This window comes from Vicugna pacos, unplaced genomic scaffold (assembly GCF_048564905.1).
Source record: "Vicugna pacos unplaced genomic scaffold, VicPac4 scaffold_19, whole genome shotgun sequence".
Taxonomy (NCBI): domain Eukaryota; kingdom Metazoa; phylum Chordata; class Mammalia; order Artiodactyla; family Camelidae; genus Vicugna; species Vicugna pacos.
In genome coordinates this window covers 71,719,796-71,856,358 of record NW_027328740.1, presented here as the reverse complement: position 1 = coordinate 71,856,358, position 136,563 = coordinate 71,719,796, and the positions used below count along the sequence as shown (strand labels likewise).

Below are 136,563 nucleotides of genomic sequence, written 5' to 3'. Positions count from 1 at the left end.
GAAGGCATCAAGCCTGCACACTGGTTTGGAAACAACTTGGTTTTGATCATTCACACTGCATGCATGACTCGCTGCTAATCTCTGGGTGGTTTTTTCATTTCAGATTTATTCACCCCATGTCTTGCTTAAGCTGAAAAATACATTTATTTCACCAGAATATTCCCTGATTCTTTGTTTACACACATCCAGTTTTTTTAATTCCTTTAAAAATGATTCTGTGTTTATAATGCCTCCTAATTTCTATCATCTCTATGTTGCCAGTGGCCTGAGACATGCACCAGATTTGATGCCGGAACAGTTCCACCAAAAGAAATCCCTTTGCCGTAATATCTTTTGAGGAAAATATTATTCTTTAAGGCTCTAACAGTAAATCGTAGAAGAAAGCATGGAACATTTCTTGTAGTTAATACATGTTCATGCGAAAAGAAATGATATTTTCATTAAACAATGTTGATTTTAATAACTTTTACAAATGTGAACATTATTATTCATAATTTAAGTAACCAGATAAAACCACAGTTATTTATTATGAAGATTGAAAACTATTTACATGGTCTCTTAATTAGAAGTAGCTTTATTAGAAGACTGAAGGGTATTTAAAAGATGGAAAAATACCCATGATGACACCATCATTTTTATTAACTAAATATCAAGAACTGTGCAGGGATAAGATTTAACCCTCTGCAAACTGCCAAGTTAGCATGAGGTAGTTTGTGGATGCTGCCAGAGGACAGGACACTCCCCCAGGATCAGAGACAAAGGACTCCCTGCCAGCACAGAAGGCAGCCTGTGGTTCAAGTTCATATTGGTTCCTGAGTTCCTTTCCTATTGCTGTTGTAACAAAGGACCACAGACTCAGTGGCTTAAAGCAATACACATTCATCTTCTCACTGTTCTAGGGTGCAGTAGTGCAAAGTCAATGTCAGTGGGCTAAAACCAAGGAGTGGCCAAGGCTAAGTTCCACACCTAGGCTCTTGGGAGGGATTCATCATCCTACCTTTCCCAGCTTGCAGAGGTGCTCACACTCCTTGGCCCAGGGCCCTGTGTCACTGTGACCTCTGCTGCCACTTTACATCTCTGTCTCTGACTATATAGATATAGAGGAAGAGTTTTCTACATCTGGTATGGACCCTTTTTCCTACATGGACATTGTATCCTTATTTATGTGCAGATGAAAACCCCTTCCCTCCAGGGTGCGGTGGCATCAGCTCACAAGATGACCACTCTGGGCTTTAAGTGTCCTCTTTGTATTGTCATCAGGGAACTTCTCTTTCCATAGTTAGCTCTGTGTTACTTTGTTGTTATATTTTACCCAGAATTACTGAAAGTTTTACTTAAAAGGGATCCTAATTAGCTCTGTTTACCTGTTTCCAGAGCTGAAAGCTTCAGTTCTAGAGTATCAGTTTGATTTTTCCTAAAAATACATTCCAGTATATTTCTCTGGTGAAAGTCTCTACCCTGTTATCTATTCTCCCATCATTTCCTTATTTTCTTGAATATATTAAAAGTATTTTATAGCCTTTATTGGTAACTCTGATGCCTACATCACCTGGGGTTTGCATCCTTTGTCTAATGCTCCTTATTCTCATGTTATCTGTCATATAGTCTGGACATGTTGCATGTCTAGAAATTCTTTATTACATGGCAGACATTGCAAATGAAAAATCCATGTTATCTTCCGTGAGAGCTTTTCTACCTTCCCGTTAGGCAGACAGTGTGAGGGACTGATCATGTCACTCCAATCAGGCGCTGAGGTGGATCAGGACTAAAGTGCCTTTTTTCTTAAAACAGCTTTGAGGTATACTTGGCAAAATAATTTTCACACGTTTAAAGTGTACAGCTTAATATGTTTTGACGTAAGAATATCCCCAAGGAACCATGACCACACTCAAGACAGTGAACATACCCATCACCCACAAAGCTTCTCTCCTGACTTTTTTTGTCCCTCCCTCCCTCCCTGTCTCTTCCCCTGGGAACCATTGATCTGCTTTCTATCACAACATATTGGTTTGCATTTTCAAGATCCTTATATGAATGGATTCATGCAGTATCTACTCTATGTTGTCTGACTTCTTTCATTCAGTGTAATTATTTTGAGAATCATCTGTGTTGCTGTATTAATAGCTTATTTGTCTTATAGTAGAGTATTGTTTAGTGCTGAGTTTTTACTGAAGAGTTTATTGTGAGCAGTGTTTGTATAGACCATCATTTCTTTCTGCATTTACTTCTTGATGGATGCATGGGTTATTTACAACTTGTGCTATTATAAATAAAATAGCAGTGAATATTTGGTTATAAGTCTTTGTATGGACATATGCTTTTCCTTTCTAAAGCACCAGATGAGGAATGTCTGGATTATATGGTACATAGGTGTTTACCTTTTTAAAAGAATCTGTTAAAGACTTTTCCAAAATGGTTGTACTATTGTAAATTCCTCGTGGTGTGTATCAGTTCTGGTTGCTCTACTTCCTTGCCAGCACCTTGTAAGGTCAGTCTTTCTAACTGTATTCATTCTAGTATGTATGTGAACTAGTATCTCACTGTGGTTTTTAAAAGTATTTCTCTAATCATTAATGACACCTTTAATCAGCATCTTTTCATATGCTTATTATCCATCTGGATATCTTTACTGAAGTGTGTTTTCTGGCCTCATTCATTCAGGTGTTTGAATTATTATTGAATTTTGAGACCTCTTTATTCTGGATCAGATACAAAGAGAGACCATTATCAGATATATGATCTGCAAATAGCTTCTGTCTATGGCTTGTCTTTTCATTTGCTTAGCAGTGTTTAGAAGAGCATTGAAGAGTCTTCATGTTCATAAAGTTCACTCTATCAGTTTCTTTTTAAAATAGATGATACTTTTGGTGTCATAGCAAAGAAAAATTTGCCAAACCCAAGGCCATAAAGCTTAAGCCTATGCTTGTTCTCCTAGCTGTTTTTTAGTTTTAGATTTCCTATTAAGATCTATGATCCATTTTGAGGTAAATTTTGTATATTTTGTGAGGTGTGAATCAAAGTTCATTTTTTTTTTTTGCGTATCACTATCTAATTGTTCCAGCACTACATGCTGAAAAGATCCTTTCTCCACAGCATCCTTTTTGAGAATCAATTGTCTGTATAAGTCTTGGTTTAGTTCTGAACATTCTATTGTGTTCCATTATTCTATTTTCCTGTTTTACACCAACACCCTAATTTCTGATTACTGTAGCTTTATAAAAAAAAAGTTTGAAAATCAGATAGTGCAAGTCTTCCAACATTGTTTTTCTTGTTCAAAGTTGTTTTGGATTTTTGGGATCCTTTGAATTTTTATATGAATTATAGAATAAGTTTTTAAATTCCTTACATCCTGTTCTGCCAAAATTCCACCCATGTCTTTGGCCGTCTCCAGAGCCACATTTTCTGAAGAAGTCTCTCTAGATCCCAGGTGAAAGGAATTTCTCTTTCGTCTGTGCTCAAATCACATTTGATATTATTTGATTCCATTTAATCATATTTGCCTGTATGTACTTGTCTGATCTTTCCAGCCATTTAGTAAATCTCAAAAGATTAGGAATCTTGACTTGGTTCCCTCTGTGTGCTGAGAAACTAGTTCTATGCTTTGCAGGAGTGAGCCCTGCAGTAAGAGGTATCTGCAGCACACATCTAGCTCATTGCTTGAATATTGTCAAGGAATTCTGCAGATTTAGAATTGTTTATTGATTGTTGTCTCCAAGACGGCTCAGTCTTTTTTATTTCTATTGCTACTGCTGCAGTTTCAAAGAACAATGGGCTAGTTATTTTGCAAATATCAAATCATACTCTAATTGTGTTGTCACGCAAATTATGTGCTGCTGTGTCTTAACAACCTGCTTAGTGTTCACAGGCTCCTTCACTCATGGAAAATTTGGGAGAATGTCATATCCTTAGAGATAGCAATGCTGTCTTTGGCGACCTGAGCAGCAGTATCTGAATTCACTCCTGCTATTTTTCCAGTGTCCCCTCTAGACCTCCTCCAGCCCTCCATGGGGGGCCCTGCAGTTCTGCCCTAGAAAAGCCTGTTGCTTCTCAGGAAGACTTCCCTATGAAACATAATCATGTCCTTCTTGTGGGGACATTCAGTCCAGAGACCTGAAAGCAGGGGAAAATGTTCAGCCTGCTTTTGGTAGAACCTAAATTCTTCCATACTTGTTAGAAGCAATTTCAATGAGGAAACTGTTTTGGCATCTAACAAATCAGCATAAATGACTGATGAGGAAGATCAGCTTCCCCATCCCACTCAGTCGTCATGTTGATGTGACACACACATTGGCAAACATTTTCCCCTGTGAGCAACGTAAAGTTCAAGACGTTATGAATGGCTTTTTATTTTTATTTCTTAGTCTTTCCACATTCACTGTGTCTCGTGAGATTATATGAATCCTGCTTATTTTCAGCCCAGCACTAAACTTTTTAAAAGGATCACGTGTTTAAAAGGCTAGTGGACACTTTTTTAGAAGACAGAAATCCTTAGATTTTGGTCCCAGAGTTGAATCTTGGTTAGTGGTGAATGAAAATTCCCGTTAAAATTTTAAATTCAGTGATATAAAGTCTTAAAAATAGTTAAATATTAGTCAATTTCATTAAACACTATAAGAGTTATTTACCTTTAAGCCTGTTTCTGGGGCAATTTTGCAATGATTCCCTCCCTTTATCGATTCCCTCTTTATCAGAATCCTTGAGAGGCCCCTGTCATCATTGTCAGTATCATCATTATCATCATGGAACTGATTCTTCTGGAAGATTCTAGGAAAATAAAGAGATGGACGGGATTATGTGTAGGTCAGTGTGTGCATGTACAATAAGAACAGCTGTCAGGCATTAGATGCAAGATACCCATTTCATTTAGGGGAGAATGTGGTCATGAAATCCTGATGTGGTGAATGAAGGAAGCGGTGGGAACAGGATAGTCAATGCAAAGGAGGAGGAAGTGAGTGAGTTGGAGAGCATAGATCCTTGGTTAGTTGATCAGCACATTGGTAAGAATGAGGGGAGTGTGATGGCAGAATCATGTCCCTCCCCGGCCACAGGGTAGCCACCTGTGACATGTTACTGTACATGGCAAAAGGGATGACAGATATTTTAGGATTAAAAATCTTAGAGGATTTCTGTCTCCTAAATTGTCTATTAGTTAGCCTTTAAACCCATGATACATTATTATAGATTAGTGCAGGGGCACAAATAAAAAGGATTCATATAATCTCACCAGACAAACTGAATGTAGAAAGGATAAGGAAGAAAAACAAAAAGTCACTTATAAGTGCCTGGAACCATAAATTGCTCACGAGGAAATGTTACACAAGGTGAATGTCACAGCCACATACATACTGCCTGAGTGGGATGGGACAAGGGGATCCTGAGATGAGACAATAGGGTGAGTAGTCTGGATTGTCCAGGTGGGCTGAATGTAATCACAGGGGTCCTTAAATTGGAGGATATTTCCCAGCTGAGTTTAAAATCAGAGGGAGGTGTAGCGATGGAGCAATGTTCAGAAAGGCTGCTGACCATGAAAATGGAGGAAGTTGAGGGGCACAAGCTAAGGAAGGTGGGTGACCTCTGTAAACTGGAAAAAAAAAAAAGGAAACATTCTCTTCTAGACCCTCTAGAAGGAAGGAACCCTGCTGGTATCTTGAATTTATCCCAATGAGAACTGTGTTGGATCTCTGACATCCACAGCCATAAGCTGATAAGTCTGTGCTGGTTTAAGCTATTAAGCTTAATGGAATTTGTTACAGTGGTAATAGGAAAATAACATAGTGAGCGGTAGTGTAAGGGATTAAAGGTCTAGGATGGGGTGTGGAGAGAATTCTGACATTTACACCTAAAAAACAACCAGGTGAAGTGGGAAGGTGTTTTAAGGAAGTCCTACCTGGCAGGGCTGTCAAGCAGACTGGAGTGAGCGAATCCTTGGAGTTAGAGGAATCAATTAAACCTCTACAAGGAAAATAAGAAATAAAATGTAGCAGGGCTTCAGTGTTAGTAGATGTAGGAATGGAAATGGGCAGAGAGATATAAACATTATTTTGAAATTAGCTACAGGTTTGATGACTGCATGTTTGGGAGAGTTAGCCGATGTGTGGACTGAATGCATCCCCTCAAAATCCATATGTCGAAACCTCATCTCCCAGGTTGATGATATAAGGATGCGGGGCCTTTGGGAGGTGATTAGTAGGATAAAATGAGGTCATGAGAGTATTGCCCTCATGAATGGTATTAGTGTTCTTATACAGGGCCCCAAAGTGCTTGCTTCTCTCTCCTCTCTGGGCCATGAAGATAGTGGGAAGACAGCCATCTTCGAGCTGGCAATCCTCTCCCAGATACATTGACCTTGAAAGCCTCAGCCTCCAAACCATAAGGAATATGCTGGTTGTTTAAGCCACCCGACACACGGTAATTTGTTACAGAATCCCAGACTGACGAAGACAGTGGAGAATGCCACTGCGTTTGGCACTGATTGCCTGGAGAATGCTGAAACCCAGGGAAGTGGGCAGCACAGACGTTTACTCATTTAATCCTGCCAACACTGTAGGGGATAGAGTCTACATTTTCCTCGCTATTTAAAAGGTAAGGAAAAAGAGGCACAAATAATAACAATGACAATGACAACAACAACAACAACAGCAACAATAATTTGTCCAAGATTCACACAGAACTCCCTGGAGGGAGAGTGAGAATTAATACTTATGCAGGCTGGCCCCAGAGCCCCTGCTCATAACTACTAAGTCAGATCACCTTGCTTATTTAGATCAGTTTTTTTTTCAACTGTGATATGAGTGTACTGTGTCCAGTAACTTATAATTTCAAAATACCTCACTGTAAGGGAAACATTAGTTGCAGGCATTACAACCCACAGAAAGCTAGACATACAAAAATAACTTGTTAGGGCAAGATAACCAATAATGTTTTTAAATATTATACCTGCTGACCCTTTGCAATAAAGTGTTTATTTATAATTCTGTCTGGCTACAGAATAACATCATAAACCTGCATGTGGCTGGTGGCTCCCGTGTTGGACAGCAAGGGTCTAGAGAATTTAAATGACTTGCCCAGCCTTGCCCAGGAAGCTCGTGGTGGGATCAGAGCTATAGTCTGGGACTGTTCCTTCCTATCCAACAATTCCCTCATGGAAGTTTAGAAGCTTCTCCTTTGGTGCCCAGCTGTCTATCCGTACTTATGACATCTTGTCAGGTGCCACGGCCTGCTCCTGAACATCAGCCAGAACCCACTTCTGCTCTTTTTTGGCCAGGTAATACCTTCTAGCAACTTCCATTGCCTTCTTGGCATCAGTTTTTACATGGAAGGGTAGTGGCTAGAGAAGGAAATGTGTCCACATGACAGGTTTTTCATAAATATAGTAGGAGTGGTCAAGAGAAGAAAACCTCAGGAATACGAGTGGAAGCAGGTCATTTAATATACCAAATGCGTACTTTCAATGTATGTTTGTGTTTCCGAGTCCACGCTTGTTCTACTCGTGCATTATAGGCCAACACATCAGGAGACAAGGATTTGGGGCAAGAAATAGCGGCTTTAATTTGTAAAGCCAGCGGAGAAGATGGTAGACCAATGTCCTGGAGAACCATCATCCCAAGTCAGAATTCAGGCTCTTCTTATATTAAAAAGGGGAAGCGGGAATGCTTGGTTGTTGCAAACTTGGTGTATGAATTCTTTGTTGTTAGAATCCTTTGTTCTTGCAGCTCTTCACCTGGGTCAGATCCGTGTAAACCTCCAACAAGCAAATGTTATTTTCTATTCTGTATCTTGTTATCTTTATACGAATGGAAAAGTGATAATATCCTTCAAAGTCAGAGCCTTGAGAATAGGGTCTCCTGTATATTTCAGGATCTAGGCAACATTGTTTCACAAAAGGTGCAGAAACAGCAAGACTAAGCCTAGGAAACAGGGCACAGGTTTAAAGTCAAAGGAACAGATCTAATATGGAGTCAGATTTGTTCTTTCCTATTTCAGTAGTGCCATGGAGAAGGCACTGTGGGCAGCTTTCTGTAGGGTCCTGGAGGCTTTCTCTCTCAGCCTCTGTGCGCCTCTATTGAAAACCCGTCATCGCTATCTGGCCTGCTGGAAAACCAGTCCGCCTGTTTTGCCCTGAAGTTGTGTTCTGTTTATAACTCATCTCTACTCCTTGGAAAACAACTCAATAAAAACTCAGTTGGTTTCCCACCAGCCCTGAGCAGGGGTGAGGGATAGCATGTTATTATTTTATTAAAAAAATATATAAAAGAGTTTTAAAACACCACTGGGCACATAGGAGAGAGACAATCAATGCTTCCTGGCTTAAATCGAAAATGATGACTCAGTGAGTCTATGGCTGCTGTATTTGCTGAGCTAGTTACTCCTTTGCTCCATTACACATTTATTTTAACTGAAAAAGAAATATATGCATATGGTTAAAAAAATTCAAACAGAGCAAAAAATACTCAAGTGAAAGAAGTTTTCCCTCATCCTCTGTTCTTACATGCCTCCCTGGAGATGCCAATGTTTACAATCCTTTGTGTGCTTTTCCAGATATGCTATGCAAGTTCCCACCAATGTATGTAAATTCCTTTAAAGTTTTACTTATTTTTAACTTTAAGGGATTTAAATCCTCAAGTGGCTTCTGCCACAGTAATAGAAAAGAAGAAATCTGACTCCATATTAGATCTGTTCCTTTGACTTTAACCCTGTGCTCTGTCTCCTAGGCTTCTTCTTGCTTGTAAAACAATGTTGCCTAGAGCCTAAAATATACAGGAGAGCCTATTCTGAAGGCTCTGACCTTTAAGGGTATTTAACACTTTTCCAATCATATAAAGATAACACGTTGCAGAATAGAAAATAACGTTTGTTTTGTTGGAGGTTTACAGGGATCTGACCCAGGGAGATAGCTGCAAGAACAAAGGATTCTAACAAGAAGGAATTCCTACACCAAGAAGTTTGCAAAAACCAAGCACATAGGAAAGCAGCCTGAATTCTGACTTGGGGAGATGGTTTTCCAGGACATTAGTTTGCCATCTAGGTCTACAGAAACTTGCTATTCCATGCCCCAACACTTGGTCTCCCAACTTACTGGCCTGTCCTGCACTGAGGAGAATGAATTTGGACTCAATAACACTTCTACCTACCTAGCAAGTTGGACACTGGGACTGAGGGCAGCTCTCCCACACACAGGGGCCTACGGTGAGCCCTTGATTATTCCCCGAGGTTGGGGTGTGGTTTACCCAGGAGGGATGGGGACTCTACACCAACACTCAGGCAGTCTGCTCCTTCTGGGGCTCTGACATTTTACCTCCCGCTCCCTGCCAGCCCAACATTTGGGACAGTGGAGCTAAGGCAGAGATCGTGCCTGCCTGTTTCCCAGCGTGTAAAAGGGGAATATGTACTCTTCCCAAGGTAGTTCTGAGAAACAACACCTGCGGGTGCTTGGTTCCCTGAGCAACAGTAAACCTAGCTCCTTGTGGGGGCAACGGGTATGATACCCGTAGGGTTTCTGCAGAGACCTTAGCTGGAGGGCTGGGCCAGGGACGTAAAATATGATCTGTGGGCAATGACGGGTAAGAGAAGGGTGTATAGGCAGGACTGCTGCCTCCTTCGGGGTGCCACAAGAGGTAAAACGCTTTCTCCCCATCTCTGTTACTCCCCTCCCAATTCCAGATAACTGCCTTCCCTCTGCTCCTCCTGTCCATGTGTCTCCCTCCACTTTTCCCCGCCTCCCCTCCTCCTCCCCTATTCTCCCTCCCTCGGTTCCCCTTCTCTCTCAGGACCCAGAGCGGATCGCTGGCCCTCCTGCGCATGCGCAGTTGCTGCCAGCTGGACCGCGGGTTGGAAGCTCCAGCTCCGAGCCGGGGATCGGCCCCAATGGCTTCTCAGCTCTGTCGCCCTGTAGGCCTTTGGCTACTGCCTGGGGCCGGGGCCTCTGGCTGTGGAAGTGCAAGGTGAGGGGATATCGGGAAAGGGGTGAGGCGGCTGCGGGAGGGCGGTCGGCGTGTCACAGCCCCCCAGGGCGCCAGTCAGCGTGTGTTCAGCTGGATTGCTCGGGCCAGACCCCTCTGCCCGCGCCACCTGCCCCGGCGCCCCGGCCACAGCTGTCCAGGGCCAGGTGTGCCCCTGCGCCTCTTGGCCCAGCCGGGCTCCCCTCAGTCCGCGGCTGGCGTCCGCTTCCCCTCTTCCGCCCGCGAGTCCTCCCCTCCCGGGCTTCCTCTCCTAGGCCGCCGACCCGTCCCCACCACTGGGCGGGCTGTGTCCCGGGCGGGCGGGGTCTGCACACCCGGACGGGGCGGGCGGCTTGGGCTGGGGCTGGGGCTGGCCTCCGAGCGGGGCTGCAGCCCGCACCCCCCCTTTCCCTCCCCCCTAGGGCTGCCCTCCTTTCCCTTTCACCCTCCCTCAGGACCAGCTCAGTGGCGTGTGTGCTGCTCCCCGGACTGAGAGCCTCTGGCTGTAGCGCCCAGCTTCACCTGGTGGAGTCGGGAAAAGGGAGCATCAGTGCTGAGCAAGCTTCTGTCTCCTCCCTCAGTGTTTCTGCCGCAGGTAAGTATCTTGAACACTTTCAGGTGTTATGATGGCGGTGCTTGTTGATGTCACGTGTTTTTATAGTGAGAGGGATTAACAGTGGTGAAAGCAGGGCTTGGTTCTGTTAAAAATGAGCTGAAGGCATGAAGCTGTGATATCCTCCTTCCTTCCCTCTCCAAGGGTGAAACGTGTGACAGTCAATTTTAAAAAGATAGTTACAGTCCCTAGCTAGCCCAGCCCAGCTAGTGTGTGTTAACAGGAACAGCATCACCAGAGGCCTTGGAGACCCAGGGATATTGCAGTCCTAAAGAACTCCTGGCACAGTTTGGTTTGTATTGGTTTTTTGTTTTTCTTAAATTGTGGGACAGACTAGTGGTATAAAAAGAAAAATATTTGTCAAGAAATATTTTTTCATATAACAGCGTTATTGTGATATAGTTCACACACCATGAATTCCATCCATTTAAATGGTAAAATTCAGCAGCTTTTAGCATATTCACAGTTGTGCAACCATTATTATTCCAGAACGTTTTTATCACTTCAGAAAGAGCAGTGGAAATTAATGACCTATCCACCCCTCCCCAGTGGTGGTTCTAAAGAAATTTCTTGGCTAATCTTGACCATAAATTCACTTGTTACATTCCAAGAAAAATCTGGTAGGAATTCTAATCAGAATTGCAATGAATCTGTCTATCAAAACAGGAAGAATTAACGTCTTTATGGCACAAACTTCTTCTACCCATGAATATATTTCGGACCCTATATTTTCCTCTGTCCAGAGCCTGGCCCATGGGAAGTCCTCACTACTTGTTGGGCTTGTGAATGATGAGATTCTATACATCGTTAGTTGCAGCTGTAGCCTTTCACAGAAGAGAAAAGAAACCTCAGTGAAGCAAGTGACTCTCTGATGGTCAGAAAGAGTGACAGCCATTGCTGGAGTGATCCAGTGGACTTGGTGTTTACAACCAGAATTCTCCACCACCTACAGCTAAGGGGATTAGAGTGTTCTTTTATTTTTTCTTAATGGCGTTGCTTTTATTTTTACTTATTTTTTAAATTATTTTTTATTTAAGTGTAGTCAATTTACAATGTTAGTTTCAGGTGTACAGCAGAGATTCAGTTATAAACATATGCATATGTATATACATATGTTTTAGATTGTTTTTAGTATAACTCATTACAAGAAATTGAATATAGTTCCCTGTGTTATATAGCAGGTCCTTGTCATTTATTTTATATTTACTAATTTGTATCTGTTAATCCCTCCTTTCCTGCCTGCTAAATACAGTTTGCTTTCTATGTCCATGAGTCCATTTATAGGAGCACCATTTTTCCTAGTAATATATGCTCTTTGGCTGCTTTCAGTTTCAGTAATTCCATCTTATCTGTGGGCGCTTTTCTTCTGGTTGCCTTTATGTGGTTTGCACACGTGGTAATAGAGATCTTTATTTGGGAGAACTCCAGGTCTCGTGTAGTCCCTGGTACAGAATGCCCACTGAATTGATGATTGAACTGGGAAAAAAGCACAGTAAATGCTGGAATTTCCACTATGGTTGAGAATTCCAGGTTTCAATAACCTGTTTAGACAACCTTACTATTGGCTGCACCCATACTGGGTAATTTGGTGGAAATTCATGGTATGGTGGTGTAGAGACGGGACCTTATATTCTTCTTCTCTTTCTATTTTCTAACACTCATTTTCCTGGGCCTTCCAGATCCTCCCCCAGAAGTGCCCAGGGCTGGCTTAGTGCTGCACTGAGGCAATATTTGTTAATAACGCCCTTTCCTCTTCTCCTCTGAGCCTCCGTTTCTTTCTGTGCACAATGAGCGCTTAGACTAGATAAATACTTTTCAGTTTCTTTTAAAGCCATGTTTCCTTTGAGAAACAGAAAATGCAAATATCTCCTCTCAACCCAACCCTTTAGATTTTGGTATGTCCTCCAAGGAGTGACATAGCTCTTTGTGAAAAATTGATGTGATTTTGATTGCAGGTGACACAGAAAAGACTCTTCAGAGATTTATTGCAGGGAGAGGGCAGGAAAGAGGCAGTATGTGACACTTTCTAGTGTGAGCAACGGAGCAGGGACTTGGATTTAAATACGGTGTCTGACGTGGCCTCTCTCTAATCTTGTAGAATGTGATAAACTTCTCTACCTCAGTTTCTTGATGTGTCAAGTTGGGGTGATAATATTTTAAGGCTTCTGTGAAACATTATACAAATAAGACATTTGTGTCTCGGTAGAAACAAGATCTGCTAGGGATTCAGGGATTTGTTTAAAAAAAATTCTTGTCCATAGCACTCTGTCTGTGTGTATTTAGAAGTTCCTGGAGGGTGAGGGTGAGTCTAAAGTCCATTGTGGGACAGGTGGCCCATATTTCTCCGTGTCCCAGTTTACCCCCTACTCCCCAGTCCTCTTCCTCAGTCCAGGATGAAGTTCCCTAGTAGATTTACACAGAGGTCTTGTGGAAATGGCTTTTCATTTTATTGTTTCACCAAGAAGGGCTGCCATCATGATCTCTGTGGTCAGGTTTTGAAGGGCTGCCATCATGATATCTGGTAAGAATTCTATGCAATTTGGAGTTCCAATTTAATGAAAAGAAAAAAATTACAAATAGAAAATTAGAACAAGGGTGGTGACAGGGGCTCTTTTAAGTGGACACCATTAGCTTTGTTAGCTTCAGGTGCTGTGGCCTGTTGCCACGAGGACCCATCCTCTTGCTCTGAAGTTGGAGGGACTAGTGGGCTCAGTGGGAATGTTAACTGAGTGTATCTCATGGGCTGGGCATTGTCCTATTTGTACTGTGTGTTCCTTATTTGAGACAGTGAGCTCACCTAACTTCGATAACCTCTTTAAAATATTAGACTTTTAATTTTGAGATGTAATGTAGATTCCCATGTGGTAGTAAGAGATTATATGGAGAGGGCCTATGGACCCTTTGCCCAGTTTTCTTAATGGTTCCATCATGCAGTGTTGGGGTACAATTCATTACTGACTCACTAACAATTTGAGGTTTGTGTTATTGCCCTTATTTCTATTCACGATTAAACTGGGGCTTCGTGAAGCACGCAGGCCTGTCCAGGTCACCCACATTGTTAATGCAGAGTCGGGTGAACGTGGGCTTGGGATTTCCAGGCAGTACCATTATGATGGTTTGTGGCAGGGAGCAGCATTCACTTTGCTTGTTTATTCATTCATTCAACAAACATTTATTGAGTAAACTCTGTGGGTCAGATGCTTTCATAGAGTTATCTGATTCTTCAGCAGTACTGAGAATCAGGTAATGTTTATATTTTTTAATCTGAGAAAATTAGCTCTGAGAGGTTATAACCTCCCCAAAGGAAGTATAACTCATAAAGGAGGGATAGAACATGTGTACAGTCACCTCCTTTTATGCAGGTGGTACCCTATGCATTTTACATTTTCAAACATCCGTAATCCAGATATATTCTTGTAAGGCAAGGCTTTTCTTTTAATTGAAGTATAGTCAAGTTTACAATGTTGTGTCAATTGCAAGGTGTTTTTTGACTTTTGAATTAAAAAATACTTTTTCAGGAGGGAAATTAGGTGTATTTATTTGTTTGATTTTTTAAAATGAGGTACTGGGGTTTGAACCCAGGACCTCGTACATGCTAAGCATGTGCTCCACCAATGAACAGTACCCTCTACCCCAAGGCAAGTTTTCTTATCCATTATTATGAAGCTTAGGAGTTCAAATAAATTGAATAGGAATCCAGATCTTTTGATCCTACTGTGGTCCTTCTCTTTATATTCTGCTGAAGGGGGTTGGGGAAGCATTTCCTTTGTTCATTTCTTTATTCAGCATTTTTGAGCAGTGACTTTGCATCAGGGCCTTGCTAGGTGCTTGGAAATAGAAAATAAGAAATGACCTTTCTCTGCAGAGGCAGGAAGCCTAGACCAAAAGCTGGGTAATGTGATCCGAGCTACAGTAGCCATATGCAGACTCTGAGGACAAACTGTACCCTTGGATTTGCTTTGGCTTCCCTTGTCTTCTGGCTGGTACACACCAGGTCACCGCAACCCAGATGGGCCCGTAGCACACAGCAGAGAATGTACCTCGATCTCCTCTCCCCTCTCGGCAGGGCCTGCAACATGAGCATCCCTGACTACGTGCAGTGTGCTGAGGACCACCAGACTCGTCCCGTTGTGGTCCAATCCATAGAGATCATCTCAGAGGAGAATTTCTTTTGCATCTATCAGCTACTCACCTCGGTTAGCCATATCAGCCCTTGTGGCTCCCAGTGGACACTCTGTATCCACTACAGGCACCGCTATGTGCCCGAGAATCGGTGGAGCGTCTTCCAGAAACACCCCAAGGTCGTGGGCCTTGTCACCATTACCGAATGTCTCTCTGCCAAGGCCTTCGAGAAGCTCCACATGCAGAGGAGCTGTATGGTGCATCGCTTAATGACTCTCAGCTTTTTGTCTTTGTGCAGCATGGGGAGGTATCCGAGCAGACACGCACCGACGTTGCCTTCAATCTAAGAGTACTGCAGGGTGGTGGAGAAGAGGACCGAGGACTTCACTGAGTCACTCTTCATCTTGCTCAAGTCCAAGTGTCTGGATGGTGGCCCCAAGAATTCTGGGGACAAGATCCCCCTCCCCTGCATCCCGTTTGAGAAGGAGGACTTCATGGGACTGGACACAGACAGCAGGTAAGTTTACCTGGAAGCCAGTCCACCTTGGCTGTGTGCTGGATTGCTTCCCTACATCCAGAAAGGGATCAGCAAGGAAGAAGTCTGTCTTGTAGCCAAGGGGGGAGGGAGGTGCAGCCCGCCGGTTTCCAGACATTTCAAAGTGAATCCGCCTTTATTTCAGAGAGATCCTTTTAGGGTTATTGTGGACACTTACTCCCGCTTTACAGCCAGGAACATGGTGGGACCCCTGGAGTTGCTGTCCAATAAAGTAGCCAAAGCCACATGCTAGGAGCACTGGGGAGGAGGCTGGACTCAGCTGAGATGTACTGTAGGTCAAATGCACATCAGACGCTGAGGCTTGTCTAGTAAAAGTACATAAACTATCTCTCTACTTCCTATATTGATTACATGTCAAAATAATAGTATTTTACATACAGTAGATTAAGTAAGATCTGTTCTTAAAATCACATTCTAGTATTTGTTTTTTGTTTGTTGCTTTGTTTCTTTGTTTCAAATTTTAAACGTGGCAACTGGGAAACTTTCTTTACATGGCTCTCATTTCATTTCTGTTGCGCAGCCTGTCCTGGTACATGCTCATCCCTTTGCTTATAGATGAGATGCTGAGCCCCGAGAGGCAGAACGAGGCGCTGGTTGAGCTGCGGCTGGAGCCGCTGTCACCTGCCTCCCAGGCCCAGCACCTTTTCAGCTCAGGCCGTCTCTTCCTGCCCGACAGCCACCATGCCAAGTTAGGACATCAGAAACACCGCCAGGGACTTCCTAATGAACTCCTTATGCAGGGAAAGGCGTATCACGGTGTATGGGACAGAGCAGGGAAATGTTCATTCCCACTTTGTCCCTGTGATTAAGTCAATGGCCCCACTTTGCCTCGGAAGTACAGATGAGCTCTTCTGGGCTGCCTACCCCCCACCTTCTGCTCTGTTTCCCCGTATATCTATCATGTTTTCCCTCGGGCTGAAGAGGGTGAGATGCCTTTGCCGAGACGTGGTCCCCCTTTGCTGGGGTGAGTGAGGGAAGCTGTGTCCCCCCGGCCTACGGCCTCGGTCCTTGAGTCTGGAGAGGGCTCATGGTGGTCCCACAGGTGGCGGTCAGAAGACCTGGCATGTGCTACCGGGCCCGCTTTGGAGGTGGTGCTCTGTGATTCTTGAACTTACCTAAGATCAGATCCTACTTTCTGGTTGTTGGTAAGTTGGAGGAGAAGATGCTAGGGAATTAATAAAAAGAATGTCTAGACCAGCCCTGTGAGTGAGAAGCACAGGGGACACTAGTCCCACCTGCGAGAGCCCACCTAGCAGGCTCTGGATGAATTTTCTGTTCCTCCCCAGAAATACCTCTATGGCTTAAGGAAGAGGAGAGGCATGTCGTGGCCATGATCTGTACTTGTCCTCACAGGGCCCTGTGATCTACATGCCCGCACTCCCCATCTGCTTCTTGGAGATGAGCTGGCATGTTTAGGAGCCTGGGCACTGCTGAGGGCATAGCTCCCAGCACCGTGCTACACAGAGTCTCGCTCCGTTCACCTCATCTGTCAACTCCTGCTGAGGCCCCAGACATTAGTCAAGTAGGTGCATCAGCGAAACCTAAGCAGGGACCACCTTCTCCCCCTGGACAGACTGGTGAGTGAGCAGTGGAAGCCTGGAGCCCTGCCCCAGCCCCCACGCCAGTGCCACTTCTTTTGTCATAGGAGGCACTGGTGACATTTTTGCTCAACAAATGCTTGTCTCTGAGTCTGCAGACCCACCAGAGAATGCCAGCTTGTTTTTGCCTTTTGAAGTCTGCCCTTGGGACTTGGCGGAGTAGCCGGATGTGTACTTAGCCCACAGTGGTTCAGCGCATTAAACCTGCCTCCTTGTGGGTCTGTCTATTCTGGTACCATAAGGGCTCAGCCAGCATCTGAACGTCATTGAGATAACGCGGCCAGTGAGCTCGGGTCAAGCACATTCTCCTCCAGTCACTTTTACTCCATTGTTTCTTTTACTATTCCACAGTCATTAATTTTTTAAACAATGCTTTGGTGCAGGAGCAGAGCCTCATTCTCTCCTGCTACTCTTGGTGGAAGTGAGTAAAACGGTTCAGACTGAAATGCGACAATAATTTGTAGCTCAAAAGCTGCCTAGTCGCTTGTAGGTCGAATTTTGGTTAGGGGAGCTGAACACGTTGTGGTCCCCCGGCAGCGCCGCTCCCCTCAGGCCCCTGCTTTCCCTTGAGCAGGAGGTGAGGTTGGGCCTCACCATCCCCGCGTCCCTGGCCTCACACACTCACATAAATTCTTGTACATGCAGTCAAAATTATTTTTGTTCTTGTGTGATTCTAATTTTCTCTTGTTCCTCTTTTCCTTTTTCTTTACTCCTTTTTCACTTGTACTGCCCAGTGAGCATGTTGTTGCTTCTGAAAATGTGGGCTGTGCACACCCTGCATTGGAAATAGCCAGATTGCCCTCCGTACAGTCTCCATCGCTTTAAAAAGCAACAACTTAACAGCTGTTTTGATCCATCTATTATCTTAGTCATTTTTTATTTTCTAATTTTTTGGAATATTTGCTTTGTTAGCTCATCACCCACTGGTGTTTGATACCTGTTGAAATCCTTGCTTTTGAGGAACATGTTTGGTCCTCCTTTTATTTGATGACAAATGCGCCCTTATTAAATTTGTTTCATTGTTTTGAAGAAGTAAGATGTGAATTGATTTAGTCGGCTGCTCAGGGATTCTTTTCATGGAGTATTTAAACTTGTAAGGTCAAACTCTGCAGCATTTTGCTCGATTCCTGCTTTTACACAAACGTGCTCAGCACGCGGTTCCTGGCTGTCGCTGTGTGACGTGCGTGACGTCGCTTCCTGGCCGGCGGTCACTGGTGAGGATGTGGCCGCCACGGAGGTGACAGCTGCAGGGGACGCTGTTGGAGGAAGAGGTCACCGTTTGGTTCTTTAATTTTTTTTTTTTGCATTCAACTTCCCCGTGCCATTTACTTTACTTTGCCTTCATAAATGGGCAGAATTGGGTCTAAAATCCATGCCACTATTTTTTCCCTTTACGAGGCTGGTTTTTCTGAGTATCAGGACAACATGGCCTTCTCCTAAGTAGCTGGCTTACCTGGATCTGTTGGGCAAAGGGACTGCTAAAAGGGCCGTAGCTTCCTCTCTGCTCCAGCCAGTGGGCATTCAGAGCTGGGTCTGTGGTTTGCCTCAGCAGCCGTGCAGACCTTCCTGCCTCGGCCTTTACTTTTAACCCATGTTGGCAGTAAAGAGCTGAATCCGTTTCTGTTGCAGCTGACGCCCACCACGTGGGCCCCCTAACGTGTCGTTAGTTTGTGGTAGTCAGTCCCCAACACCCCAGTCAACAATGAAGGAAGATGATTTGTCCAACCCAGGACCTTGGATTCTCAACCTTACCCTGGTTCATCTCACCTGGTGGAATTGTTTGGCCACCACCATCATGCTGACCATGAGGCCTTGTTTCTCCTTTCATGCTCTGGTCCAAATGTGGACACTTCATTTTTCACTGAATTTGTCTCGCTTGAGACAGGCCAGAATATCTGAATGAGTCCATCACATTCTGGGTGGGGAACAGAACAGAAGTAAGTGTCGCAAGTAGATGGAGTCTAGGCTGTCCGGGTTGGCAAATGCAGGCTGGGATCTGTGATGGCTGGGCTGTACACTGGACACAGGCCTTTCCCATGGCTCCTGAGAGCCCATGAGTTGAAGTGATAACAGCCTTGCGTGGGTTCCCCCATCCTCATCTGCTCATTGGCAAGTGTGTCTGCTAATTAGGAGCTCCCCCAGACCTCGGGCCCTTCAAAGCTCAGACCATGGGAGAACCTTGAGTCCCTTCTCCTGGGCCTCCTGTGTGAGAATCCACTGCCTTCTGAGGTGACCAGCGGCAGGAGATGCCTCCCCATCCAGGGAGCACCCTACGGAGGACTGTTAGTGCACCATGCTGTGAGCTTGTGTGTTTCCGGCCATGGTCCCTACAGAACTACACTTGAGATGGGCTTATTGATGGAGATAACAGGACTGATTCCAGGGCAGGGCCTGGGGGAGGGAACAGTGGAAATTGAATGTGACCTCAGACACCTCGGTGGGTGCTGGGGCTGTTACTAAAATGGGGAGTCTGGGAGATACCTGACAGGAATGGAATTCCAGAGTAAATGGTGGACATGAGGCATTTTTAAGATGCCATTTGTCATCCAAATTAGGACTTCAAAGAGGCACTCGGGTCGATGAGCCTGGGGCTCAGGTGAAGGAGCCGGACTAGAGATACACGTTGGGAGTCGTCATTCTTAGCTGGTGTTCACAGCCTTGCATGTGAATTAGATCATCTCGAGAGCTGCAGACTGAGACTGAGGGGGGCAGGGCTGTGTCTTGGTTGGAGGAAAGCCCAGACCATACAGCTCTGGTGTGTCAGTCAGTGGCGTTTGCCATTTTCAAAGCAATGCCAGTTATCCTTAAGGGGCCAGGGGCTGGGCAGGGCCAGCCAGGAAGAAATCTGAAGGGAGGGTCGTGGCCACGTGTGCGTCTTGGGAAGGTGCAGAGGCTGCAGGGTACGGGAGGGTAGACTCCTCAGAAGCTAGAGTTGCAGTGAGGAGTGGGGAGAAGTTAGTCACAATCACCTGTGAGGGAGGGAGGGAGGCCTAGGGAGCCCCACCTTACCGGACTCGCTTTCCCATGAACAGAAGGCAGTCAGACAGAGGATCTGAGGTGAGAAGGGATGGGCACTGGGAGGGGAGCCAACCTGGAGAATGGTGCTTGCAAAATTCTGGAATAGTCTCCCTGAAAAATAGAGTTAAAAATACCCAGACTCTTAAGAACATTGTTAGTGACTTGGGAGGAGGCAGTTGTTTTTCTGGCCTCCTAAGGGTAAGGCATGTATCCAGGGATACACAGAAGATACGGGCAGTCTGTTCCGGGGGCTTGATCGTTACCGGGGGAACAGTGCAAGTTTAAAAGGGGAGAAGGGCAGCGGAGGGAAACTAGCCAGGCCCCGTGTCAGGTACCAGTCGGCCGCCCTACTTGCGTGTTTCATTCACATCCATGCCTCCCAGGTGGGCGGCGGCAGCCCCCTTTTGGGGATTGGGAAGCCTTCTCAGAGGGGTTAAAGAATTGGTCCATTTAGCGACTAGTAAATGCTGTAGCAGGATTCAAGCAGGGCCTTGTCAGAATTCAAGGGCATGTTCTCTCTACTGTTTCCAGTACTTCCCTGTTATACCTGGAATGGTGAAGTGGGTCAGTTTTGGAGCCTTTCAGAAAAAGTATGATTTAAGCGCCTCTGGACTGTTTCACAAAGCTCAGCATTCTTTGATGGTTCTGAAGCACGCAGTGATTTTCGTCCCAGAGAGGTAACGTCTAACTCCTTTGATGATGACGTGGTTGCAAATGGTGTACAGGTGCAAAACCAGACTTTGCAGCTTCTGAAGGGAAACTCTCCAGTTCTCCCTTGGTCGGCTTTCTTCCACGGGATGTAACTGTGCTGCAGCGTAGGCCTGAGCTTTCCATATGGAGTGAGAGTTTAATATCCGATGTTAGCATAAAACGGTCAGATGAAGAAAATCGAAGTTGACAATTTATTTTTGGGTTTCATTAGTCAAGATATACTATCAGTTAATGGCCCATATAGCAAATGAAATTGAGTACAGGACATTGCATTTCTTACTTTCTATTTAGAGTTCTCTTACAGAATAATGTTGCCTGCTTTGGAACATCAGCTCCACCACTCACGGCACCTATCAGTGTGTTGGTGTGATTGCATTTACAGAGTGAATGTAATCTGGGCTTCCTCAGCCCCAAACACTTCAGTGCAGAATCACGGGCTGTAGACGTCTGTTAGTCACGCAAATACTTCTAAAATTATATGATTCCAGAAAAGAAAGAAGAGAGAGAGAGAGATTGCCTTTATCAAATTTCCTTTCAGTTCTAAATGAAAACTGTTGTTGAGCAGCTCTGGTTTCCTTTGGATAAGAATATATACATTTCTTTGCATGTAACCTGGGTTTTGGGCTAGAACACCAAGTTCTTGCTGTCCACAAGCCACAAAAATAGTAGCCAAATGGCACACGTGTGAAATATTTTATACTTTTTTCTGAGAAAGTATCCTTGAATTTGGGACTTGGGCTGTGATTTCTGCTTTTTGATTCCCCCACCTGTCTTGTAATCTCTCACTCCTTCCCACGTGGTTCCCAAGTGTTCGTGGTCTCAAAGGAGCGGGCAAACACCCAGTTGGTCACCATGTACTGCTGCTATAGATAGAGCCCAGACAAGACCTAAAGGACATTATCAGAGAGAACTTCCTGGAAGAAATGGGCTGTACATTCAGTTGTGAGGACAGAGTAAGAGTCAGCCAGGAGAAGGAGTCAAGAATGTGGCTCAGGTCGCAGGTGCAGCCCGGGCAGAGGCCTGGAGGCTTTTGGCGTGGGGACCCGGGGAGAGTGCCCTGTGCGGTCCAGGGTGGAGGGAGCCCCTGCTGGGGAGGACACTGGAGAGAGTCCGGGGTGTAGGGCTTTGGAAGAAGTTGAGTTTTACTAGAACTGACACAGTAGGCAGTGAAGGGTGTCAACAGAAGTGACCCTCAGGGAAGGTACTTCTGGTTTTGCTTCTGATATACTACAGACAAAAGGGTCGGGACGGGTGAGAGCAGGTATGTCTGTCCCTTTGAGATCCAACCCGTCATTCATTTATTCATAACACGTGCACTTCAGTGAGTCTAGGGGAGAGAGAGTGTAGCCACATAAATAAGCAAAATGTATTTGCTTCTTGAGAGCTTAGCGTTGTCAGTTAGCCTAGAATGTTCTAGGAAGAGAGGAACAAATTGTGGAGGTTGGAGGGAGGGAAGGCTTCCTTGGGAAACAGTCAAAATGAACCTGGAGGCAAGTGGGAAGTAGGAGCAGGTCAGGGGGCTCCTGAGGTCACTGGGGACCTATGTACTGAGATGAAGCTGGGCGAGCAGGGTCTGGGGTGGGGCTAGAACTCTACCAGGGAGCCTCTGAACTGTTTGAAGTGGGGTTGATGTAATCAAATTTGTGCTTTGGGAAGGCTGTCGTGGCTTTGTGTGTGTGTGTAGCGGGGAAGAGGTGGAGGGTGCCACCAACTGGGGGATCATTTGAAGACCATTCACAGGCTGGGATATGGGCTTCGGGGCTACTTGGGGACGGCAGGGGCAGTGTGGATGCCGGCTTTTCTTATGGGGGACTTGTTAGCGGGGCTGCCCTAGAGGCACCTTGTGGCTGGAAGAAAACTGATGGAGGCTGCCAGGGGGACATTCCTCTTCTCTCTTTCCATGCCTAGTGTGATTATCTTAGCTCAGCCAACATTTGGAACAAAAGAGCTAATCTCCAGGGTTGCCCAGGCCTTTGTAGAGCTCCTTCGAGTGAGATCTGATAGGATTTAGGTTTGTGTTCAGATCTGGATGTTCACTTAGCTAGAAACGTCCTGTCATTTCGATTTCCATAGGGGTTTTTATTCCTGATAAAGATTGCTTTCTTGGTGAGAGGAAAATTATTACAGCTGTTGTCTTTTTCAAAAAAAATCATATGTTTTAAGAGCTTTAATATTCAAAAGAATAGGAATATATAAAATATTTAAGGAAGTCTTTGGTGTGGTTTCTTTGCTTTCTGAGCTAATGTGGACTTAGAGCCTTTGTATTACTTAATAGCACATCCTTGTCAGTATTTAAAGAGCTGTTAGTGAGCACCCCAGGCCCCACCTCTCAAAGAATCGTTAAAGTTTGCTCTGAAATAGTGAGGTCATAAACGTCTTGTTTTCAGAAATCAAAAGGTTTTAAATACGCACCATAGCTCCATTTATAAAATAATAATAAGTTCAAAATTAAGAAAATGGAGGATAATTGATTTTTTTTAAAGCCTAAACATAAACTTTCTTGTGCTAATTTTGCAACTGGAAATTTTGAAAAGAAAAATCCTACTGCAATATCATCTACGTGGTATATATATATGAGTTTCACGTTTGAAAAGTAACTGCGCAGTGGTTTTCAAAGTCAGGAGCATTCCAGCTCAAATACTGGCAGTGGTGGCTGCTGGTTTTCAATGGAAGAGCCTAAATTTGCCTTCTTAGCTTTTTTTTTTTTTTTGTACTGAGAAGGTTGAGTAGTGCTTTGCCAGCATGATTTTCGGGCAATTTGAGGGCAGCTGTCGTGTTCCAGCAGTGAGATATTTCCATGCATTTTATTTTCTGGACATCACCAGGGCACATGTGGGGTTTGTGCCTGCAGGCTGGAATGCTGCAGGACTCCCTAATCCATCACCATTATGTCCTGGTGCTGCTCCGGTCAGTGAATGATTTTCTGTGACTTGGAGGTAATGTGGTCTGATGGTGATGATCAGACGTGCAGTTAAATGCTATTAATTGAAATAAGAGTAACCTAGAAACATTGCTCTAACAATACAGGATGAGGGAGGAGGATTGGCTGAGCTGCTTGCAGTGGGATGTCTTCTCAGGTGACTCCCTCACCGTGATTCCTGCCAATATCCGCCCCAGCCCTGCACGGTAGTCCTGCCGAAGCAAGCAAGCACTTTGCTCAGAAACGCACTGAATTTCCTTGCGCCTCTGTTTGTTGGCTTTTTTTTGAAAACACATTTTGCCCTTTGCTTAAATGCCATCCATGCTAGTCACCCCTTACACTCATTCTTCTGGACCTCGTCCATACATAGCTGCTGAATGGATGAACAGAATGTAGTATCTCCATGTAGTGGAACATTATTCACACGTAAGAGTGAATAAAAAAGAAAAAAAAAAAGAGGAAAATGAAAAATGCCACCTGTTTTGGGAAGTCCACCCTGACTGTTCAACCCACACTTTTCCCTTTGAAACACAATCACTTATGCTCCACTCTACTCTTTTTGATAGTACTTACCACCTTCTAATAATCTTTAACGTTTCCAAAAAAAATAAAAAATAAAGAGATGCTGATGCCACTTCAAAATATACAAGCCTTGCTAACAGCATGTTAATTGAAAGGAAGCAGACACAAACGGCCAGATATTGTTGATTTCAGTGATCTGAAAAGCCCAGAAAATGCACATGCAGAGGCAGAGAGCAGGTGATGTTTGGAAGGGGCTGGGTGGAGGGGGATTATGGAGTGAATGCTAGTGATAGGGGGATTCTTTTGGGCTGATGAAGTGTTCTGGAAATAGAAGGTGTTGAGGGCTGCACAACTGTGATTGTGCAGAAGACTGCTGAGCGCTGTGTCTGGGAGTGCCTGTTGTTGGGGCATCTTTATTTTGTTCACATCCTGCAATGTGAAGGGCCATCTTCTGCTGTGGTCATTCTACTCCTGTGAGTGGTGAGGGTCAGGACTTTGTAGAGTCCTGTTTCTTTTCTCCCTCTGGCTGAGTGTAGGCAAAAAAATTTAAGCCTGAGAAAGTGCTCCATCTACAGAAATGTCTTTCAGTTTTGCCTGGTGTAAAAATCTTGAGAGCTTTTAACCGTTGAGGCTAGTCTGTGGGGGTAAATAGCCTATGAAGCCTGGGTGAGCCCGGGAAGAGCCGCACTTCCCTCCCAGACACGGGTGGGGATTTCACCCCCTTTCAGGCAGTGAAGGGCCCAGACCCGTGGGCAGACTTGACAATCGTGAATATTTACGTGTATCCGCTGCTTCATCTTGGATATTAATTTCAAGCTGAGTCAGTTTGTGACGGCAGCCTCATCCTACAGCAGGAATTTATAGTATCTGCTCTTTGAGGTGAAGACCTGACAGACTTGATTATTTAACAGTCTGCTTTGAATTGATATCTCAGATTCCTTTGTCAAAAGCAAAACAGCAGAAATACAGACGTCCTTTAATTCCAATGTGGCCTGGAACGGGTTTAGTGTCTGTGCCTCAGTGGCCTTATCTGCGGGTGGGGAAGATGATAACAGTGCTTCCCTCAGAGGAGCTGGTGAGGGGAGAGTGAGAAGCACAAATGGAGGACTTACACGAGATGCTCATAAATGACCGAATTTAGTGCTCTCCGCCTGGTGAGGCCTTAGGGGTAGAGATGTCAGAACAGAGCAGTCCTAGCCGGAGCTCGATACGTGATGGTAGCTGTTATGATCAGTATCACCACTGTGGGTTATCAGGTAGTTTTAAGACTTGGTAATATGATTTCATGAATAATGTTAAAAGACTAGACATCTCAGATCCAGTTTACATAGTCCTCAAGATTTCTTCTGAGAATTGGATGGTTTCTTCCCTATCTTAAATCTGAGATGAGTCTCTAAAAATTTCCGTATTCCTCCATCCTTTTGCTTTAATTCTCTATTTCTTAAAAAACAAAGTTTTTAGATGGAGTTACTGGGGACTGAATTGAGGGCCTCATGCATGCTAAGCACATACTCTCCCAAATGAGGTATAATCTCTTCCCTGATTTTTTTTTTAAATTTACATCTTAATTTTCAGAGGTTAGAGGCCTCTAATTATTTTTCTGGAGACTTGTCCATGAACCTGTAAATCTACAATTAATGGACAAAATTTGGTTTATTAAAAAAAAATCTATAGAATATTCTACAGTCCACCCAAAAGGAAATACTCATGGACTTAAAATGTTTCTCCTTTAAGGTGATTTCTCCTGTTTGGTCGAGCTTAATTTGTTAACAGCCATCCTCATCATCATAATGACCAAACTCGCTGTGAGTGGACGCCTAACTGAGGCTAAAATGCTTTGCTCATATTTTACTTCATAGCAAGTGTTTGATTGTAGGTATCAGTGTCTCCTTTTTTGTAGCTGAGGGATTGAGAGATGGGTCAGCTTGCCCCAAATGACACGCAGCTGGCGGTGGCTAGCTCGATGCTGGAATCCAGGCTGCACAGGATGAATTCTCAATTGCTCCTCTAATCAGCTTCCCGTTGAGTGTTTTCCCGAACTCCTGTGAGCCCATAAATGACCGATTTTAGCTATCTCAGCCTGATGAGGTCTTCAAAGGAGAGACACCAGTGAGAATGAGAGGCAGAGTGGCATAAATTAAAATTGTACATTTTCACAAATGTTTTATTCTCAGGTAATGACTGTAAAGGAAATAGTTTTTTAATTTAGTGCTTTGTGAGAACTAAAAACAAAACATTTAAAATAACTATTGTGCAAGAGAGAAGTGGTCTTTGAAAGTCCAACTGTTGCTAATGATGTTACTTGTTTTTTCTAGTGGTGCTTATTTACTGAAAAATTTCCAAACACTGAATTTGTTTTATGTAGTCTTAGTATGAAAGAAAACTTTGTCAGTGAGTATTGTAAGTAAAATCCTTACTCTTTTCTTTCCTGATGATGAATATCTTAGTTGTTTACATGGCTTAAGTATATTTCGTCATTTGTGAAATTTGAGTAATATGGTTTACCTTGTCTGACTGTGAGAGCTGGACGCCTTGTATACAAAGCACCGTAGAGGTGCTTAATAAAAATGTGCTTTCACAGTGACTGATAGTTTAGAAGTATCAACTCTGAATACTAAAAAGGGTAGCTTATTTCTGATGCATATTCAATATGTGTATATATGATATACATTAATATGGCTTAAAGTAACTAGGATTGTTTTTTTTTAAGTGCAGTATGAAGCTTTAATGAAATCTGTGTCATTCTAGTGAGACAGGGACTACTTAAATTGCCTTAAGCAGACGACCTTGAAGATTATTTACACAGAATGTAAGCTCAGAATTCATGTTGCCGTGTAACCATCCATCAGACATTTAATTTCTCGGGATTCTGACCAGAACCATTAAGTTTAGAAAAATCCACATTGATTATTATCAGGGAATAAGCTTCTCTCTTTTGTGACTAAAGAAAATTTTGATTTTTTTCTGCACTCTTTTCAGGTTTTAAAATTTCAAAATTTTGATTTGACATGTCACTTTTTTAATAGAGAGAATAAAGCTCATGCTGTTTTAATATGTAAATAAATGTTTTTGTATTTCAATACCCTTCTATGATTTCCTGGCTCTTTGAGAAGTATTTTGCAAGATACTTAGATTACCTACTGTTGGAAAAATACAGACGTGACTTTTATGAATATAGGCCTAGTACAGTTCTGTTGGTTTTTACTACAGTGCAAGACATGAGACCTAGGAGAGCTTTGCTGCTGATTGCCAGGAGGACAGATCTCAGGTCTCAGTCTCCCCTCGTGTAAAATGAAGTGGCTGGACTGGATTCTTTCCTCTTCTAAGATGAGCTTCCATGAGCCTATGTCTTTTGTTTATATTTAGGAGTATTAGCAATATCAGATTAAATACTGAATACCCCTCCATCCCCCCGAAGCAAAGTGCAGTATATGCTACATAAGCTTCTAGTTATCTGATTCTCGTTTCTCATCTTACAGTCAATTTTTGTGTTGCATGTTTCCCGGCAACCTGGAAGGTCTTTTTAGCCATAGGTGGCGCTGTTGCAACTTTTTACAGTCTTAATTTTTCTGTTTGTAAAATAAGGCTTAAACAATGTGATTTTATTTTGATTCCTTTGCTTAATGCTTCAGAATAGCACAACGTCCATTATGTCTTTCTACCTGGAAAATTTTTTCTGCTTATATCATAGTTTTATTCTTTTATCTCGCTGTGAACATTTCAGACTTGCTGTGCAAACAATGGCAAAATCGGGCTTTTCTTCTAGTGTTAGAAACCAGTGAGCCGGGATATTATAAAACAGCTAGAAGCTGCCTCTGGAGCACCATAAAGCTGAAAGGTGTGTTGAGTTCCCTGAGTATTGACCCCGCCGCTGTGTGTTAATTGGTGGGAGTTGATTTGGTACATATATGATGGGGTGTAGTTTCTTGACTTGGGTTTGCCTGCACGTGCTGACACTGAACCATGTGATCCTGAGTCAGCTCGTTCTGAGTTTTCCCCTCGTCTGTGAGAAGGGGACACTCATATCTGCTTTGTAGAATTGTGAGAATTAGTAATTATGTAACATGTTTACCACAGTGGGTATGTCAAGAGAGCTCATAAACTTTAGCTGCTGTTTTGTGTGCAGCCATCATTTTATAGTCTTTGGTAATTACAAAGAAACAAGAAAATAAGAAAAGCTGATTTTATGATGAAAGATATTTGAGGACGTTCCATAATTCCTACACCCATAATTTAGCATCAGCAGAGTCAGAACTGTTACACAGTCGCCCTGGACCAACGTTAAGCCACAGAAATTTTTGTTACTTCATATATGTTGGGGCCTAAGGGGAACCAATACTTATACACATGTTGTCTCCAGCAGCCAACTGAGAGATGACACAAAAGAGTAGGCAGGCGATAAATGTCTTCTTTGTTACTGATGAAGCCACGTTCTCCATGAACTTCAGGGCTGTGGATAAATGAGTGTCATGATACTGTGTCCCAGAAGTAGAGACTCACCCTGTCCCAGGTATCTCTGGGCCACAGCAAGCCTTCCCTTGAGAGAATGAGCCCCATCATGCACAGGGCTGTTCTGCAATGGAGCTGAGCATCCAGGGTGCTTCCCTAGGGTAGTCAACACTGGAGGGAAAGGAAGGGTTTCACATGCCCTGCTTGTCTCCCCGGAATCACAACTCAATCTGTTAATGTGAGGAGGGCTAGCTGTGGGCCAGGGGTCAGGGCTGTGAAGGGAGTAGCACTCTGCATGGCCCAGAGGAGTGGGGAGGAGGTATCCCTTCCATCAGTTTAAACAGGTGGTGGGATGGAACAGAAGGGTTCATCCCATGAGTTTATAAAAGGAGAAATAAGAATTTCCTTTGGGTATTAGTCTAGCCAGGAAACACAGAAGATGATTAGGAAGGAGACTTGTAAACCACTGTAATATTAATTTGACATTTGTTGAGCACCCAAAATGTGCTACATTCTTTTCTGAGCGTTTTACAGAAATGAATCCTTCAATCTTCTCAACAAGCGAGTAAGGAAGGTTTGATTGTTATCCCAGTTTCACAGTGTGGAAATTGAGGCACACAGAGGGTAAGTTGACCAAGGTCACAGAACTAGTAAGTGGCAGAGCAAGTATTTTAACCCTGGCTGTATGGTATTGTGGCTCCCAGAATGGGCTTTGGGTGTTTAGATGTATCTGCATCCCTCGATTTCTGTACGTCTGTGCATCAATTAGCCCAGAAAGGACAGGGAAAGGAGAGTTACACAGGTGCTCACAGTCGTGTCTCGGCAACTGTCCACGAAGAGTGCACCGTGATTAGAATTAATTGTTTTCCAGGCAGCAGATCTGTTGGTATAACAGAAATTTAGTCCATTGAATTCATCTAGAAATCCTTCCTGCTCTGCTTCTGTCCACACTTGCCATGTGACTGCCTGCCCGTGTTTGGGCCGTGGAGGAGAACATATACTCATGGTTGAACTCTGATATTGCAGTCTGGTTCATAGTTTCACATCTTCTGTTACATTAATAAGTTAAATTTCTGGTTTTCTTGCATCAGTGTCTCATGAGTTTGGTTAATGTGAAACCAGTCCATGGGAGCCCAGGGGTTATGATGGTATAAATTTTTAGCACGTTGTGGCACTTCTAGCCATGCAGACATGACTGGGGGATGTACGCCTTTCTCACTGATTTCTCCCAACAGCAGGGTCCTCTCACGGATGTGAGGCTGGGAGCTCTCTGAGTAGCTCAGTCAGAGGCCAAGTCCACCAATCCGAAAATGATGAAGTACCTGGAAGTGGGTTTAATAAAAGTAAAGGGCTTCCAGGTAGTCCGATGGGCTGTTCAAGAAATTTGGTGAAAAGCTGTCCACTGTCTGTGGTTTAGCTGCTGCTTTGCTATTGAAAAGTCTGGAGTAGATGAAGGGATTTTAAAAAGCAGAAAGGAGTGATTTCAGGTGGTACATCCACACCGGTGAGAAGTGATGGATGACCGCCTGTGTGAGGCACAGACAGAGTCTTACAAACTTCATAAAACAGCTTCAAATGCTCTGCCATCTGAGTGCGCTTCATATGGGGTCCAGTTCATCACTGGTCACGCTGTGAGGGCAAGTAACTGACGATGGCAGAAAGGACACGGAGGCATCAAAAAGGTCTCACTCATGTTCCCTGTTTAAAGAATGTGGCACAGTGTATTATATTTGAGCTGGTTTTTCACTGAACAGTTTTTAGTGTTTTCTGGGACTCCCCAGTGCCCCAAGGTTCCATGCAGCTGGGTGTCCCCTCATTGCAGCTCCGTCAGCGCTTGCCCTGGGCTGATGTGGTGTCACGGGAAGCAGGACGGTCAGCGTCCCCGGCTCCTCTGAGCTCCGTCTCCTCATCTGCAGAGCCTGGTTTCCCATCCGTGTCTACTTAGTAGGGTTGCTGAGAATCACACGTGATGGTTATCAGGTGTGATTTCTGGTTGTCTCTGCGATTGGCAAATAGCCAATAATTGATAGAAACTCTTGTTTTTTTTATTGTAATTGTGTCTCCTAGATTGCAGTGGTTTTTAGTCTGCATTTTTTTATAACTTTACTCATTTTTAAATATGCCCTTATTTTATTTATTTTTTTTTTGAGGTACTGGGGACTGAAGCCAGGACATTGTGCATGCTATGCAGGTGCTCTACAACTGAGTAATACCCACCCTCCTTTTCTGCACTTAAAAATAAATATTGCAATACACAAAATAGCTCTTAAACTCCATCATGGGACCTGGTCTCTGTATAGGCAAATGAACACGTATACTATTTCAATAAGAATAAATGCTGTTGAGACATAAGTTTCTGAATCTGTTAATGTGCTTAAAAACGATCATAGCTAGTGATAAACACGAGACTTAGATCAAGGACTTTTTAGGGTATGTTTTGCCATCATGGGAAATTACATTCTACCGAGAAGGCTAATTGGGTCTCTTTGATATTTGGATGGTTTAGCAGGTGATCAAGGCTTTCCAAAGCTGACAGTTTTGTATTTTAAACTAACTACAAAGTTATCTTCTAGAAGATGGAAATCCTAAGCTTGTGAATTTCCCAGTAATCCAGGGGGTATGTGTCTGTGTCTGTGTCTGTGTGAACGTTTGTGTGTGTGATTTCAGGAATGTAGAAATAAGTTCCATATAGACTTCTGATATCTTTCTCTTCCAGTTCAAGGTTTAAGCATATACTTACACAAATAAATTGATTTTCTTTTGTCATTTGGCATATTGGCGGGAATAAGAGGTTCTCATACTTGTTTCAGAAGGGTTGGGAAGCATGAGCTTAGAAAACGGGAGGAGAAAGAGGCAGGGAGACACTTCACACTTTGTGCAGTATATGAGAAACGGTAGCTTTTCTTTTCTCTTTTCTTCTAAAGCAAACTGGCTCTGAATTGTAACACACTATTACTCAGAATTGCTTTTCTAATCAGATACAAGTGCCTCAGATTTTTCAAGGCAACATGAATGATGAAATGTGTTTTAGCATTTATCTTTAAAAGTAGTTTTATTTCTCAAGTAAAAGACTATAGCCTGTTTCTTCCAGCGTCTCAAGAAATTCTCATTGATCTATGTACATGTTCTATGTGCTTATTTTCTTTTCTTTTTTTTTAAGTGCTTGTTTCATTGTGGTGTGAATCAATGTTTAAAATTTCTGGATTTTGATCTTTAGAAAATGCTGATATATCAGAACTGTTAAAAACCTGATTGTTCTTTGGTCCTTGTTTGGTGGGGCACCCTATTGATTACTCTTGTCTGTTAAAGAGAGAAATTCTTCCTCTAGCCTGCAGATCATTAAGTGTATGGTTTGCAGCATGCCTTTAAATTTCATTGAATGCATTGAACATGATTGTCCAGTGAATTTTGAGTTGACTCATAGTAATGACTTTGCTTTGATTCTGTGGCTTTTGCTCCTCTCCACAAGAGCTTGAATTCTCTGTTGCATTTTGTATACGTGTTCTTCACAGTGGAAGAAATTTTGCATTTTTTACAGAGGTGGTTTTTCCTAACACCTCTGAATGCCTTCTGTAATTGATACAACAAAAATCTGTTATTTCAATGCTTAATTATTTCATAAACTAGTTTTTGGCTTAATCAGAAACAATGACAGAGTGATAATAAAAAATAGGAAAACTTTCCTTCCTTTGAAGAATAGAAATCAGGTGGTCAGGCTCACCCATGCTTTGGGCCTGACACACTTAATCTCATGTCATTGTGTATCATGATTCGGAGATGGAGTTGCTTCAGGTTTATTGATTTTTGTTTTAACATTTGTGTTGAATTCTTTCTCCAGGCTTATGTATCCTGTTGGGTTTGTTGAAACTGTAGAAGGGAAACAAAAGCTTTTTTTGGTTTCCGGAGGCCTGAGTTGCTGATGATAAGGGTTGAGGGTGGGCTGAGGAACAGAGTGACACTCCCTCTGCTCCCAGCTGAAATTGATGAACAATGAAATCAATTAAGTGTATCGGTATTTGACCAATAGAAGTTAGCGAGCCCAAACTGGCTAGTTATGCCCAAAGAAAGTACTGAATTCACCTGCAGAATTAGGTGCTTTACCAAGAAGAAGCAGCTTAGAGCAATCAGAAAAATCAGTCCTATGATGAGATATAAAGTAAATATAATATCTTTTATTTCTGAAACTTTTCTACGTTAAGTTGTGTAGAGCTAAAATTAAGTTTCAAGCACCAGGAGTTAACAGTGTGGGTGGTTCTGTATGATCATTATTCAGGAATGTGCCTAGACTCTGCTAGAGTGGCTGAAGCTGGCAGGAAAAGACCCAGAGCCAGGATTTGTCACCTTAGGGTGTCCTCCATAATGGTTCCATGTGGGAGCCCATGATTGGGTTAACAAATTGTAACAGATCCCAGCCGCCTGTCAAATTTAAGAAGAAAACGTATGCTTAGTAACTGCTTTGCAAGCAAGTGCCTGTGCATCCTCACTCCTGTCTCCTTGCCTTAAAAAGCAGAGATAATGCTTTGCTTGCGTAGATGATGTTTTAGATAGCACTCTGCTCATCGCAAAGCAATGACCCAGGCCCACAGCTATAAAGGCTGGGCTTGTGTGCAGTTAGATACTCTATTATCCCCCAAGCAAGGACCTAGCTGGTCTGGTGGTCTGCTTTGTAATTCACATGTCTAAAGGATGTATCTTATTCCCCTCACCCCATGACTTACCTAAAGATACACTAAGCCTTTGTACTCATGGTGGATTCTACAATCTCTGTCTCATCCTTCTTTCCCCAAGTTCCTGCTTACTATCACACAACTGTTAATGACGTTTTCCTTTGATTATACACAATAAATATGGGATCATTTGAGAGGCTCGTGGAGTTGGGTCCCTACGCCCTCTCTCTTTCGTGACTTTTTCCACAGAGTCTTGAGTATTCATTCCCTGTACGTAAGACTTCTGCCAGCCAGAACCCACAGTTCCAGGTGAGAAGGATGCAGGCTTTATCTCTCCTACCCGAGGGAGAGAGAGTAGAAAATTGAGATCTGCTCTTCCGTGGTCCCTTCCTGCCCCAGGTCTGCTCCAGTTCACCTGCAGCCTTCTGGCCTCTGCTCACACTGCCTCTGTCCCAGGACTGACAGCAGCCTTTTCTTCCCTGGTAAACATTTCCTGTGCCTTTTAGAAGTTGGTCTCTTCTCTGCAATACAACCCTGGCAGATGTGATGGTGGTAAACGTGCTGGAGGGCAGTCACTTGGGGACTGCCAGGAGCCATGCTGATTCTCCTGAGTCTCTCATTCGGGGTTACAGAACTGTCGAGCAGCAGAGGAAGCCCTTTAACGTGAGGCCAGCTCAGCATTGCATCACTTTCATTTTATTTTTGAATTTTCAGTGGAGAAATTATTTGTAGCAAACTGTTCCAGATTTTTGGCTGCCTGCTTTCCTCACCACCATTTCCTTGTTGGCTCTGGTGCTTGTTGTAAGAACCAGGTTTCTTCTCTGGTTATTTCTAGCAGCTGGGCTTGCCGAATCCTTGATCTGCATTTGAAGCAGAATGCTTCTTCGTGATGTCAAGCTGATTTTCCTATTTCTGAATATTTCGTGTACACTCAGCAACTCTTTCAAGTGAAATGCTCTTGTCCAATTCTGTTAACCCATATTTGCCGATCTCCTGCTTTCATGCTGAGGGCAGTTTCTTCTTCCTGTAATAAAAGTTAGCAATTTGCATTTACTATTTGAAGGTTCTGGCCCTAGGTGCTTTTGTCCTTAACAGTTTTAATACAATTCACCCATTAAAATGTGCAGCGGTTTTTACTCAAAGCCCAGAATTGTGCATCGCAGTCAATCTTAGAATATTTTCATCCCCCAACAGGAAGCCCTGTATGCACAAGCAGTCATTCCCATCTTCCTCATCCTCCCCCAGCCCCAGGCAGCCATTGTTCTCTCTCTATGGATTTGCCTGTGCTGGACATTTCATGTAAAACAAGTTATTTCATGTAAATGGAACTGTCTATTGTGACTGACTTCTTTCACACTGAGTAACTTTTTCAATGTATTTCCAGGTTGTGGCCTGGGTCAGTACTCTATGCTTTGCTATTGCTGAATTATATTCTACTGTATATCTGGGCCCTACTGTTTACCCATTCATCAGGTGATAGTCGTTTGTGTTGTGTCTGCTTTTTGTTTGTGAAGAGTAATGGCGCCGTGAATACTCCTGTAGGAATTTTTATGTGGACATTTGTTTTCAGTTCTCTTACTTGTGTGACCAGAGAGCAGAAATGCTGGGTCATTCATAAACCAAATGTTCAACTCTCTGAGGACCTGCCAGGCTGTTTTCTAAAGTGGCCACCCTGTGTTACATCCTCAAAAGCAAGGGCTGCGCGCTCCGCTTCCTCTGTGTCTTCATTAGTGCTTGTTACACATTTTTTTTTATTATAACCTATTGTAGTAAGTGTGAAGCGGTTTCTCCTAGTGGTTTTGACTTGATTTCTTTTACAGCTAATGATATTGAACATCGTTTGATTGTGCTTATTGGCCATTTGTATATTTTCTTTGAAAAATACATTTTCAGATACTTTATACACATTTTAATTGAGTTCTCTTTTTCTTGTTGAGTTGTAGGAGTTTTTTCTTTTATTTGAAGATACAAATACTTAATCAGATAAATAATTTGAAAAAAATTTCTCCTCTCAGATGTTTTTTCACCTTCTGGATGGTGTCCTTTGAAGCAAATTTTTAACATTTGATGAACTCCAATTTATCACTGTTTTCTTTGTTCCTTGAGCTTTTGGGGTAATATTTAAAATCTGAGGTATTTTATTTAAACTTTTATATAAAAAATAACTTAATTCTTAAGACTGTTCTAGGAGATGGGTGCTGTGGCTGTCCCCAGTCTATGGATAGGAGACTGAGGTGCAGAAAATTTCACTGAAATATCAGTGTCACAGCTACCCAGTGCTGTGGGATTTCAGACCCTCATGTTTGTCCCCAGCATTTGTGATCTTCACCACCATGCTCCACTACTGCCTGGAATCATTAATGAAAAAGTTTTCCTTTTTTGATTTCTTGATTGTTTGTTTTCTCATTGGGGAACTCACCTCTTCATTTTCCTTGCAGAGATCTGTGTAGGTTTATTTTAGATCTCATGTACTTATTTATTACACAGGCTCCAGCGATGATTGTGCCTAGTTGATCTAATCAATTCATACTCAAGTCTTTCCTGCTCATGACACTAAAAAGAGAGTCATGATTTACATAATGCTCAAAGAAGAATGTACTTGAGTGATTTTATTTTTCTAACCAATCAAACAAATCAAATAAAAACCCGGTGTTGGAACAGATTATAAGCCCTGCAGAATAGGGTCACTGTCTTCCTTGTGTTTCATTTGATTTGTCACAGTGTCTGGATAGTGCCTTGCTGTCCAGCAGTTTTGTGAGTATACGGTGCTCGTGAATCATTGTAAGGAAAGAATTTTGACAACAGACTGTGTTGTTCATTTCACAAGGGAAAAGATCATATAGAAATACTGCTCAGATTTATTTTAAAATTAAGCTTGGTGTCTTGAGAAGGGTTCAAGAAACCATACAATAATCTTTTTCACTAATTTTAAATCTATCTTAGACACATTATGCATACATAGCAGAGTAACTTATCAACTAGTTTTGACAAGAGGAGTGTATTATTGATTATCTATTTTAGTTGAAATATTCTACCTGGGATAAAGTAATCAGTGCCCATAAATGAACAAATATGTTTGTATTTCTATGCAACATGGGGGCAGACTTCATATGTTTTTATATAATATATATGACTGTGTGTTTTAATCTGTCTGTCAGTGTTTTTATAGTTTTTCATCAATGTTGTAACTTTAGAATTCTTCTATGGAAATCACCCCCAATTCTAGTGCAGTTTGTACTGTGTATCCTGTCTTATGCATGGGATTCCACTGTCCCCTCACTGAGGAATTTCCTCTCCTATTGAGTTAGTAGCAGAGTTAAAGGAACTGTGATTTCTAGGCCTTTGCTCTCCATGTGTTTGCAGTTGGCTGTCAATCAAGATTTTCTCTTTCTTGAGTTTTCATTGTTCAATTAGAATTTTGGAAATAACAATTAATATGTTGCAACACTCTCCCTAGAAACTTGATGTGTTTGTGCTTTTCAGTTTCCAATTTACAAAAAATGTAAATGCACTCTTGTTTTTAAATAGTCCTTTTTCACTAGATATTTGTTTACTTCTTTATAGTCAAAATATTTTTTTCCCAATGAATGAATAGGTTTGCATGTTTTAAAAGATACCTTACTTTTTAAATTTCTTATTCTAACAGGTATATTCGTTGTACAGAATTTAGAAAATAAGGATAAACACAATTATAACTTAAAAATGGCCTCTAATCTCACCTGGAGATACAGTTGTAAGGTTTGAAATTGAGAATTACAAGTCCTCTCAAACTGTTCTTCTATTTCAAGTACGGTTTGGTTACTGAGATCCTCGAATTCCCATATGAATTGTAGCAGCAGATAGTCAGTTTCTGCAGAGGAACCCACTGGGATTGTGATCGAGTCCACGTTGAATATATGGATCGCTCTGGGGAGCACTGCCATCCCAAGAATGCTGTCATTTGATTCAGGAATGTGCGTGGTGTGTCTGTCCAGGTATTTAGGTATTCTTTAATTTTTTTCAGCATTGCATAGAGTTTACATTGGATTATTTTACTATATATTTTGCCTTTATACTGAGGACAAGTGTGCAAGGTACCGGGATCAGAAGTGTATTGGAGCTCCGCAGCTTGCTGCCACCATGGACGCTGTGCTCTTGCTTCGCCCACTGTACAATGTTGCACAAAATAGGACCTAAGTAACTCTCTCTTGAAAGAATGATTATATGATTGCTGGATGATGCTTGAGAGTCCTTGTGATGATGTCTTTTTCCCAGAATTTCCCCTCTTCTTTACTATGCCCTTTCCCTTCCTTTCCTCCAGCCTGTGTTTCAGCCTGCCTGTGGCATTGATTTTCCTTGTCTGTGGACTCTTCCTTTCACTAGTTCGTGATAATGTTACATGTGAGATGTGGAAACTTGCTAGATGTCAAGAAAGAGGAAATCCATTGCATTCTAGTTTTTTTAGAGTGTGCTATTGTATTATCGATTGAAATGAAATCAGGCTGACCCATTGAGCCATCCCCTGAGCTCTTTTTGCCTTCCTACAGGTGATACTGCTCTCGTTGCTGCATGTGCCCTTCCCCCAGACTTGGTTTTGGGGTTGAGTAAGTCACCGTCACTGGAGCCCTCTCTTTAAATGATGAAGAGAACATTTGCTCTTTCTCCCTGTTTGGGGACTTGGATGAGATGAGGCAACAGATAAAGAATGGAGCCCCACCTCATTCTGACCCCCGCTCTTTCCGTTCCTTTCTCCAGGGGAAGAGTACAATTCAAAAATATAAAGATTGTGAACTAATGAGATAGACAAGACAACCGATCATTTATTAAATACCCTTTCATGCCAGAAACAAATGTATTATACACACAAAAAGCACATAAAATACGGTAGTACTGTGGTTACAAACGTGGGTCCGAGTTCGAGTCCTGGTCTGGAGTGACAAGTCCTGTGAGATGGAGAATTGGTAGGTCGGCTTAGCCTCTCTTGGACTTGTCTTCTGTCCTGCAGAGATGGGGCTCGCTAGGCGTCCCTCCCCCGTAGAGGTGCTGAGGGGTGTAAAAGACACGTGTAGGCAGACCGAGCACAGCTGCTCTTTCCTCGTAAGTGCAGGATAGCATCGCTTTTGCGGTGATGGCTTTATGACTGCACCGTGTAGACTCTCAGTGCTCCAAAGGGATGCCTTGCAGATTGGAGATGGGATTCTCACTTCTGTATATACCCAAGGATTGTGTTATTGGGCCTTGCTAATTTGACTCTATTCTTTAGAAAGTACATAATGTAGATATATTTTTCAAACATGCATGATTTTTTCTTTTATTATTTATAGTTCTACCCTCTCATCTCTTGGTGTGACTTTTCATGGAATCCAGGAAACAGTCCTAAGCAACCTGCCTCTTCACACTTCTCCGTGGTGGTTTCCTTCCCTGACTAGAAGAGGGTTTTGCATAGGTAATTTTGATTGCTCCCCTTCTCTTGGAGACTCTCTGTTTTTCTGCCCATCTCTCACCTGTCCATCTGTCCATTTCTCTACCCACTCATTCTTCTGACTTGTTTCAATAAGCATTTCAGGCAGCTTACAGAAGAACAGGTACCAAATAAACAGGTGAGAAAATGGGGCCAAGTTCATACAGTGAGGCTAGGAGTTGAGCCTGTGTGAGAGTTGCCAGCGTGAGACACACGCCTCTGCCTTGTGACTTATAAGATAGACAACATCAATGTGCCTGAAGCTCCCAGCAGACACAGGGAAACAGGGTTTGTGGGAGATGCTCATTGGCTGTGAAATAAATAAGTGGCTTAGTAGAAGCCCAGCCTTTCCAAGTACTAAGGCTTAGGAGAATATTTTAGTGTCTTCCAAAATCAGATTATTGCATCTTTTCTTTTTCAGAGTTTTATGTATAGTTGGTTTACATTCTATACCTGGAAATTTCTCCAAAACTTCTGCCCACGTGAGTCCCATGACTCGGGAATGGGGTGGTTCTGCTCATTGACGGGTGTTGGCCAGAAACGGAAAATGACAGCCTCAAAGGAGCCTGGGATTTATCAGTTATGTTTTGTCAGTGCTGTAGATTTCAGAAAATGCTTTCACCTTTTCTTTCCATCTGAGGCAGCAGCGCGCTCTCTTACCAGCATCAGGAGCTCAGGGCCACGGGATGGTGGGGGCTGACTGCACTGCCGTCAAGACAGCTGAGCTAGTCACTGCAGGTGTGGTTCTTTTACATACTGCAGTTCATGCTCTTTACTAGAATGTTTCAACAGGGAGTTAATTAACTGAGTTAATTAACATTTTATAAATATGATGCTTTGTTGAAAAGACAGTCATAGGCAGAATATAAGTTGTGATCACTTTAAAAATGGTTTCATTACTGAAATTTCAGTAGGAAAGATCCAGTTTATCTTATTTCCGCCTCTCTTTAAAAGTAACAAAGAAACAAGACAGAAAAAGCAGAGGATGATTTCTGTTCTTCCTCTCGGCTTGCAGGTGCCCTCACCTCCAGTGGCATCCATCCAGACACCAGCACTGACACTGGCCGTGCTCAGAACTGCCTCAGCCCTGAAGACACATCTGACAAATGGAAGGGGGCCGCGCCCTGTTACAGCAGGTGCTCTCACTTTGTGGGTCCTTATGTAACTGCGCGGTGTTATTCAGGATCGCCCTTTCTACACTTTGTGACGCTGCTGCGGTGTCTCCTAGTTATTTGTTTCTGTAAGTACTCGTGTAATTTTCCAATGTGTGGTACTAGACATCTAAAAATGCATTTTTCAGATGAAAAATAGTGTGTATTTAATATAAATGTATGAAAAAAGGGTCAAATGGATCTATCCTGGTGCCAGTACTCAGAGATAATAATTAACACATTAACATCTATTTTCTGTTCTTTTCATCAGTGTGTATTACCTCTGTCATAAAAACCAGCGAGCAATGTGTGCCTGTATACTGTGTGGAGACCTCCATTTTCCATTCGGCTTATTACACATTTTTCTACAATATTCTATCTCCCCTGGCATGATTTTTAATGACTAGTATAGCATTCTGTCTTGTGGAGTCCTCGTCCATTTTACTTTGGACTTAAATAAACTTTTAAATTCCAAGTATACTTAACTGAAATTCTGAAAAGAGATCTGTTGTGGTACCGAAAGTCCCCTACATCCCTTCCCCTTTTTTCCTGAGAGTAAAAACTGCTGACAATGTGGAGTATATATTTCATGACCTTTATGCCTATGTCATATAAATAAACTCATACATACACGTATATGAGAAATCTATGTCTATGTGTGTGTATATATGCTTTATTGAAAAATAAGGCCATACTATATGTTTTCTGCAGCTCGGTTTATTCACTCAGGTATATATCACAGACGTCCTCTCTCTCCAGACTCACCCGGTCCTTTCAGATAGAGTAGAGGGTTTTCCTGATATGCAGGTTTGGTCTCTTGTGTAAGGACACCTTTCGTGGGAGCGTACTGTGGACAAGGCCTTGGACCACGCCGAAACACCGGAACTTTAGTGCCCACAGCTCACCGTGATTTACCGCATCATTGTCTTGATGGTGGACACTTAAGTTTTCTCCATTTTCCACTGTCAGAAAGGGTGTTTGACTGGCATACTTCTTATACAAACATTCCTGTGTTCTTGTATGAGTATTATTTTCGTTAAGGTTTCTGGAAATTTAGTCCTTGGATGTGACAACTACATAAATCACAGGCTCCTTTCAAGTGAATCAAGAAATTCCTTCTCCTGTGGGGCATGAAAAGATGTAGAATAACTTATGTAACCAATTCTCTATCGCTGGATATGATTTCACTTCAGCTTTTCTTCTCACCATTGTAAACAGTGCTGTGTAAATGCTCTGATAAGTACATCTTTTTGAACTGAATTTTTCTAAATGAAACGATTCCAAAATGTGGAGTTCAGCCTGTGTGTACACACGTTTTTCAGAGTTTACATATCCATTGACATGTCATCCTCCAAAAGATCGCTCACAGTTTGTTCTCTCAAAGATGGACACTAGCTAGAATATCTTTTAAAAATATGTGCCAATATGATGAGCAAAAGTACTTTTTCATTGTTTTAATTTGCACTTGATGACCAGTGAGGTATTGAGCATTTTTCACTCATTAGCCATCTGACTTTTAAAAAGTGAATGATCTCTTTTGTCCTTTGCACACATTTAAGTGAGGCAGCTTCTTGTTGCTTTGTGACAGCTCTATGTATATTATGAACATTAACCCCTTGTCTTCATCAACATGTATCAGAGAGCTTTTCCTTGTCATATTTTGCCTTTCATTTTGTTCAGTAGGTTCATTTTTGTTGTGGCCCAAAATAATCTTAAGATTGTAAATGTCTTCTTTTTGGGTTTTATTCCTGATATTATTCTTAGAAATACTTTCTTATAATGGTATAAATTTCTTCTGTAGGTTTTTTTAATCTCTAAGATGGAGATGATGATGGTACTTGTTATAGTGAAGAGAAGTTGAATTAATATGAGCAAAGAATTATATTCGCTGTTATTAGTACTTTCTAATATTCACATCACATTCTGTAATTTTTCTTGCGGTCATTATGACTGGAATAGAATTTGTTTTTTCCAGGGGATTCTCTGATTGTCCCAAGACAATTATTGAATTCCTACTTTGCTTTTTAACTTGAAATCCCACCTGTAAAGAATACTTATGTACACTAGAGTCTCTTTTTGAGCTCATGGTTTATTTTTATCAATCTTACTTTCTTACACTAGCACTATATCTTACATATTGTAAACATTTATTTAATATCTGACAGTGCGATTTTTTGATTCTCTTTTCGATCCCAAATTTTCTTGGTTAGTATTATGACTTTATTATTCCTGAAGAATTCTAATATAATTTTTCAAGTTAAAAAAAAAAAGAAGTGCTCTCGTGGGATTTTTTAGTACTTTTGAATTATCTTTAGGAGAACGTACATTTTTACAAAACTGCTTTCCTGCATACAAAATGTTGATGTCTCTACTTTCACACCTCTTACTTTACCCCACAGTACAGTCCTGTACTTCCTCCATGTACAACATGGGCATTGTTTTTGAGTTTATTCCAGATTATTGTTGATGTTTTTGTTAATTATTTAAGTCAGAATTTTTTGCTATTGTATATTTTAACTGTTAAAACTGACACCTAGGAAGGCAGATTCGGTTTGTAAATACTCACTTTGTAACTTCTCATTTAAAATTGTAAGTATTAAGTACTTGTTACAGAATCCTTTCTTTTCTGTTTTTAAAAATTTGTTTCCAAGATTCTCAAAATGGTCATAGCAAAGTAGTATAGGTGGGGACAGAGATGGAGAGAGGTAGTGTGGCTCATGTACAAACTGTGAGCACTTTCATGGCTGTGTTTACGCTGGAAAAGCCGCTGAAGAGTCCAGGATAAAACAGGGGTGGCTTTGTATGCAGTTGAAAGCCAGCTTTCTTGCCTGGTGAAGCCTGGTGGGCGTGACAGGTAGATGATCAAGGTCGAATGGAGGTTATTGGCTGCACAGAGCGCTGTGTCTGAGAACTGGAGAATATCGCCATGGGAAATGCTTGGTGCCAGGAACAAAGCAGAGGAGCTGGGGACCCTGTGTGTTAAGGAATTTCCAGCCCTCGGAGTGGGAAGATCAGACTCTGCATTCAGATCTGAGTTTGAATTCATCCTCTTTAGTTTACTTGTCCTCTGACTTTGGTCAAGCTATATACCCTATTTCACTTCCTGTTTTCTTATCTCTCAAAATAGGAGAATTACAGCCTGCTGCCAGATTGTTTGATCAGGTTAAATAATTAGTGTCTATAAGATGCCACGTACAGTCACAAGCTCAGTGAGAAATGGGCTGTCACCTGTTCTTCTGCAACTCAGTGCTTGACAAGACATGTGGGAAAGCCAGTCCCTAATTTGTGTGTGATGCAAGTAGGAACAAAATTAATGTCTTGCCTTTCCCTAGCAGTATACTTACAGCTTTGCTTCATTTACTTCTTTCCTCCTTTCCTTTCCCCTTTCCCATCCTCCACCAAAAGATCCTGAGACTCTCTCAGAATAGTAGATTCAAATTACTTTAAAGGTTGGCTCATCCTCATGAAATGATAGTAACATAAAAAAAATCTGTGCACATCCCACAATACATTGTATTTGATTTACACACACACGTGTGCACACATACACACACACAATCAGGCTACCTTCCACTTGCAGAGGGATAAGGACCACTTTTTCTGAGTTTTCACTCACTGAGCTTGAGAACAATGTCTCTTACACAGACTTTCACCAGGCTTCGTGCATGGTGTTTTTAATTGAATTTCGGCTTTGTGGCCATAGATATAGTCTCCTAATAGAAGAGAGAAAGTGGAGACATAGACATTCCGCTGAGATATTGGTGTCATCATATTTTAGTTGGAAAGGACTTAAGACAGCATAGAGTCGTAATATTATATGGGTGAGAATCCATGATGTTGTAACTTGGACAAGAACATGGACCTTCTGCCGTCTTGTCCACAAAGGTGAAGAGGCAACTGGGCAGGGGATGGTAGGGATCCTTCTTGCTTGAGTTCCATGTTCTTGCTAGTTTTCATTGCTCAGTTGCCTTTAGTTTATGTCCATGAGGCCTCTCATGGGAAGGTCACTCTGTCCTGATAGATTGAGTTTCTTATCAGCAAAAAGCTCTGGACCCACTCATATTTCCCAGAGTTTTCTGCTGACCTGCTGACACTTTATATAATTGAGACCTAAGAAACTACAGAATATAAAATCCTTATTGTTATTGTTTGCCCTCGAGTTCCATAGGAAGGGGTGCTGTCTCAGGCTGTCTAAAGCCAGATCTGAACAAAGATAGGGTGACAGGCTGTGCTGCTGGTCCTCCACAGTTGAAGGGGATTTCCAACTTAGCTTTATATTCAAGGCAGATGAGTTCAAATCTTGCCTTTACCAGTTATTATCTTTGTGAATTTGGGGAGAAACTGTACTTTTTTGTGTCCAAATTTGTTTATCTGTAAGTAAGTTCAGTATTTATTTTAAGGTTTCTGTTTTAGAATTGAATGAGCTAATACTCTCATTTATACCTAAACTAGTGATCTCATGGTTCTATGCTGGTGCCTTGGTAGTTGATTACTAAGGGACTCCGCAGTGAGATTGGGGGTGGGGGACCCTGGATAATAGAGCTTATATTCCAGGATATGCTTGTAAAAGACTGGATGTGCAGTGGATTTTTAGTAAATATCTACTCCTTTCCTAATCTGCATTGATTGTGTATATATCTTTATACTAATATATGAACAATTTTTATTGCAATTTAAATATCTTTGTAGTATTTACAATATCTAGTTATAAAAATACGTGAAATAAAAAGATTTGAATTTATTTTCTTTTCAATAAGCAAAACAAAATAAAATAGAAAAGAAAAAAGTTTTGAAGGAGTAGAAATAATTTTATTTCTGTGGAATCAATTCCTTGTAATAGGTTTTTTGTTCATGTTGTTAAAAAGCATATAAAATTGATAGGTGGTGAAATACTGGAAATGAGGAAACAGTGGAGACATACTACCTCTAAGGCAGTCAATTTGTTACCAAGCCCAAACTCGTTCTGCTTGCTGCATGACAGGCCGATTAATCGGGAGATGAGATGTTGGAGTAAGGAAAAGAGACTTTATTTGTAAAGCTGGCAGACCCAGAAAATGGCATATTGTTATCCAGTAGAACTCTCTTCCCCAGGGCAGAATTCAGTCTCCTTTTATACTAAAAAGCGGCAGGGATGTGGCTGGTTGTTGCAAACTTCTTGCTGTATGAATTGTTTGTCCTTGAAATCCTTTGTTCCTGCAGCTGTCCATGTGGGTCAAATTATGGTGCCCCTGTAAAACCTCCAAAAAAAAAGAAAGGTTATTCACTATTTTACAACTTGCCATCTATACATAAGTGTAGAAGAGCAAATATCCTTAAAGGTCAGAGCCCGGAGAATAGGCCCTCCTGGATATTTCAGGCTAAAGGCAACTTTCTTTTACAAAAGGTGCAGAGATAGCAAGTCTGAGCCTAGAAAACAAGGTACAGGATTAAAGCCAAATGAACACATCTAACATGGAGTGAAATTTGTTCTTTCTATTACAATTTCTTTTTCTCCCTCATAAATAATTTTAGTAAGAAACATGAGCAATTTTTTTATTTTTGCTTCTTAATAAAGGACTACAACTACAATTTAGTGAGCAGGGATGCTGTGCGTGCCTTGGTGTCACAGCAAACTCTTGTTGGTGGTGGTCGACCCTGCAACATGCCTGATGCCCCGTGAGTGTTGGTGAGGGTCCCCCTAACCAGGGGCTCTATTCAGGAACCACCATATGCGCGTTGACCTCTGGCACCTCTTTTTCAGCTGCAGGAAATTTTTTCAGATTCTATGATAGAAAAATCACTCCAGCTAGGGATAATCAGGTAGTAAAGGAAGAGGAAAAGGGCTTGAAGTAGAGTAGAAGAGAAAGACAGAAGCTCAGGGAGCCTGGGGGCTTGGCAGCGCTGCCTCGGGAGAGAGAGGAGCAGAGGTGTGGATGGGACCGGCTACAGAACCAGCTCCTGCAGCTTTCCCTGCACCCAAGCCACACAGCTTTTAATAGGGCCCAGGACTCTCTCCTGGCTGGATGTCACCCTGGGCAGAACCTTGAGAATCGAAGGTAAGGGGTGGGCAGCACTCACCTAGGGGGTCACTGAGGACTTTGGTCAAGTCCACATTGACTTTTCCAGTCAAGTGCCTTCACCTGTTCTTTATCTCAGGATCTGAGAAGCAGGAGCAAGGAACTCAGGGAGAGATCCAGGAAGATATCTGACTGTGTTAAGAGACGACAGTCACAGTGACACTGGGAGCGAAGACACTTGCAGCAAAGTAAAATAACTTCACAACCATTGCATCAGAGCTGCATGTGTGAGAGAGCCTAAGCCTGTCTCAGAGTGCAGGGGACAAGCGGAATGGAATGGTAAAATTAACACTGACAATTGAAATTTTGTTAAATAGCCTGCTACTTTTAATTTTATCACTTCAATGTATGCAGGTGTATTTCTATGAGCATTTATAGGTTCACACAACCCCACCAGCCCCTCTTGCCCCCATGGGGGATGGGATTTCTCAAGCACAGTGCCCCTCCTGCTTGCTTGGGCCACGCTGCGGGTCCTCACCTGGGGCCGGACTGCTACAGTACACTGAGTCCCCGAGGCACGGCCTGGGATACATGACAGGAACAACTGTGCTCTTGGCTGAGGGCCTCCATTTCCCCCTGCAGTGTAAGAATGCCGGTGACTCAGTTAGAAGCATGCATCCAAGCCGTCCTTCCGTGTCATCACCATCTAGAAGCGGTGCCTGAATCTTCTGAATTTCTGCAGAATGTGGTTTACAATCACCTTGAACAAGTGAGTGTGTGTTCTCTTTCAAGTGGAGGAGTTACTGCCATTTTCCTGGAACTTACTCACCACTAGTCCATCTGATTTTTCTGTGCTAGGATTCAGTATGGCCTGCTAATAACTCTGCAGTCAGGTCTAGAAACCCTGATGAAGAGGATTATTTATTTTCTTTCTTTATATGATAGTATTTTACTTTCAAATTTCTGAGTTTTCAGTTCTTGGAGGAATGTTTTGGGGGTTGGAGAAACAATTTTGCTCTTACCATCTTTGTGACCTGTTGCTATATGCGTCTCACCTGTCTTCTGTCACTTGTGAGGCGGTTCTATTTTTGACCCTGTCCGGGTTGTTCATATTTTAAAACATAAAATCTGTAAAAGTACAGTCCCTTTTACTCTGAAGACATTCCACAAATACTCCTTTAATCTGGGTATGGTTTTAAGAAGACACAATAATTGGAATATATACTTGCAGGTTGCCAGTGCAAAATCCCCAAATTAATAGTCGAGCTCAACATCTAAAATCTTTCTAATCTACCATGGATTTGTATGGATAAGTGAAGTAGTTTGCTAAGAACTCAATCCTCCCAAGCTGATGCTCTGCCAGATGGTGGAGCCGAGGGACGAGGGTGTGTCCTGCCCTTACTGAGCTGACAGTTTCATGGCAAGGACCTTCACCAGGTGAAGAAATTGAAGTTTCTTCTAAGAACAGTGGGTCTGAAATGAGTCCAAAAGCGTGGGAGAGACACAATCACATTTGTCTCAAGTAGGGGAGAGTGGCTGTGGGGCCACCTGGGAGACTCATGAGTCCAGGTGGGCAGTGTTGTTGGCTTCCAATTGAGCGGTGGGACGGTCAGTGGGTAAAAGCGAACAGATTGAAGGCATGTTTAGATGGTAAAGAGGAAAGGATCAATGCTGTCTGTGAAGGTAGGATGGAGTAAGGCCCAGGTTTCTGGGTGGATTAATGAGTTAAATAATGGTCCTGCTGTGTTCTGAGGAGGGAAAGCAGCAGAGGGAGTTCTGGGGGAAAACTGATGAGTTCAGCTGTGGGTAAAGTGAAAGGCTGTTAGATGTGTGGTCTGGGAGCTCTGGTGAGAGCCAGTAGTGAGTAGGGGGCGGGGAGAGAGACTTTCAAATCATTTTGTCTTGTGAAAATACATACAAGAATGAGTAATGACACAACCCCTGTATATTCTGGATTTAAAACCCAGTAACATTTTGCTATATTGACTGCAGGGGTTCTTAATTTTTTAATAGAAATAAAATAAATAGAAACAAAATAGTGGAGTTAATGAATATCTTAGAGTTGATGTGTGTCCTTGTATGTATTTTCATACCTCATCTGTTTATAAACATAATCTACAAAAAGTTAACTTGCTTAGCATTAGAGTTAAACAGAGGGACGTGACACACTCTGTTGGTGGTTCAAGGTGATTTCTTGGGCAAATTATGTAGCCTCTCTGTGCCTTAGTTGCATCTTCTGTGACTGCCCCCATGCCCCTCATCACAGCTGATTTCCTAGACTTGAAGTTGGGAGGGAGGCTGCTGAAGGGAGTAAGAGGTGGCAACTGCTAGGGTCACTGAAGAGAGAGACAAAAACAGATTAAAGCCGAGAAACTGAGTGCTAATACCCTCAAAGGAGAAAGAATCCCTTAGTTTTTTGAGCCACTTAGCCTAAGAGAACGAAAATCATGTGGATCCAAAGCTCTTGAGCATATGAGTATTGTGGGTGGGAGGGTTTCATCAGAAAAGGGTTGAGAAAAGGCCTTTTGGTTTCCTTTTACGTTTCCAGTAAGGATGAGGCGCAGAAGAAAAACCACCCGTTTCACAGTAGAAGGTGCTGTTTTGTGCGAAACTGTCCGAAGGTTGGAAACCATTCATCAGTGGTGCTGGCAAAAGAAGAGACTTCTGGATTGGGTGGGGCACTTGCTGTGACTTCCAGGTGACCTGCTGGCTGGGGGCTGTGAGGCGGGCAGTAGGTTTGCAGTGTGACCTGGGTATAATCCCTGGCATTGAGGCTGCTGATCTGACTAGCAGAGCTGGGCAGACACCGTCCTAACGGGGCTGCTCGGGATGAGGCCTGGGACACCTGCCATGCTGAGGGCGAGAGGAGAGCTCCCCTGAGGTTGTGTCCCTGTGAAGATTAGAAACGTCCTCCTGCAGGGGAGGAAGAGCCTCTGAGCAGCGGGCCGGATGCACAGGCAAGACCAGCCTGAGCACGGAGATTTCAGGAAGCCGGAATTCATACAGGCCCGAACAGCCTTGTTCCTGAGAAACTGGAGGGAAAAGATGCTGCAAATGCAGGCTAAGTTCAGACACTATTGTGTGTCATGAGTGATAGGAAAAGACTGTTCAGGCAGCCACGAGAGAACCCTGTGGTTGTCCCAGTTGGGCGTCACACAGGAGGGAGGAGCAGAGTTATATACTTTGCCACTTATTAGCTGTGTGACTTTGAGCAATATCACCCCACTTCTCTCTATATATATCTACATCTGTAAAGAGACACAGTGACAAGCTCGTGTCATCAGAATGCTTTGTTTAACTCTGATCCCCTTTGTCCAGTCCTGTCAGTGCTGCCCTGCAAGGTTCTGCAGCGGCTGCTCTTGCCCTGTGATGGGAGGGCATAAAAGGGCATTGTAGCACCCGAGGGCAGAAAGGGGTTGCTTTAAAAGCAGACATGTAGCGTCCTGCAGCTGCAGACCTGCAGGCAGTTTGGTTCATGGTCGTGGAGAGGACTTTGGAGGCCTTAGCGTCGTCTTAAGACTTGTTTTCCCTTGGGGACCTGATTTGCCTTTGCAGATTAATGTTGAAGATTTGGGCTTCTGGCAAAGCTGTTTTCAGAGATGGGTATATACGTAAAATATCATATAAAATAAAATGATTTATTTAACGTGTGCGACTTTGCAGCTGTTGGGAAGAGCTGTGTTTGCCTGGTCTCCACGGGGGACACCAAGGGTCAGCAGAGCGTGCGGGAGGGAAGGCAGCCTGCAGTGCTTCTGCGGGGTGTTCTCCCCAGCATGGTGCTCTGCTGAGTTGTCTCTTCTCTGAGTTTGGTTGCCAGAGGAGCAGACAGCAAAGTAATGAGTTCTGGAGGGATTGTATAATGACAGGAAGAAATAGGAACCTGGAGATTTTCTGGACTAAAACACGCTTTTGGTTCCTGATTCAGTGTGTTCCATTACAGAATTGATGAGTTGTGTCTATTCTGGAACGTCATTGAAATAAACGTTCAGCCTAAATGTTAAGGGCTTTGGTTTATTTGGCTGGAGGACTCGAGCCGGGATGACAGCCTCTCAGATCACTCTGAGGGACTGCTCCCAAGAGGTAGTGGAGGAGCTAGGATAAATAGAATCTTTACAACAAAGATCAGGTAATTGGAACAATAAAATATTGCTTGTTATCTAAAGAAAACCAGATATCTCAAGTTCAAGTATTTAGTGGTTTTCTATGTATGGTGGGAAGCAAACATTTGGGTCATTGAATTCATTCCTTTGGCAAGCACCTGGCTATCTAGGGCCAGTATCCTGTCCTTTCTTGCACTGAGTCTGCTCAGAGGGCACCACTGTGAGTGGCTGAGAGGCCGGGCTGTAGGCATGAACTCGCTGGGGGTTGGCAGCAGCCGCTGATGATTTGGATTCAGCATTCTTTGTTTACTGACATGGTTGCAGTATTTTCATGCACATTGTAGTATTTTCATTCACAGTGTTCCCCCTTGGTCCTAAATTCGACCAATATTTTGAGAGACATTTCATGACCAATTTTGTCCCACGGTGCTAGGATGGCTCATTCCTAGTTCAGGTGAAGAATCTTCTGAGTTGCCATTCAAGGTGTTAGTTTTTTTTATCAGGCCCTGTTGATACTAAAAGTTCTCTGGATCACCTGTCTTACTACTCTATTATGATCCAGGAAGTGTTTACCCATCTTTGCTCATTCCCATACCTAGAATCACACTATTATATTTATTTTATTCAGGGTTATAAATTTTATCTGTTTCTTCAAGATGTTTAGCCATCATCCATCTTGTGGGCCTAGTTACACATTGGGAAATGTAACAGACAACAATTTTATAAAATAGACAGGATATAAGTAATACAGCTAGTAACGTTAATAAAGTCACGAGTAAGAATTTAATAGTCGAGAAGTTGTATTTTTGGGTTAAAATTTTGCTTGTGTTTCTGAGTTTGATCCTATGAGAAAGTTCATATTTATGGTCAGGGTCAGGGCAGGTATTAATTGGCCAGTTGAAATCTCCCACCTTGTAAGATCAACAGTGGCCTAAACAGAACTATAAATTCTTTTTAGAATAACGTTTCTGAGGGCTATCTAGTTAGAGCCTTGGAGTAGGGAAACCCACCAAGGTAACACAGAAGTACTAGACATAGGTAATTTATCATAAACTTAACAATTGGAGTAGTTCATAATCAAAGGTTGGAGAAATTATCAAAGTAATTGGTATACAGTCCTGGTCCGGTGTCTTGGGTCAGCAGTCTAGCTCAGATGTCGTCTTCTTCTCATCCTGGTATGGAAGCTTTTTCTCCATTTGGGCATTGTTTTAAGGTGAGCAGTGCTCTATAGGCCAGTGCACTGCAGGGGCTGTTTCAGATAGGAAATGAATCCGAGACTCCGTTTCCTTCAGCTTTGGTGTGTATGGTCTAGTTAAGAGTATCTGAAAAAGGGTCTTTCCATTCAGGTTGGAGACAGTTCTTTAAGTCATGCCTGTTGCAGTATGTATAATCCCCTGGCTGCAGGTCATGGGGCATTGGAATTTTACCCAAGGATAGATTACTGAGCTTCAGAATCAAACCTAGAGTATTCTTTTCATAATTCAATTAAACTGTACAGCAGTGTGACATAACAGCAAGGAATGATCTGGGAAGTGTCTTAGTAAATATGGACCTCAATTAACAAAACTAGAATTTAATATCGACTAAAATATAATTTTTTTCTCTCTAAAGTTACCCTCAGTTTTCTCAAATATAGCCAAATCAAGATTAATTTCTTTACAAATTAAATCTGATTATTTGATCATATAGGCTTTTTAAATTGACTGTGTTGGAAGTTTTAATACGGAGTCTCAGGGTAGAATGTTAATAAGGTTTTCTAAGGCCAAGAAAGCCACGTCAAGGCTTTTCATGGATTTTTGCCTTACAGATTTAGGTAAATTCTTTTCTCTTTAAAATCCTTAAAATACCTTTATACTCCTATATCTCTTAGGAGATGATCTCCCTAATTTGTCTGATAGAGCCACTGGGGACCTAAGTATTTTTAGTCTTTTGAGGGATCAGATAGAGAGAAAAGATAACTGTTCCAAGTCTGTATACATAGTTATAATTTATCAAATTGCTGTGAACCATAACTAGCTTAAGGAGAAGAGATTCTTTATGTCTGGGAAACAGGTTAAAAGGCAGTAGTATTTCAAACAATATCAAAAATTATAACCATATTCAGCTGGTTAATCAGTCCCATGTAACTAATTCTTTTAATGAGAGTTTTCATTAGAACTTTAAAATGTCTTACCCAGTTTAGTTCAGTGCTGTAGTTTGAAATTTATTAGAAATCAGTAAATCTCCTTGAAGAGAAAGCATTTTGCAAAACCATCAGAAGAAAACAATTAACTGTCTATAAATGACAAAAGATTTAAAAGCATGGTTAAACACCGTTACACTATAATCAATAAAGAAACCTGTTCACTATACCCATAATTATCACTGGTAACATTTCAGATAAACCAGAATTTTAGGGAGTCAATATAATTTCTACAATACCTATATTAATAATATTTCTCATTCAATATAACCTTAGAAGTTTTATGATTCATTTGACAATTCCATGTTACTTAAAATGCCAAATGAAACTTTATAGTTAAAAATCTCTCTTTGGGATGTTTCAGGGGCCTTCTGTAGCATCCCAAACTTAACTGGAGATTAAAAGAATTTTAATTAATTAAATTAATTTTTATTTAATTAATTAGAATTTTATATTTGGGGAGCTTTTTGAAAGATTTCAGAACACTTGATCAGATAAACATATAGATCACTGTAATGTAGTACTAATTCATTAACAAGAAAATATGTCAAATGTAAAGGCAGAACAGATCAGCTAAGTGGTATAAGAAGTTTTACAATCTGTTACTGAAGGTGGATTAATATTTTAAGAAAATTTTTTCCTCTTAACAGAGAGAAAACCAAATCTAATCTTGTTCCAGCTAACTTCTAAGATTCATTTACGTTGCCCAATTTGATTCTAAACTTAGCCAATTCTGACCACGTACAAAACTTTCCTCAGGGTTCCTTTTCCACAAGCCTTCCACAGCTTTCTATACTTATATTAGTGTGTCCCTTATTTTGTCTTCCATTCAGAGGTAACCAGCTTCAGGAGAAAGTCACTATTTTTCATTAACAAAGTATTATTCCATTCTTACATCTTCCTTTACGCATTTATATTACTTTCCTAGGATACTGAGATCATTCCCTTACTAATAGAGACTATTTCTGTGTGACACCAACCATTTATTAATATTTCTAAACACCTTTAGTTTCACTGTAAGAGGAAGTTAAATGTTAAGTATTCATATTTCAATCTTATTTTATCTGAAAATGGCATAGATATTTAATAAAATCTTGTCATTTAACTTAATTTAGCACAACTCTAGAATTTAAAGATATCAAACATTTAGAGATTATTTTAAGCATACATTTTAAAAATATATTTTAAATATTTACCCAAAGCTCTCATCTCATTTACATTTAATTTACTTAAAATTTTACCACAGCACATTACTGTTATTTTTTTTTGACAAATCTGCAACAGATATAACAGGATCTTATTTGACTTTCATTAAACCTAGGTACAGTAAAGGTATTATAGTTAAGATGGATGATTTTAAAGATGTCTACATTTATTAGAACATACTTAAACTAAACAATATCAAATATTACCTTAATATTGAATATTTTCCAATTCACATGACACTGAAAGTCAATTTGTTAAGTTTTTATTTTAAAAATACTTAATTTTTAAGCTCTTATATTTTTACATCAATTAAGCAGAGCTCTTTGACTTCGAAATTTTTTTTTTTAGCAGTAGAAATATCTCACTTCTATAATCTGTATGCAGGCTTATAAACAGACAAAAGCTAGAGATCTCATAGCTTCACTTTAAAACTTACTTATATTTATAATAATAGTTGGAGTAAGCTGAATTTGCTTGCTCAAATCACTAAGGCTTACTATTTATGAAACAGATAATTAAGATTTCCTCACAAAGTCTGAAGGACCCGTCAGAGTTCTGAGTTCTAAAATGCCAAAAATTTCATGGCCTCAAGTTTTATTTCGTTGAGCTAATTAGGCTCAGTCCTAGGTCACTGTTTGTTGTATTTATATTTCTGATCTGCAAGACAAAGACACTCTCTTCCAGGTCCCCAGATAAATGCTCTGTCACCCAGACCCAATTTTATCTCCTTAATTGGCATTTTTGTATCAGTGAGAAGAGCTGTAAACAAAGAATTCCATGTTTTAAAACTAAGGTTTTCTTTATTTTGTCTTCCAAAGCTTGCATAAGACATTTATTAAGGTCTCTTTTCCTTGAGTTATAAGTTAAACCCAGGGTAAACCTATTTTTTTTTTTTAGCTACTCAAATTACTTTTTAGATTTACGTTATATTGGACGTCTCAAGTAACTATATTGGTTTCCTTTAATTTGTTCAATTAATATTTTCAGAGGGATAGACATGTGCCCAGCCTTATAATACCAAGAAGGGGAAGCGTTTTTCCACTGAAACATATCTATCCCACAACATAAGCAAAAGGTTTATATAAAGACCATCTAAATATACCAATTTCACAAACTTTTATCTCAATTTTATTAAATCTTATACCTTTAATTTTTATATTTATTAAGTTTAATCAATAATTCTTATTTCTAGAAGGAGTGACAGAAACCTTTTTTTTGTGGGTGTACATTGTATATAATTTTATAGAAGTCTCTAGGATGCCCAAGTTTCAGCCAAAGAGCTTAGGCCCTTCTCGATTTTTAATTTCATTAATTGGTCTGTTGTCCCAATCCTTGATCAAGTATTTCAGTCTACATATAAATATATGTTAAACTGTGGTAAATAAAACGGACTTGTTTGAACTTTAATGTTGGGGGGGAGTAGGTGAACTCTTTGGCCCTTTTTTTTTAACTTTACGTAGTGTAGTATCAAAACCCTGTATGTAAATCTAAAAATGTCCATTTTATTTATCTCATTCAAAATAACCATATAAAAATATTTATCCTTTTGGGATAAGCCACTTATCTGTTTTTTTGACATTTTTACAATCCTTTTTCCAGTTATTCAACCTAATTAACATTAATTATACTAAGTTTTTATTAGCATCTCTAGAAACATTTATCAGAAAGGAAAAACAAAAATGTAGCTTTTCAAACCAGTTATATTTTTATATCTGAGTTCTTAGGTTAACCATTAGATATATTTTTCTGCATTTAAACTTTATTTTAATAGGTACCAATAAAACAGCCGTTTATAATGAGATCTCTTTAAACTTTCACCAATTAAAAAGTTTTTCCAAATTAAAAAATCCATCATATGGCCATCAATTTATATATATATAAATAAATATATATATATATATACTATATATATATATAGTGATTTTAAACCAATAAGATGAAGAGGCCCTTCCACATGAGAGTCGGGGTGTTGCCTAAATAAAATTCAAAGGTTTACTCTCCAAAAGCTTAAAGCCTTCGTGGTCCAGGCTGATGCAACAAAGTTTAAGATGGCAAAATATCTGAAAATTGGTACAATCAAAGAATTGCTTAGAATCCCAATTTATTTGCGTGGCCACCGTATGTACACAATACTTGAACTTTTGTATGGCAGAGTCCAAGGTTTCCTTTAAAAACTAAACTAAACATATATATACTTACATGCACACACTTAAAACATCCAGAGAAAGATAAAACGTTTACATTTCAAGGACACAGGAAGAGAAATCCAAGTTCCCACTAAAGGGGATTTTGTTTTTACAAGTTCAGAATGCCAAAAAATGTTTTTATCAGGCCTGGTTATTTCCAGAGTGAGTTTTTTTTTTTCTTATTCCCGATTAATGTTGTAAGTTTTGTATGTACATAAATCTGGCTGGGGTTTTACTTGGAGACTGGCAATCTGTCATTTCTTTTTCTTTTCTTTTCTGTTCTTTATTTTTTTTTTGAAAGTTCTATTCCCCATTGTAAGGTCGGGTTCTCAGAATAAATTTGCTAGTAAGATTTCCCACAGGGACAACTCTGTGGCATGAAGTCTTTGTGTCTACCACTCCTGGAAGATTCCCTGTCACCTGAGAATGCTGTTACCAGCCAGGAGGATGGTCCAAAATTTGGAGTTGAAAGTTTCCTCATAAGAGTTTTACTTTTATCCTGAAAAATTCAATGGAGGTAACCAAATTGAGGAAAACATTAGACCAGCCTCTTACCTAACCACTCAGTCCTGAACCCAGTGTCTTTCAACTTGGACCCACTCGGGATGTCTCCACTGGGTGGGTAATTCACCTCAGTTTCTTTCAACTGGAGGGCCACGTACCTGGATACACCGCCAGATAAAACTTAGGATCATCAACCAATATGTGAGATCTGAGAACCAGGAGAGACTCAGCCAAATTCATCTGGACCCCCCGAGGAGGCGGATGAGCACAAAGGGCCACTGCTGGTACCAAGGCTCTGGTTACTTGGAGAGTTCAGGTGGAGAGAAATCTGCTGTGGTGCTTCATGGTGTCCAAAACTGTTGACTGAAATAAACGTGCAGCCTAAAAGTTAAGAGTTATGTTTCATTTGGCGGGAGGACTCGAGCCAGGATGACCGTCTCTCAGAACTCTCTGAGGGACTGCTCCCAAGAGGTTGAGGAAGAGCTAGGATATATAGGAGCTTTACAACAAAGACCAGGTTGTTGGAACAATAAAAGATTACTTGTTATCTAAAGAAAGCCAGGTATCTCAAGTTCAAGAATTTAGTGATTTTGTATGAATGGGAGGAAGCAAATATTAGGACTCACTGAATTCATTTTTTAGACAAGCACCTAGCTATCTCGGGCCAGTAGCCCGTCCTTTCTTATTCTGAGTCTGCTCAGAGGGCACCATTGTGAGTTGCTGCAGTGGCTGGGCTGCAGGCCTGTCCTCGCCGGGGAGTGGCGGAAGCCTTTAATGACTTGGTATCAGTATTCTTTGTTTACTGACATGGTTGCAGTATTCTCATTCACATTGTAGTTTTTCGTTCACAGACCGAATATGGATCATCTGCAAACTTGGAAAGCAACCGAGATGGAATTACTGCAGATACCTTCTGCTTTAATAAGCCGTGTGCAAACATAAACACGGAGGAAGCATACACTTGGATTTGGAGGTGTAGGAAAGGGATCCTGCACATTGCAGGAGAACGCAATGCAGAATTCCTTAAGTCCAACTTTCTTTACTGTAGTGGTTTCTGAGAACAGTTTATGGTAATTAAACAACATTGACAAACGGTGGCACACATTGCTTTTAAGGGATGGCCGGCTGCAAACTTTTATATTGGACAGGTGGAATTCATAGGCAAGTGGTCAGGTGGATGGGAGAGAGATGGAGCCAAGGCCTGGGCCCAGATTCCGGTTTAAATTGCCATTTCTTCACCATAGGGCCTTGGAATAGAATGCATACTCTCAACCTGTTGGTGAATCTGTGAAATGGGCATGATAATATTCATTTCTTCCTGGGATTGTTGTAAGATCTAAAGAGTATTATAGCACACATGAAGCATTTAACACCCTGGCACTTAGCAGTGTTCACTGTGTGGGGCCGCCCCGCTTAGCGTGCGTCAGAGCCGTAAAGGCAGCATTTGTCTGTTGAGGATGCACTTGTAGCCCCTTGGCTAGGTTGTGAATTTGTTGATTTCCTTTAATACTTGTAACTCTGTGTGACATGGGCAGTTATTTTCATGGACAGATGAGGAATCTCAGGGTAAAGAAGACTGTGTAATTTGCCCAAGGTCAGACCATAATTTTGGGTGCAGGGGCCTCAGTTCAGCATGGGCCCCTGGGCCTTCTGCTCTCTCCGTTCAGCACCAGAGCCAGATATGGAGTTGGCTGTTTCCCTGCCCAGAATATCCGGCAGGACCCAAGACACACCTGGCCCTGTGCTGCTTGAGCAAAAACTCCGGAGGAGAGGGAGTTACAAAAGGGATAAACATAAAAACAGACGACAGCAAACTGTGATCAGCTCTGAGAAGGAAAGGAACACGTCTCGCCGTGCAGAGCTGGGAGCTTTCCCGTCTGGGCTGCTCTGGGGGTGTTCATCTCAGCTAAACAAGTTCTGCTGTTGCAGCAAGGCAGGAAGGCAGGGCGCATGTGGGCAGGTAGACAGGGCCTCATTGATCGTACTCATTCCCCATTAAGCGGCAGCTTTCACGGGCACTTACCTAGTAAACATTGGCCATAATCTTCACGCAATTTGCTTGGTAGTTTTATTGACCCCAGCTTTGAGATGAGGTCATTGAAGCTGGGGAGTTTGTTGCATGCCCGTGATTACCTTGCAAATACCCCCACTGGTCTTTCAACCTAGACTGGTGTGGCTGTCATGCCCCATCCCTGTGAATGGCATCGTGTAGCTTCTCCCAAGTGGCCCAAGTGACTGACATTGATATGCTTAATTCGTAGGAAATGGTATGTGGCAATAAGAGAAAAAGATAGTAAGAAATTGTTTGGAAAACAAGAAAAAAACCTATTCTTCCCCAGCTGGGGGAGCGTAACCTGTATCACCCACCCTAATCACTGCCTGTCACCTCCTCCCTGAGGATTCTGTGTTCAGAAGCCACTCTGAGCCTTGGGAGAACATTTTTCCTCATGACACTTTTGACTAGGACCCGCGACATCTCTGTCCCTGGTTAACACTCTCTTCAAAGCCGTTTAAATTTTTTGCAGGTTCCTCCACTCTGATGTAAGAATACCCTGTATAACTTCTTGATGCAGCTCCTTAATGAAGATCTTGTGATGGAAACCTAGCCAAAACTGGGATGTATGCACATAGTGACTGCAACTTCAGCACATTGTGAGTTCATAATCAGAGGGGTGGGTGACTCAGGAAAGGCTTTCTTAAGGTAACAAGGGGAAAGTGAAAGGACGCTTGCTGTGTGAGAAAGAAACATCTCGGTCACAGCCAGCAAGACACCTGTGTTCATGATGGGGTGTGGCGAGTGCAGAGTTCTCACAAAGAAAGAAGTGATGTGATGGGAGGGAGGACAGTTGGGTAATTTATTGGGGAGGAAAAAAGTGGGCTGAACATTTCCTGGTTGAACAAGAGGATTGTGACATGACGTGCTTGTATTTTGGAGAGAAGGGTTTTGTGGGGACAGGCCTAGGAGTACGCTGTATGGCTGGGGAGTCAGCACAACAGAGAAACACAGAGAACCGGGCAGACCCCAAGGCCCAAGCTGGGGGAGAGGCTGCCCGCAAATTGGAACCCTGGAAGCTGGTTCTGTCCCTTAGCTGGGGCCTCAGACGTCACTTCACAGCCCAGTCCTGTTGATACAAGAATAAAAAACGTTGGGCATGAGAAGGGCTGTGTCCCAGGCTTTCGTTGAGCCCCTGGGATGTGCCCCACCAGATTTTGTTCTTTGACTTCATGCAGTAAAGAATTCAAGAGCAAGCCAGTGTTGAGTAAAGGTATATATATTCAGACAGATACATTGAAATGCAAGAGAAACGTCACGAGGTGTGGGGGTTTCATGCACAGATTAGAAGTAGGTACACACCCCACAGACAGAAGGTCTGTCTTCTCCAAAGAGGGACAGAGAGTGGTGACCGCGAGGTGGCGCTGTGTTGCTTGTTTTCTTGGGCTTGGTGGTTTCATATGCTAATAAGTAGAAGGACCAGCCTTAGGGCAAGGGGCTAGGATTCCCAGGGAGTTGGCCATTTCCCACCCTTTGACCTTTTGTGGCTATCATTGGGACTGCCATGGTGCCTGGGGCATGTTATTCACCAGGTTACTATTACAATGGATGTTTATTGAATCTCAAGATCTGCTAGAAGTTAAATCTCTTCATCCTGAGCCTCAAGGCCTATTGGGGGTTGAATCCTTCACCATTTTGATGTCAATTGCTGCGGCCTTCCTTGAATGGCTGTGCTCTTCCCCCTTCCATCCTGTATCACTGTGATGACACAAAGACAGCAAAGGCCGGGCCCTAACCGTGCTCCTGCATTTAACGGCAGGAGGTGTGGTGTGGGCTTATGATGACTCTGAGTGGTGAGAAGGATGTTTCAGATTTTCCCACGTGAGACATGGCGACTTACCAGCAGCCTCCCCAGATTTATCTCACGGGCATTATCGCTTGTGTTGTTATGGAAACAAAAGGCCAGCCAAGAAATAAGAATCACACAGAGGGTTGGAGTACTGAGATTTATTACGCTGGCGGGCTCAGAGGGGTTTCTTTTCCAAAGCTCTGAGCACCTCCAAGACGTGCACATGAGGTTTTATAGGGTTAATTACAAGTATGGGGCTAATACCCAATAAGGCTCAAACAACAAAAAGCAAGGAATCAGTACACTGAAGCTTATCAATTTGGAACAGATCACGTTACTGACAACTGTTGACCTTGGATTTTCGGGTTAGCTTATTAGCCCAGTAAACTGACACTAAACTTCAGATTTACCAGGTAGCCCAGCAAAACTTAGATCAGGAAACCGACACTTATCACACTTTGATTTGTGACTTAGCTTGTTAGGCCAGCTGTGGTTTTCCTTCAGTGTCACTTATCTTTTGAATTTTTCTTTTTTTCTTTTTTTTAATATTTAATCCAAATTTAATATCAGGGTTCTTTGGGAAAGAAATTTCTCTTTTTCTTTTCTTTGGTGATCTTTTAGGGGGGCAGTTAATTAGATGTATTTACCTGTTAGTGGAAGCCCTGGGGCTTCAACCCAGGACCCCGTGCACGCTAAGCACACGCTCTACCACCCGCCCCATCATCTTTTCTTTTTGGTTTCGCTGCCAAGAATCCTACAGCTGAATTTCTAGTCAGCCTTAACACTTGCCCTGACTTCATGGAATCCATTTTTATGAGTTTACTTCCCCCTGGTTTCATTTAAGTATTGAATCTCCATTTTCTCTTCACTCTCCGTTTTGCCTTTTGTTGTTATGGTTGTTAAGCTGTGTTTAACAGAATTGTTTAAATTCTCTTTTAGCAAGAGGCTGAATGTAAATAAATATGTAAGCAAACAGCACAATTAAATGCTTTTATACAATCTGAGCTGTTTAGTAGTAACTTAAAAACCGAATTGAATATTAAAGTGATAGCATTTTAAAAATATTTTTTAATTTTTCATAAAAATATAGCTGATTTAAAATATGATATTAGTTTCAGGTGTACAATAGATGCTCCATTTATAGTTACTGTAAAACATTGTCTGTATTCCCTGTGTTGTAAGATACATCCCTCTAGCGTGTTTACATTACATGTTGCAGTTTGTATAAGAAAGTTGGGTAACGCAGAGTCTGGAACGTGGCTGTGTATGACTCAGGTTCACGCTCACCCTGCCTGTCAGAGCTCAGGCCTTCACTCCTTTCTGCAGGGGAGCGAGTGGAGGCAGCTCTCATCAGCGCTGTCACCACCCTCTGAGTGGCAGTGACAGCAGTGACTGTGTGTGGACGTGCAAATTGTTTTTCCAAGAGCTTTATATGCGTTTCTGCATTTAATAATTAAAGCCCTCCTGTGAGGAAGCGTTTTAAGTTTTTAATGCATAATACATTTTATTTTGATATTGATAGATTTCAAAACTCTGGAAAATTTACAGGAGTAGTACAATAAACGCTTAGATACAGTTCACTTTAAAGGGCACTATTTGGCTTTCTGTGTCTGGCTTATTTTAGCATAAAGTTTCAAGGTTCATCCATAATTGTAGCCTGAATCAGTACTTTATTCTTTTTGCTTGATAATATCCTTTACCTTTGTTTTCGTTTTTGGTCTATTTAAAAATATTTTCATTGAAGTCTTGTTAGTTTATAATTTTGTGTTAGTTTCTTGTGTACAGCACAACACTTCAGCTAATTAGGAACCTACCTGTATTCATTTTCATCCTCTTTTTAAACATAAGTTACTATAAGATATTAAATATATTCTCCTGTGCTATACAGTATAAACTTGCTGTTTATTCTTTACATACTCAGTATCTGCAAATCTTGAACTCCCAGTTTATTCCTTCCCACACCCTCTCCCCACTGGTAACCATAGTTTGGTTTCTATGTCTCTGTGTCTGTTTCTGTTCTGTAGATAAGTTTATTTTTTTGTTTCTTTCTATTTTTTTTTTTTTTAGAGTCCACATGTGAGCAATCTCATATGGTATTTTCCTTTCTCTTTCTGGCTTACTTCACTTAGAATGACATTCTCCAGGTCCATTGATGTTGCTGCCAATGTCATTATTTTATTATTATTTTATGGCTGAATAGTAGTCTATTGGACAAATATGCTACAACCTCTTTATCCAGTCATCTCTCAGTGGACATTTCGGTTGCTTCCATGTCTTGATATTGTAAATAGTGCTGCTGTGTACATTGGGGTGTAGGTGTCTTTTTCAATTAGGGTTCCTTCTGGATATATGCCCAGGAGTGGGATTGCTGGGTCATCTGGGAGGTCAATTTTATGTCTTTAGAGGAACATCTATACACTTTTCCACAATGGCTCCACCAAACTGTATCCCCACCACAGTGCAGGTGTGTTCCCAATTCTCCGCAGACTTTCCAGTATTTATTGTCAGTGAACTTCTGAATGATGGCTATTCTGACTGGTGAGAGGTGATACTTGATTGCAGTTTTGATTTGCATTTCTCTGATAATGATAATGAATATTTTTTTATGTGGCTACTGGCCATTTGTACGTCTTCATTGGAGAAATGTTTCTTTAGGACTTCTGCCAATTTTTGAATTGAATTGTTTGTTTTTCTTTCTTATTAAGTGTAAAAGCTGTTTACATATTCTGGGAATTAAGCCCCTAGCAGTTTCATTTATTGTAAATATTTTCTCCCATTCCATAGGTTGGTTGTCTTTTTGTTTTGCTTACTGTTTCCATAGCTGTGCAAAAGCTTGTAAGTTTAATTAGATCCCTCTTGTATATTTTTGGTTGTTTTTCTATTGCTTGAGTAGACTGCTCTAGGAAAACATTGCTGAGATGTATGTCAGATGTTTTGCCTATGGTTGCTTCTAAGAGGTTTATAGTGTCTTGTCTACATGTTTAAGTCTTTAACACATTTTGTATTCATTTTTGTATATTCTGTGAGGGAGTAGTCTAACTTCAATGATTTACATGCAGCTGTTAAGTTTTCCCTACACCATTTGCTGAAGAGGCTGTCTTTACTCCATTGTATGTTCTCACCTCCTTTGTCAAAGTTTCAATGACCAAAAGTTTGTGGGCCTATTCTTGGTAAATGTGTTTATCCGTTCATTGATGGATGGATATTGTTAGTAACTTTTGGCTACTCTGAATGATACTGCTATGAATATTGATGTGAAATTTTTTATGAGAATATGTTTTCATTCTGTTGGCTGTACATTTGCCCCGCCATATCTGTAGTTTCCACTACATGAATCCAGATGGTTGATTGTAAAGGGACTCGAACATCCTTGGATTATGGTATCCAGGGTGTGGGGTTCCTGAAACCAACCCCCCAAGGATATTGAGAGATGACTCTATATGTAGGAGTGGAATTGCTGAGACATATAACTCTAAGCTTTTGAGGAAATACCAGACTTCTCCAAAGAAGCTGCAACATTGTTCCTTTCCCCTGGCCGCATATGAGGTTTCTCTGCCTCCTGAACGACATTTGTTATTGTCCATGTTTTGGTTATAACCATCCTAGTGGGTGTAAAATGAGATCTCATTTTGTTTTTGACTTCCCTAGTGATGCTGAGCATCTTTTCATATGATTATTGGCCATTTGTATATCTATTTAAATTCGTGGTAAATTTAAAAATTGGGTGTATTTTTTTGTATTGTTCAGTTGTAAGCATTCGTTATATATCCTGGATACTACTCTCTTATTAGATACATGCTTTGCAAAATTTTTCTTCTTTTCTGCACATTGTCCTTTAACTATATTTTTTTAAACATTAAAACAATTTCTTTACAAGGGAGGTAGTTTGATGTAAAGATTTATTTTATTTTTTTGCAAAGCACGCACTCTCTGACTTGAGATACCCTTTTCCCCTGTCATTTCACTTTCTTGATGATGTCCTTTGTAAGAAAAAGGTTTTAGTTTTGATGAAGTCCAGTTTATCTGCTTTTTCCTTCTATCACTTGTGCTCTTGGTTTTGTATCTAGGAAACCAAAGCCTATCCTAGGCCCACAAAGATTTATACTGTGTCTTCTTTTAGAAAGTTTATAGGTTTAATTTTTACATTTCTGTCTGTGATCTATTTTCAATTAATTTTATTTGTTATATAAAATATGGGTGTTCAGATTCCAGATTGATTCTTTTGCCTGCAGATACCCAGCTGTCCCTGAACCATTAGTTGAATAGACTATTCTTTCAATGGAGTGTTTTTGGCCCCCTAGTGGAAAAGTGTCTGTAAATGTAAGTTTTTCCCCGTGGGTTTTTATTGTGTCTCTTAGACTTATTTATCCAAACTTATGCCAGTATCATACTGACTTAGTACTATAGCATTTTAGTACACTTTAAAGTGAGTCCTCCAACTTTACTCTTCTTTTTCAAGGTTGTTTTTGCTGTCCTGGGCCCCTTGCACGTCCATGTGAATTTTGGGATCAGTTTTTCAATTTTGCATAGAAGTCAGCTGGAATTTTGATAGGGATTCCACTGAATATATAGTTCACTTTGAGGATTCTTAACATTTTTAATAATATTGTCAATCATTCCATGAAAATGGGATGTCTTCCATATATGTAGATCTTTTAAAATTTATTCTGGTGATACTTCAAAAAGTTCAATGTACAAATCTTGTAAATTTTTGTTAAATGTATCTCTCACTTTATTTTTAATGCTGTTGTAAATGGAAAGGCTGAATTTCTTATGGGTGGGACTATGTATCAATCTTCTTATTTGTAGAATTCCTTCACAACAAATACCCTTGGTATATATTTGCTACATAAATCTATCCACAACTATTCCCCGCCCCGTGTTATAAGAAACCAAGACCCAAGGTAAGCTACTTGAAAACACCTATGTGGAAGTGAGAAATGAGACCCTTGGGTGGGTCTTTGTGCAGATGATACTGAGAGCTTATTCTGAATGGCTTCTTCTTAATTACTTTTAAACAACCCTTTCAGTGTATTTAGTCAGATACATTAAGATTATGCCCTTTTGATGTGCGGAGTAGCTAAGACTATAATTTTCAAATAAATTCTAGTGAGAGTGTTGTACTTGAAACCTAATTTGCATCAATCTTTGAAGATTTATGTTTCAGGAGCTTTGACTAAAGAACAACTGTCTTTATTCTATAATGAGAACTAAATGCTCAAGCAACATGTAAGAGTTTGAGCAAACTGCCCCCGCCCCGTAGTGCTGGGTGGCTGCAGCTGTAACTGGAGTCAGCACTTACCTCTCCCAGTATGCTTGTGCTGATCTGCTCAAAGTGGTTCGTCCAACAGTTTGTCAGTAGTCTGTTGGACAAAGTCATAAAACATTGATTGAAGGTTGCTAGAATGCAATATATTCTTATTAATATTAAGTAAGCACATATTGAATGCTTACTGTATGATGGAATTGTCCCTCAGCCTCACATGAATATTATTTCTCTTGAAACCTCACATATTTCCTTGTTATTCTCACTTTACAGATAAGGAGACTGAGAATTAGGTCTTCTCTCTTTGGGGGGAGCTCATTATTAATGATGGGCAGTTGTAAGGAAAAAGATATTGATTCATCATGAGAAAACATTTTTGTGAGAGTCAGCAATGAAGAAGATGAACACTGAAGAAGGTGATCATTGTTCGAGTGAGACAAGCCCTGGGTTGTGCGGAGTCAGCATCCCTGTCCTAGACACGGCACGTGTAGAGCTGCGTGGTGGGTGAGGCGGCGCGGCCGTGCAGGGAAAGCGGATGCTGGGGCCTTAGGCTGTGCTCAGGCCTGGTTGGGCTTTCTCCTAAGGGGAGTGAACCATCATTGACAGATTTTAAGTAGGAGAGTGGGGTGCTCTCATAGTTCATATTTGTCTTCTAGAATGTTTGGAAACATTTAGAAGGCTTGGCAGGAGATGATGTGATGAGTCAGAGTAGGGTGGCTGCGAGGTGTAGCAGTGTCCAATTTTCAAGTGGTTTTCAGGCCCAGGCTTGTGGCTTAGTAGCCGTGTCAGTTTGAATGACGCACGCAAGGAAGTGAAACAATTTATCTAATCAGTTGAAGCAGTGATGTACCCAATTCCCAGGACTATTGTGGAGATCCAGTGAGATACACTGTGCAGTGTGCAGCGTGGTCTCCAGCAGAGGGTCAGTGCTGAGTGAGTGCCAGTGAGTATCTGGTAGGTCAGTTGAGGGTAGTGGGACTCGGTGTCTGAGGATATCTGGTCCCTGAAGGAGGGGTCCATTCACATCTGTGAGTGATGGGCCTGAGTTGGGAGACGCAGGGAGACCTTACCCTCCGACCAGGGGCCCTGGTAAGGACGGCTATGGGAGGAACACCGTGAAGTCAGCTCTTTGCATGTGGAGTTGGAGCTGCCTTTGAGACAACTAACTGCAGTGTCACGAGCTTAAAGAGGAGATCTGGGCCCAGGTTGTGCATTTTCCTAAAATCTCAACTCCTAAGGACGCCGAAGTATTGATCACTGAACGTGAAGTCATACTTTAAAGGACAAACGAATAGTAGTATTATCTCTGTCATCAAAGCTCACGTCTATTTATTCATCACTCACTTTGCTAATTGGGTACTTACAGAGCTCACTTCACCGTCCTCCCGTGGGCTCAGGCTCCACAGAAAAGAGCTGGTGAGACTCCCTCTTTTCTAGAATAAGACACATTTAGCTTGTAGACTTCTGTACCTCGCCAGACTTAGGAAATTAGTTTGTTGGTTTAATTGTATTTTCTGTTGGCCATGTCCTGACAGGAGAGAAATTTTACCTCATGGTCATGTTTCAATTAGCTGTTACTGAGAATTGCTGATCTGATACATAGTGTATGTATTACATTAACTTTGTAGAGTAGTTATCATTTTTCTGTCTTTGCCCTTTAATTTTGTTTGCCCCTTCAGTGTTCTATTCTTTTTGGGGCCTTATTTTTTTTTAATTAAAAAATGTCTGTTAGCAGTTAAGAAAAAAAAGCACAGAAAAAATGCACATGAGAACTAAATTTAGAAAATGTCTAGTGTGTTTTCTGTCTCGGCAATGGAGGGTACTAGAAACTCCTGAAAACCTTCATTACACAAGTTCCTTAAAATGCTGATTGAGAAATAAAACCTTCCTTCCTCGTCTTTCAAGCTGCACAACTCATTGTCAAGAAAGTGAGGGAAAATTCTCAGAAGCCAAGACAAACGAGAAAGCAGGGTTTCTGAGAGATACGTGAGCGTTAGAAGCCGTGGTGTGCTGGTTGGCTCCTGAACTGATTTTCAGTTGCCTTGACAGGAGGGAGGGATGTGAGCCCCAGACCTCTCACACTAGGAGTTGGATGGGTGATCATATAATGGGCCAAGCCCATCCTGAGAATCTTGCTTTACTAAAGGGTGAAATAGGAAAAAAAAATTCCTCAAAACAAGAAAGTAAGAAAAGTCAATTTTGTTGGAAGAGGGGAAAAATAACAAATCCAAAGTAAGGATATAGTTTAAAGCTGTTCTGGCATGAGAGTGACCACAAACTCCTGGCAGAAAAGCACAGCTACTCCTTGATTGATAAGTTGTATTTTGAATGAATCAGTGAACAGCTATTCCGAAAAAGGCCTCCAGAGTCTTGTGGATCAAGATACTGGACAGCAAACACCTCTCTTCCAAGGTCTCATTCAAATAACCAGAAAGGTTTTAAAGGAAACTAACAATAATCTGAGTTGTATTTATTGACATTACTATATGCTAAGAATTCAGAGGTGACTATGGAGTTGTCTCCTATTTTATGGACCTTATTTTCTCTTTGGGGAGAAAAATGACATAGTTGGGTATCTTGGTGGAGGGAGGTGTTAGTCTGTTGCAATTAGCCAGGAGAGGAGATTAAGAAAACAGTGAAAGATCGGTGAACTTTTTAGCTGAGGACAGTCTTGTTCACTTGGCTTTTAATTGCAGGCTCAATGAGCTGTCACTGGAGGGAATAGATCTTACGGAGGATGGACTTAGCTCAGGCCTCTTTTGAATGGACAAGTGAACCTGGAAAAAGACAGTCAAATCTGTGCAGACATTAAAGTTCACTTGAACGTGCTGCATCCCTGAGCCAAAGATAGGACAAATATGCAGCAATTCTTGAGGACAGAAGAGTGGTTTTTAAGGTTCTCCAAGAATGAATCCCATGGAACCGAGATGGCCAGTTGTCAAACTGAGACTTTGTTCTTTGGACGGTGTACCCAGCAAGGGTATTGGCCTTTTATATGTTTCCATTTGTCTTTAATACATGTCTGTTGATGAGGACATGGGCACAAATGTTTGACACCTTGTCGAGGCGATTTTGGATACCTGCCTAGAAGCACGGGCACAGTTGTGGCTGCTTCATACATCTTGCAGCCCATCCCTTTCCCCGGCTCCGTGATCACGGCAGAGTGGTTCCTTGTTGACCTGTCCGTTTCCTCTGTGACATCATAACCCATGAAAAGACCGGAGCATATTAACTTGGCTTTGTTAAAGTCAAAGAAACAGATCAAATATGGAGTCAGATTTGTTCTTTCCTATTTCAGTAGTACCATGGAGATGGCAGTTTGGGCAGCTTTTTGTAGTGTCCTGGAGGCTTTCTCTCTCAGCTTCTGGGTGCCTCTATTGAAAACCCTTCATTGCTGTCTGGCCTGCTGGTAATGCACACTGCCTGTTTTGCCCTGAAGATGTGTTCTGTTTATAAACTCATCTCTACTCCTTGGAAAACAACTCAAGAAAAACTCAGTTGGTTTTCCACCAGCCATGGGCAGGGGTGAGGTAAACCGTGTTATTATTTCATAAAATAATAGTAATAATAGTAATAGTCATAGTAGTAGTACTTGTAGTAATAGTAATAATAATAATAATAATAATAATAATAATAATAATATTAATAGAAGTCTTAAAACAGGACAGAGCACATTGGAGAGAGTCAAAAAATGCTTTCTGGCTTAAATCAAAAGTGATGACTAATGATTCCATGGCTGCTGTATTTGCTAAGCTAATTACTCCTTTGCTCCATTACACATTTCTTTTATCTGAAAAAGAAATACAAGGAAATGGTTTAAAAAAAACTCAGAGAACAAAAATACACAAGTGAAAGATGTTTTCCCTCATCCTCTGTTCTTTCAGCCCTCTCTGGAGATGCCTCTGTTTACTATCCTTTGGGTGCTTTTCCAGATATGCTTTGCACATTCCCACCTATGTATGTAAATTCCTTTAAAATTTTAGTTATTTTTAACTTAAAGGGGTTTAAATCCTCAAGTGGCATCTGGCCGGGTAATATAACAGAACAAATCTGACTCCATATTAGATTTGTTCCTTTGAATTTAACCCTATGCTCTGTCACCTAGGCTTCATCTTGCTTGTAAAACAATGTTGCCTAGAGCCTGAAATAAACAGGAGACCCTATTCTGAAGGCTCTGACCTTTAAGGATATTTAACACTTTTTCATTCATTAAAAGATAGCAAATTGCAGAATAGAAAATAACGTTTCTTTTGTTGGAGGTTTACAGGGATCTGACCCACGCAGATAGCTGCAAGAAGAAAGGATTCTAACAAGAAGGAATTCCTACACTAAGAAGTTTGCACTAACCAAGCACATAGGAAAGGAGCCTGAATTGTGACTTGGGGAGATGGTTTTCCAGGACATTAGTTTGCCATCTAGGTCTACAGAAACTTGCTATTCCATGCCCCAACATCTGGTCTCCCAACTTATTGGCCTGTCCTGCACTGAGGAGAATTAATTTCGACTTGGTAACACTCCTATCTACCTAGAAAGCTGGGCACTGGAGCTGAGTGTTATGGAAACAGGCCAGCCAAGACAAAAGCACCAATCGGAGTGTTGGAGTACTCAGAATTATTATGCCGGTGGGCTCAGAGGGGCTTCGGCTCCGAAGTTTTGAGTACCTCCAAGACGTGCACATGAGGTTTTAAAGGCTTAGTTACAAGTAAGGGGGCATTAGCCAATAAGGCTCAAAGAACAAAAAGCAAGGAATAAGTACACTGGAGCTTATCAATTTGTAACAGATCACATTACTGACACTTGTTGAGCTTGGAATTACGAGTTAGGTTGTTAGGCCAATAAACTGACACTAAACTTCAGATTTACGAGATAGCCCAGCATAATTTAGATCAGTAAACTGACACTTATCACACTTAGATTTGTGACTTAGCTTGTTAGCCCAGCTGGACTTTTCCTTCACATGAGGACAGCTCTCCCACACCCAGGGAACTACTGTGAGCCCTTGATGTTTCCACTAGGGTGGGGTATGGTTTACCCAGGAGGGATGGGGACTATGCACCAACACTCAGGCAGTCTGCTCTGTCTGGGGCTCTGATCTTGTACCATCCCGCTCCCCGCCAGCCCAACACCTGGGACAGTGGAGCTAAGGCAGAGATCCTGCCTGCCTGTTTCCCAGCGTGTAAAAGGGGAATATGTGCTCTTCCCAAGGTAGTTCTGAGCGACAACACCTGCGGGTGCTTGGTTCTCAGAGCAACAGAAAACCCAGCTCCGCGTGGGGGCAACGGGTGTGATCTCCCTAGGGTTTCTGCAGAAGCATCGGACGGAGGGTTGGATCACGGTGGTAAAATTGAGCTGCGGGGCTTGAAGGGTAACAGAAGGGTACAGAGGCAGGTCTGCCGCCTAGGGGTGCCCCAGAGGTAAAGCTTTTTTTCTCCAACTCCTCTAAGACCCTCCCTTCTCCAGATCCCTTCCTTCTCTCTGCTCATCCTGTCCATCTGTATCCCTCCAATTTTCCCGTCCTCTCCACCCGCTCCCATCTTCTCCCTCCCTCGCTGTCCCACCTTCTCTCACAGAACCCAGAGAGGATCGCTGGCCCTCCTGCGCATGCGCAGTCAGTGCCAAGTGGTCCGCTGGTTGGGAGCTCCATATCCGAGCCGGGGATCGGGCCCAAAGGCTTCTCAACTACGTCGCCCGGTAGGCCTTTGGTTCCTGCCTGGGGTCGGGGCCTCTGACTGTGGAAGTGCAAGGTGGGGGGCTCCTGGGAAAGGGGTCAGGCGGCTGCGGGAGGGCGGTCCGCCTGTCACAGACCCCAAGGGCGCTAGTCAGCCCGTGTTCAGATGAATTGCTCAGGCCAGACCCCTCTGCCAGCGCCACCTGCCCCGGCGTCCCGGCCACAGTGTCCAGGGCCTGGTGTGCACCTGCCATCTCTCACCCAGCCGGGATCCCCTCAGTCCGCGGCTGGCGTCCCCTTCCCCTCTCCCTCCCGCTAGTCCTCTCCTCCCGGGCTTCCTCTTCTCGTCCGGCGGCCCGTCCCCGCCCCTGGGCGGGCTGTGTCCCGGGCGGGCGGGGTCTGCGGACCCGGACGGGGGCGGGCGCCTGGGACTGTGGCTGGGGCTGTCCTCCGAGCGAGGCTGCAGCCCGCGTCCCCCTCCCCGCTTTCCCTGCCCCGCGACCCCGGGGCTGCCCTGCTCTCCCTTTCCCGCTCCCTGAGGACCAGCTCTGTGGCGTGGGCGCTGCTACCTGGGCTGAAAGCCTCCGGCTCTAACGCCCAGCTTCTCCTGGTGGAGTCGGGAAAAGGGAGCGTCACTGCTAAGCGAGGTTCTGTCTCCCCCCTCCATGTTTCTGCCTCAGGTAAGTACCTTGAACACTTTCAGGTGTTATGATGGCGGTGCTTGTTGATGTCACGTGTTTTTATAGTGAGAGGGATTGCAGTGGTGAAAGCAGGGCTTGGTTCTGTTAAAAATGTGCTGAAGGCATGAGGCTGTGACATCCTCCTTCCTTCCCTCTCCCAGGGTGAAAGGAGTGATCCTCGATTTTCAAAAGATAGTTACAGTCCCTAACTAGCCCAGCCCAGCTATTGTGCGTTAACAGGAACAGCACCACCAGAGGCCTTGGAGACCCAGGGATATTGCAGTCCTAAAGTGCTCCTGGCAGAGTTTGGCTTGTTTAGGTTTTTGGTTTTTCTTAAATTGTGGGACAGACTAGTGTATAAACTGAAAAATAATTGTCAAGAAATAATTTTCATAGGACAGTTTTATTGTGATATAGTTCACAAACCATGAATTCCATCCATTTAAATGGTACAATTCAGCAGCTTTTTGCATATTCACAGTGGTGCATCCATTATTATTCCAGAACGTTTTCATCACTTCAGAAAGAGCAGTGGAAATGAATGACCTATCCACCCCTCCCAAGTGGTGGTTCTAAAGAAATTTCTTGGCTATTCCTGACCATAAATTAACTTGTTATATTCCAAGAAAAATCTGGTAGGAATTCTAACCAGAATTGAAATGAATCTGTCTATCAAAACAGGAAGAATTTATAACTTTATGGCATAAACTTCTTCTACCCATGAATATATCTGGGACCCTATCTTTTCATCTGACCAGAGCCTGGCCCATGTGAAGTTCTCACTACTTTTTGGGCTTGTGAATGATGAGATTCTATACATCGTTAGTTGCAACTGTAGCCTTTCACAGAAGAGAAAAGTAACCTCAGTGAAGCAAGTGACTCTCTGATGGTCAGAAAGAGTGACAGCCAGTGCTGGAGTGATCCAGTGGACTTGGTGTTTGCAGCTAGATTTCTCGACCACCTACAGTTAAGGGGATTAGAGAGTTCTTTTATTTTTTCTTAATGGCGTTGCATTTATTTTTACTTATTTTTTAAAATTATTTTTTATTTAAGTGTAGTCAATTTACAATGTTATTTTCAAGTGTGCAGCAGAGATTCAGTTATAAACATATGCATATGTATATATATATGTTTTAGATTGTTTTTAGTATAAATCACTACAAGAAATTGAATATAGTTCCCTGTGTTATATAGCAGGCCCTTGTCATTTATTTTATATTTACTAATTTGTATCTGTTAATCCCCCCTTTCCTGCCTGCTAAACACAGTTTGCATTCTATGTCCATGTGTCCATTACTAGGAGCACCGTTTTTCCTAGTAATATATGCTCTTTGGCTGCTTTCAGTTTCAGTAATTCCATCTTATCTGTGGGCGCTTTTCTTCTGGTGGCCTTAATGTGGTTTGCACACGTGGTAATAGAGATCTGTATTTGGGAGAACCCCAGGCCTCGTGTAGTCCCTGGTACAGAGTGCCCACTGAATTGATGCTTGAACTGGGAAAAAAGCACAGTAAATGTTGGAATTTCCACTATGGTTGAGAATTCTATAACCTCTTTTGACAAACTTAATATTGGCTGCACCCATTCTGGGTAATTTGGTGGAAATTCATGTTATGGTGGTGAAGAGACGGGGCCTTGTATGCTTCTTCTCTTTCTGTTTTCTAACACTCATTCTCCTGGGCCTTCCAGATCCTCCCCTAGAAGTGCCAGGTCTGGCTTGGTGCTGCACTGAGGCAATATTTGTTAATAAGGCCCTTTCCTCATCTCTTCTGAGCCTCCGGTTTTTTCTCTGCACAATGAGGGCTTAGACTAGATAACTACTTTTCAGTTTCTTTTAAAGCCATGTTTCCTTTGAGAAACAGAAAATGCAAATCTCTCCTCTCAAACCAACCCTTTAGATTTTGAAAAGTCCTCCAAGGAGTGACATAGCTCTTTGTGGAAAATGAATGTGATTGTGATTCCAGGTGACACAGAAAAGACTCTTCAGAGATTGATTGCAGGGAGAGGGCAGGAAAGGGGCAGTATGTCACACTTTCTAGTGTGAGCACTGGAGCAGGGGCTTGGATTTAAATACGGTGTCTGACGTGGCCTCTCTCTAATCTTGTAGAATGTGATAAACTTCTCTACCTCAGTTTCTTGATGTGTCAAGTTGGGGTGATAATATTTTAAGGCTTTTGTGAAACATTATGCACATAAGCCATTTGTGTATGGGTAGAAACAAGACCTGCTAGGGATTCAGGGATTTGTTTAAAAAAAAAAATCTTGTCCATAGCACTCTGTCTGTGTGTATTTAGTAGTTCCTGAAGGGTGAGGGTGAGTCTAAAGTCCATCGTGGGACAGGTGGCCCATGGTTCTCTGTGCCCCTGAATGCCCCCTCCTCCCCAGTCCTCTTCCTCAGTCCAGGATGAAGTTCCCTAGTAGATTTACTCAGAGGTCTTGTGAAAATGGCTATTCATTTTATTGTTTCACCAAGAAGGGCTGCCATCATGACCTCAGCCCTCCCCGGCCGCCACACCAACCCGGATCCCACCCCGGTCCATGTCCACTGGCCCCGCCAACGGCGCTGCCGTACGTTTACCGTCTGTGAGACGCCGCCCCAGAAAGGATGTCGGCCGCCGACTGACGCGGCCAGAACTAGTGGCCCGGCCAAGCAAGCCGCCATCCCCAGCAGCAAACACCGCCATGGCCCCGGGCAGCTGCACACTTCCGGAGCCCGCTGCCTGCCCCAGAAGCGCACGCCAGCCCGCGAGGAGCGCGGCGTCTTTATCCATGGCAACGCCGCGGGGCCCTCCCCTAGCGCTTGCGTCTGCGTCCTCCCGACGCTAGACGTGCAAGGGCAGAACTTTCGGAGCCAATGGGAGCAAGGGCGCGGCCAGGACGGGGGTGGGGGGAGGCTTATGGGGCAGCTGGGCGGGGCCGGGGCGGGCGGGGCCGCGCGGAGGTCCTCAGCTGCAGGTGGCACCGGCCGGAGGCTGGGGCAATGCTGCCAACAGTGGGCGCGGCGGCGGGGCAGCGGGGCGGGGGCACCCTCACCTGTCTGTGTGCGGGGCTCAGCCTGGGCTCCGCGGCCTCCGCTTGCACCGGAAGTGGACCCAGGCTACCTGTGGGCAAGATAGAGGACTGAGCCCAGGCAGGCACGTCTGGCCAGGTAGGGCACCTGAAGTGCAGATCCGCCAGGCCGGCTGCCGGCCTTGAATACGCGCTGCTAGGCAGTTTCCAAGAAGACGGGATCTGTCCCAAGAGGGGAGGTAGGGCAGGGTGCCAGATGCCTGGTTGGGTGCGGTCTTACAGGAGAGCCACGTTGAGAGGGTGCAGAGCAGCCCCTGTGTTGGCGGGGCTAGGAATTTGGGGTATAGGGTGGGGATGATGTGTGCCATTCCCTGTGGTCTCCCAAAGAACTCGCACCCCCAAGCAAAGGACCCTGCTCCCTCCACCCTTCACTGCATCCCCTGCCTTCCCCAGCACCACCGCCCCTGCCCCCGGAGTGTCCCATGACCTCTCCCCACACCAGGCACCGTCCCTGTTACAGGTACTTATCTCCTGGTGGTTCCAGCCCAAGGGTGGGGGCTGTATCTAACCAGTTAGGATGCCTGGAGCCTTTGTATGAAACCTCAGACTATAATGCAGGCGTGCACAGAGGCCCCTCAAACAGGATTCCCTGCATTCCCTCCCCACCACGCACCCACAGCGCAGCTGCCACACCAGGCCAAGCCTGCAGGAGGACCGCTGTTCCCTCTCCTCCTGTCCCTGATCAAGAGTGCACCGCCCACACTGCTGGGTATTTAGTGGGCCTTAGAAGAGCAGCTGGTATTTTCATGGACAAATATTTGCTCTTTTGGGAAGAGTTGAGTGCAAAGGGATGTAGGGTATGCCTTTTCTGTTGTCCTGGAACTGGTGACTAGGATGCAAACTTAAGTCAAAGCAGTTTTTAGAGAGAGCCGCAATATATCTTACCCAAAGATCACTGTTCCCCTACAAAGGCAACACCACCTGGCGGGTGGGGTCCTGGTCCCTCTTTCTGGAGGTTGGGCTTTGCACCCTCCAGCTGGGACAGAGCCCGAAACAGCTCTGAACACGCTCCAACAGGCTTTCCCAGCACAAACTGCCTTTATTTTGAATCTGGCTGAAGGAAGCAGCTGAGAAATCTGGGTAAATCTTCCTGGGTGTAACCATGCCTTTTGTGCTGAATGAAAGAGCGGCTCTCCACATGCTAACAGCTTAGAACTGAATGTGTGTCGAAGCCTTCATGCATGTAGCATGTTGGGAACAGCGTTTCATGGTGAGGGGAACTCTATAACTTACATGTGTATGGGGAAGCCCTCACTCCAACAGGGTTTTCCTGCACAAACTGCCTTTATTTCGAAATTGGCTCTTGCTGAGAAATCTTGGTAAGTGTTCTTAAGTGTAGCCATGCCCATTATGCAGGATGAAAGAGCGGCTCTACACTTTTTCACATCTCAGAAATGAATGTGTGTTGAAGCCGTCATTCATGTAGCGTGTTGGGAACACAGAATTTAGTGGTGAGAACTATGTAAATTACATGTCTATGATGAAGCACTCTCTCGAGCCGGGTATTCCAGTGCATACTGCCTTTATTTCGAAACTGGCTTCTCAGAAGCCTGTGGTCTCCACTGCAGGTCTGTCTCCAAACCCAGGGCCAGCATGGTAACTCTGCTCCCCCTGTCTATTCTGGAAGTTCTAGGTGTCCTCCATGGCCCTTCCACCATTATGTTTTTGGAAGACCCCGCAGATGGAATGGGCCTGAGGACAGGAGAGCTGGATGCCAGAAGCCACTGCCCAGTGTGAGGCTCCTGGGAGGGGCATCTCCTCTCCGTGGGCTCTGATCTAACCTCCCCTCTCCCCCACCCCCACCCCTCTCCTCCTGCATTTCCTGATTGATCCCTGGATAATGGTCCATACCAGGAATGACCTGGGAGAGGTTTTATGAGTCTTTAAGTGGAAAAAAAAAAAGAAATCTTTAGACAAGTTACTGAAAGTAACTTCCAGCTTTACCGGGAAAGACCTCATTCCAATGTTTAAGGCTAGTTGACAGGGTGTCAAATTGCTTAACCACTCACATCTGAGCAAGTGCTACCTCTCTCTCCAGCTCCCCGCAGCATCCACCTGTGGCAACTTGGCCAAAAGAAGGCAAGAAAGCTCTTTCCCCTCGCCAGCACCAGCGTGGCTTTGGAGTCAGTGGAGGCTGAGAGAAAGAGCCCCGCCCTGAGGTTTGAGGGGCCTCCAGCCACAGCCAGAGGAGCGGGGGTTTTCAGAGTGGCCCAGCAGGGAAACCAGGCAAGGCCACCTGGCCCAAGTCTTCCCTGCCCAGAGAGCCCCATGAACTGCTTTGGGCCACACTCCCCGTTTGGGCCCCCTGCAAAAAGATACCACGGGAGCCACACCTGAGAAGGCAGAAGGACAGCCCTTTAGCCTGGGGTCCCAGCAGGTGTGTCCTGTGAGACCTGTGGCCACATAAGTTCCTTGTCTCTCCAGGTCACTGAAGGGACTGTGCTGGGCATCTTGGTGGTCAGGGACATGGGAACACCTCTAAACTCTGAAGAAGGACAGAGAGACTCTTCCTGGAAGCAAGGATTCCAGGGAGACACCTTGCCCAGAACTGGGGGACTGTGTCCTGAGCAGACCCCTGGGAGGCAATGTGGGGCTGTGGGGTCCTCTTCTGAGAAGGGAGCAGGTGAGTTTTCCGGGGGTGGGGTCCTGCTTTGTCCAGATATGTCCTTGTGTAAGACTCATTTACAAACACCTCCAAGTCCACCTAGGGGTGGCCCCAGAGGTGGGGGTAGAGGAGGAGAGTGAAGGGTGCAGACTTAGGGCCCCCTGAGCCACCCAGGGAGCCAAGGGTCAGTGGGAACATCTTGGGAGTCTAGTGCAGGGGTGGAGGACGAGCACTAAGAACATGCCAAGTCATGCAATAAAGTGACCCGTGACCACGAGACACAGGTGGCCGTACACCAAAAGAGGCAGATAGAAATTTAGACCCAGGATCTGAGAACCTTGAGAGGGGCTGGAGGGTCCCAGGAACCCTCAGGAACAGCTCTTCTAGGGGCACAGACATCCCAATACACACATTTCTCATGGAAGCTTTTTGGGGTGCAGAGTGAGTTACCAGGATCCTGAACTTAGTATGGAATCACGGTTCCTGGCAATAAATTGCTGTCATTTGTCCCTGGACATGCACAGGGGAGCTGACTGCTGTGGGGGTCACTGCAGGACTAGAATCTTCTGGTGTCTGCTCTGTGACCACAGAAACCCAGGGGGATTTCTCAACAGGAGAACCTGGAGACCATGCCTGCAAGGACCACCCTCATGGGATGGCCAAGGAGCTCGTGGTACCCAGGTCACCAAGTGACGAAGTTGTGAGGTTGCCTGGGGAATCGTGGGGGCATGTAGATTTCTGAGGTCAGCACGTGGGCCCAGCACTGCTGGATGGTCTGCACAAAGAGGGGCCTGCCCTCCTGATGATGGCTCTTAACACCTGCAGGGAAACTGCTCCCAGGGCTCCTGGAGGTCCATATTGAGAGTGTCCTGCCAGCCTTGTGGGGTCACCTTCCCCTGATGCAGAAGCAGACCTCTCTCCCTTGAGGCCCAGGGGACACCTGGCTCAGGTGCCACCTCTGTGCCCTGGACACGCAGAGCCCCAGAGCTCTGGCACAGCCTGGGGTGTGGTGGTGTCCGGGCAAGAAAGGCCCTGGGAAGGGGGTCATTCAAGGGCAGAGGCCACTCTGCAGGGATGCTGGACCTGGCAGCAATGCACTGCTTCAGTACTCCCTTGGGTTGGGTCTCCAACCTGTGGGATGGAAGGGCCACTCCTTCCTGTGTTGCAGTCGGGGGAACTAGATCCATCGTCAAGGTCAGCCCTGAAAATGGAGGCTGCGCTACCTCCATTCCTGGAAAGAAAATCAGTCCCCTCCAGTCCAGGTGATTCAGAAAGTCATTCAGCAATGTTCGGGGCCCCCACTTTAGGCTTTGAATTAGAGCTGAGCGGCTTAGGAGGCCAGATCCCTGACCGTGGCTCCAGGAGCAGGTTTTCTGCTGGGGGACAGGATCCTCACAAACACCTGTGTCTTTGTGGGACACTCCCCTCTGACAAGCTGGGAGGCAGGGTGCAGTTGTGGGAAATCGTGTTTACATGAGCAGAGGGCCACCATGTGGTGGGGGCACAGGAGACTGTGAGAATGAGTCCCACAGCCTTTCTGGAATCAAAAAACTGGCAAATGTGAAAAAGTGCATAATTTGTTTTATTGAACAGGCTGCTTATGTACGTTTGGAGGACCAGGTTCAATGACTCAGCATCCCTCCAGGACAATAGCCTCAAGAGAAGAACAGACAGAGCAGGAGGAGATCTGGGGTTTCTCCCAGGAATGAGGTGGAACAGGGATTTCTGCAGATTTGCAAGGAGTCCCCGACCACTGAGCATGGGGTTACAGCCCCACGAGACCCCTGTCATGTTTGGCTTGGGCTCTGGTTCTGGCCTGCTCATGTATTCTTCCAGCAGAGTTCCAGAAACTCAGAGGGTGGACTTAGAGGGGCTGCGTTTGGAACCTAGTGAGGAGTTGGAGGGTCCTTTATATTGAGTCCCTTCATCCTAATCACCGTAGCTGAAGCCCAACACCCCCCAGGCCCCCATGGTTGCCGTGGAGGGAGAACAAGCCTGGCAGGCGACCTAGGGGTCCCACTACTGTGTCCTTCCCTTGTCTTCGTTCCCTTTCACCCCGGAAGGTGTGATTGTCTCGTGTCATGGTGGCCTCCACAATGTCCCTCCCGGTAATCTCTCTTCTCCATCAGGTGGGGTTCCCAACCCCGCTCAGCCTTCTCTGCATGGATGCTGAAGGACCAGGCCCACCTGAAGTTCTGAGCTCGAGCAGTAAGGTGGAAAGAAAGAAACCAATGGAAAAAAGAAGCAAGTGATTGTGGCAAAGCTCCCCACCACAGAGAAGCTGCCCTGAGTGGAAGGGAGAGTGTGGGCATGCCCGTTTGTTTCCTATCTCCCAGTGCTCTTAGCTTTCTTATTGCCTACCTGCATGGTTACAACAAAATGATCTGCAAAACTGAAAATATTTACTCTCTCGCTTTTACAGAAAAGGCTGGCCAGCCTCTGGTCCGGTACCAGGCAAGAGATTGGAGTTCCTTTCCAGTTTGGAAACATCTTGGCAGGCCCAGGTTTGCAAAGGTCTTTAAGAGTAGTTACGGAGTTTTGCTTTTAAACTTTTTTACGGCTGTATATACTTGTGAGATGTGGTTGTGATGTATAATTCTGAGCCGGGATTTTCTCAAACTGTTTCTCACTTCTTATACCAGACATTCCTAAATTCCAAGTGGAACTGCATATTAAGGAAGCCATGGAATTTAGCAAAAGGATACAGATCTCATTTCCTTTTAAGCATCGGTGTACCTCCATCATGGCAGTATTTGTTATGTGTTATTGATAGGGGAACTAAGTAGTAAACAGATTAATAGAAAATAGGGGATTTTAGGTACACAGGTTCATCTTTTCAACATTGTTTGTAATATTTGCAGTTTAAGATGACCATTCCTGAGAAACAGGCAGCCTCTTAGAATGAAATAGCATTTCCTCTGAACCATAATTAATTTTTATTTTGTAGACAGCAGGAAGGGTAATAACACGTCACACATTTGGGGACGTCAAAGAGAAAATGTAACTTTCTGGGAGCGCACTCCCCCGCCTCCCCCTGCCCTTTTTACTGTCCCATTCTCCCTGGAAGGCTCTTTCTTATCTTCTGCTCATGGCTCCAGTAACTCTTTCTTCCTCCTTGTTCCTCAGCTGGTAAGGTTAGTTTTCTACTTTGAACAAGCAAACAAGCCAACAGAAGAGAAATTTCACAAGCAACTCCCAGCACATCCGCTCGCCTTCTGATGTCTGTGACCTCACTCTCGGTGCCCCACCGCTTATTAAAAGTGGCATCGAAAGCCAGTTCCTCCAAAAGTCCCCGAGGCCCCATCCCTCCCATCTTCTCTGGGTTGTCACTCCCAAAACCATCCTCTCTTTCACTGCCTCATCTATTTTGTTCTCCTGCTAGTTGGCACCATCAGTATATAAACGTCCATCCTCTTAAACCAACAGCACTCCTTGACCCTAATTCACCCCCACCAATTGCCACCCTGTGTCTTTGCAGCAAATCTTTAAGGAGTTGTTTAAACTCACTGTCTGCATCTTCTCTTGAGCCATCCCCTTTTACACCCATTCTGGCTTTTCGCCTGATCCCTCGCTCTATGGAAACTGCCCTGTCAAGGCCATCAGTGACCCCATGTTGCTAAATATAGTGGTCAATTTTGACTCCTCATCATGCTTGGCCCCTCGGCAGCATTTGACCCAGCTCTTCCATCCCTCCTACCCCGTGTTCCTGCTTCACTCAACCCCCAGCCCATCTCTCTGTCTGTTTCTGCTTTTGGCCTGCTGGCTGGTCCTTTGCCAATGTCTCCTGTTTTTTCCAAACATATACTGTGGGTGTTCCCCAGGGTGGGTTCCTGGGCCTCTCCTCTCTCTCTCTGCTATTCCTTTGGTGGAAGCAACCCAGCCTTGGAAATTGGCATGCCATCAATTTCTCGATTTCTCCAAAATTCCCTGATTTCCCCTTTCCATCTGAGCCTTTATCCCTGAGACTCACATCACATTCTTTTCCTTTCATTCATCTTGCTTTCACATTCATACATATGTTCTACTATGAAATTACTTTTCCAAATTTTGAATCAGTACATATATATCATGTAAAATGCTCAAATATGTATTATTTCCACTAAGATGCTAATTCTACCTTAGAACATTTCTGCACTTCTGTATTTATGTGAATAAAGCGAATAGTATTTCTACAAGCCTCATAGTTAAACACTGTTAGTTTGGGGCTATTATGTAACATGAAATAATGGTACATCAACATAGTCGTTTTTCATTTATTTTTATGTAACACCGAGATGAGGTTTTTGCCCTGAAGACTGGTTTTATTGAAATTTTACCTACGTTACGGACAGTCAGTTTATGTGAAAGCCCTCATTTCTCCCCTTTTTGATATATGCTCCATTTGGCTATATATAACATATAACTTGGCATGAAACAAAATTCCCAAATCATTCACATAATACAATTAATATGTTTAATTATATTTTTTAAATGTTAAAAAGAAAAAGAAAACAGATTCCTCTACCTATTAGGCACTTCTGTGGCAATATGTAACACACCCCTTAACCATGACATTGAAGAACTGAGCTGATACCAGCCCCTTTCCACCTGCTCAGCCCCACCTTTTCCCATCCCCTTTCCCATCCGGAGAGGACATCCCTCCCATTGTCCAGGCCCAGATGTTGGAACCATGTCCTTTCTCTCTCTTTCTTTTACACTCACAGACAGCAAATCCAGCTTGTTAGAAAATTCTGGATATTCTGTCTTAATTAAATACCTGCTCTCTGCTCCCCGCCCTCCTAAGAGCCACCTTCAGCCTTTCCTGGATACCAATAGCCTTCTGTTTCCATCTTTGCTTTCCTACAATCTCTCATCCACACAGAGTCAGAGGGAGCCTGTAAAAACATACATTGGGGGTGGTGGGTGTTGCTCAGTGGTAGGGCGCATGCTTAGCATGCTTGAGATCCTGGGTTCAATCACCAGCACATTCATTAAAATAAATAAATTACTTCCCCCCAAAAAACACAAACACAAAAGCATAAGTTGGACTACATCACCCCTCCCCTCAAAACTCACTAAACGGGTCACCATGTCATTAGGAGCCAAAGTCGTCACAAAGGCCTCAGGACCCGGCGTGCTCTGCCTCTCTGCCCACACTCTCCCCCTCACTCTGGGGGCCTCTGGCTCCGGCTCTTCCTTCTTCCTCCGGATCTATTCTGCTTCAAGTTCATTACTCCGTGAGATCTGCCAGGATTGCCTTATTCTCTCCTGCCTGCCTCCCACCCCACCGCCATCACCCGAGTTTGCTCATATCACTCTTTTTTAAAAATTTATCCAAACTCTTGCTACCCCAACATGCTGCCTGTTTCCTCTGCTAAAATTCTGAGCCCCCAGTGATGGGGAGTCATGTCTATTTTGTTGACTGATAAAGCCCGAGAGCCTTGGGAACGGTCTAGTTAGGAGATTCCCGTATGTAGTAGGAGCTTATACACATTTGCTGAATGAATGTAGATGCCCTGGTCCAATCCGATGGAGCACTTCTGTGACGTGCTCAAAGAATAACTCTCCTTTCCACCTGAGAGGGGGTGACAACTTCCCTGCTGATTAAAGGCAAGAACTTTTTGCTTTATGCTGTTAACCTTAGGCGGGGAGACTGGGGGATCTTCATATATATTTTTAAATTTGGTTCACTCTGCAGTTGGTCTTTGGTCTCTGTATAATTTTGAGAAACTCTTTATAAGTGATCATTCTTTGATCAGATTGAACAGGTTCCAGGGGGAAGGACCAAGCCTGTCCCATCAGCCATCCTATGTGTCTTGTCCTGGGACCCAGTGGATGCTCAGCATGTAAGTGAACCGACAGGAGTGAGTGAAGAGATGGGAGCATCTCATTATTGTGGCGGATCTCTGTCCAATGCCTTGAGATTTGGGGAAGGGTTTACGAGTGCAGAAGGGAGAGGTCAGGTCCTCTGTGCTTTTCCTGAGTGCCCTGGCCTTACCCATTCCCCCAGCCCCCTCTGGGCAGCCAAGCCAAGGAGCTGGGCCACCAGGGGTTGTGCTGATCAATAATCCACCTTCACCCCAATTCCGGGGGTAGGTACACATGGTTGTAGACACTGGAGTCAGGTCCTTGGAGGAATTCCTCACCGAACTATGTTTTGGACCTTTTATTTTTCTCTAGAACCTCCAGCTGAAGAAGATTGTCTTAGACACATGAAAGTTGAGGACACCTTCTGTCCCCTCGCAACCCAGGTGGGCCTGGGAGTCTGCTTTTTCTATAGCCGATGGGCTCGTGTTGATTTGGGCATCCCTGTGCCTGAATTCCTGCAGTACACTCGGTGGTAAGGATGGGGGTGCCTGGCAGGGAGGGAAGCGGGTTGGGAGACTGTACAGCTGGGCTGATGTTAACCTGGGGTGAGCGGGAGCTTGCTGATGCATGGCATCTCGGGGCAGGGAACTCTCCACACTCAAGAGGGGTTCCCACTCCCGCAGGGTCCCTTTGATCAGGGTGCTGGGCTGTCAGGGGACCACAGGGGTCCCAGTGAGGATTAGGGTGCCTTCAGGCAATGGGAAGTGTGGGGTCCAGTGGCAATTGAATTAACTGTGCACCCAAACCCAGCCCCCACCTCTTTCAGCCTGTTTCCTAATCTGCAAAACTGGAATGTTATTAAACATCTCGCGGGGTCATTGATGGGCTGGGACAGACTACACAGTCAGGAGCTGGAATTCTTCTGTCCCCTGATTGTTTGCCTTCTTTCTGACTATTTGCTCTCACAAGCTCAGTCTCTCTGTCTCTCGCTCTTTCACTTCTAAGTTTCTCTCATGCTCTGGTTTCATTTGATTTCCAACCACCGCCCCTCCCCTCCGCCAAACTCCAGATGAGTGAACTTGATTTCTATGTGTCAGTTCCAAATTCCCAGGAAAGATGCTCTGTCACCCTCTGGATCTTCTGTCCAACCCATGAGTTGTGGCCAGATGAGCGAGTCCCTCTGGGACCAGCAGAGGGTCTCTGCCCAGCCCCCAGCCACCACTGTGGGAGCACATAGCTCTCCGTGGAGGAAGTACTGGCTGTGACCTTGTGTCACTAAGTGTGAATTTATGTCTTCTCTTGAACCACCTTCATCCTCCTAAACAAAGATGAAAATTAAACACTCCCGGGATTTGTGTCATGGAACACTCAGGGTGGGGGCTAATGGGGTTGGAATTTCTGCTGTATTTAAGGGGCTACAGTGAATCCCCAACGAGAGCCTGCAAAGGGAACAGCACCGGCCCCACCCGGCACTTAGGGCGCTGAGTCTGCGTGACGTTGAGCCAGGCTTCTGACCACAGCTCAGGGGTCTGGTCTGACCAGTTAGCCTTTGAAACCAACCAGCTTTGGATTCCTCAATCCCACCCTGAGGTTTTACCTGAACCATCAGCTTCTGTATCTCTGAAGACAGATGCTGAGGACCCTTCACGTAAGCCGTTCGCACAGCCCTGTTCAGGCCTTTGTGCTGCACGGTCTGCCCGGCGAGCTGACCGAGGTTGGTATTTTACTGATGTTAGAAGTAGTCTGGTTTCCCGATGTACTGTTTCACTGAACAAGCAACAGAAGCCACTTCTCGCTGATAAAAGCAGAAAAGGGACATAATGAAAAGATACTGGGAGGGTGTGTGGAGTGGCCAGGACCGGAGCCAACCCAGGAGCTGTAGGAGGTGTTAGGGAGCCCCAGGCACCAGGCTGGGAGGGGTGCTACCGGGCCCCCTGCCACCCCAGAAGGGACCCCCCTCCACCCGACCCTCCACCTCACTCACTGCAGGTTCATGTCCCGGCAGGGCCAGGTCACACTGAAGCCACCAGCACACACCTCAGTTGGGGAGCTGGCCCCGTCTGAGCTGCGGGCGTGCCTGGTGTGGGGAGAGGCCCAGTTAGAGGAAGGCAGTTCCCCTACTGTTCCGAGTTAAGGTGCAAGTCAGTGCCCATCACTCAGGAGAGCCAGGCTGGACGGACCTCATTGTGGTGACTAGGCTGTCTGAGTTCACTTATTACTTTCTACGTTTGAAGGCCCTGGAGGGAGAAAAAGTGAAGGTTCTAGTACTTATTTTGTGTTTCCCACGTACCAGGTGTGGTAAACAAGCCACTTCAGACAAGGCCCGGAGCAACCACGTAAATAGGCCACGGAGCAAGTCGTGCAGTCAGGCCTCTGTGGTCCCGAAACCCGTGTCCCCATCGGCTCCATAGTTACCAGTGGAAACTAGGGGGATTTATGGGACTGTGTGCTCCTGTGAGGGCTGGGATATGTGTGTTTAAGTCCACATCTTCAGAAACTCGGCTAGAACCACAGCCACTGATTGCACGGTGGCAGAGGAAGGGAGGATTCCAGCCTCTGGTCCAGCTCGTGTGGAGCTCAGAAGTTCTTCCTCCTGTCCTGAAAATAACACCAAATCTGAGGGAGCTGCAAACCCACTGCTCTTCTTAGATCCCAGAAGACTGAGGGGGAAAGCTGCTTCCAACCCAGAGAGGTTGCAAAGGGAACAGCGGGCAGGCTTGGAGAGTCACAGCTCCCAAGGCAGAACCTGCTTTTGTAAGAACCCTGGGGGCAGGCAGATTTAACAGGTCCCTGAGGCCAGCAGGAGGCTCAGTGTGGGGAAATCAGAGTGTGACAACTCCAGGGGGCCAGTCAGAGGGGCCCCATGCTCTTTTTCATGTATTTTACATCCAGGACCGTGTCCTGTTCTCAGAATGAAGGTCAGAGGATAACTCCTCATGCTTCCTGCCTGGAGAGGAGAAAATAACTGTATTGAAATACACCCAGAACATTCTGTTTCATTGGGGGAAGTTGTTTTTTGTTTGTTTTTTTAATGAGAAATTATTTTACCAGAGCCTAACCAACCTGGGAGAAGGGAAATCCCTTCTGTGTCACCCAAATTGGGGTGGGGGGAAAGAGACACACTTGTGGAGGTCACAGCTCAGGGCACAGGCTCAATGAGAACTAATCACAGGACTGCAGATGCCCTGCTCTGTCCCGCTCCCCCAACACCTTACCTCCATGTCAGTAGGGCCCGTGTGTAATAACAGGAATAATACTAACAGAAGTAAATGTCTCAGGAGTGTCTAGGGAAAACCCAAAGACAGCGGGGAGATGAAAACAAGGACACACAGGCTGTTTTAGCCTCTCACACCAATAGCTGTAGCAAACTACACACAGCCCAGCCCCAGTAGATAAACAGACAACCTCACAGAAGAAATTATTTATTTTGGTTCTCTTACCCAGTGCATTCCATGGTGCATCCTCGCCTAGAATTGAGTGGAAGCAAGTCCATCTCAGAAGGGACATAACTGAAGAGGGATGGCTTCCCAGACTCTGAGGGGCAGAGAGAGCACCAGCCTGGGTTAGAGAAAGGTGAGGGGTGGGGTAGGGTGTGGGCTGCCTTCTTCCCCATATAAGGAACCTTCCTGAGGCCAGCACAGTAGGAGGGAGGGCCATGGGGTGGAAGCAGCCAGACTTCATCCTGAGAACTGTTGGGATGCCTCAAAGGGACCATTCAGGTGCCCAAACTGGGCCCTGATTGAGGGAGCCAGTCGGTCTGACTCAGAGCCCAGGACTGAGGTGGGCTCACAGCAGGCCGGTATTACTTGGCCGGATCCATTTCACTTCTCCGAAGCCCTGTGTAAAACATGAAGCGTGGACGGCCTGGTGAGCACAGCTCTGCCCTCAAGACCGGTTTCAACTCCTCTCTTCCCAGAGAACAGCATCTCTGAACCCGTCCTGGGTGACCTCACAGAGATCACCCTAGTGGCCCAGGCTAGTGACCGGGAACATGTACCTTCCTGCAGGCAAACCCTGACGTCCACTGATGCATCATATACTGGCAAAGAGTGAGTCACTGTGCATTGGTCTAACAGCAGAGACTCTGCCAAAGGCCCAAGAGGTGGTGTGTGGGACATGCAGGGGTGCAGGAGTGTAAGCAGTGCAAAAGTGTAACTGGTGACAGGGGTGCAGGGGCTGTGGAGGGCGCAGGCATTTCAGGGGATGTGGGGGTGGAGGGGTGCAGAATTGCAGAGAGTAGCAGGGGTGCAGAGGTGCAGGGAGTGTAGGGATGCAGGGAGGTGCTCAGGGACCTGGCCAGGATAAGAAGGCAAGTGCACATCCTTGCAGTCAGCCTGACCCCGGTAGGCTATTGCAATGCTTTTGGGCTGCGGCGGCGGCGGTGGCGGTTGGGAGGCTGCCCGGGCAAGCCGATCGATTTCTTCTCTTCCCTGCAGCCTGGCCTGGGGTGGGGCTTGGCCGCCGGAGATTCGCCAGATGTTGCACTCCAGGTAAGCTTGCTCCTGGTAGGTGGGGCGGTTAGGTCAGAAGGCAGTGGCAGCGGCAGAGGGGCGGAGCGGGTCTACCCCTGGTGAACGGGTGGAATAGCTGCCTTGTCCCGGCTGCTGGGCCTGGGAGCGGCCTCTTCTTCCCCAGGTCGCCGGACACTCCTGTCCCACTCAGCTTGCTGAGTGCGGAGTGGGGGCGGGGCCGTTAAGGTGCGGGACCCACGGGGGGAGGGAGGCTGCCGCGGGGGAGCCGATCAATTCGCTCCGCTCTCCCCAGAGGCGGAGCCAGGGGCGGCTTCTGCTGCCCTAGAGGCGGGACGCGGGTCTCCAGATGATCTTGCTCCTGGGAGGCGGCGGCGGAGGCGGCAGGGGCAGGGGATGTGTTCCAGGGAGTTGCTCCATTTCTTCTCTCCCCCACGGCCTGGCTTGGGGGCGACGTCTGCCGCCGGAGATTTGCCTCAGGTCCGACTCCAGGTGAGCTTGCTCCTGGGAGATGGGTGCGGTGCGGTCAGGGGGCTGGTAAGGTGGTGGCTGCAGGCATAGGGAGGCTGCCCCGGAGGAGACTGTGGATTAGCTCCATGTCTGCACCGCGTGGCCTGAAGGCGGCCTCTGCTGCCCCAGGTCCCGGGACACCCCTGTCCCACTTTGCCTGCTGGGGGCGGGAGGCAGGGTAGTCAGGGTGCAGGGGTGGCGGTGGTCGGGGGCCTGCAGCGGGGGAGCGGACCATTTGCTCCCATCTTCCCCGCGTCTTGTCCTGGGGGCGGTCGCTGTTGCCCTGTGTTATGAGACGCGTGTATCCTAGTCGGCCTGACCCCGGGAGTTGGACTTGGTACTTTGGGGGTGGTGGCAGCAGCGGCAGGTTTTCCCATGGAACTTGTCCATTTGCTCCCACTTCCCCCCATGGTTTGCCCTGGGGGCGGTCCCTGTTGTCCCAAGTTCGTCGGACGTCCATCTCCAGGTCAGCCTGCTCCCTAGAGGAGGCCACTGTGAGGTCATGGGCAAGAGTGGTGGCTGCTGCGGGGGTAGGGGCTGCCTTGGGGAGCTGGTGGATTGGCTCCCGTCTCCCCGATGGCCTGGTGTGGGAGTGGCCTCTCCTGCCCCAGGTCACCAGACGCACCTGTCCCACTCAGCCTGCTGGGGGAGGGGCGCCCTGGGCGGTGCCTTTAAGGTGCGGGGGTGGCGATGGCGGGGGTAGAAGACCTGCAGCGCGGAGCCTGTCAATTTGCTCTCCTCTTCCCCGTGACCAATCCTGGGGGCGTCCTCTGCTGCCCAAGAAGCCGGATGCCCGTCTCCAGGTCAGCTTGCTCCTGGGAGACGGGCCCGATGCGGTCAAGGGGCAGAGGCAGTTGCGACGGCCGGCTGCCCCGCCTAATGGGGCCACTTCTTCTCCTCTCCCCTGACCTGGCCTGGGGACGTCCTCTCTGGCGCAAGATTCGCCTGACACCCCACACCTGGTCTGATTGCTCCTGGAAGGTGGGCGCGGTGAGATCAGGAGGTGGAGAGGACAGGGGCTGCCCCTGGAGAGCTGGAGGATAAGCTCCAATCTCTCTGCAGGCCTGACGTGGGGGCGGCCTCTGCTGCCCCTCGTTCCCAGGTCACACTTCTTCGGGTCATATTTCCCCGGGGTTGCGGTAGGGTGCGGGGGCGTCGGGGTGTTGGCGGGGGTATGGAGCCTGTCACTCGGGAGCTGGGGGTTTAGCGCCCATCTTTTCCGCAGATTGGCCTGTGGGCAGCCTCTGTTGCTCCAGATCGCAAAGCAATTTCCCTGACAGCTTAGCCACCAGAGGTGGGCAGGATGGGCTGAGAGGGCTGAGGCAGCCGCCAAGGCAGCGACGGAGGGGGCTGTCCCTGGCCAGCTGGTCAATTTGTTCCCATCTCAACCTTTGCTGCCCCAGTTTCGCAGAACGCCCTTCTCCAGTTTATTCTTCTCCAGGGAGGTGGGCGCAGTGCATGCAGCCCGAGGTCTGGGCTCTCCCTTGGGAGGGGCAGAACTCTCTTGTTCTCCTTTGTCTTTATTCTTCAGCGAAGTGGTTACTGGACGCAATTCTTAATTCTGAGAAAGTGTAGCCTGTGTTATGGAAGAGCTGCTGGACAGTGAGGTTTCTGGGTGGATTTTCACATCAGCTGATGCCCCAGGCAGGCAGGAAAGCTATTACTCAGAGCTTCTTAGTCTGGGGTTGGGGATGGCCCCGCCATCCTTGCCATGCTTTTTAAAAATGTGTTACTCCCCTCTTTTTCCTAGGTGACATTTTAGGTTATTGGGTCTCAGATTGCTGGCACACTCATCCCTGTTCTCAGACATCTTTTAAACTTGGGTGAAGTGATAAGTAGGGGAAGATGATTTACTGAAAGGTAAGAATACTTAAATTCGCATTAAAGCTACATTCTGTCAATCTTTCTAAAATGATTTTCCTCTGATTCTAAATCCACGACCTAGTGAATGTTGTACTCCTGTGTAAAATCATTGATCTTCACATCACATTTGTTGAGTGGTCAACGAGATTTGTTAATTAGATTATTCCTGAAAGGAAAAGTTCAGGCTTTTCAGAATTCCTTGTCTGATGTCACCCAGGCAGTCACAGTAGAAGACAGAGCTGATATAAAAATCCCTCAGCTGCCTGAACTGCAAAGCTTCTGGGATTACTGATCCCTGAAATGCAGGTGACTCTTGATGATAATCTGGGGGATGGTTTAAATGATCAGATTCTTCCAGTCCTATAAATGGGTTCTGTGGCCCCAGCCCCGGGAGAACTGGACATAAGGGCCATATCGTGTGTGGTGGGATGGGAAGGCAAGGTGTAAGAGCTGGAATCACTGAGATTCCACACTCGCTAAACACAGACTCCAGAGCCTAATTGTTGTCAGGTTCTGTTCTGGATTTGAGAGTGTGTTCATACATGATTCTTGCCCTTCTGGAGTCACTGCCTGGGTGGAAGTAACCTTTACATAGATCTGTGGAGGATGACATTTAAGTAGATGGGCTGTTATGGTTCTCAATGTGCCCAGGCTTGCTCTTCCAGGCACTCGTGGGACTAACGCGAGTCATGTTATTCACTCATTCACTGATTTATTACCCTTGAATTGATCACTCGTCCCACAGTAAGTGAAACAAGGTAACAGGAAGCTGAGTTTTGTCCCCTCTCCTATCACTGATTGTTTTTCAGTCGGGCGCCCTGCGTATGCATTGTGAAACGGTGGTATTTCGTGCCCAATGGGGCAGCACTGTCAGTTCTGAGAATCAGGGGAGACACATGGGTAGGACAGCACCCTGACACACATGGCACCCCCCATCCCGTGAGACAGAATTGTCGATGCTCAGGTGACCCGATGTAGACTGCGGTGCTAAACCTGAGCATGTTTAGTTATCCTGGTGGCTATGAAAATACAGACTACCAGTCGCTACCTCTGGAGACTCTGAGGGTGTGCACCCCAGGATTCTGCATTTTAAGAAGCACTTTAACGAATCCTGATGAAGAGATCTGAGTGTCCCACGGAGAAACACTGGTGTGCGAGGCACCAGTATTGAGGATTCTCAGGGAACGATGCCTTTTTAGGATGGTCCATGGGCCCTCACTTTAGACTTTTGCCTTGAGTTTAATTTTATGTGTTCAGAAGTGATGTCTTTCAATTCCAGTGCATGTCAGCATGCTCTGTGCAGGGATTTACTCTCAGTAGATGGCAAAAACTATGATTCTTCAGGTCACCGAGCTACACTGTGAACGATATTTTATTTTGGTTTTCTTTGTAGCAATGCAGAGTCTCCCGAGAAGAGATTTAGACTCAACAGCTTTGTGTCAGACTTTGGAAGACCGCTGCTGCCCAAGGTGTTCTCTGGCAGTGCAATGACGAATCTAGGTCCCTCTTTCACTGCTACATCAATGAAGTGGACCACTTGGACAAGGCCAAAGCTGGTATCCCTACCATAGCCCTTTACAGTGTTATTCGGCTCCAGGAAGCCATCAGATGCAGCAGGTGGCCAGAGGAGGAGCCGAACAGACTCATGAAATGTGACATCCCCAACTTTATCAACACGGACCAGAACTCTGCCTTTGTGGAAGATGATTTCCTGATTTTGTAACTACCGATTGTTCTAGAAAATAAGCCAGTTGCCCAGAACTCACACAAAGACTTGAATTGAGAAACGTGCTTTCTCAGGTATCTTTCTGAAGATGTGAAGTCTGTCTTTGTATGGAAGGAAGTCCCCTTTCACAAAACTGAATGTGTTTGTGTCTGAGAGAGGGAAATGGAGACAGAAAGACGAAGAAGCAGAAGAGAGCCCCCTCAGAAGAGATCTAGTTAAGGTGAGTTTTTGTGCCTTTAAAAAACATTTGGGGTTTTAGGGGGAACAAAGTATTTACACTGTCTTATTCTCCTCATTGGAAACCTTGGCCCCGTCGTCAGAGTCAGCGGCCTTGAACGGGGGTTGCACGCTGCGTTTCATCTGGCACTGCCACTTCCACGCTCTGCCTTTAGCACGTTGCTTTGCCTGTCAGGGTTGCCACCCTTTTAACTGTAAGGTGAGGAGTCTGGAGTAGATGATCCACCCCAGCTCTGCTGTTTTGCAAATTTCTGATTTCGTATTCGGATGAGTCTGGGATACACCCAGAGCAGTATAAACCAGGCCCTACCTCCTGCCTATTGCTGGGGCATCCCTCAGGTCTGTGCCTTCTACTCAACCCTTTACTGAGCCCAGCTTTTGTCAGGAGCCCAAGTGCCTACCGGGATGGCAGGGGACTTGTCTTTCGTGGTCACGGTGGCCAAGAATTCTATTGGTGTGCTGAAACAACTCTTCTGAGATCCTCCACCCACCCCTGCTCAAACCTAATGACAGCACTACGGTTCCTTTCCTAGGAGGAGGATCAATCCATGGTGCATTTTATGACAATCCTGTCCCCAGGGATGCACGGAAGTTTATCAGCTGAGTGAGGGGAGGTGCCTCTGTGTCCCTGTATCTCTGTCTGCTGACAGTTCGCTGCCACCGGCTACTGAACAAGAAAAGTGCTATTCACCATGTTGTGTGTTTTCCAAATGTGTAGGTGATGGTCTTGTGGCTCGTGCGTGGGCTTTGATTTGGGATGGTGAAGGGCTTATAAATACCTCATCAACATGTATTCGAGGTGGCCTGGTGCCACACAGATTTGATTCATGAAGGCATCAAGCCTGCACACTGGTTTGGAAACAACTTGGTTTTGATCATTCACACTGCATGCATGACTCGCTGCTAATCTCTGGGTGGTTTTTTCATTTCAGATTTATTCACCCCATGTCTTGCTTAAGCTGAAAAATACATTTATTTCACCAGAATATTGTTTACACACATCCAGTTTTTTTAATTCCTTTAAAAATGATTCTGTGTTTATAATGCCTCCTAATTTCTATCATCTCTATGTTGCCAGTGGCCTGAGACATGCACCAGATTTGATGCCGGAACAGTTCCACCAAAAGAAATCCCTTTGCCGTAATATCTTTTGAGGAAAATATTATTCTTTAAGGCTCTAACAGTAAATCGTAGAAGAAAGCATGGAACATTTCTTGTAGTTAATACATGTTCATGCGAAAAGAAATGATATTTTCATTAAACAATGTTGATTTTAATAACTTTTACAAATGTGAACATTATTATTCATAATTTAAGTAACCAGATAAAACCACAGTTATTTATTATGAAGATTGAAAACTATTTACATGGTCTCTTAATTAGAAGTAGCTTTATTAGAAGACTGAAGGGTATTTAAAAGATGGAAAAATACCCATGATGACACCATCATTTTTATTAACTAAATATCAAGAACTGTGCAGGGATAAGATTTAACCCTCTGCAAACTGCCAAGTTAGCATGAGGTAGTTTGTGGATGCTGCCAGAGGACAGGACACTCCCCCAGGATCAGAGACAAAGGACTCCCTGCCAGCACAGAAGGCAGCCTGTGGTTCAAGTTCATATTGGTTCCTGAGTTCCTTTCCTATTGCTGTTGTAACAAAGGACCACAGACTCAGTGGCTTAAAGCAATACACATTCATCTTCTCACTGTTCTAGGGTGCAGTAGTGCAAAGTCAATGTCAGTGGGCTAAAACCAAGGAGTGGCCAAGGCTAAGTTCCACACCTAGGCTCTTGGGAGGGATTCATCATCCTACCTTTCCCAGCTTGCAGAGGTGCTCACACTCCTTGGCCCAGGGCCCTGTGTCACTGTGACCTCTGCTGCCACTTTACATCTCTGTCTCTGACTATATAGATATAGAGGAAGAGTCTTCTACATCTGGTATGGACCCTTTTTCCTACATGGACATTGTATCCTTATTTATGTGCAGATGAAAACCCCTTCCCTCCAGGGTGCGGTGGCATCAGCTCACAAGATGACCACTCTGGGCTTTAAGTGTCCTCTTTGTATTGTCATCAGGGAACTTCTCTTTCCATAGTTAGCTCTGTGTTACTTTGTTGTTATATTTTACCCAGAATTACTGAAAGTTTTACTTAAAAGGGATCCTAATTAGCTCTGTTTACCTGTTTCCAGAGCTGAAAGCTTCAGTTCTAGAGTATCAGTTTGATTTTTCCTAAAAATACATTCCAGTATATTTCTCTGGTGAAAGTCTCTACCCTGTTATCTATTCTCCCATCATTTCCTTATTTTCTTGAATATATTAAAAGTATTTTATAGCCTTTATTGGTAACTCTGATGCCTACATCACCTGGGGTTTGCATCCTTTGTCTAATGCTCCTTATTCTCATGTTATCTGTCATATAGTCTGGACATGTTGCATGTCTAGAAATTCTTTATTACATGGCAGACATTGCAAATGAAAAATCCATGTTATCTTCCGTGAGAGCTTTTCTACCTTCCCGTTAGGCAGACAGTGTGAGGGACTGATCATGTCACTCCAATCAGGCGCTGAGGTGGATCAGGACTAAAGTGCCTTTTTTCTTAAAACAGCTTTGAGGTATACTTGGCAAAATAATTTTCACACGTTTAAAGTGTACAGCTTAATATGTTTTGACGTAAGAATATCCCCAAGGAACCATGACCACACTCAAGACAGTGAACATACCCATCACCCACAAAGCTTCTCTCCTGACTTTTTTTGTCCCTCCCTCCCTCCCTGTCTCTTCCCCTGGGAACCATTGATCTGCTTTCTATCACAACATAGTGGTTTGCATTTTCAAGATCCTTATATGAATGGATTCATGCAGTATCTACTCTATGTTGTCTGACTTCTTTCATTCAGTGTAATTATTTTGAGAATCATCTGTGTTGCTGTATTAATAGCTTATTTGTCTTATAGTAGAGTATTGTTTAGTGCTGAGTTTTTACTGAAGAGTTTATTGTGAGCAGTGTTTGTATAGACCATCATTTCTTTCTGCATTTACTTCTTGATGGATGCATGGGTTATTTACAACTTGTGCTATTATAAATAAAATAGCAGTGAATATTTGGTTATAAGTCTTTGTATGGACATATGCTTTTCCTTTCTAAAGCACCAGATGAGGAATGTCTGGATTATATGGTACATAGGTGTTTACCTTTTTAAAAGAATCTGTTAAAGACTTTTCCAAAATGGTTGTACTATTGTAAATTCCTCGTGGTGTGTATCAGTTCTGGTTGCTCTACTTCCTTGCCAGCACCTTGTAAGGTCAGTCTTTCTAACTGTATTCATTCTAGTATGTATGTGAACTAGTATCTCACTGTGGTTTTTAAAAGTATTTCTCTAATCATTAATGACACCTTTAATCAGCATCTTTTCATATGCTTATTATCCATCTGGATATCTTTACTGAAGTGTGTTTTCTGGCCTCATTCATTCAGGTGTTTGAATTATTATTGAATTTTGAGACCTCTTTATTCTGGATCAGATACAAAGAGAGACCATTATCAGATATATGATCTGCAAATAGCTTCTGTCTATGGCTTGTCTTTTCATTTGCTTAGCAGTGTTTAGAAGAGCATTGAAGAGTCTTCATGTTCATAAAGTTCACTCTATCAGTTTCTTTTTAAAATAGATGATACTTTTGGTGTCATAGCAAAGAAAAATTTGCCAAACCCAAGGCCATAAAGCTTAAGCCTATGCTTGTTCTCCTAGCTGTTTTTTAGTTTTAGATTTCCTATTAAGATCTATGATCCATTTTGAGGTAAATTTTGTATATTTTGTGAGGTGTGAATCAAAGTTCATTTTTTTTTTTTGCGTATCACTATCTAATTGTTCCAGCACTACATGCTGAAAAGATCCTTTCTCCACAGCATCCTTTTTGAGAATCAATTGTCTGTATAAGTCTTGGTTTAGTTCTGAACATTCTATTGTGTTCCATTATTCTATTTTCCTGTTTTACACCAACACCCTAATTTCTGATTACTGTAGCTTTATAAAAAAAAAGTTTGAAAATCAGATAGTGCAAGTCTTCCAACATTGTTTTTCTTGTTCAAAGTTGTTTTGGATTTTTGGGATCCTTTGAATTTTTATATGAATTATAGAATAAGTTTTTAAATTCCTTACATCCTGTTCTGCCAAAATTCCACCCATGTCTTTGGCCGTCTCCAGAGCCACATTTTCTGAAGAAGTCTCTCTAGATCCCAGGTGAAAGGAATTTCTCTTTCGTCTGTGCTCAAATCACATTTGATATTATTTGATTCCATTTAATCATATTTGCCTGTATGTACTTGTCTGATCTTTCCAGCCATTTAGTAAATCTCAAAAGATTAGGAATCTTGACTTGGTTCCCTCTGTGTGCTGAGAAACTAGTTCTATGCTTTGCAGGAGTGAGCCCTGCAGTAAGAGGTATCTGCAGCACACATCTAGCTCATTGCTTGAATATTGTCAAGGAATTCTGCAGATTTAGAATTGTTTATTGATTGTTGTCTCCAAGACGGCTCAGTCTTTTTTATTTCTATTGCTACTGCTGCAGTTTCAAAGAACAATGGGCTAGTTATTTTGCAAATATCAAATCATACTCTAATTGTGTTGTCACGCAAATTATGTGCTGCTGTGTCTTAACAACCTGCTTAGTGTTCACAGGCTCCTTCACTCATGGAAAATTTGGGAGAATGTCATATCCTTAGAGATAGCAATGCTGTCTTTGGCGACCTGAGCAGCAGTATCTGAATTCACTCCTGCTATTTTTCCAGTGTCCCCTCTAGACCTCCTCCAGCCCTCCATGGGGGGCCCTGCAGTTCTGCCCTAGAAAAGCCTGTTGCTTCTCAGGAAGACTTCCCTATGAAACATAATCATGTCCTTCTTGTGGGGACATTCAGTCCAGAGACCTGAAAGCAGGGGAAAATGTTCAGCCTGCTTTTGGTAGAACCTAAATTCTTCCATACTTGTTAGAAGCAATTTCAATGAGGAAACTGTTTTGGCATCTAACAAATCAGCATAAATGACTGATGAGGAAGATCAGCTTCCCCATCCCACTCAGTCGTCATGTTGATGTGACACACACATTGGCAAACATTTTCCCCTGTGAGCAACGTAAAGTTCAAGACGTTATGAATGGCTTTTTATTTTTATTTCTTAGTCTTTCCACATTCACTGTGTCTCGTGAGATTATATGAATCCTGCTTATTTTCAGCCCAGCACTAAACTTTTTAAAAGGATCACGTGTTTAAAAGGCTAGTGGACACTTTTTTAGAAGACAGAAATCCTTAGATTTTGGTCCCAGAGTTGAATCTTGGTTAGTGGTGAATGAAAATTCCCGTTAAAATTTTAAATTCAGTGATATAAAGTCTTAAAAATAGTTAAATATTAGTCAATTTCATTAAACACTATAAGAGTTATTTACCTTTAAGCCTGTTTCTGGGGCAATTTTGCAATGATTCCCTCCCTTTATCGATTCCCTCTTTATCAGAATCCTTGAGAGGCCCCTGTCATCATTGTCAGTATCATCATTATCATCATGGAACTGATTCTTCTGGAAGATTCTAGGAAAATAAAGAGATGGACGGGATTATGTGTAGGTCAGTGTGTGCATGTACAATAAGAACAGCTGTCAGGCATTAGATGCAAGATACCCATTTCATTTAGGGGAGAATGTGGTCATGAAATCCTGATGTGGTGAATGAAGGAAGCGGTGGGAACAGGATAGTCAATGCAAAGGAGGAGGAAGTGAGTGAGTTGGAGAGCATAGATCCTTGGTTAGTTGATCAGCACATTGGTAAGAATGAGGGGAGTGTGATGGCAGAATCATGTCCCTCCCCGGCCACAGGGTAGCCACCTGTGACATGTTACTGTACATGGCAAAAGGGATGACAGATATTTTAGGATTAAAAATCTTAGAGGATTTCTGTCTCCTAAATTGTCTATTAGTTAGCCTTTAAACCCATGATACATTATTATAGATTAGTGCAGGGGCACAAATAAAAAGGATTCATATAATCTCACCAGACAAACTGAATGTAGAAAGGATAAGGAAGAAAAACAAAAAGTCACTTATAAGTGCCTGGAACCATAAATTGCTCATGAGGAAATGTTACACAAGGTGAATGTCACAGCCACATACATACTGCCTGAGTGGGATGGGACAAGGGGATCCTGAGATGAGACAATAGGGTGAGTAGTCTGGATTGTCCAGGTGGGCTGAATGTAATCACAGGGGTCCTTAAATTGGAGGATATTTCCCAGCTGAGTTTAAAATCAGAGGGAGGTGTAGCGATGGAGCAATGTTCAGAAAGGCTGCTGACCATGAAAATGGAGGAAGTTGAGGGGCACAAGCTAAGGAAGGTGGGTGACCTCTGTAAACTGGAAAAAAAAAAAAGGAAACATTCTCTTCTAGACCCTCTAGAAGGAAGGAACCCTGCTGGTATCTTGAATTTATCCCAATGAGAACTGTGTTGGATCTCTGACATCCACAGCCATAAGCTGATAAGTCTGTGCTGGTTTAAGCTATTAAGCTTAATGGAATTTGTTACAGTGGTAATAGGAAAATAACATAGTGAGCGGTAGTGTAAGGGATTAAAGGTCTAGGATGGGGTGTGGAGAGAATTCTGACATTTACACCTAAAAAACAACCAGGTGAAGTGGGAAGGTGTTTTAAGGAAGTCCTACCTGGCAGGGCTGTCAAGCAGACTGGAGTGAGCGAATCCTTGGAGTTAGAGGAATCAATTAAACCTCTACAAGGAAAATAAGAAATAAAATGTAGCAGGGCTTCAGTGTTAGTAGATGTAGGAATGGAAATGGGCAGAGAGATATAAACATTATTTTGAAATTAGCTACAGGTTTGATGACTGCATGTTTGGGAGAGTTAGCCGATGTGTGGACTGAATGCATCCCCTCAAAATCCATATGTCGAAACCTCATCTCCCAGGTTGATGATATAAGGATGCGGGGCCTTTGGGAGGTGATTAGTAGGATAAAATGAGGTCATGAGAGTATTGCCCTCATGAATGGTATTAGTGTTCTTATACAGGGCCCCAAAGTGCTTGCTTCTCTCTCCTCTCTGGGCCATGAAGATAGTGGGAAGACAGCCATCTTCGAGCTGGCAATCCTCTCCCAGATACATTGACCTTGAAAGCCTCAGCCTCCAAACCATAAGGAATATGCTGGTTGTTTAAGCCACCCGACACACGGTAATTTGTTACAGAATCCCAGACTGACGAAGACAGTGGAGAATGCCACTGCGTTTGGCACTGATTGCCTGGAGAATGCTGAAACCCAGGGAAGTGGGCAGCACAGACGTTTACTCATTTAATCCTGCCAACACTGTAGGGGATAGAGTCTACATTTTCCTCGCTATTTAAAAGGTAAGGAAAAAGAGGCACAAATAATAACAATGACAATGACAACAACAACAACAACAGCAACAATAATTTGTCCAAGATTCACACAGAACTCCCTGGAGGGAGAGTGAGAATTAATACTTATGCAGGCTGGCCCCAGAGCCCCTGCTCATAACTACTAAGTCAGATCACCTTGCTTATTTAGATCAGTTTTTTTTCAACTGTGATATGAGTGTACTGTGTCCAGTAACTTATAATTTCAAAATACCTCACTGTAAGGGAAACATTAGTTGCAGGCATTACAACCCACAGAAAGCTAGACATACAAAAATAACTTGTTAGGGCAAGATAACCAATAATGTTTTTAAATATTATACCTGCTGACCCTTTGCAATAAAGTGTTTATTTATAATTCTGTCTGGCTACAGAATAACATCATTATCCTGCATGTGGCTGGTGGCTCCCGTGTTGGACAGCACGGGTCTAGAGAATTTAAATGACTTGCCCAGCCTTGCTCAGGAAGCTCGTGGTGGGATCAGAGCTATAGTCTGGGACTGTTCCTTCCTATCCAACAATTCCCTCATGGAAGTTTAGAAGCTTCTCCTTTGGTGCCCAGCTGTCTATCCGTACTTATGACATCTTGTCAGGTGCCCCGGCCTGCTCCTGAACATCAGCCAGAACCCACTTCTGCTCTTTTTTGGCCAGGTAATACCTTCTAGCAACTTCCATTGCCTTCTTGGCATCAGTTTTTACATGGAAGGGTAGTGGCTAGAGAAGGAAATGTGTCCACATGACAGGTTTTTCATAAATATAGTAGGAGTGGTCAAGAGAAGAAAACCTCAGGAATACGAGTGGAAGCAGGTCATTTAATATACCAAATGCGTACTTTCAATGTATGTTTGTGTTTCCGAGTCCACGCTTGTTCTACTCGTGCATTATAGGCCAACACATCAGGAGACAAGGATTTGGGGCAAGAAATAGCGGCTTTAATTTGTAAAGCCAGCGGAGAAGATGGTAGACCAATGTCCTGGAGAACCATCATCCCAAGTCAGAATTCAGGCTCTTCTTATATTAAAAAGGGGAAGCGGGAATGCTTGGTTGTTGCAAACTTGGTGTATGAATTCTTTGTTGTTAGAATCCTTTGTTCTTGCAGCTCTTCACCTGGGTCAGATCCGTGTAAACCTCCAACAAGCAAATGTTATTTTCTATTCTGTATCTTGTTATCTTTATACGAATGGAAAAGTGATAATATCCTTCAAAGTCAGAGCCTTGAGAATAGGGTCTCCTGTATATTTCAGGATCTAGGCAACATTGTTTCACAAAAGGTGCAGAAACAGCAAGACTAAGCCTAGGAAACAGGGCACAGGTTTAAAGTCAAAGGAACAGATCTAATATGGAGTCAGATTTGTTCTTTCCTATTTCAGTAGTGCCATGGAGAAGGCACTGTGGGCAGCTTTCTGTAGGGTCCTGGAGGCTTTCTCTCTCAGCCTCTGTGCGCCTCTATTGAAAACCCGTCATCGCTATCTGGCCTGCTGGAAAACCAGTCCGCCTGTTTTGCCCTGAAGTTGTGTTCTGTTTATAACTCATCTCTACTCCTTGGAAAACAACTCAATAAAAACTCAGTTGGTTTCCCACCAGCCCTGAGCAGGGGTGAGGGATAGCATGTTATTATTTTATTAAAAAAATATATAAAAGAGTTTTAAAACACCACTGGGCACATAGGAGAGAGACAATCAATGCTTCCTGGCTTAAATCGAAAATGATGACTCAGTGAGTCTATGGCTGCTGTATTTGCTGAGCTAGTTACTCCTTTGCTCCATTACACATTTATTTTAACTGAAAAAGAAATATATGCATATGGTTAAAAAAATTCAAACAGAGCAAAAAATACTCAAGTGAAAGAAGTTTTCCCTCATCCTCTGTTCTTACATGCCTCCCTGGAGATGCCAATGTTTACAATCCTTTGTGTGCTTTTCCAGATATGCTATGCAAGTTCCCACCAATGTATGTAAATTCCTTTAAAGTTTTACTTATTTTTAACTTTAAGGGATTTAAATCCTCAAGTGGCTTCTGCCACAGTAATAGAAAAGAAGAAATCTGACTCCATATTAGATCTGTTCCTTTGACTTTAACCCTGTGCTCTGTCTCCTAGGCTTCTTCTTGCTTGTAAAACAATGTTGCCTAGAGCCTAAAATATACAGGAGAGCCTATTCTGAAGGCTCTGACCTTTAAGGGTATTTAACACTTTTCCAATCATATAAAGATAACACGTTGCAGAATAGAAAATAACGTTTGTTTTGTTGGAGGTTTACAGGGATCTGACCCAGGGAGATAGCTGCAAGAACAAAGGATTCTAACAAGAAGGAATTCCTACACCAAGAAGTTTGCAAAAACCAAGCACATAGGAAAGCAGCCTGAATTCTGACTTGGGGAGATGGTTTTCCAGGACATTAGTTTGCCATCTAGGTCTACAGAAACTTGCTATTCCATGCCCCAACACTTGGTCTCCCAACTTACTGGCCTGTCCTGCACTGAGGAGAATGAATTTGGACTCAATAACACTTCTACCTACCTAGCAAGTTGGACACTGGGACTGAGGGCAGCTCTCCCACACACAGGGGCCTACGGTGAGCCCTTGATTATTCCCCGAGGTTGGGGTGTGGTTTACCCAGGAGGGATGGGGACTCTACACCAACACTCAGGCAGTCTGCTCCTTCTGGGGCTCTGACATTTTACCTCCCGCTCCCTGCCAGCCCAACATTTGGGACAGTGGAGCTAAGGCAGAGATCGTGCCTGCCTGTTTCCCAGCGTGTAAAAGGGGAATATGTACTCTTCCCAAGGTAGTTCTGAGAAACAACACCTGCGGGTGCTTGGTTCCCTGAGCAACAGTAAACCTAGCTCCTTGTGGGGGCAACGGGTATGATACCCGTAGGGTTTCTGCAGAGACCTTAGCTGGAGGGCTGGGCCAGGGACGTAAAATATGAGCTGTGGGCAATGACGGGTAAGAGAAGGGTGTATAGGCAGGACTGCTGCCTCCTTCGGGGTGCCACAAGAGGTAAAACGCTTTCTCCCCATCTCTGTTACTCCCCTCCCAATTCCAGATAACTGCCTTCCCTCTGCTCCTCCTGTCCATGTGTCTCCCTCCACTTTTCCCCGCCTCCCCTCCTCCTCCCCTATTCTCCCTCCCTCGGTTCCCCTTCCCTCTCAGGACCCAGAGCGGATCGCTGGCCCTCCTGCGCATGCGCAGTTGCTGCCAGCTGGACCGCGGGTTGGAAGCTCCAGCTCCGAGCCGGGGATCGGCCCCAATGGCTTCTCAGCTCTGTCGCCCTGTAGGCCTTTGGCTACTGCCTGGGGCCGGGGCCTCTGGCTGTGGAAGTGCAAGGTGAGGGGATATCGGGAAAGGGGTGAGGCGGCTGCGGGAGGGCGGTCGGCGTGTCACAGCCCCCCAGGGCGCCAGTCAGCGTGTGTTCAGCTCGATTGCTCGGGCCAGACCCCTCTGCCCGCGCCACCTGCCCCGGCGCACCGGCCACAGCTGCCCAGGTCCAGGTGTGCCCCTGCCGCCTCTTGACCCAGCCGGGCTCCCCTCAGTCCGCGGCTGGCATCCGCTTCCCCTCTCCCGCCGGCGAGTCCTCCCCTCCCGGTCTTCCTCTCCTAGGCCGCCGACCCGTCCCCACCACTGGGCGGGCTGTGTCCCGGGCGGGCGGGGTCTGCACACCCGGACGGGGCGGGCGGCTTGGGCTGGGGCTGGGGCTGGCCTCCGAGCGGGGCTGCAGCCCGCGTCCCCCACCCCGCTCTCCCTGCCCCGCGACCCCGGGGCTGCCTTCCTCTCCCTTTCCCGATCCCTGAGGTCCAGATTAGCGGCGTGGGCGCTGCTCCCCAGGCTGAGAGCCCGCGGCTGTAACTCCCAGCTTCTCCTGGTGGAGTCGGGAAAAGGGAGCGGCAGTGCTGAGGGAGCTTCTGTCTCCTTGATCAGGATTTCTGCCCCAGGTAAGTACCTTGAACACTTTCAGGTGTTATGATGGCGGTGCTTGTTGATGTCACATGTTTTTATACTGAGAGGGATTACAGTGGTGAAAGCAGGGCTTGGTTCAGTTAAAAATGAGCTGAAGGCATGAGGCTGTCTCATCCTCCATCATTCACTCTCCCAGGGTGAAACGTGAAACCGTCGATCTTAAAAAGATACTTATAGTCCGTAACTAGTCCAGCCCAGCTACTGTGTGTTAACAGGAACAGCACAACCTGAGGCGTTGGAGACCCAGGGACATTGCACTCCTAAAGAGCTCCTGGCAAAATCTGGTTTGTTTTGTTTTTTTTTGTTTGTTTGTTTTACTTAAATTGTGGGACAGACTAGTAGTATAGAGGGAAAAATAATTGGCATGAAGGATTTTTTCATATAACAGCTTTATTGTGATATTGTTCACACACCATGAAGTCCACCCACTTGAATGTTACAATTCAGCAGCTTTTAGCATATTCACATTTGTGCAACCATTATTATTCCAGAACGTTTTCATCACATCAGAAAGACCAGTTGAAATGCATGACCTATCCACCCCTTCCCAGTGGTGGTTCTAAAGAAGTTTCTTGGCTGTTCCTGACCATAAATTAACTTGTTACATTCCATGAAATATCTGGGAGGAATTCTAATCAGAATTGCAATGAATCTGTCTATCAAAGCAGGAAGAATTAATGTCTTTGTGGCATAAACTTCTTCTACACATGAATATATCTGGGACCCTATCTTTTCATCTGTCCAGAGCCAGGCCTATGGGAAATCCTCATTAATTCTTGGGTTTGTGAATGATGAGATTCAATACATCATTAGATGGAACTGTAGCCTTTCACTGAAGAGAAAAGTAACCTCGTAGAAGCCAAGTGATTCTCTGATGGTTAGAATGAGAGACCGCCAGTGGACTTGGTGCTTGCAGAGTTCTCCACCACCTACAGCTAAGGGGATTACCGTGTTCTTTTACTTTTTTTTTTATGGCGTTGCTTTTATTTTTACTTATTATATAAAATTATTTTTTATTGAAGTGTTGTAAATTTACCATGTTAGCTTCAGATGTACAGCAGAGATTCAGTTATAAGCTTATGCATATGTATATAAATGTTTTTCAGATTGTTTCTAGTACAACTCATTACAAGAAATTGAAAATAGTACCCTGTGCTATATAGTAGGTCCTTGTCATTTATTTTATATTTATTAATGTGTATCTGTTAATCCTCCCTTTCCTGCCTGCTAACAACAGTTTGCTTTCTATGTCCATGAGTCTATTTCTAGCAGCACCGTTTTTGCTAGCAATATATGCTGGTTGGCTCTTTTCTGTTTCAGTAGTTCCATCTTATGTGTGGGCATTTTTCTTCTGGTGGGCCTGTGTGTGGTTTGCACACGTGATAATAGAGATCTGTATTTGGGAGAACTCCAGGCCTCGTGTAGTCCCTCGTATGGAGCGCCCACTGAACTGATGCTTGAACTTGGAAAAAAACAGTAAATGTTGGAATTTCCACTATGGTTGAGACTTCCAGGTTTCTATAACCTCTTTAGCCCACCTAAATTTTGGCTGCACCCAATACTGGATAATTTGGTGGAACTTCATGGTATGGTGGTGTAGAGACAGGGCCTTGTATGCTTCTTCTCTTTCCTTTTTCTAACAATCATTTTCCTGGGCCTTCCAGGTACTCCCCCAGAAGGGCCCAGGGCTGGCTTGGTGCTGCACTGAGGCAATATTTGTTAATAAGTCCCTTTCCTCATCTCTTCTGAGCCTCCATTTCCTTCTCTACACAATGAGGGCTTAGACTAGATAAGTGCTTTTCAGTTTCTTTTAAAGCCATGTTTCCTTTGAGAAACAGAAAATTCAAATCTCTCCTCCCATCACAACCCTTTAGATTTTGACACGTCCTCCAAGGAGTCACATAGCTCTTTGTGGTAAATTGATGTGATTGTGATTCCACGTGGCACAGAAAAGACTCTTCAGAGATTTATTGCAGGGAGAGGGCAGGAAAGGGGCAGTATGTCACACTTTCTTGTGTGAGCACTGGAGCAAAGGCTTGGGTTTAAATACAGTGTCTGATGTGGCATCTCTCTAATCTTGCACAATGTGATAAACCTCTATCCCTAGTTTCTTAATGTGTCAAGTTGGGGTGGTAATGTTTTAAGGCTTTTGTGAAACATTATACACATAAGCCATTTGTGTCTCGGTAGATACAAGACCTGCTAGAGAGTCGGAATTTCTTTAAAAATACATATATATTGTCCACATCACTCTGTCTGTGTGTATTTTGAAGTTCCTGGAGGGTGAGGGTTGAGTGTAATGTCCATCGTGGGACAGGTGGCCCATGGGTCTGTGTGCCTCAGATTGCCCCCTCCTCCCCAGTCCTCTTCCTCTCAGTCCAGGATGAAGTTCCCTAGTAGATTTACACACAGGTCTTGTGGAAATGGCTTTTCATTTTATTGTTTCACCAAGGAGGGTTGCCATCATGATCTCTGTGGTCAGGTTTTGGTGACCTGAAGGCTATGCAATTGGGGATTTCTATTTTATAAAAAGAAAAAAAATTACAAATACAAAATTAGACCTAGGTTGGTGGCAGGGGCTTTTGAAAGTGGGGACCATTAGCTTTTTTAGCTTCAGGTGCAGTGGCCTCTGGCCACGAGGACACATCCTCATGCTCTGAATTTGGAGGGACCAGTGGGTTCAGTGGGAATATTTACTGAGTGCATCTCATGGGCTGCGCATTCTCTTATTTGTACTGTGTGTTCCTTATTTGAGATGGTGAGCTGATTTAAACTCAATAGCCTCTTTAAAATAATAGACTTTTTATTTTTAGATGTAATGTAGATTCCCATGTAGTTGTAAGAGATAATATGGAGAGGGCCTATGGACTCTTTGCCCAATTTTCTTTAATAGTTCCATCTTGCAAAGTTGGGGTACTATTCATTCGTGACTCACTAACCCTTTTAGGTTTGTGTTATTGCCCTCATTTCTATTTATGAATAAACTGGTGTTGAGAGAAGCACACAGGTCTGCCCAGGTCACCCACGTGGTTAGTGAAGATTTGGGTGGAACGTGGGCATGGCATTTCCAAGCAGTACCATTATGATGGTCTGTGACAGGGAGCAGCATTCACTTTGCTTGTTTATTCATTCATTCAACAAACATTTATTGAATAAACTCTGTGGGTCAGATGCTTTCATAGGGTTATCTGATTCTTCAGCAGTATGGAGAATCAGGTAATGTTTTCTTTTTCTTTTTTTTTTTTAATATGAGAAAAATATCTCTGAGAGGTTATAATCTCCCCAAAGGAAAAATAGCTCATAAATGAGGGATAGTACATTTGTACAGTTCCTTCTTCTTATGCAAATGGTACCCTAGGCATTTTACATTTGCAAACTTCCATAATCCAGATATATTCTTGTAAGGCAAGTAGTTTTTTTTTTAATTGAAGTATAGTCAAGTTTACAATGTTGTGTCAATTGCAAGGTGGTTTTTTTTTGAATTTTGAATGGAGAAAATATTTTTTGAGGGGGTTAATTAAGTTTATTTATTTGTTTCATTTTTCTAAAATGAGGTACTGAGGATTGAGCCTAGGTCCTTGAACATGCTAAGCACGTGCTCTACCACTGAACTGTACCCTCCTCCCCAAAGCAAGTTTTCTTACCCATTATTCTGCACCTTAGGAGTTCAAATAAATTGGCGTTGAAATCCAGATATTTTGATCCTACTATGGTTCTTTGCATTATATCCTGCTGAGGGGTGGGGAAGCAGTTCCTTTATTCATTCATTTATTCAGCAGTTTTGAGCACCGACTTTGCATCAGGGCCTGCCTAGGTGCTTGGAAACAGAAAACAAGAAATGATCCTTTTCTGCAGGGGATGGAAGCCTAGACCAAAAGCTGGGTAATGTGATCTGAGCTTCAGTAGCCATGTGCAGACGCTGAGGACAAACTTATCCCCGATTTGCTTGGACTTCCCTTGCCTTCTGGCTGGTGCACACCAGGTCGCCGCATCCCAGTGAGGCCCGCAGCCCACAGCACAGTATGTACATCGATTTACCCTCCCTTCTCGGCAGCGCCTGCAACATGAACGCCCCTGACTACATGCAGTGCGCTGAGGACCACCAGACTCTCCCGATTGTGGTCCAACCCGTGGGGATCATCTTAGAGAATTTCTTTTGCATCTATAATGGAATCTCCTTGGTGAGCCAGATCAGACCGTGCGGCTCCCAGTGGGCACTCTGTATCTACTATAGGTATCTCTATGCGCCCGAGAATGGATGGAGTGACTTCCAGACCCACCGCAATGTCATGGGCCTTGTCACCATTACTGACTGCCTCTTGGCCAAGACCTTCTAGAAGCTCCACGCACAGAGGAGCTGTATGGCACCACGCTCTACGACTCTCAGCTCTTTGTCTTTGTGCTGTATGGGGAGGTGGCCGAGCAGCCGCACACCGACGTGGCCTTCAATCTACGAGGACTGCAGGGTGGTGGAGAAGAGGATCGACGACTTCACTGAGTCACTCTTCATCTTGCCCAAGTCCAAGTGGCTGGATGGGGACCCCGAAAATTCTGGGGAGAAGACCCCCCTCCTCTACATCCTATTTGAGAAGGAGGACTTCGTGGGACTGGACACAGACAGCAGGCAAGTCAACCTGAAGTCCGGGCCACCCTGGCTGTGTGACAGATTGCTTCCCTACATCCAGAATGGGATCATCAAGGAGGAGGGCTTTCTTGTAGCCAAGGCGGGAAGGAGGTGTAGCCCGCCGGTTTTCAGACGTTTAAAACTAAATCCGCCTTTGTTTCAGAGAGATCCTTTTAGGGTTAGTGTGGACACTTACTCCCCTCTTTCAGCCAGGACACTTGGGGGGACCCCTGGAGTTGCTGTCCAATAGAGTAGCCACAGCTACTGTTGTTAGTAGTGCTGGGGAGGAGGCCGGTCTGAGCTGAGATGTGCTGTAGGTCAAATGCACATCAGACGCTGAAACTTGTCTAGTAAAAAGAATATAAACTATCTTGTTACTTTCTATATTGATTACACGTCAAAATGATAGTATTTTACATACAGTAGAATAAGTAAGGTCTGTTCTTAAAATCAGTTACTTGGTTTTTTTTTTTGTTGTTACATTTTAAACGTGGCAACTGAGAAACATTATTTACATGACTCTCATTTCATTCCTGTTGGACAGCCTGTCCTGGGACAGTTTCATCCCTTTGCTTATAAATGAGACTCTGAATCCCGAGACGCAGAACGAGGTGCTGGTTGAGCTCAGGGTGGAGCCGATGTCTCCTGCCTCCCAGGCCCAGCACCAGCACGGCTCAGGCCCTCTCCCCTGCCTGACAGCCACCATGCCAAGTTAGGGCATCAGAAACACTGCCAGGGGCTTCCGAATTAGCTCCTTAAGCAGGGAAAGGCATGTCACGGTGTATGGGACACAGCAGGGAAAAATTCGTCCTCACTTTGTCCCTGTGATTAGGTCAAAGACCCCACTCTGCCTTGGAAGTGCAGATGATCTCTTCTGGGCTGCCTAACCCCTCACCCTCTACTATGTTTCCCTGTGTATCTTTCAAGCTGTCCCTCGGGCAGAAGAGGGTGAGACGTCTTTGCCGAGAGGTGGTCCCCCTTTACTGGGGAGAGTGAGGTGAGCTGTGTCCCCCCGGCCTACGGCCTCGGGCCTTGAGTCTGGAGAGCGCTCATGGCGGTCCCACAGGTGACGGTCGGAGGACATGGCACGTGCTGCCGGGCCCGCTGTGCAGGAGGGGCTCTGTGATTCTCTGTGATTCTAAGGTCAGATTCTACTTTCTTGTTGTTGGTAAGATGGAGGAGAAGATGCCAGAGAATTGATAAAAAGAAAATCCACACCAGTCCTGTGAATGACAGACACAGGGGATCCGTGTCCCACCTGCGTGTGGTGCCTGGCAGGCTCTGGAATAATTTTCACTTCCTCCCCGGACATTCCTCTATGGCTTAAGGAAGGGGAGAGGCATGTCGTGGCCATGATCTGTACTTGTCCTCACAGGGCCCTGTGATCTACATGCCCACACTACACTTCTGCTCCTTGGAGATGAGGTGTCAGGTTTAGGAAACTGGGCACTGCTGAGGGCATAGCTGCCAGAACCGTGCTACACCAAGGCTGGCTCCGTTCACCTCACCTGTCACCTCCTGTTGAGTCCTAAGGCGTCATTCAAGGTAGGTGCATCGGTGCAATGAAAGCAGGGACCTCCTTCACCCCCTGGACAGACTGGTGGGTGATCAGTGGAAGCCTGGAGCCCTGCCCCAGCCCCACGCCAGTGCCTCCTATTTTGTCATAGGAGGCACTGGTGACATTTTTGCTCAGCAACTGCTTGGCTCTGATTCTGCAGAGCCAACAGAGAATGCCAGCTTGTTTTTGCCTTTTGAAGTCTGCCCTTGGGATTTGGCGGAGTAGCTGGATGTGTGCTTAGCCCATAGTGGTTGACACTGTCACCATTGTTTACCCAGAACCTCGTGTACCAGGCATGGCTGCCGGCATCAAAATACAGCAGCGCATTAAACCTCCCTCCTGGTGGGTCTGTCTGTTCTGGTACCATAAGGGCTCAGCCAGCATCTGAACGTCAGTGAGATAACGTGGCCAATGAGATCGGGTCAAGCACGTTCTCCGCCAGTGACTTTTACTCCATTGTTGCTTTTACTATTACACAGTCATTAATTTTTTAAACAATGCTTTGGTTCAGGAGCAGAACCTAATTCTCCCCTGTTCCTCTTGGTGGGAGTGAGTAAAGTTGTCCAGCTTGAAATGCGACCACATTTTGTAGCTCAAAAGCTGTCTACACGCATCTAGGTGAAGTTTTGGTTTGGGGCGCTGACCACGTTGGGGTCCCCCGGCAGCATCGCTCCCCTCAGGCCCCTGCCTTCCCTGGATCAGGAGGTGAGGGTGGGTCTCACCGTCCCTGCGTCCCTGTCCTCATCACACTGACGTAATTTCTTGTAAATGCTGTCAAAGTCATTTTTGTTCTCGTGTGTTTCTAATTTTGGCTGTTCCTCTATTCCTTTTTCTATTTTCCTTTTTCCCTTATACCACCCCTTGAGCATGTTGTTGGGTCTGAAAATGTGGGCTGTGCACACCCTGCATTGGAATAGCCAGATCGCCCTCTGTGCCGTCTCCATCGCTATAAAAAGCAAAAACTTAACAGTTGCCATGATTCGTATATTATCCTAGTCATCTTATTTTCTACTTTTTTGGAATTTTTGCTATGTTAGCACATCACCCACTGGAGTTTGATATATGTTAAAGTCCTTGCTTTGAGGAACCTGTTAGTTCGTCCTTATATTTGGTAACAAATGCTCTCTTACTAATTTTGTTTATTTGTTTTGAAGAAGTGAGATGCGAATTGATTTAGGCGGCTGCTGAGGGATTTTTTTCATGGAGTATTTAAACTTGGAAAGTCAAATTCTGCAGCACCTTGCTTGATTCTGGCTTTTACACAAACGTGCTCGGCACGAGGTTCCTGGCTGTCGCTGTGTGACGTGCGTGACGGCGCTTCCTGGCCGGCGGTCACTGGTGAGGAAGTGGCCGGCTCGGGGGTGAGCAGCTGCAGGGGACGCTGTTGGAGGAAGCAGTCACCGGTTTTTTGTTTTTTGGTTTTTTTTTTGCATTCACCTTCCCAGTGCCATTTACTTTACTTTGCATTCATAGAGGGGCAGGAGCGGGCCTAAAACCATGCCACTCTTTTGTTCCCTTTATGAGGCTGGTTTTTCTAAGTATCAGGAAAACATTGCCTTGTCCTAAGTAACTGGTTCACTTGGATCTGGTGGACACAGGGACCGCTAAAGGGGACCGTAGCTTCCTCTCTGCTTCAGCCAGTGGGCATTCAGAGCCAGGTCTGTGGTTTGCCTCAGCAGCCGTGCAGGCCTCCCTGCACCGGCCTTTACTTTTACCCCTTTTTGGCAGTAAATAGCTGACTCTGTGTCTGTTGCAGCTGATGTCCACCACTGACGGCCGTGTGGTTATTTTGCGGTAGTGAGTCTCCAACACCCCTGTCAGCCGTGAAGGGACCTTGCATTCTCACCCCGACCCTGGTTCATCTCACCCAGGGAAAGGGCTTGGCCACCACCGTCATGCTGGACATGAGGCCTTGTTTCTCCTTTCATGCTCTGGTCCAAATGTGGACACTTCATCCTTCACTGACTTGGTCTCGCTTGAGACAGTCCAGACTTTCTGAAAGAGTCCATCACATTCTGGGGGGGAACAGAACAGAAGTAAGAGTCGCAAGTAGGAGTCTAGGCTGTCTGGGTTGGCAAATGCAGGCTGGGATCTGTGATGGCCGGTCTGTGCCCTGGAAACTGGCCTTTCCCGTGGCTCCCGAGAGAAAAGGGGTCGGAGCGAGAACAGACTTGCCTGGGTTCCTACCATCCTCATCTGCTCACTGACAGGAGTGTCAGCTAACTAGGAGCTCCCCCAGACCTCGGGCCCTTCAAACCTCAGATCACGGGAGATCCTTGAGTCCTTTTTCTGGTCCTTCTTTGTGAGAATCCAGTGCCTTCTGAGGTGACTGGCAGCAGGAGATGCCTCCCCCTCCAGGGAACTCCCTTCGGAGGACTGTGACTCAGTGCACCTTGCTGTGAGCTTGTGGGTTTCCATCGTGCTCCCTGCAGAACCAGACTTGAGACTGGCTTAGCGACAGAAATAACAAGACTGATTCCAGGGCAGGGCCAGGTGGAGGGAACAGTGGAAATTGAATGTGACCTCAAACACCTAGGTGGGTGCTGGGGCTGTTACTAAAATGGGGAGCCTGGGAGGTACCTGCCAGGAATCGAAGTCTAGAGTAAATGGTGGACATAAGGCCTTTTTTTTTTGACATATGGCATTTTTAAGATGCCATTTGTCATCCAAGTTAGGACTTCCAAGAGGCACTCGTGTCTATGAGCCTGGGGCTCAGGTGAAGGAGCCGGACTAGAGATACACATTGGGATTCGTCATTCTTAGCTGGTGTTCACAGCCGTGCAAGTGGATCAGCTCATCTCAAGAGGTGCAGACTGTGTCTGAGGGGGGGCAGGGCTGTGCCTGGTTTGGAGGAAAGCCCGGACCATGCAGCTTTGGTGTGTCAGTCAGCGGCGTTTGTGATTTTCAGAGCAATGGCATTTATCCTTAAGGTTCTGGGGGGTGGGCAGGGCCACACAGGAAGAAATCTGAAGAGAGGGTTTTGGCCACGTGTGCGCGTCTTGGGACGATCCAGAAGCTGCAGGGTCCAGAAGGGGAAACTCCTCAGAAGCTGGAGTCGGAGTGGGGAGTTGGGAGAATGTAGTCACACTCTCCTGTGATGAAGGGAGGGAGGCCTAGGGAGTCTGCACCCTAGCGGACTCTCTTTCCCACGAACAAAAGGCAATCAGACAGAAGATTTGAGGTAAGAAGGGATGGGCGTTGGGAGAGGAGCCAACCTGGAGAACGGTGGTTGAACAATTCTTGAATAGTCTCCCTGAAACATAGAGTTAAAAAAACCCAGACTCTTAAGAATATTGATAGTGACTGGGGAGGAGGCAGTTGTTTTTCTGACCTCCTAAGGGTAAGGTATGTATCCGGGGATATACAGAAGAATCGGGCAGTCTGTTCCTGGGGCTTCACCCTTACCAGGGGGAACAGTGCAAGTTTAAAGGGGGAGAAGGGCAGCGGAGGGAAACTAGCCAGGCCCCGTGTCACGTACCAGTCGGCCGCCCTACTTGCGTGTTGCATTCACATCCATGCCTCCCAAGTGGGCGGTGGCAGCCCCGTTTTGAAGATTGGGAAGCCTCCTCAGAGGTTTAAGGAATTGGTTCATTTAGCAGCTAGTAAATGCTGTAGCAGGATTCCAGCAGGGCCTTGTCAGACTTCAAGGGCATGTTCTCTCTACTAATTCCGGTTGTACCTGAAATGGTGAAGTGAGTCAGTTTCGGAGCCTTTCAGAGAAAGTACGCTTTAAGTGCCTCAGGACTGTTGCACAAAGCTCAGTGTTCTTTCATGGTTCAGAACCACCGCAGTGCTTTTTGCCCCACAGATGTAAGGTCTTACTCCTTTGACGATGGCGTGGTTGTAAATGACATACAGGTGCAAAACCACACTTAGCAGCTTCTGAAGGGAAACTCTCCTGTTCTCCCTTGATCGGCTTTCTTCCACGGGATGTAACTGTGCTGCAGCTAAGGCCTGAGCTTTCCGTATGGAGTGAGGGTTTGATATCCAAATTTAGCATAAAACAGTCAGATGGAGAAAATCGAAGATGACAATATATTTTGGGGTTTCATTAGACAAGACATACTATCTGTTAATGGCTCATAAAGCTAATGAAATTGAGTACAGAACATTGCATTTCTTACTTTCTACTGAGAGCTGTCTTCCAACATAAGGTTCTCTGCTTTGGAACTTCAGCTCAGCCACTAGGGCGCCTGTCATTGTGTTGGTGTGATTGCATTTACACAGTGCATGTAATCTGGGCTTCCTTAGCCCCAAACACTCCAGTGCAGAATCATAGGCTGTAGCCATCACTTAGTTATACAAATACTTCTAAAACTATATGATACCAAAAAAAATAAATAAATAAAAATAAAGAGAGAGAGGGAGATTGCCTTTATCAAAGTTCCTTTGGATTTTAACTGCAAAGTGTTGTTGAGCAGCTCTGGTTTCCTTTGGATATGAATATATACATTTCTTTGCATGTAACTTGGATTTCAGGCTTGAACACCAAGCTCTTGTTTTCCATGAGCCACAAAAATCATAGCCAAATGACACACGTATGAAACAGTTTATTCTTTTTATCTGAGACAGAATCCTTGAATTTGGGACTTGAGCTGCGACTTTCCTGTTTGCTCTTCCCACCCCTCTTGTCACCTCACTCCTTTTTCCCACGTGGCCTCCAAGAGGTCATGGTCTCATAAGAGCAGGTGGACAAATACCAGTTGGTCGCCAAGCAGTGCTGCTGTAGATGGAGCCCAGCCAAGAGCTAAAGGACATCATCAGGGAGGACTTCCTGGAAGAAATTGGCTCTACATTCAGTTCTGGGGACAGAGTAAGAGTCAGCCAGGGGAAGGAATCAAGAGGGTGACTCAGGTGGCAGGAGCAGCCCGGGTAGAGGCCTGGAGGCTTGTGGGGTGGGGACTCGGGGAGACTGCCCTGTGTGGTCCAGGGTGGTGGGTGACCCTGCTTTGAAGGACACTGGAGAGGGCCTAGGGGTGGAGGGCTTTGGAGGAGCTTGGTTTTTACTAGAACTGACACAGAAGAGGCAGTGAAGGGTGTCAGCAGGAAGTGACCCTTAGGAGAGCAGCTCTGCCTGTCCTTTTGAGTCCCACCCCTTCATTCTTTTATTCACAAAACACGCAATTCTGAGTGTCTAGGGGAGAGGGGGTGGACCCACAGTAGTAAGCAAAATGTACTTGCTTCTTGAGAGCTTAGCAGTGTCAGAAGTTGACTTAGATTAAAATGTTTTATTAACACAGCAGGGCACCTAATCCAAAGTGCGGAGGTTGGAGGGAAGGAAGACTTCCTTGACAAACAGTTAAAATGAGCCTGGAGGCTAGTGGGAAGTAGCAGCAGGTCACGGGGCCCCTGAGGTCACTGGGGACCTGGTACTGAGGTGAGGATGGACAAGCAGGGTCGGGGGTGGGGCTAGAACTCTACCAGGGAGCCTCTGATGGGTTTGAAGTGGGGGAGATGTAATCAAATTTGTGCTTTGGGAAGGCTGCCTTGGCTGTGTGTGTGTGTGTGTGTGTGTGTAGCGGGGAAGAGGGGGAGGGTGTGACCAACTGGGAGGGTCATTAGAAGACCATTCACAGGCTCGGAGGCCACCAGTGGGAGAGGGGCGTCGGGACTGCTTGGGGACCGCAGGGGCAGAGTGGATGCCGGGTTTCCTTGTGTGGAGGGCTTGTTAGCGGGGTCGCTCTAGCGACACCTTGTGGCTGGAAGTAAACAGATGGAGGCCGCCAGGTGGACTTACCTCTTCTCTCCTTCCCTGCCTTGTGTGATGATCTTAGCTCTGCCAACATATGGAACAGAAGAGCTAAGTTCCAGAGTAGCCCAGGACTTTGCTGGGCTCGTTCAAGTGAGAGCAGATAGGATTTAGGCTTGTGTTGAGATCTGTAAGTTAACTTAGCTAGAAACGTCCTGTCTTTTGGATTTTCATAGGGGTAGTAATTCTTGATAAAGATTGCTTTCTTGGTGAGAGGAAATTTAATACAACTGATGTCTTTCTCAAAAAATATCTTATCTTTAAGAAATTTAATATTCAAAATAATAGGAATATTTTAAAATGATAAACTAAGGCTTTCGTGTAGTTTCTTTGGTTTCTGAGTTGATGTGTAGGTAGACCCTTTGCATTACATAATAGCACATCTTTGACAGTATTTAAAGAGCTGTTAGTGAGCGCCCCCAATTTGAAAGCATCATTAAAGCTTGCTCTGAAATAGTGAAGTCATATAGGTCTTGTTTGCAGAAGCCAGATATTTGGTTTATAATCTGCAGCATAGCTCCCTTTATAAAATAATAATAGATTCAAAATTAACAAAGTGGAAAATAATTGATTTTTTTTAAAAAATGAAACATAAACTTTCTTGTGCTATTGTTGCAACTGGAAATTTTGAAAAGAAAAATCCTATTGTAATATCATCTAAGTGAAATACATATATGTCTGTCACATTTGAATAGTAACTGCACAGTGGTTTTTGAAGTCAGGATCATTCCAGCTCAGATACTGGCAGTGATGGTTGCTGGTTTTCAATGGAAGAGCCTAAATTTGCTTTCTTAGCTTTATTCTTTTCTTTTCTTTTCTTTTCTTTTCTTTTCTTTTCTTTTCTTCTCTTTTCTTTTCTTTTCTCTCTCTCTCTCTTTTTTTTTTTTTTTGGGGGGTAGTGCGAGGGTTGAGTAGTGCTGTGCCAGCATGATTTGGGGGCAATTTGTGGGCAGATGTCGTGCAGCAGCAGTGAGATATTTCCATGCATTTTACTTTCCGGACATCACCAGGGAACATGTGTGGTTTGTGCCTGCAGGATGGGATGCTGCAGGACTCCCTGGTCCATCAATGTTATGTCTTGGAGCTGCTCCGGTCAGTGAATGATTTTCTGTGGCTTGGAGCTAATGTGGTCTGATGCAGATGATCAGATGTGTAACTAAAGTACTGTTACTTGAAATAAGAGAAAAGCTAGCAAAAATGTCTCTAAAATACAGGATGAGGGAGGAGAATTGGCTGAGCTGCTTGCAGTGGGGAATATTCTCAGGTGACTCCCTCACTGTGTCTCCTGTCACTATCCCCCACAGCCCTGCATGGCAGTCCTACTGAAGCAACCATGCACTTTCTCAGAAACGCGCTGAATTTCCTTGTGCCTCTGATTGTTCACTTTTTTTTTTGAAAGCACATCTTGCCCTTTGCTTAAATGCCATCCCTGCTAGCCACCACTTACACTCATTCTTCTGGACCTCGTCCATATATAGCTGCTGAATGAAAGAACAAAATGTAGTATCTCCATTTAGTGGAATATTATTCAGACATAAGAGTGAATAAAAAAGAAAAAATAAATAAAGGGGAATATGAAAAAAGCCATCTGCTCTGGGTAGTCCACCCTGACTGCTCAACCCGGCCTTTTCCCTTTGAAACCCCATCCCTTATACCCCACTCTACTATGTTTTTATAGTATTTACCACCTTCTAATAAAGTTTAACATTTTCAAAAAAAAAGAGACATGCTGATACCACTTCAACATGGGAAAGCCTTGATAACAGCACGTTAACTGAAAGGAACCAGACACAAACAGCCACATATTGTTGATTTCAGTGATCTTAGAAATGCCCAGAATTGGCTCATGCAGTGGCAGAGAGCAGATGATGGTTGCAAGGGGCTGGGTGGAGGGGGGTTGTGGAGTGACTGCTAGTGACAGGGGTGTTCTATTGGGGTGATGAAGTGTTCTGGAAATAGATGGTGGTGAGGGCTGCACAACCGTGAGTGTGCAGAAGACTGCTGAGCGCTGTCTCTGGGAGTGCTTGTTGTTGGGGCGGCTTTATTTTGTTCTCATCCTGTAATGTGAAGGGTCATCTTGTGCTGAGACCATTCAACTCCTGTGAGTGGTAAGGCTAAGAGACTTTGCAGAGTCATGTTTCTTTTTTCCCCCTTGCTGAGTGTAGGCAAAAATGGTTTAAGCCTGAGAAAGTGCTCCATATGCAGAAATGTCTTTCAGTTTTGGCTGGTGTAAAAATCTTGTGAGCTTTTTAATCATTTAGGACAGTCTGTAGGGGGAAACAGCCTGTGAAGCCTGGGTGAGACTTGGAAGAGCCGCGCTACCCTCCCAGACACGGGTGGGGATTTCACCCCCATTCAGGCAGTGAAGGGCCAAGACCCGTGAGAGGAGTTGACAGTCATGAATATTTATGTGTATCCGCTGCTTCATCTTGGATATTAATTTCTAGCTGAGTCATTTTGTGGCAGCAGCCTCATCCTACATCAGGAATTTATAGTATCTGCTCTTTGAGGTGAAGAGCTGACAGACTTGATTATTTAACAGTCTATCTTGTATTGATATCTCAGATTCCTTTGTCAACCGCAAAACAGCAGAAATACAGACGTCCTTTAATGCCGATGTGACCTGGAGCAGGTTTAGTTTCTGTACCTCAGTGACCTTATCTGCGTGTGGGGAAGATGATAACAGTGCTTCCCTCAGAGGGGCTGGTGAGAGGAGACTGAGAAGCACAAGTGGAAGACTTACACGAGATGCTCATGAATGACAAAATTTAGTGCTCTCAGCCTGGTGAGGCCTCAGGGGCAGAGATGTCAGAACAGAGCAGTCCTAGCCGGAGTTCGATCCGCATTGTCAGGTTTTATGATCACTATCACCACTGTGGGTTATCAGGTAGTTTTAAGACTTGGTAATATGAATTCATGAATAATGTTAAAGACTAGACAACTCAGATCCGGTTTACATAGTTCTCAAGATTTCCTGTGAGAAATGGATATTTTTTCCCCATCTTAAATCTGAGTGGATTCTCTAAAAAAATTCTGTAGTCCTCCATCTTTTTCCTTTAATTCTCCTTTTTTTTAAATAAAAGTTTTTAAATGGAGTTACTGGGGACTGAACTGAGGGCCTCATGCGTGCTGAGCACATACTCTCTCAACTGAGGTATACTCTCCCCCATAATTTTTTTAAACTTTACTTTCTTAGTATTCAGAGGTTAGAGGCCTCTAATTCTTTTTTTGGAGACTTGTCCATAAACCGGTAAATCTAAAATTAATGGACAAAATTTGGTTTATTAAAAAAATCATTAGAACTTTTATCAATCCATTCAAAAGGAAATGCTTATTGAGTTAAAATGTTTCTCCTTTATGGTGATTTCTAATTTTTGGTCTAGCTTAACTTATTAAAAGTAATCCTCATCATCATAATGACCAAGCTTGCTGTGAGTGGACACCTACCAAAGGCTAAACTGTTTTTCTCATGTTTTACTTCAAAGCAGGTGTTTGACGGTAGGTATCAATGTCTCCTTTTTGCAGCTGAGGGATTGAGAGGTGGGCAGCTTGTCCCAAATCAAACGCAGCTGGCGGTGCCTAGCTCGGTGCTGGAATCCAGGCTGCACAGGATGCATTCTCAATTTCTCCTCTGATCAGCCTCCCGTTGAGTGGTTTCCCGAACTCCTGTGAGTCCATAAATGACCGATTTTGGCGATCTCAGCCTGATGAGGCCTTCAAAGGAGAGACACCAGTGAGAATGTGAGACAGAGCGGCATAAATTAAAATTGTACATTTTCACAAATGTTGCATTCTCAGGTAATGACTTAAATAGTTTATGTTTTCTTTATATTAGTGCTATGTAAGCACTAAAAACAAAACATTAAAAATGATTATAGTGCAAAATAGGAGTGGGCTTTGAAAGTCCAATCATTGCTAATGATGTTGCTTGTTTTTCTCTAGTGGTGCTTATTGACAGAATAATTTACAATGACTGAATTTGTTTTATGTATGTAGTCTTAGTATGGAGGAAAAGTTTGTCAGTGCATATTGAAAGTAAAATCTTTACTCTTTTCTTTCCTGATGATAAATATGTACGTTGTTTCCATGGCTTAAGTATATTTCCTCATTTGTGAAATTTGAGTGATGCCGTTTACCATGTCTGACTGTGAGAGGTAGACGCCTTGTATACAAAGCATCCAAGAGCTGCTTAGTAAAAATGTGCTGTCACAATGACAGATAGTTTAGAAGGATCAACTGTGAATACTAAAGAGGGTGGCTTGTTTCTGATGCATATTCAATATGGATATATATGAATATGGCTTAAAGTAACAAGGATTCAGGGTTTTGTGTGTGTGTGTGCGTGCAGTATGAAGTTTTAATGAAATCTGTATCATTCTATTGAGACAGGGACTAGTTAAATTGACTTAAGCAGACGACCTTGAAGATTATTTACACAGAATGTGTATTGTTACAACTCAGTGTTCATGCTGCCGTGTAACTATACACTCAGACATTTAAATTCGTAGGACTCTGACCAGAAGCATTAAGTTTAGAAAAATCCACATTGATCATTTTCAGGGAATAAGCTTCTCTCTTTTGTGATTAAAGAAAATTTTGATTTATTTTTCTGCACTCTTAATAGGTTTTAAAATATCAAAACATTGATTTGACATGTCAGCTTTTTTAATAGAAAAAAGCTCATGCTGTTTTAATATGTAAATAAATGTTTTTGTATTTCAATACACTTCTATGATTTCCTGGCTCTTTGAGAAGTATTTTGCAAGATACTTAGATTACCTCCTGTTGGAAAAATACAGACATGACTTTTATGAATATAGGCCTAGTACAGGTCTGTTGGTTTTTGCTACAGTGCAAGACATGAGGACTAGGAGAGCAGTATGTGCTACATAAGCTTTTAGTTATCTGATTCTTGTTTCTGATCCACAGGCAATTTTTGTGTTGCACCTTTCCAGGCAACCAGGAAGGCCTTTTAAGCCATAGGTGGCGCTGTTGCACCTTCTTACAGTCTTAACTTTCCTGTTTGTAAAGGAAGTCTTAAACGTTTTTTTTTTTTTTTTGATTCCTTTGCTTAGTGCTTCAGGGTAGCACAATGTCCATTATGTCTGACTACCTGGAACTATTATTCTGCTTATGTCTTAGTTTTATTCTATCATCTCGCTGTGAACATTTCAGACTTCCTGTGCAAACAGTTGCAACATCGGACTTTCCTTGCAGTGTTAGAAACCAGTGAGCCGGGATTTTATAAAAGAGCTAGAAGCGGCCTCTGGAGCACCTTAAAGCTGAAAAGTGTACTGAGTTCCCTAAGTATTATCCCCACCGCTGTGTGTCAATGGGTGGTAGGAGATTTGGTACATATACAAAGGGGTGTGGTGTTTTGACTTGGGTTTGCGTGCACGCGCTGCCACTGAGCTACGTGATCCTGAGTCAGTTCTTTCTGAGTTTTTCCCTCGTCTGTGAGATGGGGACACTCATTTCTGCTTTGTAGAATTGTGAGAATTAGAAATTATGTAAAGTGTTTAGCACAGTGTGTGTGACAAGAGGGCTCATAATCTTAACTGCTGTTTGGTGTGAAGCCATCATTTGATAGTCTTTGGCAATTACTGAGAAACAGGAAAATAAGAAAAGCTGGTTTTATGATGAAAGATATTTGAGGAGGTTCCATAGTTCCTATACACATAATTTAGCATCAGCAGAGTCAGGACATTTACACAGTCGCCCTGAACCAATGTTAAGCCACAGAATTTTTGTTACTTCATATATGTTGGGGCTTAAGGGGACCCAATACTTATACACATGTTGTGTCCAGCAGCCAACTGAGAGATGACAAAGAAGAACAGGCAGGCGATAAATGTCTCCTTTATTACTGATGAAGCCACGTTCTCCATGAAATTCAGGGCTGTGGGAGAGTGAGTGTCATGACACTATGTCCCAGAATTAGAGACTTACGCAGTCCCAGGTAACTCTGGTCCACAGCGAGCATTCCCTTGAGAGATTCTGACCCATAATGCACAGGACTGTCTTGCCATGGAACTGAGCATCCCGGCTGCTTCCTAAGGGTGGCCAACACTGGAGGGGAAGGAAAGCTTTCATATGCCCTGCTTGTCTCCCCGGACTCACACCTCAATCTGTTAGTGTGAGGAGGGCTAGCCGTGGGCCAGTGGTCAGGGGTGTGAAGGGAGAAGCAGTCTCCCATGGACCAGAGGAGTGGGGAGGAGGGAATTCCCCCTCAGATTAAACAGGTGGTGGCTTGAAACAGAAGGGTGCTCCTCAAGAGTTTATAAGAGGGGAAATAAGGATTTCCTTTGGGACTCAGAATAGTCATGAAACACAGAAGATGATTAGATGGGAGACTTGTAAATCACTTTCTTATTAAATTGAAATTTGTTGGGCACCAAAAATGTGCTACATTCTTTTCTGAGAGTTTTACAGAAATGAATCCTCCAATTTTCACAACAAGCGAGTAAGAAAGATTTGATTGTTATCCCAGGTTTACAGTGTGGAAATTGAGGCACACAGAGGGTAAGTAATTTGGCCAAGGTAACAGAGCTAGTAAGTGGCAGAGCTGGGATTTAAATCCTGGCTATCTGGTTTCCAGGCTCCCAGGGATGGGCTTTGGGTGTTTACAGGTATCTGCATCCCTGGATCTCTGTACCTCTGCACCAGTTAGACCAGAAAGGACAGGGAAAGTGGAGTTATACAGGTACTCACAGTCGTGTTTCAGCCACTGTCCATGGAGTGTGCCCCGTGATTGGCATTAATTGTTTTCCAGGCAGTAGATCTGTTCTTATAACAGAAATTTAGTCCATTGAGTTAATCTAGAAACCCTTCCTGCTCTGCTTCTGTCCACGCTTGCCATGTGACTGCCTGCCCGAGATTGGGCCGTGGAGGAGAATCTGTACTCATGGTTGAACTCTGATATTTCAATCTGGTTTGTAGTTTCACATCTCCTGTTACATTAATAAATTAAATTTCTGGTTTTCTTGCATCAGTGTGTCATAAGTTTGCTTAATGTGAAACCAGTCCATGGGAGCCCAGGGGTGCTGACGGTATAATTTCTGAGCATATGGCATTTCTACCCGTGCAGAAATGGCTGGAGGATGTCCACCTTCCTCACTGATTTCTCCCAGCAGCAGGGTCCTCTCCCACCCCCGGATGTAAGGATGGGATCTCTCTGAGTAGGCCATTCAGAGGCCGAGTCCACCAATCAGATGAAGTACCTGGAAGTGGGTTTAATAGAAGAAAAGGGCTTCCAGGTAGTCCGATGGGCTGTTTGAGTCCGTTTGGTGAAAAGATGTCCACTGTCTGTGGTTGAGCTGCTTCTTTGCTGTTTAAAAGTCTGTATTACATGAAGGGATTTTAAAAAGCAGAAAGGTGTGATTTCAGGTGGTACATCCGCACAGGTGAGTAGTGCTGGATGACCGCCTGTGTGAGGAATAGACAGAGTCTTACAAACTTCATAAAACAGCTTTTAAAGCTCTTCCATCTGAGTGCACTTCGTATGGGGTCCAGTTCATGACTGGTCGCGCTGAGAGGGCACGTAACTGATGATGGCAGAAAGGACACGGAGGCATCAAAAAGGTCCCAGACATGTTCTGTGTTTAGAGGATGGGGCACAGAGTAACATATTTGAGCTGGTTTTTCATTGAACACTTTTGAGTATTTTCTAGGACTCCCCAATCCCCCATGGTTCCATGCAGCTGGGTGTCCCCTCAGTGCAGCTCTGTCAGCGCTTGCCCTGGGCTGACGCGGTGTCACGGGGAGCAGGACGGTCAGTGTCCCCGGCTCCTCCGAGCTCCGTCTCCTCATCCGCAGAGCCGGGTTTCTCATCCGTGTCTACTTAGTAGGATTGCTGAGAATCACACGTGATGGTTGTCAGGTGTGACTTTTGGTTGTCTCTGTGATTGGCGTATAGTCAATATTTGATAGAAACACTTGTTTTTTATTATAATTGTGGCTCCTAGATTGCAGTGGTTTTTAGTCTGCATTTATTTTTTTATATAAATTTATTCTTATTTTTAAGTAAGCACTTGTATTTATTTATTTTCATGAAGGTACAGGGGATTGAAGCCAGGAACATGTGCGTGCACAAAAGGTGCTCTACAATGGAGTAATACCCACCCTCCTTGTCTGCACTTAAAAATAAATATTTCAATACACAAAATATTTCTTAAACACCATCATGGGTCCTATTTTCTGCATAGACAATTGAATACATATGCCATCTCAATAAGAATAAATGTCATGGGGACATACCTTTCTAAATCTGTTTACGTGTTTTAAAACGATCATAGCTAGTGAAAAACACGAGTCTTGGATCCACTACTTCTTAGGGTCTGCTTTGCCATCATGGGGAATTACATTCTACAGAGAAGGCTAATTGGATCTCATTGATATTTGGATGATTTTGCAATGTTCAAGGCTTTCAAAAGCTGACCGTTTTGTATTTTAAACTAACTACAAAGTTATCTTCTAGAAGTTGTAAGTCCTTAGCTTGTGAAGTGCCCAGTAATTCAGTTTGTATATGTCTGTGTCTCTGTGAACGTGTATGTGTGTGATTTCAGGAATATAGCAATAAGTTCCATATAGCCTTCTGAAATCTTTCTCCTCCAGTTCAAGGTGTAGGTATATATTTACACAAATAAATTGATACTCTTTTGTGATTTGGCATATTGGTGGGAATAAGAGGTTCTCATAATTGTTTCAGAAGGGTTGGGGAGCATGAGCTTAGAAAATGGGAGGAGATAGAGGCAGGGAGGTTCTTTAAACTTTGTGCAAGATGAGAAACAGTAGCTTTTCTTTTTTCTTCTAAAGCAAACTGGCACTGAATTGTAACATACTAATACTCAGAATTGCTTTTCTGATCAGAGACAAGTGCCTCAGATTTTTCAAGGCAACATGAATGATGAAATGTGTTTTAGCAGTTATCTTTAAAAGTAGTTTTATTTTTCAAGTATAAGTCTATAGACTGTTCTTTTTTTCCCAGCTGTACAAGAATTTCTCATTGATCCAGGTACGTGATCAATGTGTTTAGTTTCTTTGGGTTATTTATTTTTTTTAAGTGCTTGATTCATTCTGGTGTGAATGAATGTTTAAAATTTCTGGATTTTGATCTTTAAAACTTGCTGATTTATCAGAACTGCAAAAAACCTGAGGTTTCTTCCTTGTTTGGTGGGGCAACCTATTGATTTATGTTGTCTGTTATAGAGGGAAATTCTTCCTCTAGCCTGTAGATAATTAAGTGAATGGTTTGCAGTGTGCCTTAAAAATTATTTGAATGCATTGAGCATGTTTGTCCAGTGAATTTTGGATTGAGTCATAATAATGACTTTGCTTTGATTCTGTGGCTTTTGTCCTCTCCACAAGAATTTGAATTCTCTGTTGCATTTTGTATTCGTGTTCTTAACAGGGGAAGGAATTTTGCATTTTTTACAGAGGTGGGTTTTCCTATCCCCTCTGAATTCCTTCTGTAATTGATACAGCGAAAATCTGTTATTGCAGTGCTTAATTATTTCATAAAAAATTTTTTGGCTTAATCAGAAACAATGACAAAGAATGATAATAAAAAATACGAAAACCTTCCTTCCTTTGAAGAATAGAAATGAGGTGGTCAGGCTCACGCATGCTTTGTACCTGACACACTTACTCTCATGTCATTGTGTATCATGAGTCGGAGATGGAGTTGCTTCAGGTTTATAGATTTTTGTTTTAACATTTGTGTTGAATTCATTCTCTAGGCATGATGATTCCTGTTGCCTTTGTGGAAAGTGTAGATGAAGGGAAACAAATGCTTTGTTTTGTTTTCAGGAGGCCTGAGATGCTGATGAGAAAAGAGTAGAGGGTGGGCTGAGGAAAATAGTGATAGACCCTCACCTCCAGGCTGAAATTGATGAACAAAGAAATCAATTAAGTGTATCGGTATTTGACTAATAGAAGTCAGACAGCCCAGACTGTCTAGTTATGCCTAAAGGAAAGTACTGAATTCACCTGCAGAATTAGGTGCTTTACCATGTAGAAGCAGCTTAGAGCAATCAGAAAAATCAGTGATGAGATATAAAAAGAATATAATATCTTTTATTTCTGAAACTTTTCTACATTAAGTTGTGTAGAGCTAAAATTAAGTTTCAAGCACCAGGAGTTAAGAGTTTAGGTGGTTCTGTGGGATCATTATTCAGGGATGTGTCTAGACCCTGCTGGAGTGGCCGAAGCTGGCAGGAAAAGATCCAGAGCCAGGATTTGTCATCCTAGGATGTCCTCCATAATGGTTCCATGTGGGAGCCCATGATTGAGTTAACAAGTTGTAACACATCGCAGCCGCCTGTCAACTTTAAGAAAAAAAATGTGCTTATTAACTGCTTTAAAGCAAACACCTGTGCATCCTCACTCCTGTCTCCTTGCCATAAAAAGCAGAGACAATGCCTTGCTTGCATATTTGAGGTTATAGATAGCACACTGCTTATTGCACAGCAATGACCCAGGCCCTCAGCTATAAACGCCAGGCCTGCGTGGTGTTAGATAGTCTATTATCCCCAAAACAGGGACCAGGCTGGTCTGGTGGTCTGCTTTGTAATGAACATGTCTAAAAAATGTATCTTGTTCCCCTCAGCCCATGACTTCCCTAAAGGTAAACTAAGCCTTAGTACTCATGGTGGAGTCTACAATCTCTGTCTCATCCCTTCTTTCCCCAAGTTCCTGCCTACTATCTCACAACTGTTATTGACTTTTTACTTTGATTATACACAATAAATATGGGAGCATTTGAGAGACTCGTGGATTTGGCTCCCTAATCCCTCTCGCTTTCTTTCCTTTTTCCACAGTCTTGAGAAATTCATTCCGTGTCGGTAAGACTTCCGCCAGCCAGAACCCACAGTTCCAGGTGAGAAGGATGCAGGCTTTATCCCTCCTACCCGAGGGAGAGAGAGGAGATAATTGAGATATGCTCCCCTGTGGTCCCTTCCTGCCCCAGGGCCACTCCAGTTCACCTGCAGCCTTCTGGCCTCTGCTCACAGGGCCTCTGTCCCAGGATTGACCGCAGCCTTTTATTCCCTTGTCAACATTCCCTGTGCCTTTCAGAGGTTGCTCTCTTCTCTGCAATTCAACCCTGGCAGATGTGATGGTGGTCAGCGTGCTGATGGGCAGTTACTTGGGGACTCCCAGGAGCCATGCTGATTCTCCTGAGTCATTCGGGGTTACAGAACTGTCAAGCACTGCAGGAAGCCCATTCACGTGAGTTCAACACAGCATTACATCACTTTCATTTTATTTTTGAATTTTCAGTGGAGAAATTATTTGTAGCACACTGTTCCAGATTTTAGGCCGCCTGCTTTCCTCACCACCATTTCCTTGTTGGCTCTGGTGCTTGTTTTAAGAACCAGGTTTCTTCTCTGGTCATTTGTAGCAGCTGGGCTTGCCGAATCCTTGATTTGCATTTGAAGCAGAATGCTTCTTCGTGATGTCAAACTGATTTTCCTTGTCATGTCTGAATATTTCTTGTACACTCAGCAACAGTTTCAAGTGAAATGCTCTTGTCCAATTTCGGTTAACTAATATTTGCTGATCTCCTGCTTTCATGCTGAGGGCAGTTTCTTCTTCCTGTAATAAATGTTAGCAATTTGCATTTACTATGGAAGGTACTAATCCGAGGTGCTTTTGTTCTTAACAGTTTTAATACAAATCACCCATTAAAATGTACAGCGGATTTTACTCTATGCCCAGAAATGTGCATCCCAGTCAATCTTAGAATATTTTCTTCCCCCCAACAGGAAACCCAGTACGCATAAGCAGACATTATCAACTTCCCCATCCTCCCCAAGCCCCAGGGAGCCACTCTTCTGTCTCTGTGGATTTGCCTGTGCTGAACATTTCATGCAAATCGAGTCACTTCATGTAAGTGGAACCGTCTATTTTGACTGACTTCTTTCACACTGAGTAACGTTTTCAATGTTTGTCCACGTTGTGGCCTGGGTCAGTACTCTATGCTTTGCTATTGCTGAATAATATTTCACTGTATGGCTGGGCCCCTTTATTTACCCATTCATCACGTGATAGACATTTGGGTTGTTTCTGTTTTTTGGCTCTGAAAATTAATGGCGAAAAGTAATGGTGAATATTCCTGTAGGAGTTTTTATGTTAACATTTGTTTTCAGTTCTCTTACTTGTGTGCCCAGGAAGCAGAATTGCTGGATCATTCAGAAGCCAAATGTTCAACTCTCTGAGGACGTGCCAGGATGTTTTCCAAAGTGGTCACGCTGTGTTACATCCTCACCAGCAATGGCTGCGGGCTCCGCTTCCTCTGTGTCCTCATTAGTGCTTGTTAATCTTTTTTTGATTTTAACCTATTGTAGTGAATGTGAAGTGGTTTCTCCTAGTTGTTTTGACTTGATTTCCTTTAGAGCTAATGTTATTGAACACCGTTTCATTGTGCTTATTGGCCATTTGTATATTTTCCTTGAAAAATATCTTTTCAGATTCTTTTTTCATTTTTTAATTGAGTTGCCTTTTTATTGTTGAGCTGTGGAATTTTTTTTTTTGATACACAAATTCCTTATCAGATAAATGATTTGAAAAAATTTTCTCCTGAGTGTTGTTTTTTCACTTTCTGGATGGTGTCTTTTGAAGCAAAGTTTTAAAGTTTAATGAACTCCAATTTATCTCTGTTTTCATTTTTCCTTGTGCTTTTGGGGTAATATTTAATATCTGATGTATTTTATTAAAACTTGTATATATAAAATAACTTAATTCTTAGGACGGTTCTAGGAGATGGGTGCGGTTGTTGTCCCCAGTCTATGCATCGGAGACTGAGGTGCAGAGAATTTGACTGACATATTAGTGTCAAAGCTACCCAGTGCTGTGGGAATTCAGACCCTCATGTTTTTCCCTAGCATCTGAGCTCAACACCACCATGCTCCAATCTTTCCAGGAAACGTTAATGAAAAAATCTTTACTTTTTTGATTTCTTGTTAGATTTTTTTCTTATTGGGGACCTCAAATTCTCATTTTCTTTTCGGATATCAGTGTCGATTTATTTTAGGTCTCATGTAGGGAGAAGCATTGCTATCAGTTAACTTCTTTATTACTCACTCTCCAGTGATGATTGTTGCTAGTTGATCTAATCAAGTCATGCTTAAGTCTTTCCTGCTCATGACACTAACAGCAGAGTCATGACTTATAGAATGCTCAAAGAAGAAAGTACTTGATTGATTTTATTTTGCCAACCAATCAAACCAATCAAATAAAACCCTGGTGTTGACACAGACTATAAGCCCTCCAAAATAGGGTCACTGTCTTCATTGTGTTTCATTTGTTGGGTCACAGTGTCTGGATAGTGCCTTGCTGTCCAGCAGTTTTGTGAGGATACGGTGCTCGTGAATCATTGTAAGGACAGAATTTTGACAACAGACTGTGTTGTTCATTTCACGACGGAAAAGGTAATATAGAATTACTGTTCAGATCTGTTTTAAAATTAAGCTTTGAATTTTGAGAATAGTTCAAGAAGCCATACAAAGCTCTTTTTCACTAATTTTAGATCTATCTTAGACACATTATGTTTACATAGCAGAGTAACTTATCAAGTAGATTTGACAAAGGAGTGTTATATTGATTATTTGTTTTAGTTGAAATATTCTACCAGGGATAAAGTCATAAGTGCCCATAAATGAACAAATATATTTGTATTTAAATGCAACATGGGAGCAGACTACATATGTTTCTATATAATATATATGACTGTGTGTTTTAATCTTTCTGTCAGTGTTTTAATAGTTTTTCAGCAATTTTGTAACTTTAGAATTCTTCTAAAAAATTCACCCCCAATTCTAGTGCAGTTTGTACTGTGTATCCTGTCTTATGCATGGGATTCCACTGTCCCCTCAGTGAGGAATTTCCTCTCCTATTGTGTTAGGAGCAGAGTTAAAGGAACTGTGATTTCTAGGCCTTTGCTCTCCATGTGTTTGCAGTTGGCTCTCAGTCACGATTTTCCCTTTCCAGAGTTTTCATTGTTAAATTAGAATTTCTGAAAATAACTATTAATATGTTGCATTGGTCTCCCTAGAAACTTGACGTCTTTGTGCTTTTCAGTTTTCAATTTATGAAAAGTGCAAATGCACTCTTGTTTTTAAGTTGTCCTTTTTCAATAGATATTTATCTCTTAATTGATAGAATAATTTTTTCCCAATGAATGAATCGGTGTGCATGTTTTAAAGGATAACTTACTTTTTATTTTTCTTATTGTAACAGTAATATTCATTGTAGAGAATTTAGTAAATAAGGATTAACACAGTAATAACTTCACAATGGCCTCTAATCTCACCTGGAGATACAGTTGTAAGGTTTGAAATTGAGAATTATAAGTCCTCTCAAATTTTTCTTTTTCAAGTACGTATAGGTTACTGAGATCCTCGAATTCCCATATGAATTGTAGCAGCAGATAGTCAGTTTCTGCAGAGGAGCCCGCTGGGATTGTGATCGAGACCACGTTGAATATACGGATCGCTCTGGGGAGCACTGCCATTCCAAGAGCACTTTCTTTTGATAGGGGAATGTGTGTGGAGTGTCTGTCCTGGTATTTAGGTCTTCTTTAACTTTTTTTTTCAACAATGCTTTGAGTTTACAGAGTATTATTTTACTTTAATTATCTTTGCCTTTATATTGAGGACAAGTGTGCAAGGTACTGGGATCAGAAGTGTATTTGAGCCCCGCAACTTGCTGCCACCATGGACGCTGCACTCTTGCTTCACCCGCTGTACAATCTTGCACAGAATACGACCTCAGTAACTCTCTCTTGAATGAATGATTATATGATTGTTGGATGATGCTTGAGAGTCCTTGTGATGATTTTTTTCCCCAGCCTTTCCCCAGTTCTTAACTATGCCCTTTCTCTTCCTAAACTCCAGCCTGGGTTTCAGCCTGCCTGTGGCATTGATTTTCCTTGTCTGTGGACTCTTCCTTTCACTGGTTCCCGATAATGTTACATGTGGGCTGTGGAAACTTGCTAGATGTCAAGAAAGAGCTAATCCATTGTAGGCCAGTATTTTTAGAGTTTGTTATTGTTTTATTGATTGAAATTAAATGAGGCTGCCCCCTGAGCCCTCCCATGAGCACTTTTGACCTTCCTACAGCTGATACTGCTCTAGTTGCTGCATGTGCCCTTTCCCCAGCCTTGATTTTGTAATTGAATAAGTCACCATCACTGGAGCCCTCTCTTTAAAAGATAAAGAGAACATTTGCTCCTTTTCCCTGTTTGGGGACTTCAATGAGATGAGATCCCAGATAAAGAATGGAGCCCCACCTCTTTCTGACCCCCGCTGTTTCCGTTCCTTTCTTCAGGGGAAAAGAGTACAATTCAACAGTATAAAGATTGATTGTGAGCTAATGAGATAGACAAGACAACCGATCATTTATTAAATAACCTTTCATGATAGAAACAAATGTATTATACACACAAACAGCACACAAAGCACTGTAGTACCATGGTTACAATCGTGGGTCCGAGTTCGTGTCCTGCTCTGGAGAGACCAGTCCTGTGAGATGGAGAACTGGTAAGTCGGCTTAGCCTCTCCAGAACTGGTTTTCTGTCCTGCAGAGACGGGGCTCGCTAGGCGTCCCCCCCGTAGAGGTGCTGTGGGGTGTAAATGACGCGCGTGGGCAGCCTGAGCACAGCTGCTCATTCCTCGTAAGTGCAGGGTAGCATAGCTTTTGCGGTGATGGCTTTATGACCGCCCCATGTAGACTGTCAGTGCTCTGAAGGGATGCCTTGTGGTTTGGAGATGGGATTCTCACTTCTGTAAATACCCAAGTATAGTGTTATTGGGTCCTGCTGATTTCAGTCTATTCTTTAGAAAGTACATATTGTAGATATATTTTTCAAGCATGCGTGCTTTTTTTCTTTTACTATTAAAGTTCTACCCTCTCATCTCTTGGTGTTACTTTTCATGGAATCCAGGAAACAGTCCTAAGCTACCTGCCTCTTCACACTTTTCCGTGGTGGTTTCCTTCCCTGATTAGAAGAGGGTTTTGCATAGGAAATTTTATTTGTTCCCCTTTTCTTGGAGTCTCTCTCTCTGTCTGCCCATCTCTCACCTCTCAATCTGTCCATTTCTCAACCCACTGCTTCTTCTGACATGTTCCAAAACGCATTTCAGGTAGCTTACAGAAGAACAGATACCAAATAAACAGGTGAGAAAATGGGGCCCAGTTCAGACAGTGAGGCTAGGAGGCGAGCCTGTGTGAGGGTTGCAGGCGTGAGACACATGCCTCTGCCATGTGACTTATAAGATCGACAGCAGCAGTGTGTTTCAAGCTCCCAGCAGACACAGGGAAGCAGGATTTGAGGGAGATGCTTACTGGCTGTGAAATAAATAAGTGACTTAGGAGAAGCCCAGCCTTTCCAGCTACTAAGGCTTAGGAGAATATTTTGAGTGTCTTCCAAAATCAGAGTATGGCATCTTTTCTTTTTTCAGAGTTCTATGTATAGTTGGTTACATTCTATACCTGGAAATTTCTCCAAAACTGCTTCCCACGTGAGTCCCATGGCTCGGGGATTGGGTGGTTCTGCTCATTGATGGGGGTTGGCCAGAAACAGAAAATGAGAGCCTCAAAGGGGCCTGGGATTTGTCCGTTATGTTTTGTCAGTGCTGTAGGGTTCAAGAAATGCTTTCACCGTTTCACTCCATCTGAGGCGGCAGCGTAATCTCTTACCAGCATCAGGAGCTCAGGGCCACGGGATGGTGGGGGCTGACTGCACTGCCGTCAAGACAGCTGAGCTAGTCACTGCAGGTGTGGTTCTTTTACATACTGCAGTTCATGCTCTTTACTAGAATGTTTCAACAGGGAGTTAATTAACTGAGTTAATTAACATTTAATAAATATGATCTTTGTTGAAAAGACAGTTATAGGCAGAATATAAGCTGTGAAGTCTTTAAAAACGGTTTCATTACTGAAATTTCATTTGGGGAGATACACGGTTTATCTTATATATGGCTCTCTTTTAAAGTAACAAAGAAACAAGACAGAAAAGGCAGAGGATGATTTCTGTTCTTCCTCTCGGCTTGCAGGTGCCCTCACCCCCAGTAGCATCAATCAAGACACCAGCACTGACACTGGCCGTGCTCAGAACTGCCTCAGCCCTGAAGACACTGCTGACAAATAGAAGGGGGCCACGCCCTGTTACAGCAGGTGCTCTCACTTTGTGGGTCCTTATGTAACTGCGTGGTGTTAATCAGGATCGCCCGTCCTATATTGTGTGATGCTGCTGCTTTGTCTCCTAGTTACTTGTTTCTCTAAGTATTCTTGTATTATTCTCCAATGCATAGTACTACACACCTAAAAATGCTTTTTTTCAGATGAAAAAGAATGTGCATTTAAAATAATAACTCTGAAAAAGGGGGCAAAAAAGGCTATCCTTGTCCCGCTATTCAAAGATAATAATTAACACGTTAACGTATATTTTCATCAGTGTGGATCACCTCTGTCATAAAAAACCAGAGAGCACTCTGTGACTGTTTACTGTGTGGACACCTCCATTTTCCATTCGGCTTTTTATATGTTTTTCTACAATATTCTATCTCCTCTGGCATGATTTTTGATGACCAGTATAGCATTCTGTCTTGTGGAGGCATTGTCCATTTTACTTCGGACTTAAATAAACTTTTAAATTCCAAGTATACTTAACTGAAATACTGAAAAGAGAACTGTGGTGGTAGAGGAAGGCCCTACCTCCCTTCCCCTTATTTCCGAAGAGTAAAAACTGTTGAAAATTTGATATATATGTTTCATGACCTTTATGCCTATGACATACATATATACACACATATGAGAATTCCATGTATACGTGTGTGTATATATGCTTTATTTAAAAATGAGACCATACTATATGTTTTTCTGCAGCTCGCTTTAATCACTCAGGTGTATATCATAGACGTCCTCCCACTCCAGACTCACACGGTCCTTTCAGATAGAGTGGAGGGGTCTCCTGATTTGCGGGTGTGGTCTCTTTCCCACGCACACCTTTGGTGAGAGAATGCTGTGGACAAGGCCCTGGACCACGGCGAAATGCCGGCTCCCTCATTGCTCGCAGCTCGTCGTGATTTAACGCATCATTGTCTTGATGGTGGACAGTTAAGTTTTCTCCATTTTCCACTGTCAGAAAGGATATTTGACTGGCATCCTTCTTGTACAGACATTCCTGTGATCTTTTATGAGTATTCCTTTAGTTAAGGCTTCTGGAAATTTAGTCCCTGGATGTGACATTTACATTCATCACAGACTCCATTCAAGTAACTCTAGAAATTCCTTCCATAGGGGAATGAAAAGATGCACAATTACTTATGTAACCAATTCTCTATTGCTGGATATGATTTCACTTCAGTTTTTCTTCCCACCATTGTAAACAGTGCTGTGTAAATGCCCTGATGGGTACATCTTTTTGGACTAAATTTGTTTTTTCCTAGAGGAAACGATTCGTAGAAGTGGTGTTGAGTCAGTGTGTACGTACGTTTTTCAGAGTTTACATATCCATTGACATGTCGTCCTCTGAAAATGTCGCTCATGGTTTCTTCTCCCACAGATGGACACTAGATAGAATATCTTTTAAAAATATTTGCCAATATGATGAGCAAAAGTGCTTTTTCATTGTTTTAGTTTGCATTTGATGACCAGTGAGGTATTGAGCATTTTTCACTCATTAGCCATTTGACTTTTTTAAAATGAATGATTCCTTTTATCCTTTGCACACATTTAAGTGGGGGAGCTTCTTGTTGGTTTGTGACAGCTCTTTGTATGTTATGAACATTAACTTCTTGTCTTCAACAACATGTATCACAGAGCTTTTTCTTGTCATTTCTTGCCTTTCATTTTGTTTAGGAGGATTTTAATTTTGGTAGTGTCTCAAAATATTCTTATGATAATAAATGTATTCCTTATGTGTTTTATCTTTGAAATTATTCTTAAAAATAATTTCTTATACTGGAATAAATCTCCTCTGTAGGTTTTTTTTAATCTCTAAGATGGAGATGATAATAGTACTTGTTAATGTAAGGGTAAGTTGAGTTAATAAGAACAAAGTGTTGTATTTGCTGTTATTAGTCCTTTTTTATATTTACATCACTGTCTGTAAATTATCTTGTGGTCCTTATGAGAGGAATAGTATTTATTCTTTCTAGGTGATTGTCTGATTGTCTCAGGACAATTACTGAAGTCATACTTTTCTCTTTGATTTGAAATCCCACCTTTACAAAATACTTATGTACACTAGAGTCTCTTTTTGAGCTCATGGTTCCCTTCTGTCAATCTGCCTTTCTTACTCCAGCACCATAACTTACATATTGTAAAAATTTATTTAATAATTGGCAGTCTGAATTTTTTTTCATTCTTTTCTTCCATCCCAAATTTTCTTGTCTAGTATTATGATTTTATTATTCCTGAAGAATTCCAAAATATTTTGTTCAAGTTAAAAAAAAATCAGATTGGAGTTGTCATGGGAGTTTTCAGTAAGTTTTGAATTATTCTGATGAGAACTTACATCTTTACAAAACTGCTTTCCTCCATGCAATTTGTTGATGTCTCTACATTCTCACCTCTTACTTTACCCCTCAGTACAGCCCTGAAGTTTCTCCATTTAGAACATGGGCATTATTTTTTAACTTATTCCAGATTATTGTTTATGTTTTTGTCAATTTTGTAAGTGAAAATTTTTTGCTATTATATTTTTAAACGCTTAAAACTGAAATTTAGAAAGGAAGATTCGGTTTGTAAATACTCACTTTGTAATTTGTCATTTAAAATTGTAAGTATTAAGTAGTTGTTCCAGAATCCTTTCTTTTTTGTTTTTAAAAATTTGTGTCGAAGATTCTCAAAATGTTCATAGCTAAGTAATATAGGTGGGGAGACAGATGGAGAGAGGTAGTGTGGCTCATGTACAAACTGTGAGCAGTTTCATGGCTGCCTTTAGGCTGGAGAAACCACAGAAGAGCCCAGGTTAGACAAGGAATGGCTTTGTATGCACTTGAAAGCCAGCTTTCCTGCCTGTATGGTGAAGCCTGGTGGGCGTGGCAGGTAGATGATCAAGGTCTGATCAAGGTCATTTGCTGCACAGAGCGCTGTGTCTATGAGAAATGGTGACCATTGCCATGGCAAATGCTTGGTGCCAGGAACAATGCAGGGGAGCTGGGGAGCCTGTGTTAAGGATTTTCCAGTCCTGGGAGTGGGAAGATAAGACTCTGCATTCAGATCTGAGTTTGAATTAATCCTCTTTAGTTTACTGGACCTCTGACTTTTGTCAAGTTATGCATCCTGTTTGAACTCCTGCTTTGTTGTCTCTCAAAACAGAAGAATTACAGCCTGCTGCTAGAGTGTTTGATCAGGGTAAATGATTTGTGTCTATAAGATGCCACGTACAGTCACAAGCTCAGTGAGCAATGAGCTGTCCCCTCTTCTCCTGCAACTCAGTGCTCGATAAGTCATCAGCAGAAAGCGAGTCCCTAATTTGTATGTGGTGCAAGGAAGAACAAAACTAACGTCTTGCCTTTCCCTGGCAGTATTCTTACTTCTTTGCTTCATGTACCTCTTTCCTCCTTCACTCTCCCCTTTCACCTCCTCCACCAAGAGCCCGAGACTCTCTCAGAACACTAGATTCAAATTATTTAAATGTTGGCTCATTCCCATGAAATGACAGTGACTTAAAAAAACTGTACACATCCCAGAATTCATTGTATTTGATTTACACACACACACACGTGCACACACACACACACACACATCAGGCTACCTCCCATTTACTGAGGGAGAAGGGCCACTTTTTCTGAGTTTTCATTTACTCAGCGTGAGAGCAGTCTCTTAAGCAGAATTTCACCTGGCTTCGTGCATGGTTTTCTAAATTGGATTTCTGCTTTTTGTCCATAAAAATATTCTCCTATTAGAAGACAGGAAGTGGAGACATAGATATTCTGCTGAGATATTGGTGTTATCATATTTGAGTTTTAATGGACATAAGGCGGCATAGAGTCATACATTATTATGGATGAGAATCCTTGATGATGTAACTTGGACAAGAATCTGGGTCTCCTGCCATCGTGTCCATGCGGGTGAAGAGGCAACTGGGTGGGGGATGGCAGGGAACCTTCTTGCTTGAGTTCCAGGTTCTTGTTAGTTTTCATTGCTCAGCTGCCTTTAGTTTATGTCCATGAGGCCTCTCATGGGAAGGTCACTATGTCCTGAGAGACTGAGTTACTAATCAGCAGAAAGCTCTGGACCCACTCATATTTTCCAGAGTTTTTCTGCTGACCTGCTGACACTTTATATAAATGAGACCTAACAAACTACTGGATATAAAATCCTTATTGTTATCATTTGCCCTCAAGTTCCATAGGAATGGGGTGCTGTCTCAGGCTGTCTAAGGCTAGATCTGAACAAAGATAGGGTGATAGGCTCCGCTGCTGGACCCTCCCCAGTCGAATGGGATTTCCACCTTAGTTTTTAGAATCAGGCAGATGAGTTCAAATCTTGTCTTTACCAGTTATTAGCTTTGTGACCTTGGGGAAATAACTACTTTTTTGGTTCCAATTTTCTTTATCTGTAAATAAGTTCAGTATTTATTTTAGGGTTTTTGTTTTAGAATTGAATGTGCTAATTCCCTAATTTATTCCTAAAATAC

At 43.7% G+C, this 136,563-nt stretch overlaps 2 protein-coding genes across 11 annotated transcripts in view; both read left to right on the top strand.

Annotated features, from left to right (window-relative positions):
• The first annotated feature begins 15,057 nt into the window (after positions 1 to 15,057).
• LOC140693516 (uncharacterized) lies at positions 15,058 to 78,017 on the top strand. 4 transcript variants are annotated; one of them, XM_072957336.1, is made up of 16 exons: positions 15,058 to 15,190; positions 36,903 to 37,088; positions 37,641 to 37,684; positions 37,965 to 38,054; positions 38,418 to 38,539; positions 38,976 to 39,036; positions 39,195 to 39,292; positions 39,570 to 39,794; positions 45,841 to 46,040; positions 46,344 to 46,470; positions 58,405 to 58,531; positions 70,558 to 70,678; positions 71,257 to 71,335; positions 76,441 to 76,628; positions 76,827 to 77,025; positions 77,622 to 78,017. In XM_072957336.1, exons 11-16 carry the CDS (start codon positions 58,497 to 58,499, stop codon positions 77,747 to 77,749), a joined length of 750 nt encoding a protein of 249 aa, XP_072813437.1. In that variant the 5' UTR covers positions 15,058 to 15,190; positions 36,903 to 37,088; positions 37,641 to 37,684; positions 37,965 to 38,054; positions 38,418 to 38,539; positions 38,976 to 39,036; positions 39,195 to 39,292; positions 39,570 to 39,794; positions 45,841 to 46,040; positions 46,344 to 46,470; positions 58,405 to 58,496; the 3' UTR covers positions 77,750 to 78,017. The 4 variants fall into 4 exon arrangements, 1 of the variants encoding a protein (XP_072813437.1); XR_012069276.1 differs by lacking the exons at positions 15,058 to 15,190; positions 36,903 to 37,088; positions 37,641 to 37,684; ... (7 more) ...; positions 76,827 to 77,025; positions 77,622 to 78,017 and having other exon boundaries at positions 39,031 to 39,292; positions 39,570 to 39,690; positions 45,841 to 45,952; XR_012069277.1 differs by lacking the exons at positions 15,058 to 15,190; positions 36,903 to 37,088; positions 37,641 to 37,684; ... (8 more) ...; positions 76,827 to 77,025; positions 77,622 to 78,017 and adding an exon at positions 39,977 to 40,350 and having other exon boundaries at positions 39,031 to 39,292; positions 39,570 to 39,690.
• A 24,147-nt stretch (positions 78,018 to 102,164) lies between these two features.
• Positions 102,165 to 136,563, top strand: part of LOC140693508 (uncharacterized) — a 234,737-nt gene continuing 200,338 nt past the window's right edge. The window contains exons 1-9 of one of the 7 annotated variants that reach the window (XM_072957326.1): positions 102,689 to 102,961; positions 125,735 to 125,793; positions 125,991 to 126,143; positions 126,680 to 126,803; positions 128,232 to 128,344; positions 130,242 to 130,453; positions 131,375 to 131,434; positions 131,593 to 131,690; positions 131,969 to 132,089. The gene's annotated coding sequence lies outside the window, so the exon portion shown is untranslated. Of the gene's footprint in view, positions 102,357 to 102,684; positions 102,962 to 106,841; positions 107,117 to 125,734; positions 125,794 to 125,990; positions 126,144 to 126,679; positions 126,804 to 127,063; positions 127,357 to 128,231; positions 128,345 to 130,241; positions 130,454 to 131,189; positions 131,435 to 131,592; positions 131,691 to 131,968; positions 132,090 to 132,800; positions 133,076 to 136,563 lie in introns of those variants that run through there. The other 6 variants (XR_012069262.1, XR_012069261.1, XR_012069265.1 and 3 more) reach the window with 6 other exon arrangements.

Coding starts and splice junctions, on each gene's coding strand:
- LOC140693516 (XM_072957336.1), top strand. CDS start 58,497: ATGTATGCACATAGTGACTGCAACTTCAGCACATT. Junction 58,532..70,557: donor GACTGCAACTTCAGCACATT/GTGAGTTCATAA, acceptor CTTCTCTCACAG/AACCCAGAGAGGATCGCTGG. Junction 70,679..71,256: donor CTTCTCAACTACGTCGCCCG/GTAGGCCTTTGG, acceptor TCTAACGCCCAG/CTTCTCCTGGTGGAGTCGGG.